The sequence below is a fragment of the Cervus canadensis genome, chromosome 18 (assembly GCF_019320065.1).
Source record: "Cervus canadensis isolate Bull #8, Minnesota chromosome 18, ASM1932006v1, whole genome shotgun sequence".
In the NCBI taxonomy this organism is placed as follows: Eukaryota; Metazoa; Chordata; class Mammalia; order Artiodactyla; family Cervidae; genus Cervus; species Cervus canadensis.
The window spans coordinates 18,634,707-18,754,299 of record NC_057403.1 but is presented as its reverse complement, the minus strand read 5'-3'; the positions used below and the strand labels follow the sequence as shown (position 1 = coordinate 18,754,299).

At 53.7% G+C, this 119,593-nt stretch overlaps 7 protein-coding genes and 1 long non-coding RNA gene across 20 annotated transcripts in view; 5 read left to right on the top strand and 3 right to left on the bottom strand.

Moving 5' to 3' along the window:
* Positions 1 to 4,475: 4,475 nt before the first annotated feature.
* On the bottom strand, positions 4,476 to 14,686 carry LOC122420339 (fukutin related protein). 2 transcript variants are annotated; one of them, XM_043435407.1, is made up of 3 exons: positions 14,635 to 14,686; positions 13,077 to 13,138; positions 4,476 to 8,421 (listed from the first exon to the last, which is right to left on the bottom strand). In XM_043435407.1, the coding sequence occupies exon 3, from the start codon at positions 8,380 to 8,382 to the stop codon at positions 6,895 to 6,897; it is 1,488 nt and encodes a 495-aa protein (XP_043291342.1). In that variant the 5' UTR covers positions 8,383 to 8,421; positions 13,077 to 13,138; positions 14,635 to 14,686; the 3' UTR covers positions 4,476 to 6,894. The 2 variants fall into 2 exon arrangements, with proteins under 2 accessions (XP_043291342.1, XP_043291343.1); XM_043435408.1 differs by lacking the exon at positions 14,635 to 14,686 and adding an exon at positions 13,453 to 14,120.
* On the top strand, positions 14,251 to 39,096 carry STRN4 (striatin 4). 2 transcript variants are annotated; one of them, XM_043435406.1, is made up of 18 exons: positions 14,251 to 14,578; positions 21,478 to 21,581; positions 22,057 to 22,130; positions 23,053 to 23,131; positions 25,175 to 25,372; positions 27,436 to 27,577; positions 30,838 to 30,997; positions 31,541 to 31,654; positions 32,017 to 32,111; positions 33,864 to 34,039; positions 34,126 to 34,173; positions 34,543 to 34,664; positions 35,717 to 35,887; positions 36,034 to 36,174; positions 36,622 to 36,720; positions 36,901 to 36,987; positions 37,692 to 37,930; positions 38,157 to 39,096. In XM_043435406.1, the coding sequence occupies exons 1-17, from the start codon at positions 14,288 to 14,290 to the stop codon at positions 37,859 to 37,861; spliced, it is 2,271 nt and encodes a 756-aa protein (XP_043291341.1). In that variant the 5' UTR covers positions 14,251 to 14,287; the 3' UTR covers positions 37,862 to 37,930; positions 38,157 to 39,096. The 2 variants fall into 2 exon arrangements, with proteins under 2 accessions (XP_043291341.1, XP_043291340.1); XM_043435405.1 differs by having other exon boundaries at positions 31,996 to 32,111.
* Positions 39,097 to 41,597: 2,501 nt separating this feature from the next.
* On the top strand, positions 41,598 to 74,520 carry PRKD2 (protein kinase D2). The gene is made up of 18 exons (XM_043436418.1): positions 41,598 to 42,577; positions 44,786 to 44,924; positions 48,995 to 49,126; positions 53,108 to 53,262; positions 53,367 to 53,589; positions 54,900 to 54,977; positions 55,055 to 55,208; positions 56,202 to 56,319; positions 56,613 to 56,690; positions 58,159 to 58,417; positions 60,127 to 60,179; positions 60,320 to 60,392; positions 60,881 to 60,987; positions 61,836 to 61,997; positions 66,527 to 66,625; positions 70,618 to 70,885; positions 73,648 to 73,733; positions 74,066 to 74,520. Exons 1-18 carry the CDS (start codon positions 42,338 to 42,340, stop codon positions 74,276 to 74,278), a joined length of 2,637 nt encoding a protein of 878 aa, XP_043292353.1. The 5' UTR covers positions 41,598 to 42,337; the 3' UTR covers positions 74,279 to 74,520.
* A 4,480-nt stretch (positions 74,521 to 79,000) lies between these two features.
* On the top strand, positions 79,001 to 88,946 carry DACT3 (dishevelled binding antagonist of beta catenin 3). Its single transcript, XM_043436973.1, has 4 exons — positions 79,001 to 79,372; positions 84,985 to 85,081; positions 85,242 to 85,394; positions 86,686 to 88,946. Exons 1-4 carry the CDS (start codon positions 79,124 to 79,126, stop codon positions 88,083 to 88,085), a joined length of 1,899 nt encoding a protein of 632 aa, XP_043292908.1. The 5' UTR covers positions 79,001 to 79,123; the 3' UTR covers positions 88,086 to 88,946.
* A 5,613-nt stretch (positions 88,947 to 94,559) lies between these two features.
* GNG8 (G protein subunit gamma 8) lies at positions 94,560 to 99,872 on the top strand. 11 transcript variants are annotated; one of them, XM_043437864.1, is made up of 4 exons: positions 94,560 to 94,599; positions 94,915 to 95,010; positions 99,176 to 99,261; positions 99,622 to 99,872. In XM_043437864.1, exons 3-4 carry the CDS (start codon positions 99,178 to 99,180, stop codon positions 99,748 to 99,750), a joined length of 213 nt encoding a protein of 70 aa, XP_043293799.1. In that variant the 5' UTR covers positions 94,560 to 94,599; positions 94,915 to 95,010; positions 99,176 to 99,177; the 3' UTR covers positions 99,751 to 99,872. The 11 variants fall into 11 exon arrangements, 10 of the variants coding, with proteins under 10 accessions (XP_043293799.1, XP_043293803.1, XP_043293805.1 ...); XM_043437868.1 differs by having other exon boundaries at positions 94,580 to 94,599; positions 94,928 to 95,010; XM_043437870.1 differs by lacking the exon at positions 94,560 to 94,599 and adding an exon at positions 95,522 to 95,635 and having other exon boundaries at positions 94,925 to 95,010.
* A 5,452-nt stretch (positions 99,873 to 105,324) lies between these two features.
* On the bottom strand, positions 105,325 to 107,946 carry LOC122421557. Its single transcript, XR_006263516.1, has 3 exons — positions 107,846 to 107,946; positions 106,531 to 106,684; positions 105,325 to 105,458 (listed from the first exon to the last, which is right to left on the bottom strand). It is a non-coding gene; the product is annotated as an uncharacterized LOC122421557 (long non-coding RNA).
* PTGIR (prostaglandin I2 receptor) lies at positions 105,435 to 110,871 on the top strand. The gene is made up of 3 exons (XM_043437678.1): positions 105,435 to 106,055; positions 106,086 to 107,272; positions 108,317 to 110,871. The coding sequence occupies exons 2-3, from the start codon at positions 106,505 to 106,507 to the stop codon at positions 108,701 to 108,703; spliced, it is 1,155 nt and encodes a 384-aa protein (XP_043293613.1). The 5' UTR covers positions 105,435 to 106,055; positions 106,086 to 106,504; the 3' UTR covers positions 108,704 to 110,871.
* A 4,604-nt stretch (positions 110,872 to 115,475) lies between these two features.
* CALM3 (calmodulin 3) overlaps positions 115,476 to 119,593 on the bottom strand; it is a 9,380-nt gene continuing 5,262 nt past the window's right edge. The window contains exons 3-6 of the mRNA XM_043436198.1: positions 117,965 to 118,108; positions 117,703 to 117,809; positions 117,187 to 117,322; positions 115,476 to 117,103 (exon numbers count right to left, since the gene is read on the bottom strand). Coding sequence (XP_043292133.1) covers positions 117,075 to 117,103; positions 117,187 to 117,322; positions 117,703 to 117,809; positions 117,965 to 118,108 — 416 coding nt within the window. The 3' untranslated portion in view covers positions 115,476 to 117,074. The remainder of the gene's footprint in view (positions 117,104 to 117,186; positions 117,323 to 117,702; positions 117,810 to 117,964; positions 118,109 to 119,593) is intronic.

Below are 119,593 nucleotides of genomic sequence, written 5' to 3'. Positions count from 1 at the left end.
ATATCTACTTAACCAGGGAGCTTGTGAGTCTCAGTCCTGGGAATGTACCCAAGAGAAAAGAAAGCTCCTATTCACTCAAAAACTGGTACACAGATGTTTAGAGTTGCTCTCCGTAATTGCCAAAACTTAGAAACATCAACTGGATTACTGGGTACAATCATCATTTGATGGAAGGCTGCTGGGCCAATATATATATAGAGATAGATACAATCAATGCGATGCATCTCACAGATAACATTTTAAGTGAAAGGAACCAGAAATAGTGCCTTATAATTCCATTTATATGAAGGTCTACATGCTAAGTTGCTTCAGTCATGTCCGACTCTGTGCGACGCTATGGACTATAGCCCACCAGGCATTTCTGTCCATAGGATTCTCCAGGCAAGAATACTGGAGTGGATTGCCACGCCCTCCTCCAGAGATTTTCTTGAGGGATCGAACCTGAGGTGGGTTCTTTTTTTTTTTTTTGAGGTGGGTTCTTTACCACTAATGCCACCTGGGAAGTCCCATATGAAAGTCTAGAGCAAGCTAAACTGGCCTATAATTAGAGAACTCAGAACAGTGGTGACTGATTCCTGGGTCAGGATGATCCGCTGGAGAAGGGATAGGCTACCCACTCCAGTATTCTTGGGCTTCCCTTGTGGCTCAACTGGTAAAGAATCTGCCTGCAATGCTGGAGACCTGGATTTGACCCCTGGGTTGGGAAGGTCCCCTGGAAAAGGCAAAGGCTACCCAGTCCAGTGTTCTGGCCTGGAGAATTGTATGGACTGCGACCCGCAAAGAGTAGGGCATGACCAAAGAGTAGGACACGACTGAGTGACTTGCACTTTTACATGAGGATCTGTCAGTTTGGAGAGGGCAGAAAGGAACTTTCTTCTTAAACAAGCTGTAGGGCATGTGCCATCTTAGTTCCCAACCAGGAGTTGAAATTGTGCCCCCTGCCTTGGAAGCTCAGAGTCTTAACCACTGGACTGCCAGGAAATTTGAGGGCAACTTTCTATGACACAGAAAATGTGTATCTTGATATGACTGATGGTTACACAGATGTAAACAGCTGGAAAAACATTAACTGGTACACAATACGTGGTATTATCTCCCCTCGGTATGTTATCTTCTAGTTAAAAGTTGTGTACTACCAGTGGTAAATTCCTTTCCCACTGTAACCACCTTCATAGTAATGCAGTTTCCTCTTGGTATCTTTTTTTTTTTTTTTAAGTCTTTGCTGAATTTGTCACAGTACTGCCTCTGTTTTGGTTTTTTGGCCCCCGAGGCATGTGGGATCTTATCTCCCCAACCAGGGATGGAACCCACATCCCCTGCATTGGAAGGCAAAGTCTTAACCACTGGACTGCCAGGGAAGTCCCTACCTCTTAATATCTTAAGTCTCATTACCCTAAAATAATGGCCTGCTCTTTTTTTTTTAAATCCCAATTTGCTGTTTGAATAAAAAAAACTTGCTGTGTAACTGTTGGCAGTCCTATTTGAGTCCCTGATGTGGAAGATAGCAATCAGGACTCACGTGTTCTAACAGGATCCTGACTTGTGCGCTGTTGAAGCATATTACTCATGACTGATATTCTCCTCCCCTTCCTGGATCGCTGTGTAGACTTCAGCTGGTGCCTGGAGGCACCACCAATGTGGATCCAATTATAAATGTTATCTTGCAACTTTGACCTTTCTGCGGAGTTATTTAGTTACATCTCCTGATCATTGGTGGGTGACCCAGAAAAGATTTGTATCTGATTCTGTGCAAAACTGTATTGTGAAAAAAAAAAAAAAACAAAACTGTATTGTGCACAAACATAGCCACTAATGAGTTCATTGAGTTGAAAAATTAATTGTTTTCAATGTTTTCTATTTTGCCAAAATCTTTAGTGGGTGGTTTTAGAAGTATTTGATAAGAGTGTTGAATGATATTTAAGGAAATCATTTGGGGTTTTGGGGTGGAGATAGAGGTGTCTTATTTTCCTCACTTGAAATAGTTATTTATTCTCCAATTTTCTATTTCATGCTTTTGGGGGAATGCATTAGATTTGGGTTATGAGGGATGGCTGTTTAAAGAGATAAACACCTACATACGTAATAAATTGCATATACAATCTATGTAGAAAATACATGTACATATAAAGAATATGTAATGGCCAAATTCTGCTTTCTGGGGCGGTCAACATTATTGAGTATAACTTACATACAATAAACTGCATCCATCAAAGCACACAATGGGAGGAAGTTTGTTTTTTGCCTCGAGAACTGTGGGATCTTAGTTCCCTGACCAAGGATCAAACATGTGCTCCATGCAGTGGAAGCTTGGAGTCCTAACCTCAGGACCACCAGGGGAGTTGAAGGATGAGTTTTGGCAGATACTTACACTCGTGAAAAACCACCACCACAAAACACAGTATTCCCGCTGCCTCCCCAGATTTCCTCATGCTCCTTTACAGTTATTTCCTTCCTTCACCCCAGGGTCCAGCCACCACTGATCTATTTTTGATCCTGAAGGATTCCTTTTGTCTCTTTTAGAATTTCACAGTAGCAGAATTGTACAGTATGGAGCTTTTTGCATCAGCTCCTTTGACTCAGCATAATGCTTTAGAGATTTAGTCATGTTTTCACACGTATCAGTAGTTCATTCCTCCCCCTGTCCAGCTTAATCACTGAGAACTATTCCATTGTACGGATGTATACATCTTATTTCATGTGTTCAAGGACATTGCAGTTTCCAGTTGGGAGTTGCTGTGCATAAAGGTGCATTTGTAAACATGTCTTTGTGTGCTATTTACTTTTCAGAGCAAATATTCTGTAATGTCCAGTGGTGATACACAAAAGAGACGCTCCTTAGTAAACGCATTGGCCCATCTGACAGGCACCAAGACACGGACCCCCTTTCCTCCCACCATGCCTAGTGTGAGTCCTGGGCTGCTGGGTCAGGGGGAGATCTAGGGAGGGGGTCCCCCAGGAGAGCCAGCATAATAGGGGACTCTTGGTGGTCCAGTGGTCGGGGCTCTGCACTTCCACTGCAGGAGGCATGGGTTCCATCTCTGGTCTGGGAAATAAGATCCCCCATGCCGCACAGGGACACAAAAGTTAAATTAAAAAAGAGGGACTCTTGGCAGGGACCATTTACCAATGAATTAATAACCCGTAAGTTAATGCTTTTGTGTTTAAACCACAGGCATGGCCACACCAGCGCTTGTGCTGACTTGCATGTCAGCTCTGGGAAAGTCCTCTTGGTTCTCCCGAAATGAGGTTCATAGGTAGTGTAACCCACTCACACCTGATATTAAAAATGATTCCAAAAAGCAGCAAGGTCCTGCTATGCAACACAGAGAACTAGATTCAGTATCCTACAATAATGGACATGAGTGTGTGTGTGTGTGTGTGTGTGTGTGTACAACTAAATCACTTTGCTGCAGAGCAGTCATTAACAAGACACTGTAAATCAACTATATTTGGATCAGAAATAAAAATTCAAAAAACAAATCCTTTCACACACACAAAACAATCCCATATTGCCCAAACTGTAAGAAAAAGAAATAAAAGAATCGGAATTTGGGACTTTCCTGGTGGTCAGGTGGTTAAGAATCCGCCTTCCAGTGCAGGGGACACGGGTTTGACCCCTGACTAGGGAACTGAGATCCCACATTGCGGCAGGCCACCCTCCCTCCCTGATGGCTCAGACGGGAGAGAGTCTGCTTGCAATGCAGGAGACACGGGTTCAATCCCTGGGTGAGGAAGATCCCCTGGAGAAGGGAATGGCTACCTTGGCTTCTTGCCTGGAGAATTCCATGGACAGAGAAGCCTGGCAGGCTACAGCCCATGGGGTTGTGAAGAGTCAGACACGACTAAGTGACTAACTCTAGGCCAGCCCACAATTACTGAGCCCGACCACTCTAGAGCCCGTGCTCCACAATAAGAGAAGCCTGTGTACCGCAAGGAAGACCCAGTGCAGCCAAAATAAGCAAATAAACAAAAACTTTTTAAAAAAGGGTAAAAATGTATAATGTGTATTTCAATATGCAGATATGTGGGGCCACCTCCCCAGAAGCTGAGAGAAACCAAACATTTACACCTGTAAAGTGGCAGCTGCCTAGTCGGCTGTAAACACACAGCGTAGGTGTTGAGTTACTGAGAACCCGGTGGAACATGATTTTTTGATATTGTTGACAATCCCTGGCCAAGTTTTGAACAAAACCTGATACAAGCTTCCCTCATCTTACATGGCAGTTGCACTTCCTGGAAAATTCAGAACCAGTGAAAACCGTCCAAAAAGGACTTTGTTTGCCCAAGGAGAGTCTAGTTCTGGGCTTGGATAATTCTTAACCAGGTTTTTCCAAGTAAGGCTAAAATTTCCTTCATTTGTGCTAGTGTGGAAGGGGTTGTTACAATATTGAGAAAGCTTCTGTTCTGGCTGGTGAACCATATAAGAGTAATTGAGAAAGCAGTACAATTCAAAAAGACATACTGTAACAAACTTATTAGTTCAAGTTAGTTGTTGTGATGGGTTTTCTGTCATCCCATTACTTAGTTGATAATAAAGATATTGAACAGACAAAGTGATTACACAATATTTTAAGGACTAGAAAAGTCTCAAATGTAATTGCTGTTAGTTCAGGAACTGCAAACAGTTCGAAAAAAAATACCAACACACTAGTTTGAGTCTAAGAGAAATTCTTTATCTACTGAGATTTCAAGTTTCGAATGATTCTCATTTAATGGAAAGTTGCTAGAAGCATCTGATGTGGTTCCCTTCTCGAACCACAGCTAAGAAAAGGTTGTTTTAAATATATATCTGTACATATATTTTATGTATATATATGCATATACAGCTGTGTTGATCAAGAAGTCACACTAACAATTTCTAAATGAAACAAAACATTACAATAACTTGAGTGATTTGAGCTTCAAGTTAGGTTCTTGGCAACAAGAAGTATGGATATATAGATAATTTTTATCATTTGTAGAATTAGAAAATATTGTAAAAATGTGATGCATATGTTGATTTATATATTTATATTACCATACCAGTTGCAAAATATTTTGAATATCACCAGGCCTCCATGAATGCCTGGTGGGACGTTTGGGACAGTATGTGACGAGGGCCCCTGCTTCGTTGTGTGCAGGTGCCCTGCATACAAGACGTTTCCCTGGACTGCGCAGAGAGCCAAGAACACTGTCCAGCCGCACCGATAACCTGAATCATCCCCTTAAGCTTCCAGGATGTTCCCTGGGAACCCAACAGATTGCCAGCAGTTGGCAGGTTCAGTGGTTAGAAACAGAGGCTGCATTATAAGAAGTCAGGCTTGGGATGTCTGAGCCTCTGGAGACTGGCCCTAAGTGGCATTTATCTTCTCTTGCTGGTGAAGCTTTCTCCTCCACGGGCTTCACACTTCTGCAAGATCACCAATCCCTCCACCCGATCAGAGAAGCAGTGACTTGCCTAAGGTCACAAAGAAAGACAAGAGACACACTTGGTCCTGACTCACAACCCCTTTACTCCTGTGGGTCAAGGATCACCGTTACCTATTTCTCAGGTGCATAGTGAGGTGCAGGGAAGCAGAGTCCCTTGTGGCCCAAGTTCATAGTGGGAGCAAGCAGCAGTCCTTGGATTTGAACCCAGGCCTCTCCCTTTTCAGAGCCTGTGCTCTCAAAGCCAAGAGCACATATTCAAGGGGTGTGCAGGACATGTCATTGAGATAAGGCTGGTCAACAAAGCCCTATTTATTTTTTAATTTTAAAATGTAATAATTTGAGCTGTATTACTAATATACAGAATGCCACTAGTGCCTGGATATAATTTAGCAATAAATACACATATTGGAGGTACATGCCCAAAAAGGATTTCCTCTGAGGTGCCTGATCACCAGAGGAAGGCTGCCACCGTAAGACCTGCTAAGTGGTTTGGCTTCCCCAAGCCCCCACCTTGGGGTACCACATCCGCAAAGACGATGTGGGCAACGGCAGTGAAGTCTCCAGACTGACAGCCTGGGTTCAAGTCCCCTACTCTGACAGTTCCCAAGCTGTCTGACCTTGGACAAGTGACTTTATCAGTTTCCTCCTCTGTAAAATCAAAATAATAGCAGCTCCCACCTTAGACGGTGGAGGTGAGGGATAAGTCAGTTACTCTGTGTGAAATGCTGAGAACAAAGCCTGATATACAGTAAGTGCTCAGTAAATGTGAGCTATGAGGACTGTTCACCCTGCCTTGCGAGTGGGCGAACAGGTGCAGGGAGCTAAAATAATGAGGTAACACAGTTCAGGGGCCTGGGGCTGGGATCCAGAACCATATCTGCACCTCTGAGCTCTGAGCCTGCTTCCTTCTCTGCAAGATGGGGTGAATAGCAGCATGCACCCCCCAGGGCTCGTCCAGGAGGGAAGGAGGTCATTTTCTGAGAAAAAAAAAAAAAAAGGGAGGGCGGGTAGTGGGGAGCGGATTTGTTATCCTGTGCAGTCAGGCGCAAGAGACCGGACAGAAGACCAAAGGCTCAAGAAATCTGAAAGCTGGTGGAACACAGGTTCTGAGCGTACACTCGCCTTGGCCCCAAGGTAGGACAAGGGCGCCCTCTAGTGGCGAGAGCAACCCAACAGCCAAGTGCCCTGGGCTCTGCGCTAGACCCCGTAGGGTTCACTCGGAGTACCGAAGGAAACCCGAGGCACAGAAAAACTGCAACAAGACCATCTGGCCCCAGAACCTACATTCACTATCCTTCTCTTTCCAAAACTCTGTCCCAGCCCCGGAGCCCCGGTTCTGGAACTCCTGGGTAGGGCGCATCCTTGACATCCGGGGCTGGGCGGTTTCGCATCCCTGGCCCGCCCACCGAACGCCAGCTGCATGAAGCAGAGGACAGCGCCCTGTGCCCGAATGTTCTCCGCACGCCAGGAGCAGGCGCGGCAGCTTCAACTGCTTCCCCCCAAACTCAGGAGCGCCGGGTTGGGGTATTCGGGGTTCTCGATGACCCCGGGGCCAAACTTGAGCTCCAGGAAACGGCGGTAGTTGTTGGGCGCCTGCGCCACGAAGCCGGCAAAGGGCAGGGGCACCAGAGGTTGCAGGAAGTGTTCGGGGAACTCGACATCCTGCCGGTGGTCCAGCCACGTGTCCTTGGTCATGACCCCGTTTCGGGGGTAGAAGGGCCACAGGTCCACGTGCAGGTGGTTGCTCTCGCTGTACTGCACGCGGAAGAAGTCGCCCTCCACCGCCTTCTCCCACACAAAGCCGCGCTCGTCCACCACCGAGCCTGCCTCGGCGCCCCGCAGCTGCTCGCAGTTGCCCACGTCCTCCAGGTAGATGCCCAGGTCCACGTCGTAGTCCCACGGGATGATGTCCCCGTGGCGGGCCGCCCCCAGCAGCGAGCCGCCCTCCAGCCAGTAGCGCACGCCGGCCGCCTCCAGCACGCCCACCACGTAGCGGGCCGTCTCGCGCAGTGCGCGCAGGCAGCACGGGGGCGTCCAGCGCTCCTCGTACAGGTAGGCCGGCGTGTCGCCCACCACCGTCCCGAAGCAGCGCGGGGTCTCCTTGTTGCATCCGAACCATTCGAGCCGCCCGCCCTCCCAGCTCACCAGGCGGATGCCCAGCGCCCGCAGCAGCGCCGCCCGTCGTGCGCGCCCCTCGCGCTCCGCCTTCCAGCGCGCATGGGCCGTGGCCAGCGGAGGCTGGCGCGCCGCGCCGAAGGGCAGGTCCAGCATTTGCACCGTCCAACCGCGGAGGGCGGTCTGCAGGAAGAGGCCGGTGCCCACGGGCCGCGCCAAGGGCGCCGAGAGATTGAAGAGGTCGCGGGAGCGCAGGAGCACCACGGCGTCCCCGTCCAGGGCGTCGCAGCGCGGTGCGGAGGGTGCTGGGCCGTAGCGGGCGGTCCACTCCCGCAGACTGACGTTCAGGGCCAGGCACCGGGCCGGGTTGGCCGAAGCGACGGGAGCGGCCACCAGGCGTGCGCCGCCCGCTTGGAGCACCTCGACCATGCGCTCCAGCTGGCCTGGTGCCTCAGCCCTCGCCCCGTCGGGCACCAGGGCCACGTACTCGGTGGCCACGTAGGTCTCCGGGCGGGAGGCTGCGGCGGGTCGGTCCAGGGCGGGCTGGAGCAGCGCCAGGCGAACGTTGGGGATGCGCGGCAGGGCCAGGGGCGGGTAGGGGAGCGCGTCGGCCACCACTACCACTGGCTGGGCAGGCACTTGCTGCAGGAAAGAGTCCACCAGCTCAGGTACTGCGTTGTCAAAGGCCTCAAACTCGCGCACCAAGATGGTGACGCGGGGGCCAGATGCGGATCCACGGCGGGAGCCCCTGGTCCGGGAGCCCCTGGGCTGGTGATGCAGCCATGAAACGTAGAACAGGACCAGAAGGTTGAGGGTGATGGCGGCTGCCAGGGCAGCCTGGCAGCGGGTGAGCCGCATGGGGCTGAAGTCAGGCCCTAGCTGGGCTTCCGGGGTATCCTGGGGTGGGGGGCAATAAAATGGGAGACGAGCTGTTGTCAGAAACTCCCCCACCCATCCTCAGCCTTGTCTTCCTCTCCCATCCCTTTCTTTATTTGACTTCAGTTCTGACTTTTCCTCCTCCAGGAAGCCTTCCTTGATCCCAGGCTGAGTCATGCAACCCCCTCTGGTCTCCTTCAGCCTCCCCCCAGCTTCTCCGACTCTAGCTTACCACTCTAATTCATTAAGAGTAGGGACCAGGCTGTGTGAGGGGGGTCCGGAGCCTGTCTTGGTCACTGTTGGGTCCACACGGCCACCCAGCCCAGAGCCAGGGACACACTAGATGCTCAGGAAGTTTTTATCAAATGAACCACCTTCCCGTCTTCATTGTTCAATCCCACCCTTTAATTCATTGTCAGTTTCTTCAGTTTCGGGTTCAGTTACAAATGCCCAGACCTCTTCATTCTCTGCTCTTACCCCAGATCATTCCTTCCTTTCCCTCCCACACTGTGGCCCTGGGGTCAGAGCTGTGGTCACCAAGCCCCTCTCCCCTACTGTCTCCTTCTCACTTCCTCAAATCCTGTGCCATCTGGCCATCTCTTTCCTGATGACCAGCCAGATGGTTGGTTTTGCAAGAAAAGCTTGAAGTTTTCTTAAGTCAGAAATTCCAATTTATAACCTTAGCCACTAATTAATTTTCTTTTTTAATGGAATGGGTCAAACTCACAGAAACAGGAAGTAGATGGTGGTTACCAGGGACCATGGGGAAAGGAGAAAGGGGGAATTGTTAGTTAATGGGAATGGAATTCCAGTTTTGCAAGATGAAAAAGTTCTGAGATTGCTTCCCCAATAGTATGAATATACATAACTACTAAACTATATGCTTGAAAACTGTTAAGATGACAAATCTTGCTATGTGTCTTTTGTCACAATTAAAAAATCATTTTTTAAAAAGTAGAGTACGTGCATGCTAAATCGCTTTAGTCGTGTCCAACTCTTTGTGACCCTATGGATTGTAGCCTGCCACGCTCCTCTGTCCATGGGATTCTCCAGGCAAGAATACTGGAGTGGTTTGCCATTTGCTTCTCCAGGGGAACTTCCAGACCCAGGGATTGAACCTGTGTCTCTTATGCCTCTTGCATTGGCAGGCAGGTTCTTTACCACTAGAGCCACCTGGGAAGCCGCCCTCCCCACCCCCAAAAAAGTAGAGTGGGCTGCACCAAAGGAAAGGCTGTGCTGCATAGAGCACCCCCCATTGTCTGTTCACTGGTCACATTTCTAGGCAACCCCCAGGTGGCGCTGTCTCCCTATCCCCATCACAACTTGAGGCTTGGGTGGTTTCCAGCATACAAGGAATAGCTAACTCGCCCCATTTTGAGCAGATACTCAAGAAACAGTTTCCCCACGAAGGATCATCTTAGGTTCAATCCTTCCCAGAAAGGGGGACATTAGAGACCCAGCTAGTCTTCCTCCCTCCTGAGTACTTCTGACCTCTCCTCCTCATTCCCCCAGCTCCTGCTTCAATCCAGGTTCACCCAGATCCCCACTCAGCCTCCTCCTGACCAAGTCCCTTCTTCATGGCAGCCACAGGGGTCTGCAGAAACCACACGCTGACCTCTCCTTCTCTTGCTCAGAATCTGCCATGGCTCTCTAGTGCTCTGGGGAGAAAGTCTAATTTTCTCACAATGTCTCACAAGGTGTGACCTGCCTGCCCAGCCCCATCTCCTGCCACACTTCCTCGAATTCTGAGCCTAAGCCATCTTGGGCTTTGCTGCAAACAGGTCTTATTCACCCCCCACACACATGGTTTTTTTTTTTTTTTTTTGCACACACACATGGTTTTTAAATTTTTTCTGGTCATCCTGCACTGCTTGTGGGAGCTTAGCTCCATGACCAGGGATTGAACCCAGGCCCACAGCCGTGAAAGCTCAGAGCCCTAACCACTGGACCGCCAGGGAATTCCCAAACAGGCTTATTTCTAAGCCTTTGCATATCCTGTTCCTCCTGCCTGGAAGAGTCTCCTCTTGAACACCTTCTCCCCATGCCTCTCTTCCTCTGGAGAACTCCTGTTTATGTTCAGGCTTCAGCTCAGATGCCCCCCTCCTCCAGGAAGCCCTCCCTGAACCACCGGCTGGGTGAGAAATTCCCTCTAGGCTCCCAGAGCTTTTGGGCTGCCTGTTCTGGTTTGCCCCTCTCTGGGAATGGGTCTGTCTGCCCCCACTAGACTGTGAGCCCCAAGAGGACAGAGCCAGGGCTGTCTCAATCACCGCTGTGTTCCTTGCATGCAGCTGGACACTGAAAATGTACTTGGGGAAATGATGATGACCGGGGGCATGGTTTCTGTGCAGCCCACTCAGGTCCCCAGGGCTGCACTGGGGCCATGTACCTGGGGCCCTGCCCTGGTCTCCCCGTCTCCTCTCTTTCACCCACCAGGAACACCCTCCCATCCCCTTCAGTCATCCAGGCCTGCTTGTCCTTCTCTGATCCAATTCAGATGGTGCTTAAGAATCTGCGTTGCACTTTCAGGTGACTTGTTATTCTTCAGGACCTTGGAATTGCCTTCTGGACCTTCCAGGGACCCCTCCTTCCTCCCACCCTTCAGCATCTATTTGTGGAACTCTACAACACAGAGGGTACTGTCCTAGGCACTGGGGACCCAGCCGTGGACACATAAGAGACAGACAAGACTCCTGAGCGTGGACAACGCACGTTACAGTAGGGGAGGAAACTTTGAAACCACAGAATGTTCGGGGTCTTAAAAACCTGAGAATTTCAGCACTCAGGTACACAGAAGCACAGCACAGACCCTTAGGTGGTTTCAGAATCTTCTAACAGTTCTAAAGAGACCATCCTGGCACTTCCCTGGTGCTCCAGTGGTTAAGACTCCACGCTTCCAATGCGGGTTCTATCTCTGGTCAGGGAACTGAGAATCCCACATGCCGCCGTGTGGCCAAAAAGTAAAAATTAAAAATTGAGGACCATTTAGCTTCGCTTACAAAAACATAAGAGAGACCATCCTGCTGCTTCACCCTTGTCCTCTATGGTCTGGGTCCCACTCGGAGCCCAGAGGGATCCTGTTCGACCTTGAATTAGATCCTGTCCTGCCTGCATTTGCTCTCAAACCTTCTGTGGCTGAAGACTCACTCAAAGAGAGGGCCAAAGTCTTTGCTGCGACCCACAAGGCCCCACATGATCCCTGCCCTCTCCCACTCAGCTGCAGTCACGTGGACCACCATTCTCCAGATACACCCGGGAGACCTCAGCTGCAGCACTCACTTGTTCCCTCTGCCTGGACACTCTCCCGGCCCGGCAGCAGCTGCATGCCCCCCACCCCCGCCCCACCAGCCATCAGATCTTGGCCCCTTCCTTTGGCAAACCTACTTAAAACACCTCACCCTATCACCCCCATACTTCCTATGTCTTTTTTCCTCTCCTAGTAGTTCTCATGTAGATGCGCCTTATCTTGTGTCTTGTTTTGTCTGTTTTGTTTCATGTTGTATACTCAGAACATGGCTCAGTACCCTGCCCACTGCAGGTACTCAATAAATTTGCGTGGAAAGAATGACTGATTCCTGTTATTCAAATGGGGAACCTGAGCCCCAGAGAGAGGAAGGCCAGAGGGAGCAGAATTCAGGTCTCCATCCCCGGGCCCTGACTCTCACCAGGCACTGTCTGGCTGATTCTGGGCCAGGAGGCACCCAACAGGACACAGGACAGAAGCTGGTTTCTCAGAGACCAGTGGGTGTGAGTCAAACGAGGAGGTGATGGGACCAGCGAAGAAAGAGGGAGGACTCATCTAGTACCGTGACAAGATCGGTCTTGGCTTCCCCAACTGTAAGGACTCAAAAACTGTAAGGACTCAAAAACACTGGGGCAAAGTGGATGAAACGAGGCTTCTGAAAGATCATAATAGGATCGTAATAATATCAACAATTCTAGCCACTCATGATGTGCCAGACCGTATTCTAAGCATTTTACCGATATTAACTCGTTTAATCTTCACATTATGATCACACTGAAAGATGAGGAAACTGAGGCACAGAAAGGTGAAGACACTTGCTCCGGGTCACACAGCGGGAAGTGGCAAACCCAAGACTGGATGGGGAAGCTGGCTTCAGAGTTGTGATTTTAGCCAATAAACTTGGCTGTCTCTTTTGGGTCCACAAAGACAGTCCGACTCTCAGCCCATCTTCAGTAAGACAACCCTCTTTCCCCAGTCCTCACCTAACAGGTGCTTTCAAAGCTGAATATGGCCTGTTAATTAATTAATTCAACTCGTTACTCAACAAACAAATATTTATTGAGTGTCCTCTGTGTTCTGGAGACCCGGGACCAACCAGACAGTGGTTGGGCAGGTCCTTCCAGAGGTTGGAAGACAGATAAAATCCCTGCCAACAACTGACAGACAGAGCAGGAAAACAAAAGGGGGCATGAAAGAGAAAAGGTGGTCAGGTGAGGAGAGGATTGTTAAGCTGAGACTGTCCTGCCCTTGCCTACGAAACAGTGTAATGGGATCTATACTCACTTCAGGCCAGGCTTCACCTGGTCTGAGTCTCAAAGGCTGCATCTGTAGAATGGTAATGTGATGGATAAAGAAAACATCTGATGTGTGGAGAAACCTCTGGGGACAAGGGCAGTTTCCACATGAGTGCTGGTGACACTGAGGGATTTCTTACCTCTTAGGTTGCAGGATGAGGGAGCTTCGGGGGGGCGGTTCCAGCCCAGCTCAGCTGCACCGCTGAGGGAAGGAGAAACCAGGAGACCTCAAATCAGTCAATTTCACACAATAGAATACAATTTCATCTCACCTATAAAAGTGAGATGGGAAGGATGTCATAGCAACGTATAAGCACCCCTTCTTTCATAAATGTGTCCAGAAAGGTAAGACTAGAAGTGATAGAAGGTGTTACCATGACAACCCCTTCCCTAGACCCACTCCATCCTGAGAGACAATCTTAAAATGTCCTTTACCTTGGTGGGTCTTAGGGTCACTGGAAGGGGGACTGCCCCCATTATCAGAGTAACCAGGACTTGGCTTTGCTTGTTTCTCACCTCTCTGGGGATGGTCCAGGCCTTGTAACCATAGCAACTACTTCTCAGCAGAGCATCTCCTCTAAATAAAAACACCTGGTTGGTTTGGTCCACAGACCTCCCACGATGGGAAAGGGGGAGATGGTTACCATGGTAATGCCAACTGGGTGGCTGGGGGGAGGGGCTGGGAAAGAGCTGCTTCCCTCAGCAGTGTCCTTGGGGCTGGGGTCCTTTCTACCTGAGTGCTAGGTGAGGTTGCCATAGTAACCGATGAGGGTAGGAGCATAAGGACCACCAGGGACTTGGGTTACCTTAGCAACCTCTTCCTGGTGCAGGGCCAGGAGAGAGTTGGAGCTCCATAACCACAAAGGTGGAAGGGAGGGGAGGCTAAGGGTGTTCCAAAATGGGAGGAGTTACCATGACAACCGACCTGGGCCAGAAATCGGGATGGGGCCATTGCTGAAACCACCCCTGGTGGTCGTTCTTTACCTCAAAGAGTGACAGTCATTGTGGAGGAGAGTGCTATTTGGGTCTGGAGAGGGCTAGAGTCTTTCTTTGGGGTGAAACGGGAGGAGGGGGGTAGAGAGCGGCCCCTCCCCAATACCGCGTTTCCCAGGGGCGACCCTCGCGCGGAGCCTGGGTCGCGTTTGCCCTCCTCTGGGCGCGCGCCCCCTTTCCGCCCCGCGCCCCCTCCCACGCGCGCGCCTTCGGGGTCGACCCGGGTGGGCGAGGCGCGCGCCCGACTTCTTTCCCGTCACCCGCCCCCCCGGCCCCCACCGAGCGCGCGCGCGAAGGCTGGCGCGGCCGCGCAGGCGCGCGAGGCACAGCGGGCGCGCGGGCCGGCCCCGGGGCCTCCATGATGGAGGAGCGAGCGGCCGCCGCCGTCGCCGCCGCCGCCTCCTCCTGCCGCCCGCTGGGCTCCGGCGCGGGCCCCGGCCCGACGGGGGCGGCCCTGGTCTCCGCCCCCGCCCCCGCCCCCGGGCCCGGCCCGGCTGCCAAGGGAGGCGGCGGCGGCGGAGGCAGCCCCGGTCCCGCGGCGGGACCGGAGCCCCTGAGCCTGCCCGGGATCCTACACTTTATCCAGCACGAGTGGGCGCGCTTCGAAGCAGAGAAGGCCCGCTGGGAGGCCGAGCGCGCCGAGCTGCAGGTGAGCACCGCCCCAGGACCCCCGACCGCCGCCCGCCCGGCCCGGCCCGGCCTCACCCGCCGCCGTCGCCGCCGCCATCTTGGAGCAATGGCCGCCGGGACGGCCGGGGGGGCGGGAGGGGACGGCGACCGGCCGGGAGCCGGAGTGAGGGGCCGGCCGAGGGGGCGGCCAGAGGGCACCCGGGCGGCCGGCGGCGGGAGGGGGCCCCGGCGCGGTCGCCGGGGGAAGGCGGCGCGGGGGACCCGAGCCTGCTGGAAGTGGAAGTGGGAGTGAACCGACCGGCGGAAAGGTTCCTGAGAGAGTGGCCTCAGGGCCCCCAGGGGACCCCAGGAGAACTCAGCTAAGGGTGCTGGGAGAGGATGGAGGGGTCTTGTATACGAGTGAGCAGAAAGCTCCCAGGGTTCCCCACGAGGGACTCCTCATTCCGTCCCCGACCAGGTGCGCGTTGGAGGTGGAGCCCAATGGACCCCGGGTGGGTGAGAGGGGGCGTCGGGGGTGCCTTGGGATCAGGCGGGGGTGAGAGCGGGGCGGGGGAGCCGTGTGAGTCGAGAGAGGAAGTCAGGGAGCCCGGGACGGGTGTGTGTTTCGGAGCGTTTGGACTGGAGGGACTGAATGACGGCGGTGTTGAGGACTCCCAAGGATGCGGAGCAAGGTCTCCGGGCGGGAGGTGGGGACCGTGAAGATGTGTGTCCTCTCCTCTAAGGAGGAAACTTTGGGGAGCCCTGGCAGGCCTGGAGGGGTCTCAGCGTTGGAAACACGGATGGAGCCAGGATATGAGCCAGGAGCCTGTGTTGGAAGAGAACGGAGAGCTGAAACACTGGGGATGTGGAGGCGTGGGGGCCCCCGCCGTGAGATGGGAGGTGTGTGGGATGTCAGATGGAGAGCCCCCGAACTGGAGTAGGGAAGGGTCAAACTTGGCCAGCCGTGGAGAGGGGTGGTGGGATGGAGACATTGAGGAGGAATCGGGGGACCTGGGGCATGGCAGGGGGAGCCGTTTTGTAGAGCAGGGAGACCGCCAGAGGAAACATCTCAGAAGGATCCTGGGGTGGGAGGTGTTTGTGGAAGTTTCTGGGAAAGGATCATATGGTTTGTGGAGTAGATTCAGGGAGGGAGGTGTCCTGAAATGTTTGGCTGAGGAGCTGGGATGGATTTTGTGACCTTGACAAGTGTGGGTCGATTGGCAGTGTCCTGAGGAGCCTGGGTATCCCAGTGGTGAGGATTTGGAGGATTGGGGCATTGTTAGCAGAAGTCAGTTCCTAGCAGCTGGTCTTTCCCCTTCTGAGTTGCTGTTTCGTATCTGGTTGAGGTGAGGACCCAAGTAAATAACCAGATTAGAATTTTCTCCCTAGGATGACTAAAGAGAGCATCCCACACTTCTCCCACCCCGATAGGGATCTTTGCTATGTGGTGGCTGAGGCTTGGGTTTAGGGTGGGAGAGAAAGCCTTACGTAAGTACCCCTTGCTTTGGTATCCCATCTCCACTTCCTGAGCGCTTACCCAGGGTACATCTTATTAGACCTTCTCAATACCCGCATTGTGGAGACAGGGCCAGGGACATTGCCCTTATTTAGCAATTATAATAGCAGCTGCTGTTTATCGAGTACATATTATGGGCCAGACACTGTATTAGACACGGCAAATACATGGTATCGTTTAATGCTTGCAACATTCTGGGAGGGTGAGGGATGTTATTCCCCTTCCCTTCTTTTTCAAAAATAATCGAAAGAGGAAGTGGAGACTTTGAGAAGGTCAGTAATGTATCGAGGGTCACAGCCTGTGGGTGGCAGGGGTGTTCTGTGGACTTTCAAGCCCATGGATTATACCCGTCTGATACCCAGGACAGATGACGAGCTTGTTTCAGGGAAGCTCGGTGACCTTCCCAGGATCATCCCGGCGGTCATAATCAGACCAGGGTGCCCCGCAGCACCCACCACCCCGCTGCCTCATCTTCGAGACCAACAAGAGGAAAGGTGTGTGCTCCCCGCACTTAGTGATCCTTCTTGGAGTCTGAGCAGAAGTTGTGGTTTGTGCCCAGTGGGCTGTCCTCTGTCCAGGCTCCAGTGTAACTAACTTTGTACTCTTTTGTTGTTGTTATTGTTCTGTTACGTTAGTAAATTTCAAGGATCTCAGAAGTGCCTGTGTGTATAGATGTACACATACACCCAAGTGAGTGCGAAGGGAAAGATCCACTCCCCCAAACTCTATTATTGCTATAAAAGTTATTCAGCTCTGTGTGTGTAATATATGAAATCCTGTTCAGTTCAGTCACTCAGTCGTGTCTGACTCTTTGTGACCCCATGGACTGCAGCACGCCAGGCTTCCCTGTCCATCACCAACTCCCGGAGCTTGCTCAAACTCGTGTCCATCGAGTCGGTGATGCCATCCAACCATGTCATTCTCTGTCGTCCCCTTTTCCTCCTGCCATTTACATCCTATTACGTGCATCATTTTGTGACTTATTTTCATGTACTTATATATCTTTGTGTTTCTTTCATATGACCACACAGAGCGCTTATTATTTTTGAAAACAACATTCTGCGGGTGTTTGCACCATCGCTCATTTAGTTTGTGTCCCCTTAATGGATTTTTAGGTAGTTTCCGGTTTTTGCCCATTGGAAGTGGCTGCAGGGACTGTCCTCGTATTCCCTCCCGTGTGAGTGTACAGCAGAATAAACAGGTGGGGTGGTAGAATAGACGTGTTTATAAACTGGTGATTGGTTCTGCCAAGTTGTCCCACATTTACACTCCCCGAAGCAGCACCTCTTTTTATACACTTTTACTTGAGCACTTATCACTTAGAGAGGTGTGACTTCTCCCGCGAGAGCCTTCAAGGCCTGGACTGCGTCAGATTTTCCCCATAAACCCTGAATACTTCTTCTCCAAATAGCTTCTTCGTGCAGCTGCTCCTGGCACCAGACAATCAGTGTGGGGGAATGGCAGAAAAGGCAACTTCTTGGGAGGTCCTGTCAGGAGGCGCCCGGAAGATGGGAGCAGGGAGCTGGCATCTTGGGATTCTGAGAAGGAGGTGGTGAGGTTTCTGCCCTTCAGAAACTTCAGGCTAACAGAGAAGGCTGGTTTGCGCAGGGGTTACAGGGGTTCACACGCAGTTGAGGTTTCAGTGGTGTGGCTGTGGCACTTCTGCAAAGGGCAGCGAGCTTTTCTGAGGACAAGAGGAACCTCGGGGGTGGGGGCGTCTGACTGGACATGGAGGGGCGAGCAGGGACAGTGAGTTCACTGCTGCAGGTGGAGAAGATGGGGGGCTGGTTCCCTCCACCCCCCGCCAGCCTCACAAGGGGCTCTGAGGGATCCACAGGGACTCAGCCCTGCCAGAGCCTGGGGAGGAGGGAGTGGAGTGCCGGAGACACAGGGCCAGATGGGACTGAAGGGACTGGGAGGGGCGGGACAGAAAGCTTGGGAGGGGGAGAGTCAGCAAGCACTCCCAGGAGGACTGAGATAGCCAGGTTCCTCCCGTGCCGCCTGGATGGCGAGGGAACAGCCGGAGGAGAGGCAGCCGCCCTGTCTCAGTGGCAGTGGGTGGAGGTGGTGGTTGGGTAGAGAACTTCCAGATCCTGGCCTTACCTGCCAGACCCGGCAGCCATGGCCATGACCACTGGTGTGTGCAGGGTGGGAGGGCCAGGCCCGCAGCGCTTCCCCTCTCTGCAGCATTCCACCAGCTCAGGACACTTCACCCACGTGTCTTCTGGTCCTCCTTCTCTTTTCTTTTCCGGAAGAACTGGGAAGGGGCCCACAGCGCAGAGTGATGTTCTCGCATCATCATTCGATGGGCGCTCAGGGCTTGCTGTGGAGCAGGGGGGCCCATTGTGGGGTGAGCAGGTGCGAGGTCTGGGTGTGACTCTGGACCCTGCTTCTCCCACTCCACTTTCTTCCCCCACAGGTGAGGGTCACCTCCTTAGTACCCTCAACCCACACCTCACCCCCTGCCTGTTCCTAGTTGGAGGCCCTGTCGTTTCTCCCTGGGATCTGCCTCGTTCTGTGACTGGTTTCTGGGCCTTTAGCTGGGCCCTCTTCCTGCCCCCCACCCTGCCCCCGAGCTATCATTTCTCCACGTCGCAGCTTGCGGAATTACCTCCGGATGATGTAGGTTTGATGATGTCTCTGGCCTGCTGAAAAAACCCTTCCATAGCTTCCCCTGTGCTCTTAGGGTGGATTTCAAACTTGTCTGCATGGTCTGTGATTCTTTGTCAGGCCAACAAGCTTCTCTAACTTCCCTCACTAACCCTTTTACACATTCTCGCATGGAGCCATACCAGCCTTTATAGAGTCTGCCTTTCTCCACCAGCTGCGCGCTCCACCCCTGGCTGCCTGCTAAGCAGGCTCAGGTCTCAGCTGAACTGTCACTTCTTCACATGGGTGTCCCTCCTCCCCAACCCCCTCTGCTCCCTTCCTGGGGTCCGAGTCGAGTCGTGTGTTAGCTGTGGCTGCTCGTGCCCGGCCCGTGTCCTGGACTGAGGGCTCTGTGGGGGCAGGAGGCGCTCATCTTCTCTGTTACTCCGCCAGCCCCGCACCCTGAACCTGTCCCATCACGGGTGGGCAGTGTCCAGGGGGGAAGGCCTGTGGCCTCAGCAGGCGGGGCAGGCACCTGGCAGCAGAAACTTGTGGATGGAAGCCCAGAGAGGTGAGGGCACAGGGAGATGGGGACCTCGGGCGTGTGTTTGGTGATCAACCTCGTCTTCTCCACCACTCTGCTCACCTTCTAAAACTCACTCAGGACAGCGTTGATTTGGGTGGCTGAGAAGATCCACGAAGGACATAAATTCAGACTCCCGAGATATTGATCACGTGTGTGTCTGCCTGTCTGGCCTTAGGTGTTTATGTACATACGTGTTGATTTAAAGTGCAGGGGAAAAAAAAAAATAAAGTGCAGGGAAAAGAAGTTTTGGGAGGAGTCCCTTTCTCTCAGTGGACAGGTGAGGTTTATTTTCCATAGCACACCTGCGACAGGTATTTATTTGTTCACTGCTGGTCCCACACCCTCCTCTAAAGTAGGAACTTCATCTTATTCAGTCCTGTGTCCACGATTGTATCTGATACATAGTAAATATTTGTGGGGTGAATGAAAGATACTTTTGTTGTGCATTAACACATGCAAAGGAAAGAAGTCTACCTTTGCAGTTATACTTATGGGGTAAACTCCTTAGAAGTGGAACTGCTAGGACAAAAGGAATGTGTATTTAACATGTTTGTGGATGTGGCCAGATGGCCCGCTGGAGGGGTTTGTGAGTTTGTGGCCCCGCCAGCGGTGTCTGAGTGTGCCTTTTCCCCAGGCCAGTGCTCAGCAGTACTCAGCCCACATCTGAATCTCTGCTGACCTGAGGGAGAGACCTGGTCCCTGGAGCAGGCGGCAGGCGATGGGAGGCGTTTGGGCACAGGGCTGTGTGGGGCACAAGTGCCAGGGGCAGGGAGGTCAGGGCGCTTCGAGCCCCAGGGCGAGGAGGAAGTGTGTTCACGGGCATCTGAGAGGCCACCAACGGCGGACAGTCCTGGAGCAAGGCTTTGGGAATGTTCACCGCCTGGCAGAGGTGTCTGGGGGCTCTTGAGGGAGCTGCGGAAGTTCTCCAGCAAGCACGTGCTGTGTGAGGGTCAGCTCCAGCACGATGCAGCTGCCTGGGGCGGGGGGAGAAGGAGGCCTGACAGCCACAGACCCCTCTGCTCCGTGGTCTCAGGCATCCTAGCTCCTGTGAAGAACTGGGCCCCGGGACTTCCCTGGTGGTCCAGTGGTTCAGAATCTGCCTTCTAAAGCAGAGGATGCCAGTTTGATCGCTGGTCGGGGAACTAGGATTCTATATGCAGCGAGGCAGCTAAGCCCACAAGAGAAGCCTGTGGACCACAAGGAAAGATCCTGCATGCCTGCATGCCAGAACTGAGACCCAACACAGCCAAATAATTAAGTATTTTGAGAGAATAAAAATAACAAGAGGTGGGAGCTGGCATTTGTTAGCCCTTCATCTGTGCCAGGCTTTGGACTGAGAACAACTTAACACGTGAGGGGCAGGCACTCTCAGGAGCCCCATTTTCTGGAAGGGGAAGTGGAGGCTCAGAGAGGGCTGACGACCCGTGTAAGATTGTGCCTCGCGGAAGTGGCCAAGCCAGGCCTGAAGCTCAGGCGGTCCCAGCCAGGGTCAGAGGAGCGCTGGAGGGGAAGCCGGGGAGGAGCGCGGTGCTCAGGGCTCTGGCACTGGGCTTCCAGAGCATGGTCGGGGGCCAGGAGCCTGCCTCGAAGGCCGTTGGTGTCTCCAAAAGGCCTGTTGACGGGCCAGAGCAGATGGGGGCAGCCCAGGCCAGCAGACGGTGTGAAGTGGTTGGCAGGGGCCCGGGGTCATGTCTGTGGCACGTCTCCCTTCCTCTGGGCCGACTCCAGCAGGACGGTCGATCCCCACCGTGGAGGTCGGGTGGCAAAGCTGTTGCATTGCAGCGGGAGCCAAGCCGAGCCGAGCTACCCACTCCTGTCCCTAAACTCCAGAAGCAGCTTCCCACACCCACCAGAGACAGAAGCTCTGGTTGAACAGGGCCATGCCACCTCCCCCAACAACCCTGGGGACAGCGCCTGCCCGGGGGTGGGGGAGGAGGCGCCCAGGGCTCTTAATACCTACCGCCCCCACCTTCTCCCCAAAGGTGGGGGCCATGGGAGCCCCAAGCTGTCCCCAGTCTGTCTCTCTTCAGTTGTTTCATTACGGGTGACAGGGAAGCAGATCCAGCCGCCCTCTCACTGCTCCGCTGAACCCTGGCTGGGGGTCTCCACGCTTGAAGAAGTGGCTGCTGTGTGTCCCTGGGGTGGGAGGGGATGGGGGGGCTGGAGCTGCTTGTCCCCGAGCGAGTGAGGGACACAGGTCAGTGAGCCTGAGCTCTGCCATCTATCATCCCCTTCTGTCCGCCCACAGGCTCAGGTAGCCTTCCTCCAGGGAGAGAGGAAGGGGCAGGAGAATCTCAAGACGGACCTGGTGCGGCGGATTAAGATGCTGGAATACGCACTGAAGCAGGAGAGGTGAGCCCCGCCATGCCCCGGCCTGCCTGCCTTCAGGGGTCGAGCCCCTGGGAGCATCCTCTCCTCCATCAGTCAGTACCGCACGGTCCAGGAGAGGGGGGCAGAACAGGACCTCGTGGGTGGGGTTCAGGGCAGACCGCGAGCAACGGCTTCATCATGGCAGCGACCCACCATGTGGGAGGAGCCACACAGTCCTCGTCTCATCCCTGCCTTCCAGGGGCCCGATGGGTTCAGGTGAGGCTTTTGGAGGGAGAGGACTTCTTCAAGGACTCAGAGCTGGGACGGCAGCCCTGTGTGCCCAGCTCCCAGCAGCGGGCTCGCCACAGTGCCATCTGTACCGCCGCCTCCGCCACGGCTGCTTCCCAGTCGGGCAGGGCGGAGGAGAGCGAGAACCCTGGCTCTGGGATTCTGGAGGCGAGGGCTGGCCCAGCCAACGCTTCGGTTCCTCTCATTCGTTCATCATTTGACCTTTTAGGGCCAAATACCATAAACTGAAATTCGGGACAGACCTGAACCAGGGGGAGAAGAAGCCAGAACTGTCGGAACCAGGTACGCACCGCCAGCCTGATCCTCCCCGCGTGCCCACCCCCTGCAAACCGAGCGTGACAGAGCAGAGATGGACCCCCAAGTCTCCCAGCTCCACGGAGAGCAGGCGTGGCCGGGACCGGGAGGGGTCACGTCTCACTGTTGGTGCCCTCCTGTGCGGGGCAGGGGGCGGGGGAGGCCTGGGAGTCCTGTCCGCTGTCCCTCTGTCTGTCTGAGGCAGACACACGAGGCCCCTGAGGGTCGGAGCTCCTAGAAAGAGGCATCAGTTCACCATCGGGGAAGTAGGGAGGGTGTTCCAGGTGGAGGGAGGGGGGTCCAGGAGCGCGGAGACGTGGAAGAGTGTGGTGTGTTCACAAGGTGAGGCTGACGGCAACCGTTCTTGTCGGATGCCGACCAGAGTGCCTTCCACAAGGACAGGGGTCTGTGTTGACTGATACAGTCCAGGCACCTAGCTGGCCACATAATGGATGCCCGATAAATACTCGATGAGGAAAGTAAACAGGCTGCCTCATTCAGTCCTTACAGCAGTCCCAGGAGGTGGGTGCTGTGGCTGTTAACTTTGTTTCTCAGATGAGGAAACTGAGGCTCAGAGAAGTAAACCGACCTGCTCAAGCCACATAGCCGGGAAGCGGCCGGGGCGGCCTGGGCCACGGTCGTCTGCCTATTTGCTCAGAGCCCAGCCCGTTTCCTGTGTGGGGAAATAGCAGGACAGAGTCTGAAGACAGTCCGGGGACGGTCTGGGGAGTGACCCAAAGAGACTAGAGAGGAGGAGGGCAGGGGGAGAGGGAGGCTCCAGGCCCTCTCAGCAGGTGGCTCCGCAGTGACTGATTTGGGTTTGAGGGTGAGGACAGGGCCGGTGGAGGAGGTGGTGGGCGCCTGGGTGGTGCCCTCGAGACAGCCCGCCTCCTTTCTCTCCACCCCGCAGTCTCCAATGGCCCCGTGGAGTCGGTCACCCTGGAGAACAGCCCGTTGGTGTGGAAGGAGGGGCGGCAGCTTCTCCGACAGTGAGTGCACGCCGGGCCAGGGCGGAGGCTGGGCCGGGGAGATAAGCCCGGGGACGCCACAGTCCTTCCTGCCCCACTGGGGACCGTGAGCTCTCAGGATCCCTGCTGGCCACAGCCGGGAGGGCCCGTCCCCCTGTGGGGTGGAGCACAGGAAGCCTGGGAGGAGGCAGCCCTGGGGGACCCCCACGCTTGGAAGGCAATCCCATGTGCCTTTTTTCCCCCCACCCAAGGGATAGTTAAATTTCTTTTGTTTTTAATTAAAGAGATATATGTGTTTTAGAAAACTTGGGAAACAGGAAAACACAGAAAAGAACAAAAATCACCCATCATTCCACCACCCAGGGAATTTCATGCCCCTGTAAACATTTTGACATACAGGCTTTCTCTTCTGTATATATGTATTTGTGTGTGTGTGTGTGTGTGTTTTATAAAAGCGGGGGTTCCCCCTTTGCATTCTTTCATAAGGCATTGCTTTTGTTACGTGTTGTGAACATTTCTCCGCATAAATTAGTTCTGTTGCATCATTTCAAGACCTAAGTAATCGTATGTTACGTGGATAGTCGTAACTTCCTGTGGCCAGTCTCTTCTTGTGTATTTTGTTGAAGGCAGTTTTTTAATAGACAGTGTGACAAACACCAGGAAGTTATTTGTCCGTATCCTTGATTTCCTTACGCTAAACGTCGGAGAGTGTAGTTGCAGTTGCTAGCTTAAAGGGCATGCAAACAGTGATGACAGAAGGATTGTCCCAGGCAACGCCTGCCAGGTACCTGTTATGTGCCTGGCACTGGGCTAAAACGCCTGGTGCTCCAGGATTCCTCATGTAAATCCCTAGGCAGTGTAACTGCTAGTGTTCCCCTCATTTTCACAGATGAAAAAACGAGGTTCAGAGAGGGCTGCAGAAGGTCCCAGCTAATAAGCGGAGGGTCTGACATGTGATCTTAGGAACCCATCCCCAGAGCCCAGCTCCCCCTCCGCACCTCTCCCTGGTGGTGGGGGCAGGGGAGCCTCAGACATACATGCGCATGCCCCAGATGCTGTGTCTGCTGTTGCCCAAGCGCCAGGGTCACGGTCAACAGAAAAGGTTCTGCGGGCGCCCCCTGAGGACCAGCCAGGGACTCCTGTCTCCAGTGTTTTGAAGCCACAGATACCTATAGTTGAATTTTGTTCCCTTTTTTTAGACATTTGGGCCAGTCTCAGCTGGCTTCAGGTTTTGTAATCATGGTGGTGGTAAGTGCTTGTGTGGAGAATAAATGACGGAAGTTCCTGCTGACCTCCCTGAACTCGTTCTGCAGAAGAGGTCACTGCTCTGAAGCTCAGTGTGTTTCTTTCTAGGCCTGGTGCGGGGCGTGATACAAATGTGTGTTTTTGTGTGGTCTATCCTTAGGGGCGCCTTGTTTTTTTTTCTTTTTAACAAACACTTGAATTGTAAGGAACACTTAACTTACAATTTCTGTTGTGCTATTTATTTAGCATGGCCCTCTCCTCTTTGGGCTTCCCAGGTGGCTCAGTGGTAAAGAATCCGCCTGCAATGCAGGAGCTGTTAAGAGACACGGGTTTGATCCGTGGGTCGGGAAGATCCCCCGGAGAAGGGATGGCACCCTGCTTCAGTATTCTTGGACAGAGGAGTCTGGCAGGCTACAGTCCACGGGCTCGCAAGGGGTCAGTCGCCACTGAGCACTTGGCACTCTGCCTTGTTTATCCTGTGGCTGGTGTCCCACCAGACATCTACTTCTGCAGTCCTCGTCAGCAGAAGTGTGGGTCGGCCCCTGCCTTTAGGTCCCCCAGATGTACACTGTCTCTGTAAGCGTCTGCGACAGCACGATACCCACATAGAAGGCTTCCACCGGGAGTAGTCTCGAAGGGGAAGCAGCAGGGTCAGGGGAACGCTTATGTGAGATTTGGGTGTGTTGTCTTCAGTTGCTTCTCCAAAAAGGCTGGCCCAATTCACATCTGCCCCTGCAGTATAGAAAGAAGCCATGTGGCGCCTGACCCACCCAGGTTCCGCCTCCCCTGCAGACCTGTCCTGGTTCCGCCTCCCCGCAGGTACCTGGAAGAGGTCGGCTACACCGACACCATCCTGGACATGCGGTCCAAGCGTGTGCGCTCCCTGCTGGGCCGCTCATTAGAGCTCAACGGGGCCGCCGAGCCCAGCGAAGGGGGCCCCAGGGCCCCGCCGGCCCCCGGGGGGCTCAGCGGTGGGGAGTCGCTGCTGGTGAAACAGATCGAGGAGCAGATCAAGAGGTGAGCCCTGGGGTCTGGAGGGTGTCCCCCCACCCCACCCCCCATGAGGCCAGTCCATGATCTGGAGTCGCGTCCTTCTGGAGTGAATCGTGGGTTCCTCTGCTCCGGAACCCTCTGTCCCTTGTGGAATGTGCAGGTTCTGTCCTGGGTCCCCCTGGGTGGCCCTCCCCTGGCGTCACCTCCATGCTGCTGCGCTCCGCAGCTCCCCTCCGGCCCGGCCCCGCCCGAGGCGCCAGCCTGCACGCTCCCCAGCAAACGCCAAGTCCCTGGGGGATCTGGGGGGCGTAGCACGACACGTGGTCACTGCCCCCCAGGAGCTCTCCCTTGCTCATTCTCTCATCGGTTGTTTGTCAGAAAATAAATCGCTGATGATGTGAGGAGGTCTATGAAAGGCAGTGAGAAGGCAGTGGGAAGGGACTTCGCTGCGGTCCAGTGGTTAAGACTTTCCCAGGTCGAGAGCTAAGATCCTGCATGCCTCGTGGCCAAAAGCCCGAACATAAAACAGACGCAATATTATAACAAAGTCAGTAAAGACTTTTAAAACAATCTACATCAAAAAAGAAAAAAAAAATCTTAATTTAAGAGAAAAAGGGCGATGGGAGAAGCAGGACTGCTTAGGACAGGATGACGTTTGGGCAGAGAACTGCGTGGCGTGGAGGCCGAGCCAGCCAAGTAGCCGGGAGGGGAGTGTCCTCGGTAAAGGGTCCAGGACAGGAGGGGCCGGCACGCCCAGGAGCAGGCAGAGTGGTGCGTGGTCTGTGGTGAGGCTGAAATCTCAGGAGTCCAATCACAGTGGGCCTCACGGGCCACGATAAGGAGCTTAGAGATGGGCTTGTGGTTTTGAGCCAGGGTGTGACATCATCTTGGTCTTCTTTGAGATGGAGAGGCGGACTGAGGGCCGGGCTGGGAGCAGGGAGGGCCGGTCGGAGACTCCTAGAGACGTCCAGGCCAGAGACGGTGGACGTCAGCAGTGGAGGGGTGAGGCCGGTCCGCTTCTCAGCAGGTTTTCAGCGGGAGCTGGTGATAATGAAAGGACTGGCTGTGGGGGGAGTGGCAAAGCAACTGGGGTGACTGGAGGGTGGGGTCTGAGCAGCTGGGAGCAGTGCTGACCCAGATGGAGGAGATGAGTGGGGGGCTTCAGGGGGGCCATTCAGAATGAGGGGAGTGTGCGAGGTCTCTGGGAGCCCCGTGGCTAGGGTAGGGGCAGCGCTTGACTCATGACTGTATCTCCAGTTCACCAGCACACAGGTGGGCTTGAAAACCACGGGGCTGGGCAGTCACTGAGGCAGAGGGCGCAGAGATGGCGCCAAGGAAGGAGCCCATGCCACGTGTGGAGGCCCCCAGAGGAGCAGGGGGCTGGGCGGAGGCAGCTCGCGTGGGGGACGAAAGCCTGAGCAGGGAGGCTGGGAAGTGAGGGCTGTGGGGTCTCTACCGAGTGGCACCTGTCCTCCCGGGCAGCTGACAAGGACGCTTGGAGCATCAGTCCGGTGGTAGCCTCCTTTTGGGAGGCCGTCCGCATTTATCTGAACTTCAAATTCTGCCCTCAAGTCACGTTTGGTGGCAAATGACCTCCTTGGCTCAAACTTGTCATCCCCAGGGAGCCACTCAACAGCAGGCCCGAAGGTGGACAGGCGGTGCCGTCTGGCGTGGGGAGGGCGCAGGCCGTGAGGGGCCCGAGCAGTCCCGGGCTGACCGGTCCGGTCCCACTTTGCTGTCGCCGGGTGTGTCCCTGCCACTCCCTGCCCTGTGTGCATGTGGTTCGGCCGTGGGGATGAGGGCTGCAGAGTCAGCGGCGATCTGGTGACCAGCTCTCTGTCTGACTCGGCACACGCAGGGGACGTGTGGTCAGGGTCGGGGGCTGGTCTGGAACTGGGGGAGGGTCAGAGCTCAGTGAGGGGTCCAACCGGGGTGCGCCTGGCCGAGGCTGGGCTCCAAGCCCTGTGCGGGGTCACAGTCAAGGCTCCTCTGGGGTCAGGCTCCTGCCCCCCAGCCTCCGCGCACTCCCAGCCGAGCTTTGTCGTCTGGCAGGACTGACAGCCCCTCTGCCCCCCTGTCCTGGGCAGGAATGCGGCCGGCAAGGACGGCAAAGAACGCTTGGGCGGCTCAGTGCTGGAGCAGATCCCCTTCCTGCAGAACTGCGAGGACGAGGACAGTGACGAGGACGACGAGCTGGACAGCGTGCAGCACAAGAAGCAGCGCGTGAAGGTGAGGGCACGAGTCCGGGGGGCCCCTATGCAGGAGGACCCCCCTGCATGCAGAGGGCCTCCGGGGGCGTTCTCGGGCTCCTCTGAGGACTGGTCCATCCCTTCCCCACGTCCCCGTCTCCTGTCCAGCCGTGCTGTGGCCTCTGGTCCCTTTCGAAGCGCCTTGGTCTTTTTTGTCAGGGCAACCCTTTCTCCAACTGTACCCTCATCGTTCTCTCCACATTCCCTCGTTGGGCTCTGATGTTTCCAAGTGGCCTTTCTGAATCACCAGGCCAGGCCAGCCCCAAGATGCCCTCTCATGGCGCGTTCTCCTTCCCGCCAGCCCAACCACAGTGGGACTTGGAAATGTTCTGACGCGCCCCCGGCTGTCTCCTGCAGTAGACTGTGAGCTCCCCAAGCCAGGGGCTGTGTGGGTCTTTTCTGTTCCCTCCCCAGCACCCTTAGGGGATGTGGCCGAGCTGCCAGCTTAGCCTGGAGTCAGGTTGGGGAGCTCTGGGGGGCACTTTGTAGGATGCGAGTGTCCAGTCTGCTGGTGGCCGGACCCAGGCCCAGGGACACTGCTTACAAGGTGGCGGGAGAGTCCAGGTCTTCTCACCTTGGCCTGGAGGTTGGGCTCCCACCACGTTTCACCCCTGCTCCTGAACTGCCAGAGCCCAGTGCTCTTGCCATCCTGATGGCACTGTCCTTAGGCGGGGCCTGGTCTCACCTGTCAGTGTAGACCTCTTGGGCCAGGCTCTGTGCTGGCAGCAAGGACATGGAGACACAGAGGTCTGGTCCCTGCAGGAAGGAGCTTGTGGCCAGCAGTGGGCTTATAGGTAGTCACAGGCAGGGACACGCACCCATGAAGGGGGGCCTGTGGGAGAGGAGACAGCCTCGGGGGCTTTCCTTGACCGTCTCTTCCCACCCGAACTCCAGCCCTCCCTCCTCAGACCCGCCTCAGACACCCCCTTCTCCAGGAAGCCTTCTCTGATTCGCCCTTGCTCCCCTTCTCCCTAGAAGGTCAGGAATCTCCTACCGGCTGCCCGATTCTGACCGGGACCACCCTGGGTCCTCCCTGTCTGGTGTCCGGCCTGCCCCGGCCTCCACTCTGTATCCAGGGCCCCCACCATGGCTCAGCGCAGGGTCCGGTGCTCAGAGAGTGCGCTGAGGGGACCGGAGCGCCCGGAGCCGGAGCGCTGGCCTTGGGGTTCCAGGAAGAGCAGGGTGTCTCCGAGTCCAGAACGCCTGGTCCCTCCTGCCCCCTGGTGGATTTCCACTCCTTTCTCAGGTCTCCCTCAGCCCCCTCTGGGAAACCTGCCCTCTGCCCTGCGCTCCTGTTAGAAATGCTTGCGTGCTCCCTGCGGCGGTCCCACACGCCCCGTCAGGCAGTTCACTGTGCAGGGTCTCACGCTTCCCCAGGCCTCTGTCTCCACCAGCTGACCTTCAGTAACCAGACCGCGATTCAGGAGACCCACCCATGAGTGCCTCCCAGAGTGGCCACTGGCCTGGCTCTATAACCAGGGACACGTGATTCTCTTTGTCATGGTGTCAGCCTCAGAGATTGGTAGTCTTGTTTCTGAGTTGTTGAGGAATTCATTAAAATGAGTCCTGGGAGTTCCCTGGTGGTCCAGTGGTTAGGACCCGGCGCTTTCACTGCTGCGGCCCAGGTTCAGTCCCAGGTCAGGGAACTGTGATCCCATAAGCCACCACATGGCAGAGCCAAAAATGAATGAATAAGTAAAATCTGTATGTTTGAAAAATAAAATAAATGAGTTCACACCAGGCAGGCGCGTGGCACCGACGGTCCCAGGAGGTGAAAGAGAAGCAAGGCCCGTCTCAGGGACTGAGCCCTACCATCGTCTCTCTGGGCAGGCCGTCTGAACCTTGACCCTAGGTCTTCTCCCAGAAAGGAAGGGGAAGGCAGTCACATCCCATCCCCCTCCTCCCACACAGGCCAGAGGCTGGCCCCTCAAAATGCCCTAGCGCAGCCACCTCCATGTCCGTACCCTTGAGACCCAGCTTGGGGTGCTGAGCCTCTGGGATGGAGTCACCCGAGCCCCGGAGGAATTCGCAGCCTGACTGAAGCAGGGCCCAAGCTGGGGACACTGAGGAGGGGGAAGACTTCCTGGAAGAGGTGGTGTTTGAGTCCACTGGTCCCAGAGTCCCAGTGCTGAGGGCGAGCTGTATCCTAAGCCAGCACTGAAAGCAGAACTCCTATCCAAACGGTCTTTGAAAACTCTGAAACTCTTTAAGCGACGTAAGTGCAGTCTCTGAAGTGCCTCCTGGACGGCACTTGATGTTAAACATAGTGGTGCTTAGGAACCGGGAGGCTAACGGACTACGTGTGAGATGTCACCTCATGAGGGGAGACGCAGGCGCGATGCTGCCCCTCCGTTCACAGGCCTGGGATGGGCTCCAAGCTTGTGGACTGAGGAAAATGAGAGCATTTGGTTCTCAGCCCTGGTTACGGCCAAGTGTGGGAAAACTCAGACTCTGTATTCACTCACCCAGCGTTCTGTTTCTCAGAAAGGAAGAACTGGGGTGTTTTCTCATTCTAAAAGTAGCTCCTGCTTGTTAAATAAGAAAACAAAAATGCAGCCAGTATAGGAGGTTACCAGGAAGACTTGGAGACCCCCAGGTAGCCTCACAGCCCAAAGCTTGTCTTTGATGTATGTGGAGTGGCTTGGACCTGGGGCAAGGGGCTTCATTCTGCTCAGCCTCAGTTTCCTTAATCTGTAATATGGGAGTAATAATTAGAAGAGTGATAACTGTTCGTGGGATTGTGAAATCATATATGCGAAGCTGAGTCAGTGCACTAAGTAACCCAGAGAGGCCGGCACCATGGTAAGTGTTCATCGTCATTACTGTTGTATCCACGGATCTGATCTCACTTTGTAGTGTCTCCTTCCACGCCCGTATACCCATACACCCAAATATAGCTTCCCTCGCCCCCGAAACAGGTTGTCATATTATCTGACGTTTGTTCCTGAGAAGTGTACTGGGCTGGGAGGCAGGGCACGGGGGAGCAGGAACAGCCTGAGCGAGAGGAGGAGGGCCCTGTGTGGGGGTCACGGCAGGCAGCAGCAAAAAGGGTCTCCAGAGCCAGGCTTGGGGGCTGGCACGGCCCAGGAGCCCTAGAGAGGTGCAGCCCTGAGGGCTTCCAGTAGGGGGAGCACGGCGTCAGGGTGTGGGACTGGGGCTGGCCAGGAACCCTGGTTTTTCTGCTCTTTGAGACCAAGTGGGCTGGGCCCTGACCTCTCTCTGGTGGTCTCCACGCCCCAGCTGCCATCCAAGGCCCTGGTTCCTGAGATGGAGGACGAAGACGAGGAGGACGACTCAGAGGATGCCATCAACGAGTTTGATTTCCTGGGCTCAGGAGAGGATGGGGAGGGCTCTCCGGACCCAAGGCGATGTGCTGGAGAGGGGACCCACCATGAACTGGGTGAGTTGGGGGTTTCCTAACCGGCCTTCCTCACCGTGGGCGCACACTGCCGCCTGCAGCCTGCAGCTGCTTCCTGCCCCAGGGTCCCCACCGGACGGATATACTTCCTAAGGGGAGAGTGGCTCCGGAGAGCCGGAGGCTGCATCGCTGTGGCCAGGCCCTCTCCCCTTCCCTGGAAAATCTCAGGGGGTCACAGGCAGGCCCAGCTCTTCCTGAGGCAGGGCCTCCAGCCCTTCACCCCTGGCCAGTTGGTGGACCTGGGGGGATGGGGAGGGGGAACAGGATGCAGACCCAGGGCGGGGGAGGCAGGGGGCAGCGCTTCCTGTCCTGTGACTCTGAGCTCTGAGGCCCCTGGGGTCACGTAGGATGACGGGGGACTGAGGCCATGCAGGGTCCCCTCTCCGTCTGTCTCCTCTGCCTGTCCCCCACCCCCACTTGGAGCCCAGGGCTCCCCGGCGCCCCCACAGTGGCAGGATAGCACCCTCCCCACGTGGCTGAGTGGCCAGTTAGTGACGCCTGCCCGCCTGCGCCCTGTGCCTGCAGAAAGCCGGCGGGTCAAACTCCAGGGGATCTTGGCTGACCTTCGGGATGTGGATGGGCTGCCCCCCAAAGTGACCGGCCCACCTCCTGGCACCCCCCAGCCCCGGCCCCACGAAGGTAAGCGGCCCCTGCACCCTGGCCCAGTCCTGAGGAGCCCACGGCAGAGGGAGGCTGCAGAGCTAAGCCCCGGGCTTCTGTGTCCTCAGGGTCGAGGCCCAGCCTCTGGTCTGCAGCCTCCTTGTCCCAAAAGTTCGCCTGTCTATCTCTATCTCCCTCTTTTTGTCTGTCCTGCCCTGTCTGTCTGTCTGGCTCTCCCTGTCTCTTTCTTTCCAGCTGTGATTCTTGATCTTGTTCTCTCCCTGCCTCTCTGTCTCCCTTCTCACCTCTCTCCGCCTCTCTCTGTCTCTCTCTCTCTCTCCCGGCCCCTCTCTGCCCCCTCCCTCCCCTCCCCCTACCAGGTTCCTTTGGCTTCTCCTCAGACGTTTTCATCATGGACACTATCGGGGGCGGGGAGGTGAGCCTGGGGGACTTGGCAGATCTCACCGTCACCAACGACAACGACCTCAGCTGTGATGTAAGTCCTTGGGGTGCCCCACCCCTCTCGGGCCCCCCCAGGCATCCGGCGCAGTGCTGGGACTGGCTGAGCTCTGGCCGGGTGCCTGCCTGCACCCAGCCCCTCACGCAGCAGGACGATGTGCGATCGTTCGCCAGCTCACGCTGTGTCACAGGGATGCTGATGCAGGCAGGCGCTGGGACTGGACGGGGTCACCGAAGCCTGGGTTTCATTCACTGCCAGGCTCCTCCTCTCCGCAGTGCTCCCTCCCACCCCAGGCTTCCTGCAGCTTAAATCCAGGACCCACTATGGGCGCGAAGCAGGGGCAAAGGGATGCTGAGTCCGAATACAGCATCAGAGGCAGCAGGTGCCTTTGGGGTGGGGCAGAACGGGTAGGAGTCTGTGCAGGAGGCGGGGATTGTGGACGGGAAGGTGACCTCCAGTCACACACAAAAAAAATCAGGCTGATCTGGTATGAGTGGAGGCTGGCGGGGCAGAGGAGCTGGAATGCAGAAAGACAGGGCCAGTGTCCTGAACCTGAGATCTGTGGCCAGGCCACTGGCTCTCTGGGCATCTCTGAAGTGGGTGCGTGTGAGCTTGTTCCTGTGGTAGGACACTCAGCGCAGCTTCCAGCGAGACTCCAGGTGGTTGGTGATCTCAGCCAGGTTAGGCACTCTGGGAGGGTGGCGGGGGCGGGTTGGGAGAGTCTGAGCAGGAAGATGCAGGGTTCTTCTGCTCCCCCAAAATGAAATGAAGACATGCCCCCCCCGGGGGGCTGCATGTGCTTGAGGGGGTAGACCTTCTAGTCCTGAACAACTGGCAGAAGCGATGACCTCAAGGGACAGAGCCCAGATGTAGGGGTCTGTCGGGGTGCACCTCACCTTAGGGCAGGGCACTGAGGCTTGCCTGACAGTCTGCCCGTCTCCTTTCCCCAGGGGCCCTCCCCGAGCCCCCCACCTCGAGAGGGACACCATGGTCCATCAGGCCCTCTGTGGTGTCTTGGGGACTCTTCCCCCAGAGGCCTGTGGACGCTGCTCCCTGGTCTCTCCCTGCTGCATGTGCTGGTCCCCTGCTCCACTCCCCGGGAGACTTCCCCTGGGACCTCCTCCCGCCTCTCTCTGCAGCCACTCTCCTCTTCCTCAGTCCAGCACCCCCGCTGTGGAGTAGTCACGGCTCTAAACCCTCCCGAGGGGCCCCCGTCCCTGAGAAGGAGCAGCAGGTTCCTGAGTGTGGGCCAGCCCTCTAGGCCTCCTTCCCTGCTGCTCTCCCTCACTTGCTGCGCCCCTGGCCTCCTCTCAGCTCAAGATCCGCCTTCGCTCCCTCTGCCTTGGGGACTTGGCACATTCCGTTTCCGCACTCTCTCCCCTTCATTTACCTATAACGTGCTGGTCACGTGTCAGCTCCCCAGGAAAGCCTTACTGACCCGCACAGAGGAGGACGGGCTGCCCGGCACCTTCTCTCCGTGCATCTGAAATTCATGGCACTGCTTGTTGATCGTCTCTGCAGTGGAGATGATCTCTGACATCTCCCCCAGGCTCTTTTGAACGGGGACACCCCCGGGCTTGGGCTCACCATTGCCTCCTCAGAAGCTAGCATGGGCCCTGCGTACTGCAGGAACTCGCTGAGCGAGTGAGGGGGCACTGCGTGCGGCGAGAAGGAAGCGGTCCGGCCTGGGCCAGAGGCTCCTGTGTGCCACACGCGGCTCCATGTGGGGCTGGGTATGGGGACCACCGGCCGGGATGGGCAGACCCTGAGGCAGCTCCCCCACCCCAGCTGTCTGACAGCAAAGATGCCTTCAAGAAGACCTGGAACCCCAAGTTCACTCTCCGCTCCCACTACGACGGCATCCGCTCCCTGGCTTTCCATCACAGCCAGTCGGCTTTGCTCACCGCTTCCGAGGACGGCACGCTGAAGCTCTGGAACCTCCAGAAGGCAGTCACGGCCAAGAAGTGAGGGCCGCAGCCCCGGGGTGGAGGGTGGGGGCATCCAGGCATGGGGGCGCAGGGTCACTCCCGTCTCCTCTGCCTATCTACAGGAACGCCGCACTAGATGTGGAGCCTATCCACGCCTTCCGGGCTCACAGGTAGGGAAATGCCCCTGCCCCCGTGGCAGCCTGCCCCTGGTCCGCTCACTGCCATCCTGGGAGCCAGGGCAGACGGCAGGGTGGCCAAAAGGCTCCAGGTCCCCGTGGCCCTCTGCACATACCCTGCCCTGCTCCGGAGGGCGTGCAGGCTTCCAGTGCTCCACAGCTGGTTCTCGGCACAGCCTTTAGAGAAGGGGGGAGGCTGGGGACGAGCAGCTAGCCTGGGTGGCCCAACCAGTGGTCCAGCTGCTGGGTTCCTTTTCAGCAGCCTTGAAATACGCTAGTGGTACACCCTCAGGTCCCGTTGAGAGGAGGAGGCGAGCCCAGAGTGTCTGGTCCCCCCCTTCACCCCACCTCCGTATCCTCCAGGGGCCCCGTGTTGGCCGTGGCCATGGGCAGCCACAGTGAATACTGTTACAGTGGTGGGGCAGACGCCCGCATCCATAGCTGGAAGATTCCAGACCTCAACATGGACCCCTACGACGGTTACGGTGAGGACAGCTCCCTCCCGTTTTCCTTTCCCCCACCCACCTGCCCCCGGGGGCCTCTTGGTTCCTCAGCACCCAGGCTTCATACTTGAAGAATTCGGGAGGGAACGCCAAGGGCTCCCACTCTGGTGAAGCCTGGGCCCGGGAGATTCAGCACGTGACCGAGGGTCAGATGAGACGAGGCGGCAAGGGCGCGATGGGTGAGCGGTGCAGAGCAGCTCACTCGGGTGGAGCTCTGGGACAAACCAGGGGAAGGCGTGGTGGGCCCTGGCAGCACTCTGGTCTCTGCCTGCATCTGCGTGGTCGAGCGGAGGAGGCAGGGCAAGGGAGGTGGAGACGCTAGCTGGGCCGGGCTGCAGGGTCTAATATCAGGTGGAGAGGTGAGCAGACCGTCCCCTTTGTTCAGTGTCCGTGTGCCTGTCCTCTGACACCTCTTTTGATAATGCTTTTGATCACACACCTGGCTCCATGCTGCAGCGTGTTGGGGCAGAGTTTGGGGATCTGTGTCTCCTCTCAGGATTGTCTCACCCTGTCAAAGGTCAGGGGTCAGCCCCAGGCAGTGTCTGCTGTTCGCCTGGCAGGCTGTCACACGTTGGGTGTCAGCAGGGCCCAGCCAGAGCACCCCACATGGACCCGAGTGATCAGGGAGGCCGTGGTGGGAACAACCAGAGGGCTTTGGAGGAGAGAGTGGGCAAGAAAAGACCGCGGGGACGGAGGGTAGGGCTGACTCCAGGGGCCAGGCTGCAGAAGTCTCGGTCCTTGTTCCCTTAACTGAGTCTTAAAAGGTACGTCCCAAACAGGGCTTTGTGCCAGGCACTGTCATGGGCCTGGGGGAAGGGCAGGGAGCCAGATAATCCCTCCCTCTGGAGCTTCCACTCTGGGGGTGTTGAAAGCCTGAAACCTTCAGAGAACAGCTGGCCCGCGGTCAGAGCCTGAGCAGCTCTGAGGGCACGAGGACTGGGGGGTGACTCGGCAGAGCCGGCGCTCCCGGGCTGTCCGAGCTGGAGCGGGGCCGTGGCCCTGATGCAGCCCTCTCCTCCCTCCGGCTGGCCCAGACCCGAGCATGTTGAGCCACGTCCTGGAGGGCCACGGGGACGCGGTGTGGGGCCTGGCCTTCAGTCCAGCCTCCCAGCGCCTGGCCTCCTGCTCTGCCGATGGCACCGTCCGCATCTGGGACCCCAGCAGCAGCAGCCCCACCTGCCTCTGCACCTTCTCCACAGCCAGCGGTGAGGGGCGGGGCGTGGGGCCATGGGGGGCCGTGACACCTGGGGTGGAGGCCCCCGGAGGAGGGTGACTCCTGACAGGGGCCTAGGCTTCCCGCCACAGGGCAGGAGCGGGGCTGTTGGCAGCCTTCTGTCCCCTCCGCCTTCAGATCACGGGACCCCCACCTCAGTGGCCTTCACCAGCACCGAGCCTGCCCACATCGTGGCCTCCTTCCATTCTGGCGACACCGTCCTGTATGACCTGGAGGCTGGCAGTGCCCTCCTCACGCTGGACTCCCGGGGGAACAGCGGTAAGGGGGAGCCCAGGGCCAGGGGCTGAGGTCTGAATGCTTCCAGGGCCCCAGTTTCTCCTGGGACTTCTTTCTCCTATTGCCCAGTCAGTGGATGGTGGCTGCTCTGCCCTCTCCAGGGCTCCGAGCAGGACGGAGATCGAGTCCCAGTCACTGTGCCTTTATGGACAGCTCCGGAGGGCTGGGGGAGAGACATCCCCGGGGACTCTCCTGTGGGCCGCCTGGTGGAGCAGAAGCACCGCCTTCACGGTCGTCACCCCTCCTGCTCGCCCCAGGGCCACAGCACAGATGGAGAAGCCCTGGGCCCGGGAGGGAGCGGCCAGGGGCCCAGCCCTGTTTGACGTCTCGGCAGAGGACGGGGGTGGGATGGCGGCTCTCCTCTCACCTTTGTCCCTCCTGGTCTTCCTGATTCTTTCCCCCTTGATTTCTGCTCTTTCTCCTTTTCAGGCCCAACCCAGATCAACCAGGTGGTGAGTCACCCCAGCCAGCCCCTCACAATCACCGCCCATGACGACAGAGGCATCCGTTTCCTGGACAACCGCACAGGTGAGGCCCAGCCTCCCCAGGCCCCGCTCACCTGTGCTGGTGAGGGGCAGGGGTCAGCCCGGCTCAGATGGAGACCTCCCAGGGTCCACCTTGGAGGCTGTGTCCCCGCTAACCCCTGCACCTTTCCAGGCTGGGTGCAGAGTGGAAAAGGAACCTGTCGCCCACCCTCTCTCCCTGCAGGGAAATTGGTGCACTCCATGGTCGCCCACCTGGACGCGGTCACCTGCCTCGCCGTGGACCCCAATGGCGTCTTCCTGATGTCAGGAAGTAAGCTGGGAGCCTCCTGGCCCCTCAGGAGTGAGGGCGCGTGCCCTTCCCTGCAGGAGTGGGAGAAGAGTGCTTGGGGGCTCTCTGAGGCTGGGGTGCTGGTGGGAGTGCTGTCCGAGCAGGGGTCAGGAGCCCCTCTGTGGCTGGTTAGAGTGGTCACGGGGGTGGGGACAACACGGGAGCCACAGTAGGTGTGCTCCCACATGGCCCCGTTGCATTTGAATGATGTTGGTACTGCAGCCCCCATTGCACACACGTGGAAACTGGGCCTAGAGAAGTCACTTCACTTGGTCACAGCCCAGCGGGTTGCAGGAATTGACTTTCAGGCCTGTCTGACTCTCAGTCCCCACAAGACGTGTTAGCAGTTAGGGCACCTGCCGTTTGTGGATAAAGACACCAAGCCCAGTGACCGCAGGGCTGCTCCTCTATGGCATGGCTGGGACTCGGGCAGATGGAGAAGGGGCTGAAACTCCCCAGGGGGGTGAATGGGGTGTGCTGGCCTGACCAGAGCCCACCCTGCGCCGGGATGTCAGCAAACGAGTGCACGCACAAAGGCATGAGCCATGGTGGGTGGCAGAGGGCGGGGTGGCCAGGACCGTTCAGCTGTCTCCAAGACGGCCGGATTCGGGAGGCGGTTCTGGGCAGGGAGCTGGAGGACCCAGAGCTGCTGGGCGACAGCCTCTCCTGCTCCTGCACCCGCACAGGCCATGACTGCTCGCTGCGTCTGTGGAGCCTGGACAACAAGACGTGCGTTCAGGAGATCACGGCCCACCGCAAGAAGCATGAGGAGGCCATCCACGCGGTTGCCTGCCACCCCAGCAAGGCCCTCATCGCCAGCGCGGGCGCCGACGCCCTGGCCAAGGTCTTCGTATGATGCCCACCTGGCCCCCCAGCCCAGGCCACCACGCTGGCTGGGGGGGCGGGGCCGGGCAGTGGCACTGAGGTGAGGGGATGGAGGGATGGAGGCTTGGGTTGGGAGGGCAGAAGCCCCCGGCACCCTCACTCCCGCCTGGCATTTCCAGAGGGTGCCAAATCCCAATTCCCTAGCTGGGATGCCCTGCGAGAATTACCAGGGTCGCCCCAGGCGTTCAGAGGAGGGGCTGGAGCTGCCTGACCTCTGGCACCCTGGAGATTGTGGTCCAGCCTCCCCTCCCCTCTGTCTCCCACAGGTGACTCCCGGCCTTGGTCTGGAGGCCCCGAGGCCTGGCTGCCTCCTGCCTGCCTTGGGGCCTGGTGGTGCTATTGGCCCTCTCCCCAGGAGGCCCTTCCCACGGCCTCCCGCCGGGCGCGGCCTCCTTCAGGAATCGCCCTCCAGCATGGTCTCTGGGAGTTTTCCCTTCACCCTGACACCCACGCCAGGTCTCTGAGCCTCCTTCTCGGGAGCCGCACATCCATGGCTGGGTGTCTGTGGGGCTCAACTTTTCCAAGACGCCAGAAGGTGCCGGGTTCTCTTTTGGAACCCCTGACCGCTCCTCTCCACCTCCCTGGCCCCAGGTGGGAGCCGAGCGGGAGGCCCCCCTATGCCCCTGCTCTGGGTCTGCTGGGGCCCTGGAGCCAGCTGCAGGCCAGATCGTCCTCCCTGCGGGGGCCTCTTCCCCCCGCCACCAGCGTGCCCAGTAATCCCCCTCCCCTCCAGTTCCCTCAGCACAGCTTTCCAGACACTACCCAGAGCCGCCAGGGCCAGTAACTGCCTGGGGAGCAGGTGATGCCCTCGGGGGAGCACCCGACCCTACCTCCCCCAACACTCCTCCAAGGGCAGCCCCCCAAACCCCCATGGGGTCACCCATGGGGGGAGAGATAGCCTTCTCTTGCCCCTCCGCAGGGCATGGAGGGTGGAGTGGGGTCCCCTGGGCCCCCCGTAACTCCCTGTATATCTGTATAAATAAATGGGATTTTAATGGAGCCCCCTTCCCCCATGTTGTTATCACTGTGTGATAGTCTGTCCGTTTCCACTCCTGACCCTTCACTCTCTTCCTCTATTTATTTCACTCTGTTTTGGGTTCCACCCTGTGCCCCCAGGCCCCCCTCCCAGGTTCCTGTTTATAAGTCCCATCCCCTCTGCCCTGACTTGTACGTGAAACTTGTCTCAATAAACCCTTTGGAGTAAGATGGGTGGCAGTGCTGAGTGTCGAGGGGACTGGGGACTTTCGGGGAGGAGTCACTGGCTCTGCCACAGGTGGGTGGAGCTTGGAGAGAGGAGATAGGATGGGTTGGGGTTTTGTGGTAGGGTTGGAGGGGCAGAGCTTGGGCGGGGTGTGGGTGGAGGGACGGAAGTGGGGGCACAGGACCGAATCTCCCCGTGCCCCTCCTTTCGGTCCCTAAGCGCTGTCTCCCCAGGGGCTGCAGTAGCAGCCTGGGGGCAGAGCCCTGACTGGCCGATGACAGACGGGACAGTTTAGCTCAAGACTCTTCATCCCCCGCCTGCCCCCAGCATGCCTGACCCAGAGTACTGAACACCCCCCTTCCCTCCCTGCCTGCATGGAGTGTAGGGCCTGCCCGCTCAGAACACCTCCACGCTGCTGGGATTCCTGTCCCTTCTCGAGGTGGCCGAATCACTGGCTGGCTGTTCGCTCAGTGGGAGCCAGACCCTGTGCTTAGCTCTTCAGGTGCCATTGTGCTGGGTTCTCACAACCTCAAAGAGTGAGGACAGACTGACACATGTTACAGAGGATAAGAGATGGAGGCTGGGGCTCGAGGCAGCCCAGCAGGTTGTTCAGGGCCCAGCAGGTCATCAGAATTTGTATCCAGTCCCTGGGGACCCCCTCTGCTTGCTTGGAGGCCTCCACCCCTACCAGCCAGAAGTCCCTGGGCCAATCCCGGTACCTCTCTGGACCTCAGCATCCCCAAAAAAGAGAGCCAGACAGTAATGCCCACCTCCTGGCTTATCAAGGGCTGCACCCCAATGCCCAGAACAGGGCCTACCTCCTGTCAGGGCCCCGTGAACACTTAAGGAAGGATGAAGGCCTGAGAAGTACACACTCCTGTTAGGACTTCACGGTGGCAGTCGCCCGCCTGTCAGGACAGAGGGCGCCGGTGGACAGAGGCCATCAGGTGAGGCTGACAGGAGCCCAGCTTCGGGCGCCATGTGGCTTCATCCCCCGCACCCCCCCCCCCAATCCCTCTAGGCTCTGTGCTGCTTCCCCAGGTGGTGGTTTAGGTTTTCGCCCCAGCCTCAGACTTCCTTCCCCAGCCCCAGCCAGCCCCCGGATGTGGTGGCAGATTCGCTACTGTACCGACCTCAGCTGCCCCCCAACAGCCCTCTTAGGAGCAGGGGGCTCGTTTTGAGGTCCTCATCCCCCACCCAGTCCTGCTGGTTGGCAGCCCAGATACAGTGGCCCATCTCAACCTGGATGCCTCTGGGGCTCAGCCAGGCCTTGGCCTCTCGATGAAGCCCATGGGCGGTAGTTACCCGCTGGATGATCTTGGCCAAGTCACTCTGCCTCTCTGAGGGTTCAGCTTCCTGTATGTAAACTAAATGGTAGCCACCCTTATTATTAGCTGGGGAGGAGAAATCAAGCCCAAATGGCTCCTTGAAGGGGTGTTTTATGACAGGCACATTCTAGGGCCTCAATTCATACTTACTGAATGACTGAGCAAACCCACCCACAGCACCCGAGTGTAACCACATTAGAGTCACAGCCAGCAGGACTGAGCTTCTGCTGTGTTTTAGGCAACACTTACACCGTCTCATTAATCCCCACAAAGACCCTCTGGGGTCAGGCCAATTGTTGTCCCATCTGAGAGATAAGAGAAACAGCCTCAGAGTGGAGAAGTCACCAACCTAAAGTTACCCAGAGAGAGACACGTGCACACCTCCCCCTGAGAACAATGTGCTTTCCGCCTGTGAGGTGGTGAGGATGTGTGGTCCTCCCTGGTTGCTATGGTTCTTCCAGGCGCCCCTAGGCTTTTATTTGGCTCTTCACCCTTCTAAAGACTGGGGCAGAGTGGGAAGCTGACTACAGGAGGAAGGAAACTACACCCCTTCTCCACCGGCCCTGTGCCTGACTCTACCGGCACAGGGTGCACCAGCCCTGACACTCCCGTCTGTTCGTGGCACTTTGGCCAAAGTCGTTGGAGCAAGACCCGAGGCAAGGATCTCTGCCCATCTGGAGGCCTCGGTCTTCCCACCTGTGGAATGGGCTGGGGCGTGTCGCGGGGGAGGACGGGGTGACGCTCTGGGAAGAGGCAGGCTCACTCCGGAGAGCGGGCCGGACCTGACACGGTCTCCCACCCTTTCCCCTGCGGTGGGCGCCGGATGCAGGCCCGGCGAGATGGCTCCCTTACTTAAAGGGCCAGACGCCTCCTCAGCCCCGGCCTCGCGACCTGTGGTGGGGGTGAGGGTGGCTTGCTCCTCCCTTACCAGCTGAGGGAAAAGTCAACTTTCCAGACATGGGTTTGTTGGTGGGAGGAATCGGTCTCTCCTCTCAGTCCTGCATCTCCCACCCCAGGTTCCCAGGCCTGGGCGGGGGAGGTGTTACCCCCAACTTGGAGGCGCGCTGAGCCCGCCCTCCTCTTCCGCCCCCAGGCTCTCATCAGGTTCCACCCTCTCTGACGTCACCAAGGTCGGTGCCGATTGGCCGACTGAACTGTCACTCTGAACACTTCCTCCTGGGCCGCCGCAGCGGAGTTAAACTTTGGAGGGGGAAAAAGAGCCACGGGCTCCCTGCGCTGGGTGACTTTCCCTTCCCTCCCACCCCCCGCCACCCCACTGCCGATGGTAACACCGCCTTCCCCGCGGGCCTCGACCGAATTTTTCTCCAACTTCCGAGACCCGTGAGATTCTTAGCACCCCGGCCCTCGGGATCCCTCTGCCCATCCCCGGGCCCGCCATCGGATCCCTGGGATCCATTCGATCCCCGACTCAGAGGCTCCTGCTCTCCACCCTCAAGGTCTGGAGAATCCGTCTGGCCCCCTTCTTAAATGGATTCTCTTCCTAGAGCCACTGACTTCTCGACTCCACCTGCTCCCTTTCCAATCCCTTCTCTCTCCACGGATCCTTTGGATCCTGGGCTCTTCTGATCGCTGTGACCCGGACCTACTAGATTTTCTTCTTTGATTTCTTGGTATCTCCCAATTGCTGGCCCCCCTCCCCAAAACCACTAGATTTCTCCTTTCTGATCATCCTTTAATTCCCCGGGTGGGCGTCTGATCCACTAGATTCCTTTTCTCTAACTTCCCAGGATCCCACCATCCTCGAGTTCCCTCAACCTGTCAGGCAGTGGTCTCTTCTTGGATCCCCGGGATCCCCGCCTGTAAGATCCCAGGCTTACAGTGACCCAAGCCTCCCTGCTCAGGCTTCTCCAGCCGGATCCCGGGGTGGGCGCCGGGCGGCCGACCCCGGGCCTCCCCTATGGCCGCCGCCCCCTCCCATCCCGCCGGCCTCCCGGGCTCTCCCGGGCCGGGGTCACCTTCGCCCTCCGGCGGCTTGGAACTGCAGTCGCCGCCACCGCTGCTGCCCCAGGTCCCGGCCCCGGGCTCGGGGGTCTCCTTCCACATCCAGATCGGGCTGACCCGCGAGTTCGTGCTGTTGCCCGCCGCCTCTGAGCTGGCCCACGTGAAGCAGCTGGCTTGCTCCATCGTCGACCAGAAGGTGAGCACACAGGTTTCCCACGCCCCCACCCCCCGCCCCAGCTTTAGGAGAGGTCTGGGGGGTGGGGGGTGGGTGCTGGCAGAAGTGGTTTCGAGCCCACTATAAGGAAGAGGGAGAGAAGTGGACTAAGCCTTGGGCTGCTGAGGGGTGGGGGTGCAGCATTGGCCCCCCAGTTGCCTCCTCACCCCACTACCCCTTTGAGAGAGGCCTGGTCCAGGGTGGGGTGCCCCAGAGGCCTCCCCGAATTGCATGTCCCTGCATGTTTTTGTTTGCTGCAGACAGCAGGGAGGAAGGGAGGGGCCGGCCAGGTGTAGGAGCCGAGAAGGAGCAGGCGGGAGCCCCAGATGTGGGAGACCTCCCTGCCTGGGCCCACCCCAGCCTCCGACTTGGTGGAAACAGTAGAAATTGAAGCCGGGTCGGCCTGGGCGATCGGGTGACATGTGTGGGTGTGGGTGCGCACCCTGGACTAACTGCCAGGGGCAAGTGAGGTCTCAGAGACCAATCTCTGCCCTCCCCCAGGCTGGACATGTGTGTGGAGGGGCAGGCGCACCTCTTTGAAATCCCCAGAGGTTCTGAGGTCTCTGTCCCCACTCCTGATCGGTGTCCCCACCCTTCAGCTCTGAGGCTGGCCTGTCAACATGAGCCTTCCCCACTCCATCCCACTCTTTGCTTTGGACATCATGGTCACTGGGGTTGGGGCCTGGGGAATCTTGTCAAGGGGAAAATCAGGTGGGACACAATGCTTGAATTCGAGAACGCTAAAAGTTAGAATAGTGGGCTACTCTACTGTTGGAATTTTGAACTTTAAAAATGTTAGAATTCTACATTGTTGGAATATGCAACTGCTAGGTAACTGACTCCTCTGGTATTGAAGTGTTCAAACATTAGACCCCGAGGTGGTTGAAATACTAAAACATTAAAATGTTGGAATATTCGATTCCCCTGTTGTTAGAATCCTAGAGCATTAAAATGTAGAATTTTGGTATGCTGGGTTGTTGAAATCCTTTTAGGCTAAGATATTCAAATATTAGAATTCTAGTTTGGCAGATCCCTACAACATTAAAATATTAGTCTACTGCTAATCTAGGTAGTTAAAAGTCTAAACCTTATAATAATTCATTGGAATCTAGAAATGAATCCTATCATAGGAGCATGCTGGAATCCCCAAATATTCAAATTCTAGAATCTTCTTAGACTCCTGGGAATGGATTCTCTGGGCTTCAGAGAAAACACGAGGAACCTGGCTAACTCTCCCATTTTACAGACAAGGAAACTTAGAGAAAGCCCCCGGGGGCAGTCAGGACTTGCAGTCCTGGCATCTGGGGACTCTCTCCCAGCAGCAAGAACAGATGAGTTTCCTTTGCCACCAACCCCCCTTCCCCTCAACCAGCTCCCACACCCAACTCAGCCTGCTCCTTGGGGAGTCAGGCTGAGGGGAGAGCAGTTGTTCCCTAGGTGAGATTCTTTATCTGCTCAAGTCCTCAGCCTACCCCCTCAGTCCTCATGCCAGTTTTCTTTTCTGCCCTCCCTGTCCAGGTGTATGTAGTAGGGCCCCTTTCCTTCCTTCCAGCAGCTCCACCTGGGTGGTTTCACTTTCTGTTCTACAGGTTTCATTTCCTGCCCCCCCCTCCCTAAGCTGGGAACCGGGGCACCTGGGTTCTTGGGGCTTTGGGTGGGGGCACCCTGCCTATCTCCAACTCCTTGGAGCCCTAGACTTTCTGCACCACCACCCCCCACACGCCACCCCACCACCCCCAACCAGTAGTCTTAAATCTCCTCCTTCCAGATTGCCCAGCCCCAGTGCTGGGCGTGGAGCCAGGTAACAGGGACAATAGATTCAGGAAGGAAACTGGTGGTTGGGGGACAAGGAGGGGGGAAGTGGGGGGCTGCGGGAGCAGGAGGTGGTGTGGAGATAAGGGAAGGGGTGCTCACTCAGCCCTGCCCCTCTCACTTCCAGAAGATTTAGGTCCCCAAGATCCCAGAGCCAGTCTCCCTCCCCACCTCTGGCAGGCGGCTCTCGCTCAGCACACCTGGGTCTCTGGCACCCTGCCCAGCTCAACTCGAGCTGGGTTTGGGAGGGTACAGGCAGGAAGCAGGGGGCTGCGGGGTCTCTTGAGTTTCCGGGGGAAACAGCCGGCCCTGCCCTGGGAAGGTTCCAGACCGCTGCTCTGAGCTTTTCCATCACCACGTCCCTCTCCCGCCCCTCAGTTCCCCGAGTGTGGCTTCTACGGCCTTTACGACAAGATCCTGCTCTTCAAACATGACCCCACGTCGGCCAACCTCCTGCAGTTGGTTCGCTCCGCCGGAGACATCCAGGAGGGCGACCTGGTGGAGGTGGTACTGTCGGGTGAGAGGCCGAGGCCCGCCGAGGGGCGGAGCCTCGAGCGGGGGGCGGGACATAGGTAGGAGGCGGGGCGGGGTAGGCCCAGACACTTAGTTCTTCAAGTTAGGGACCCGCGGTTCTAAGCGCTGGCTGCAAATTAGGAGCCCCGCAGGAACTCAAAAACTCCCGCTTCCCCGGAATGGGTAGATGTGATCCCTGCACACCGTGGAATTCGCCCCGCACTGAACGTAAATGAGCCAGAGCAATCCGGATGGATCTCACACACCTTGCTTAAGGGACAGAAGCTAAGCTAGGCATTGAATCATGGCATTTACGAAGCACAAAGACATTTACGCTATTTTGGCAGAAGCCAGGAGAGTGGGTGCCTCTGAGGAAACTGCAGTGGGCGGGGTGGGGGGGCTGTCTCAGTGGTTGAAACTTCCATTTATCCATCAGGATGCTGGTGACATGGCATAAACAGTTTGACGTTTCATCGAGCTATGCGTTTCTGATTTGTCCCTTTCTAGACCTATGCATCACCTTGATATAAAGTTCAAAATGTTTTGCTGTCTGTGTCTCCTCTCGATGACATGCTTAATTCAATCAGATTCTGCAGCGGGAGATGAAACCCGGGCACCTGGATTTTCAGCCAGAATCTAGCCCAACCACTGGCCATTCCCATTTGATATATGTGCAAGCTCTCAGCACTTAGAGGAATCTTTAGCCCTTGGTTCTTTCAGAAAGGCTGAGGTGGGTGGGAGGTACCTTCCTTACTCAGGTTGTGTGTCCTCCCTTGCCCCAAACCCCACCCTGAGTGCTCCAATGCTCAGTAAAATTTGCTGGATGAATGGATGACAATTAGAAGTTTGGATTTACCTCCCTCCTAGAGTCTCACAACCCTTGGATGTTTATCTTCATCCTGATCTCCCCCTAAACCCTAGTCTTGTTCATGTAGCTGTCTTCCTGATGCTTTTACCTGGTGCCTCCAGGCACCTCAGATATAGCCTGTCAAGACAGAAATCTTGATTTTGCCTTCTTTTTTTTTTTTGTCACACTGCTGGGCATATGGGATCTTAGTTCCCCCACAAAGGATTGGACCCATGCCCTCTGCAGTGGAAGTGCAGTGTCTTAACCACTGGACCACCAGGGAAGTCCCCCGCCCTTCTAACCCTTCTCTTCCCACAATCTTCTCCAGCTTGGTGAAGGATATCACCATTCACCCAGGTGCTCAAGCCCCAAACCTTGGGTCATCCCTGACTCTTCTTTTTCTCATACCCCTTTACTTGGTCCATCATTGGACCTACTGATCTCAGCCTTAGTTTACATCCTGAAGCTATTTCTTATTATCTCCATGGATCCAAGCCGCCATCACCTCATGCCTAGATTACTGCAGTAACACCTAAGTCAGCTCATGACATTCCACCATTCAGAATCCTCCCATGGCTCCCCAGTACCCTTGGAATTAAAAAATGCAAACTCCTCAATGTGGTCTCAAGGTTGTGCATGACCTGGCCCCTGCCAATTCCCTGAATTCATCTCTTAACACTGTCCTTCTTACTTTCTTTGGTCCAACCATCTTGTCTGCCTTCTGTCCCTTGAAGAAACCAAGCTCCCTCCCACCTCAGGGCCTTTGCACTTGCTTTTTTGTTTCTGGTTTTGGCTTTTGATGTTTTTGTTTTTTAACATATCTTTACCTATTTGGCTGTGCCAGGTCTTAGTTTTGGCTTGTGGGATCTAGTTCCCTGACCAGGGATCAAACCTGGGCCTCCTGCATTGGGAGTGCAGAATCTTAGCCACTGAATCACCAGGAAGTCCCTATTCTTTTCTTTTTTAGTGTTTCTTGTCTCTTTCCTCAAAAGAATGTCAGCTGAGAGTGGGGTGAAAAATCTCTCTTGTTCAGAGCTTTATCCTGAGTGTGTAAACAGTGCTTGGCACATAGAACACAGTCCCTTTTCCACTGCATAATATAAGAAAAGTAACTTAATGATAGAAAAAATTTGGGTGGGGGTAGGGAGCCCAACAAGATTTAGTCCAAAAACAAAACTTTTAAAATAATAGCTAACATATTATTGAGCATTTTCTCTGAGTCAGGTACTATTTTAAGAGTTTTCCAGGACTTCCCTGGCAGTCCAGTTGTTAGGACCCCAAGCTCACTGCCAAGGGCCAAGGTTTAATCCCTGGTCTGGGAATTAAAATCCCATCAGCAATGTGGTAAGGTGCAAACAAAACAAAACAAATAGAGCTTTCCATATATTCATTTAACCCATTAAAAAGAACTGTAAGCAGATACTATTAAGATACTGGGCACGGAGACGTCCCTGGTGGTCCAGTGGCCAAGACTCTGTGCTCCCAATGCAGGGGGCCCGGGTTCGATCTCTGGTTGGGGAACTAGATCCCATATCCCACAGCTAAGATCCAGTGCAGCCAAATAAATAAAATACTTAAAAAAAAAAAAGAAAGAAAGAAAGAAAAAAGATACTGGGCCTGTTCTTTGCTAGATTTCTGCATGGCCCAGACCCTTACCTTTTTCAGGCCTATATCTTCATGTCATCTCCTCAAGAAAGCCTTCCCAGACTACCTATTTTATTTTGGCCTTATAGCACAGCTTTTGAGGATCTTAGTTCCCCAACCAAGGATTGATCTCCAGCCCCAGGCAATGAAAGAACCAAGTCCTAACCACTGGACTGCCAGGGACTTCCCCTGACCACCTATTTAAAATGGTACCTCTTGCATCTTCCCTATCTAACCTCTTTGCTTAATTTTTCTCCCAAGCATTTACTGACTTCTCAGTTAGTGTATATTTTATTGCTTAAAATTTTCAGAAGCAGAATGTATACTGGGTCAGGAAGATCCCCTGGAGAAGGGAATGGCAACCCACTCTAGTATTCTTGCCTGGAGAATCCCATGGACAGAGGAGCCTGGCGGCCTATGGTCCATGGGCTCGCAAAGAGACGGACACGACTAGCAACTAACACTCTCATGTACAGGGTTAAAAGCATGAACTCTAGAGCCACCCTGGCCTGGATTTGAATTTGAGTTCTGTACCTTGCTAGCTGTGTGACCTTGGGCAGATTGCTTCACCTATCTGTGCTGTAGTCTTTTCATCTAGAAAATAGGGATAATCATGTACCTCAGTGGGCTCTTGAGAAGGCTAAATTTGTTAATATTATAAAGTACTCAGCACAGTGTGGCTCAGTGGCTGAGTGGTAAAGAACCCACCTGCCAATGCAGGAGACACAGGTGTGATCCCTGGATCAAGAAGATTCCCTGGAGAAGGAAATGGCAGCCCACTCTAGTATTCTTGCCTGGGAAATCCCATGGTGGGCTACAGACTCCACAAAAGACTTGGACACAACTTAGCAACTAAACAGCAACAACAACTCAGCATAGCGCCTGGCACAGAGTAACTGCTAGATTGGGAGACTGTTAAATGAGAGTATTTCTCTTATTTATTTTGTTTGTCAGTCTCCCTTACTAGAGGCCAGGCAGAGATTTTGTCTGTGTTGTTCTTTGTAGTGTCCCCAGCCCCTGGAACAATATCCAGAAACTATTTGTTGAATTTCCATTTTACGGATGAGAAAAGTAAGAGACATAGGTATTTTCTTTTGTTTTGTCTTTCTCTCTCTCTTTTTTTTTACACTTCCCAGATCAAGTAGATCAGAAACTCTGAGGGTGGGACCCAAGCATTTGTATTTTTTTTTGAGTTAAACATTTTAAAATTGTGATGAAATACACATAACATAAAACTACCATTTTAACCATTTAAAAAGTCCAGTGTTTAGCAGTGTTTATCACATTCACATTGTTATGCAATCAACCTCCAAAACTGCTTTCATATTGCAAAACTGGAACTCTGCACCCATTAAACAACTCCCCATTCCCCCACCCCTCAGCTCCTGGCATAGGTACATAGGTGTTCTGGCCAGTGGTGGAGCTGGGATTTGAACCCAGGTCGAATGTAGGATGCGAGTAAATGATTGAAGGAGAGATCAAACCTTGCAGCTGGGAGGACTGGCAGAAACCCGGGAACGCGGGGGCTGAAATGGCCACCGCTGGTCGCGGCTCAACCATGCGCCCCTCCCTGCTGCCTGCAGCTTCGGCCACCTTCGAGGACTTCCAGATACGCCCGCATGCCCTCACCGTTCATTCGTACCGAGCGCCTGCCTTCTGCGACCACTGCGGGGAAATGCTCTTCGGCCTAGTTCGCCAGGGCCTCAAGTGTGATGGTGAGAGACCGAGGGGGCTGGAGGCGGGGCCAAGAGGAAAGGGCGTGGGCGTGAGGGCGGGGCCGGGGTGGAGCTCAGGCCTGGAGGTGGGGCCTAAGAGGAGGGGCTCGGAAGGCGAGGTGAGCGCCCGGAGGCAGGGCTTGGGGGAGGAACTGGAGGTGGGGGCAGGAGGCGGGGCCTAGGTGGGGGCGGGGTCTGGGTGGGACTAGGTTTGGGGGTGGGGGGTGGGGGCTGGGAGGTGGAGCTCCGAGGGAGCCATAAGGGACAGATGCTTTGGGGCAGAAGAGGGGTGATGGAGAAGAGAGCGGAACCGTACCAGTCAGGCACCAATGTGATAAACAGAGCCTGTAGGGAGCATATATTAAGGTATTTTTTTGGAGGGAATTGGCTTCCAGGATTGTGTGCGCTGGCAACACTGAAATCCATGTGGTGGGTCGTCAGGAAGGGCAGGCTGGAACTCTCAGGCAAGAGCTGAAACGTCTCTCCACCTGGGAAATCTCAGGTTGCTCTTTAAACCTTTCAACTGACTGAAACCGGCCCACCCAGATTAACTAGGATGATTTCCCTCACTTAAAGTCAGCTGATTGTGGACTTGAATCACATCGCCAAATACCTTCGCAGTAACACGCAGATTAATAACCGGGGATGTGACACATAGAGCTGACCATCAACGTCCACCCCGTGGCAACTTGGCACTTCCTTCTCCCAGGGCTGTCCTAACAAAAGATCAAGGGCTGGGTGGTGTAAACAATGGAAATTTATTTTCTCTTGGTTCTGGAGGCTGGAAGGTCCAAGATCTGGGTTCTGACAAGATGTGGTTCCTGCTAAGGGCTGTCTTCCTAGCTTGCCGATGGCCACCATCTCATTCTGTGCTCACATAGCACGTGGGGAGAGGGTGATTTTTCATGTCTCTTCTCTTTATAAGCATCCCGGTCCCCCTGATCAGGGCCCCATCCTTAGGGCCTCGCTTAAACTTAATTCCTTCCTTAAAGGCCCTATCTCCAAATACAGTCACATTGACGATTAGGGCTTCAATAGATGAATCTGAGGAGAACACAAGCATTCAGTCCATAACAAGCACCCTTACGCATCTCCTTAAGTCATTCTTAAAAAAAAATAAAGGAACACAGTGTGTTCCTTTGAGACAAGTTGTCTTAAGGTTAAGCCCAAGAGTTGGGGTCCACAGGTTCACTGTTTCTGTCTTTGATGCTTCTGATCAGGACCGTTGAGATCACGCCTACCCTGAAGATAAGGGCGGCACTGCACGCCTTAGCTGGGCTCTATACACAGCAAATGAGGACCATCCCTTCTAAGATGATGATCGCACTGCCGTTGTTTATTCAGTGTGACCCACTGTTAGAGGGTATTCTCAGATCTCCCATTGTCTAAGGATCTCCGGCTTTGTGGCTGTCAGGCTCATATAGAGATTTGGAGTCCCTGATACCCTATGTTTCAGATGGCCCACGGTACTGGTGAGGACTCCTATCATGCATTCCTAAATATGGGACTTCCTTAGTGGTTCAGCGGTGAAGAATCTGCCTGCAATGCAGGCAGGAAGTGCAGGTTGAATCCCCAGGGTCAGAAAGATGCCCTGGAGGAGGAGGGCATGGCAACCCACATCTGTATTCTTACCTGGAGAATCCCATGGACAGAGGAGCCTGGAGAGCCACAGTCTGCGTGTGTGCATGAATGCTAAGTCGCTTCAGTCATGTCCAACTCTCTGCGACCCCATGGACCTTAGCCCGCCAGGCTCCTCTATCCATGGGATTCTCCAGGCAAGAAGACTGGAGTGGGTTGCCATGCCCTCCTCCAGGGGATCTTCCCGACTCAGGAATCAAACCCATGTCTCCTGCGGCTCCTGCATTGCAGGCAGATTCTTTACCGCTGAGCCACCAGGGAAGCCCGGGCTACAGTCTGTGGGGTCGCAAAGAGTCGCACATGACTGAAACTACTGAGCAACAACAGCACCCCTAAATGTGCTCATGGAGGACTTCCCTGGTGGGCCAGTGGTTAAGACTCCACTCTTCCACTGCAGGGGACACAGCTTCGACCCCTGGTCAGGGAACTAAGATCCTGCATGCTGCATGGCCAAAAATAACAACAAAAAACAAAGCATAATTAAATACACTCGTGGCATTATTTAAGGGCTCTAGAGATAACAGCTGTATTAGGCCTGCAAAAACCAATTTAGTGCATTGCTATCAATATTGCTATCGTCCACACATTGTATCCAACTCTTGGTGTCTTGGTTTGCATAACCTTCATCATGGTGCATCCCTGGTGTCATTAAGTTCTAATGGCCACTGTCCAAGTGGACTTCATTGGCCCGGCGTCACAGATGATAGTCCAAGTACACGTGGTCCCAGAAGAGGCCCAAATGCCTGTCCTTAATGCCAGTGACAACCTTTCTACAGGAGATTGTCTCCACTTCGGTATTCGTGCTAGGAGTCAAAGATGAGTTTCTGAAATTCTGTGAAGCATGTGAGTGATTAAAGACTGAAACTGAGACATGGTTCCTGTGTGCGGTTTGCCATCCTGGAACTCCTAGCAGTGCCAACAGCGGCCCTGAAGCTTGCATCTACAGTTGTGACATCATGCATTCAAGACTGCCTAGGAGGAGGAATTATGGAGCAGGAAAGTCTGTAACAGGCAGGCTGCCAGAAGACAGGTTTCATGAGGTGTTCCAAAAGAAGTTTCCAAAGGATGGAGGAACATTTCTTTTTTTTTTTTTTTTTTTAGTGTTTATTTAATTTGTTTGACTGTGCTGGGTTTTAGTTGCAGCATTCCAACTGTTAGTTGGAGCATGTGGGATCTATTTCCCTGACCAGGAATCGAACCCAGGCCCCTTGCATTGGAAAGCATGGAGTCTTAGCTAAGGGAGTCCCTGAAGGAAGATTCTTTGCTCCAGAGGGCAGTCCTGGAGTCATCTGGAATTATCAGAGATGTATGGAGAAGCGTTCAGGAAGTCCAGTAGGAAATGACAAGCTCAGCCTGACTCTATCATGGTCAAGGATTAAAAATAGAAAAGAAAGAACAAAGGCACACTTCCACCTCATACGATACAACCATCTGGAGTGGGACTGAAAATGTGCTCTTTCCCCAGAAGGCAATGTCCTCGTGTGATAGTCCCTATTCTCCTTTGATATCCTGTAACTTAGATATCCGGACTCACCAGGTGGCTCAGTGGCAAAGAATCTGCCTGCCAATGAAGGAGACGCGGGTTTGATCCCTGGTTCAGGTAGATCCACTGGAGAAGGAAATGACAAACCCACTCCAGTATTCTTGCCTGGAGAATCCCATGGACAGAGGAGCCTGGAGGTGCTACAGTCCATGGGGTGGTAAAAGAGTCAGACATGACTTAGCAACTGAACAACAACAACTTACATACCGTGATATAAAGGTAGTTATTATTAATATCTTATGTTAGAGGATAACGGGGTAGAGGAGGGAAGAAGAAAATATTTGGTATCCTGCACGTATTCATAACAGAGTAAGGAAGAAATAGTCCTAACTGTGACAATCCTCGGGGCTGCAACTAGCCACGTGGCTGTGGCTTCTTTGTCTTCCTTCTCCACTGCCTGGTCCATATTTCCCTCGCCCTCAGCCAACACCTCACCTGCCCAGGGTGGTGGCCCAAACCTTTCTTTCTTTCTTTCTTTTCTGGCTGCCCCACGCATCTTGGAGCTTATTTTCCCAACCAGGGATTGCACCGGCATCCTCAAGAGCGAAAGCGCAGAGTCCTAACCACAGGACTGCCAGGGAATTCCCCAGACCTTTATTCCTACAGTCTCTCAGCCCTTAGCAGTTCTGCCTGAACTGGGTTTTGTAGTTTTCCGTTGAAGTTAATTACACTAGGAAGAGGTATCTCGAGGGATCTGCTCTATTCCAGAGCTTCAGAAAAGGAGGAGGAAGGGGTGAGCGGAGCTTTAGAGCCGGGACCCGGTAGAGGCTCTGAATCTGACCGTCTGGCGCCCCCAACAGGCTGCGGACTGAATTACCACAAGCGCTGCGCCTTCAGCATCCCCAACAACTGCAGCGGGGCGCGCAAGCGACGCCTGTCGTCCACGTCTCTGGCCAGCGGCCACTCGGTGCGCCTGGGCACCTCTGAGTCCCTGCTCAGCATGACTGATGAGCTGGTGAGCGGCTGGGGGAATGGAGAGGGTGAGTGGCTGGAGGCTGAGGGGGATACGGTGTGGGGGCAACTCACTGGAGTGTCCCTTCCACTCTTGACGTCTCATAGAGCCGTAGCACCACCGAGCTCATCCCTCGCCGCCCTCCCTCGTCCTCCTCTTCATCTTCTGCCTCGTCCTACACCGGTCGCCCCATCGAGCTGGATAAGATGCTGCTGTCCAAGGTCAAGGTGCCACACACCTTCCTCATCCACAGCTACACACGGCCCACCGTCTGCCAGGCTTGCAAGAAACTCCTCAAGGGCCTCTTTCGCCAGGGCCTGCAGTGCAAAGGTCAGCGAGGGTACCGGGGTGGGGGTAGGGGGGCTGTGGGGGGCGGGACAGAGTCAGAATCCGTGCCCCCCAGCCCCAACACACACACACACACACTCTTAACGGGCTTAGGATCTCAGCTGGGCTTGTGGCTGCAAACAAGAACCTCTGGCCTGTTCTTTAGAAGCACAGGGTCTCAGAGGGGAGTGCCCTGAATCCTGGTGTTCTAGAACGTTTGGAATTCTGGAATCCTAGAACCTCAGTCCTTAGAAACTTGTAATCCTAGAGCCTGAGAAATCTATATTCATATGACTCTTAGCATGGAATTCTAAAACCATAGAGCTTGAGAATTCTCAAATCAGAGAATTGTAGAAACATAAGTTTCAAGACTTCTGGATCATAGGATTCAACAGAATGAATCACAGAACCTTAGACTTAGAAATATTAAAACTCTCAAATTATAGATTCTCAGGTGTTCATTGTTTGTTTCATACCTTATTCAAGACTCCACATTGTACTTAATTGCATTGAGCAACTACAGCTGCATGCAACAAATTTGGGTAAATTATCTTTTCATACCTATTCTATGACAAATATTTTCTATGTCCTTGTTATAGTTTCTTAGATACACCATCATTTAAAAGTGGGCATTTAATTTCCAAATACATGGGATTTTTAAAGTAAAAAAAAAAAAAAAAAGATTCTCAGAATATTAGAACTTTAAAACTATAGGAAGTGAGAATGAGAGAAACCTAGAAACAACACATTTGAGTCTGAAAAGTCTAGAACCATATAGCCTTGGAGGCGTCACATTCCAGAGTCCTAGAAATCTAGGATCCCAGAACTTTGAATGATCAAATTCTGGAATACCAGAAGTCTAGATCCATAAAAAGTTAGAGCCATCCAATTCTAGGATTCAGAACAAGCAAATTCTAGAATCTTAGATATTTGGAGCTAAAGAACTATAGAAACATTAAGTTCTACATTCCTGGATGTACAGAATCCTAAAAATTTTGACACTATCAGATTCTAGAGGCTTAGAGTCTAGAATCATAGAACTGTAGAGTCACCAAATTTAGACTCTGTGAGTCCTACGACTGTCAAGCCATGGACACTTCATCTGGCCCTCTTCCATTTAATCGAGCCACTCCATAGTTGAGGATTTTGACTCAAAGGCAGGATGACCAGAGTAGGATCAGTTAGCTTTCCTGCCCCCCAAAGCAAGAACAGACTCTTTTGAGACTGGGGGCTAGGGATCAAGGGTCAACCCTTAGAGGTGACCTCTCTTCTCCCCCTTCCCCTCTCCACATTCCTTGTCCTCCTACCACCAGACTGCAAGTTCAACTGTCACAAACGTTGCGCCACCCGCGTCCCTAACGACTGTCTGGGGGAGGCACTCATCAATGGAGGTAAGAAGCTAGGGGTGCTGAGTGGGAAAAGGCAACAGGACTAGGTGGAGGCCCCTCTGATTCCCCTGTCCCCCCAGATGTGCCCATGGAGGAGGCCACTGATTTCAGCGAAGCTGACAAGAGCTCCCTCACGGATGAGCCAGATGACTCTGGTTTCATCCCTGGCTCCCACTCGGAAAATGCTCTCCATGCCAGCGAGGAGGAGGAAGGAGAGGGGGGCAAATCTGAGAGGTACCCAGGGCCCCATCCAGCAAAGGCCCTTCCCCATCCCTACCATGGGTTGATTTCACCCTGTACTTTTACATTTCCCAGTTTCCTGAGACCTGTTGCAGAAGTAGCAAGCAACCTGGAGTGGCTGAAACAGGGAGAATGAGGGGGAAAGGATGGGAAGTGAGGCTGGGGTGGGGGGGCGGTATTCAGATCACATTGGTCACCCTGAGTTTCCTCCTAGTACCACCGGCCGTGGCCGCCTGGAACATCAGAATCTGTTTCTCCCAGGTCTTTCCAGGTCTTCCCTAGCATTAACAGAGTGATAAGCTATCAGAGTTGGACCTTGAAGCACTTGAGAAGAGAGGGCTATTGGGAGAGGCAGCCTATTTCACAGATGAGGAAATTGAGTCTCAGAGAGGCAAAGAGAAGTGGCCACAGGCAGTCCAGTCCAGGTTCTCGCACAGGGATCAAGAGATTATTGGCAAAAAAAAAAAAAAAAAAAAAAAGAGAGAGAGAGAGAGATTGTTGGCTCTGGATTTGCACAAGTCACTTAATTTTTCTCTGCCTTCATTTCCTCACTGTAATAATAGTGTGTGCACAGCGGCACAGAGAGGTTGAGTCACTTGCTCGGTGTCACACAACTGGCTCCACAATCAGTGGGTTCAGTACTAATGACCACTTATTGGGGGCCCACCATGTGCCAAACACTCTGCTAAGCTCCTAAGAAGGGCTTCACTTCTCACAACAGCCCCTTTGGGTGGAGAAACTGAGGCACGAAGCGATTAGTTCTTGCCAGGCAGCCTGACTTTGGAAACCAGCCTCTTTAATGTGGGTCTCTCAAGAGTCGCCTTCCTCATTATGGTAAATCTGGAAACACAGGCAAAAAAGTGTGGCCGAAATCGCCCTAGCCACCCAGAGATTGACTCCCACTTCCCCACCCCTCCCCGCTGCTGTAGCCCCAGGCACTGTGGTTATTTTCTGCTTGTAACCTCTACCTCTCTCCCCGACTCTCAGCTCCCTGGGGTACATCCCACTAATGAGGGTGGTGCAGTCAGTGCGACACACAACGCGGAAATCCAGCACTACGCTTCGAGAGGGCTGGGTGGTTCATTACAGCAACAAGGATACACTGGTGAGTGGGCGGGTGGGGGGCAGGTAGGTGGGGCTAGAGTTGGAGGAGGTGGGGCTTGAGGGGGCGGGGCTGGCTGGGGCTTGGAATGGGCGGAGTCATGCTGGAGGCAGAGCTAGAAATGGGTGGCTCTAGGGCTTGGGGGCGGGGCGGGATTTGGGGGCGGGACTAAGGCAGGAGGTCAGGAGGGGTGAGGCGGGGCTAGAATTAGGGGCGGGATTTGGCTGGGATTAGAGTCAGAGCAGCCGTAGTATGCAGGCGGGCGACCTCACCCTCTCAAGCACCTCTCCCAACAGAGGAAGCGGCACTATTGGCGCCTGGACTGCAAGTGCATCACGCTCTTCCAGAACAACACGACCAACAGATACTACAAGGTGGGCCTTCTGGCTCCCAGGTCCCCCAGCCCTCTCCTCTTTGTCCGCTATATTCTCCCTTCCTCTCTCAGTTGCTTCAGCCAAACGCCTGCGAATCACACCCTCTGTCCAACCCCTGCTTGTACGCTCCCGTCCCATCAGCAAGTGTCGCCCACGTGGACGCCGTGCCCTGAGTTTGATTTCGGCTCCATCACTTTTCAGCTGGGGGACCCAGGCAAGTTACCTCACCTCTCTGCACCCTGCGCCTCTCACCTGTAAAGGGCGACCAAGAATAGTCCTTGCCGCAAGGCTGTGCCAGAATTCAAAGAGATAATCTATGTGGAGCAATTAGTTTAGGACCAGGCGTATTTAAGCTCCATTAGACTCTCAGTAATTTAAGTGTGTTATCATTATTACATTATAGTTAATTTATTGAATTCTTTCTTTGTATTCATTCGTCAGTGCCTCCCATGCCAGTCCTGGGTTCCAGCGAGTCTCCTCCCGGGTCCTCGCTTCTGCCCTTGCCCTCACTGTCTTTTTCTACTTAGCTGTCACAGGAGTCCATTAAAACCATTACAATCTCCCAGTGGCTCCCACTGCCCTTGTAATAAAACCCAGACACCTCACTGTTTACCCGCTCTGGAGGATCCTCCTAACCCATCCCATGGCTGCTTTCTTCTCATCCTTCCCATTTTCCTCAAGCCATGTTATCTAAAATACCATCCCTGCTGCAACGTCTCCATCTTCTGGTTTGTTTGGTTTGGCCGTGTGGCATGTGGGATCATCCCTGACCAGGGATCAAACCTGTGCCCCCTGCATTGGGAGCTCAGAGTCCTAACCACTGGACCCCCAGTAAAGTCCTGGCTCCTGGCTTTATGGGTTTCATAAGTCTCTCTTTCTCATTCTTTCCTTCTTTTCTTCCTCCCTTCCTTTGTCTTTCAACACTTCCCAAAGCATATTCTTCTTCCTCTCCATAGACCCTCCACCTTCTCTCCTCCCAGGGCCCCTCTGCCTCCCGCCTTGTCTCCTCTGTCGGTTCCACCTCTCTCATTCACCTTCCACACAAAGTCAGAAAGAAATGCTCCCTGCCTTGCGCTAAACCCTTCCATGGTTCCCCAGGGCCCTGGAGACAAAGCCCAGGCTCCTGCCTGTGGCCCATGAGGCCCTGCAGAGCTGGCCCTAGCCTGATCTCCCTTTTTTATTCATCAAACCTGGCATACCTACTTTGTGCCAGGCACCATCCATGTAATGGGGATATGGCATGTCCCTTGAACCCAAGCCTTTTCTACCTCAGGACCTTTGCACATGCTTTCCCCTCAACATTCCTCCACCAGCTGGCCTCTTCTTACCTTTCTGATCTCTGCTTCAATGTAAATTCTGCCAGGAGGCCTTTCCTGACCACTCCATGCAAAATGTGTGCTCATCTGAGTAAGTAGAGAGTGCCGGGGTCTGCCCAGAGCCCTCACACATACTATCTCTGTCCTATCAGGAAATTCCACTGTCTGAAATCCTCACCGTGGAGCCGGCCCAGAACTTCAGCCTCGTGCCACCAGGCACCAACCCACACTGCTTCGAGATTGTCACTGCCAATGCCACCTACTTTGTGGGAGAAACCCCTGGTGGGGCCCCAGGAGGGCCTAGCGGGCAGGGGGCTGAGACTGCCCGGGGCTGGGAAACAGCCATCCGCCAGGCCTTGATGCCTGTCATCCTCCAGGACGCACCCAACGCCCCTGGCCACGCACCCCACAGTAAGGGCCCCACTCCAGGTCCCTGGGAAGAGGGGTCTCAGAGGGCTTGGGGGGGGCCCTTGGAGAAGGGAAGAGCCAGGGAATGGCAGAGCGGAGAATGTGGCTTCTGGACTCAGCAGAAATCAGTCTAAATCATTAAGTCCCAGAGCTCATGTGTAGCCTTGGGCATGTCACTTCCCCTTTCTGAGTCTTGTCCCGGGGCAAGTAATGACTCCTTCAAATTGTGAGTTCAGACTTTTTAATTCATGCTCCTTTGTGCCTGTCCTGTGTCAGACAGTGCTGTGGGCCCAGCTGTGACCAAAACAGCCCAGGACCCGCTCTTCTGGGACTCACAGTCCCAGAAGGAAGACACACCTGTCCCCACATAGGCCCACAGTTGGCAGGGCTGGGACAGGGGAGCCAGAGGGCTGTGGGAGCTCAGAGGAGGTGACTAACCCAGCCTGAGTGTCCAGGAGGGCTTCCTGGAGGACGCAACATCCAGGCTAAGACCTGGAAGTCAAGCAGGGGTGAAATGAAGAGAAAGGAAATGGGAAATCATTTCAGGCAGAGGCAAAGGATGATCAGAGTCCTGGGTTACTATGTTATGGAGCTCATAGTCCAGGGTGACTGACAGACGTTCATCAGATCTTCCTGGGTGAATGACAAGTGGGATGTAGAACATGTGCTAGAGGAATCTGATGTGGTCCCAGGGTAACATGTGAGCTGAGACTGGGCGACGAGGAGGATTTAACTAAGTCCAGAGTGAGGGAAAGCACATTCCTGGCAGAGGGAAGAGCAAGTGCCAAGGACCGGAGATAGGAGAGACTTTGCCCTATGGGAGGCCTGGCGAGGAAGCCTGAATGTCAGGAACGCACAACAGCAAGGGAGAGGATGAAGTCAAAGAGGCAGAGGGGCCAGGCACTTCCTGTTATGCTATTTAAGGGACTTGGCCTTTCCCCTCAGGACACTGGGGAGCCATAGCAGAATTTTTTTTAATTAAAAAAATATTTATTTATTTGGCTGTGCCAGGTCTTAGCTGCAGCACACGAGAGCTTTAGTTGGGGCATGGGAACTCTCAGTTGCAGCCTGTGGGATCTAGTTCCCTGACCAGGGATTGAACCCAGCCCCCTGCATTGGGAGTGTGGAGTCTTAGCTACTGGACCACCAGGGAAGTCCCCATGGCAGGGTTTTGAGCAGGGGAAGGACAGAGTTAGGCTTATGCTTTGGCAAGATCCCTCTGGCTTCCCTTTGGAGGAAGAACAGGAGAGATGGAGACAGGACAGGGAGACCAGGGAGGAGGCTAAGGGGCAAGGACCAAATATTCCTCAGGGAGGGGACAGATGTTCAAATGGCAGAAGGATCAGGACTTTGGAAATGTCTGGCCCTGGTTCGGTTGGTAGTGGGGCAAATTCAGGGGAAGAAGCCTGAGTCAGTTTCCTACTGAGCCCCAGTTTTCTCCTCAGTAAAATGGGATCATCACGCCTCCCTTGGTGCTGAGATGACAGATGCAATGCTCGGTGAACTGCTTCATGACAACATATTTTGAGCTCCTCTCATTTCCTCCTCTCACTGGCCCTAGGAGGGAGGTCCTTTTATCTTTCCTGTTCTTCGGGATGAGAAAACTGAGGTTCTTAGTGAACGAGTCTAGTCTAACTACTGGCTCCAGAGGGTGGAGTTATGGGTGATCTTGAGCCTGGGGTCTTCTCACGTCCGCCTTCCCCTCTCCCCAGGACAAGCTTCTCTGAGCATCTCTGTGTCTAACAGCCAGATTCAAGAGAATGTGGTAAGACCCCACCCACACCCGGCAGCCCCAAGGATGTGCCCCCCACCCCAAACAACCCCCAGCTCTCCAACCCTCCCAGCCTCCTTGACCACCCCCCATCTTCATGTGCCCCTCTGACTCTCCCTCTCCCCATCCTGCAGGACATCGCCACTGTCTACCAGATCTTCCCAGACGAGGTGCTGGGCTCCGGCCAGTTTGGAGTGGTGTATGGCGGTAAGGATGTTTCAAGAGCCGACCTAGAAAGGCGTCTTGGGGGTTTCTGGGCTCCAGACCTACCCTTCTGCTTGGCCACATGCTCACCTCCTTTTCTAGTTGATTAAGAAAGCTGGATCCTGGGGGCAGATGGTTGCAGGCTCACGTTTTCTCACTCGGAAAGGCCGGTGACTCTCTCCGTTATTAATAGGGAAGGTAAACTCTGCGCTGATTGGCCACAGAGCTAGATGCTGTATTCTGATTGGTTACAAATCTAGCTTCTTATGTTATAGCACCTCAGAGATCTGACTTTACCTTCCTTCATCCTACCTTTATTCCTAGGGCCACCCACCCTTGACATCGCTCCCAGGGGCCCCTCAGAGTCCCCTTGGTGGCCTTTCATCCACCTCTGCCCAACTCTAGCTGCGTGTCTCTAGTGGGGTCTTCCTCTTGCCAGGACTGGAAGGTCCTACTTCTCTCATCCCGCACCTCCCCTACCCTCTGCCCAGGGAAGCACCGGAAGACAGGCCGGGACGTGGCAGTAAAGGTCATCGACAAACTGCGTTTCCCCACCAAGCAGGAGAGCCAACTCCGGAACGAAGTGGCCATTCTGCAGGTGACCCCTGGAGTCTATGGTCCTGCTCTGCCCCCATCCCCACTCTGCAAGGGCTTTCCCTTCCCACTTCCTCCAATCTGGGGGTGGTCAGGGAGGGCTTTCTAGAGGAGGCGGTATGCATGTTGAGACTGAAGGGGTGGCGCACGTATTCTGAGCAGAGGGACCAGCCTGTGCGAAGGTCCAGAGTTGAGAGGGAACACAAAGTCTTCTAGGAATTTGAAGGGGTTCAAGGTTACTAGATGGTTTATGTGAAGCAAGGTGGTAGGCGGTGAGGCTAGGAAGCAGGGTGGGGTCCCACCCTATGGGCTTTCTCCTAAGGGTACTAGAGAGCCGTGGAAAGATTCTGAGCAAAGAGGGGGACAGAGTCAGATGTGTGAACTTTAGGAAGATCCCACTGGCTGCTATTGGAGGGGAGGTGGAAGGGTTGTGGGGCTGGAGCCTGGAGCCTGGAACCCTGGGAGGAGGCTGGGTGGGGACCTGTGTGAAGAGATGGGGTTCAGCTAGGCAAGGGTTGGGCAAGAGCCAGGAGGGCGGGGATTTAAAAGATACAGATGTACAAAGCTCCTTCCCATTTCTTCAGGTTCCCTTCTCTCCTGCTCCCTCAACCCGGGGCCTTCACCATAACTTCATGGTGTAAAGATCCTTCTGGACACCCAGTGGTGCAGGAGGGGTGGTCCTCTCTGGGGCTGTGGACACCCTTTTCCCTCTGCCACTGCCACCCCCAGGGGGGAACGGCCCTCCAGGGACATCCTCTTCTTGTTCGTTGTCCGCCCGCTCCTGTGGCTTGTCCTCTGGGGTCGCAAGCTCATGGGCGACGTGGGTCCTGACCGCCCTCCTCCCCACCCCAGAGTCTGCGGCACCCAGGGATTGTCAACCTGGAATGTATGTTCGAGACCCCGGAGAAGGTGTTCGTGGTGATGGAGAAGCTGCACGGGGACATGCTGGAGATGATCCTCTCCAGCGAGAAGGGCCGGCTGCCTGAGCGCCTCACCAAGTTCCTCATCACCCAGGTGCGCACGCCCCGCCCCCGCGCCCCCCTCCCCCCCCCCCGCGCCTCCCCGCCTCCCCCCCTCCCAGCCAGGCTCCCCACCTGTCCTGCAAGTCTCTCATCACCTAGGTGCGCACGCCCCGCCCACCGCCCGCCCACCGCCCCGCCCACCGCCCGCCTCCCCAGCCAGGCTCCCCACCTGTCCTGCAAGTCACACCTGCGCTGTGTGCCCTGAAGGGCAGGCAGACCTTGGGTGAGAATCATAATAGCGGATAAGAGAAAATGTCGTAATAGAGTAATAATAACAATCATAGAAAAAGTATTAGAATGATACTTTAAAAATTATAATAGAATATGATAGAACAGTTAGTAGAATAACAGTAACAGAGTAATAACAATAGATACATAATAAGATAAGTTGAAAATAATAGAGCAGTAATAATAATATTACAGAAAATAATAACTATTATTTTTTATCTTTTATTACTTTATATAATGAGTCAGGCTCACTGGGCCTGCCTGACTTCATGAAGAAAAAGGGAAAGAGAGGCCTTTCTCTGGGGAGCTCATTCATTCATTTATTAAATGGTTCAGCAAACACTGTCTGGCCCCATGTCGGGCAGTGTGAGGACACAGCGGTGACCTCGATAGCCCCGGGTCTGTACAGTGATCACCCAGAGTGGGCAGGGCTGAGATGGGGGTGCTGATAATGAGAATGATAAACGATGTGGTCACTAACCTTTATTGAGCCCTTACTATATGCCAGTCACTGTTTCAGTTCATGTAATCTTCCTAGCAACCTATGTGGTAGTGGTTATTACTACTCCCATTTTACTGAGGCTCAGAGACTTTAAGTAGCTCACCCAGGGCACACAGCTGGTGGGATTTAAACCTGGAAGCAGGCTTTTACCAAGTAAAGTCAAACAGTGTCTTAGTCACTCAGTCATGTCTGACTCTTTGTAACCCCATGGACTGTAGCCTGCCAGGCTCCTCTGTCCCTGGAATTCTCCAGGCAAGAATACTGGAGTGGGTTGCCATTCCCTTCTCCAAAAGTCAAACTAATTTGTGTTATTTGTCTGTGTGTGTGTGTGTCTGTGTGCATGCGTACGTACATTTAAATTGATTTCACATCACATATAACACTGTTGTTCTGCTTCTTACTTTCTTCATTTTAATAGTGCTTCTGAAAGACCGTTCTATTTCAGTATGTAGTTAACAGAACTGTCTCTTTTTCTTAATTGTATCCCGTGACAATATCACCAAATTCTCCAGTTGCTGAGTATGTAGTTGGTTTCACTATCCCACTACTGCAAACAACAGCCTGTGAACATTTGTCTACAAACATTGACAGGCTCTGGTGGGAGGATTTCAATAGAACATGTTTCAAATAGTAGACTCCCGAGCCTAAGGAAATGTGCTTAAAATTTTTTTGAAAGGTGTTGCCCAGTTATTCTCTAAAACCTCTTTCAATCTTTGTTCTCACCAACAGAGTTTGAGGGTGTCTATTTTCTCAGTCCTTACTCTGGATAATATATTCACCAGTCCTTTTTTTTTTTTTTCCCCAAGCCACATGGCTTGAGGGATTTTAGTTCCTGATCGGGGGTTGAACCTGGGCCATGGCAGTGAAAGTGCTGAGTCCTAGCCACTAGACTGCCAGGGAATTCCCAATATAATCACTAGTCTTAAAGGTGGAAAAATAATACTTCATATGGCTTCATTTGGTGGTTTAAAAATTATGAGTGAGGTTGAGCATATTTTCATACGTTTATTGACCTGTACTTTATGCACTCTGGACTTCCCTGGTGACCCAGATGGTAAAGCGTCTGCCTACAATGCAGGAGACCTGGGTTCAATCCCTGGGTCGGGAAGATCTCCTGGAGAAGGAAATGGTAACCCACTCCAGTGTTCTTGCCTGGAAAATCCCATGGATGGAGAAGCCTGGTAGGCTACAGTCCATGGGGTCGGAAAGAGTCGGACACGACTGAGTGACTTCACTTTCACTTATGCACTCTGGCCATTTTTTTCAGTTGTATTATTCTTATTGAATTGTAAAGTGCTCTTTGTATATGAAGGACCCTGAATCTTTGTTGCTTGTGTTGTTCCCATCTTTTATCCTGGTATTTCTTTTCCTCTTCATTTTGTTTGTGGTGTTTACTTTCATTTTGGGGGTTTCACAGCCTTCTTGGAAATATCTTCCCACCTGGCTGGCCCTACACTTGATTCTAGAACATGTTCTCTGTTGGTTGAAAAGTTTCCTGTGCTGGCTTCCTTTCTCCAGGCCCAGCACTCTTGCTCTCCCAAGCTGTCTGCCTTTGTCAGTCTGGCTTGCGGGGTGGGGATAGAAACTCACCAAGACAGGCCCATCTGGACTTCAAGTGGGGAGAGAAAACTGCCTGCCTTCAGCAACTGAGGCAGTTTCTCTTTCATTCTGGTCTTTCATCTCTTTCTCTCTTTTTGTCTGTGCTCTTCTCTCTCTTTCTCTTTCTCTCTGCAGATTTCTGCTTTTTGCCTCTTGCCTGCCCCACCCCAAGTCCTGGGCTAAGCCCTATACCTCATGAACTTACAAACTTCACAACCATCTTCGAGGTAGGTATTACTATAATCTCCATTTTACAGATGAGGAAACTGAGGTTGAGGGGTTTCCCAGGTCTTGCCCAAGGTCATACACGTACAAGGGCACACTGCCAGGTAGCTGTCTGGCCAAGGTTTGAACCTGGGTCTGTCCAGCTTCCCATCTACCCTCTTTGTTCACCATATTTACTAGTGGTTGGGAAAATCAGTAAACCGAAGCTATGTAGGAGAGGATGTCCATATATGGCTTTGGACCCCCAGCCTCTCTGTAGAGTGAGGAACTTGGACCTCAGCAGTAGCTTTCAAATAGCATTTCCATACTCAAAAATCATCCAGTGAAAACAATGAAAAAGTCCAAATATTTCAGTTCTAAGATATAAAATACAGCTTCATGCTTATGTCACACTTTTGACAATTTGACATTTTGTTTGAGTTATGTAGAATCAAGGAAAATCATGGCTTCCATAGATAAGTAGTTACAAATGGTAACAGCCTTTTTTTTTTTTTTTTTTAAATTTTATTGATGTATTTATTTTTGGCTGTGCTGGATCTTCATTGCAGCCTGGGCTTATCTCTAGTTCTGGTGAGCAGTGGCTACTCTAGTTGTAGTGTGTGGGCTTCTCATTGCAGTGGCTTCTCTTTTTGTGGAGTGCAGGCTCTTGGCTTCAAGGTCTTCAGTAGTTGAGGCTCCCGGGCTCTAGAGCCCAGGTTCAATAGTTGGGGCTGATGAGCTTAGTTGCTCTGCAACATGTGGGATCTTCCCAGATCAGGGAGTTAATCCATGTCTCCTGCATTAGCATATAGATTCTTTACCACTATGCCACTAGGGAAGCCCAACAGTTTTTTTTGTTTGTTTAAGTCAGCTCACCTTGCCATCATAGAATATTTTTAAATTAACAGCTACAGCAGGAAAAGTTTGATTTGAAACACTCACAGGAACGTGTCCACTAACAGGCCATCACAAGAATAATAACCAAAACAACAATAATAATAGCTCACATGGAGTGCTTGCTGTGTGCCAGACATTGCCCTAAGCACTTTTTTTTTTTCTGGTGAAAACTAGTTTTATTTTTTAAACAGTATATGTACTAAGTTGCTTCTCACCTTATTCTTTAGACCAGAAGTCATTAATTATTGGTATGCAGAAATCTATGTTAAAAATACTTGAAATTCAGAAGGTCCATTTAGAGTAAACATCATATACCTCCCTTGAGATTAACAAGACATTGTATTTTTTTTTAAGGTAATTTTTTTAAGTTTTTTTTTTCATTTATTTTTATTAGTTGGAGGCTAATTACAATATTGTAGTGGATTTTGTCATACATTGACATGTATCAGCCATGGATTTACATGTATTCCCCATCCTGATCCTCCCTCCCTCCCTAAGCACTTTATATATTTCACTCAACTCACTTAAAACTCACAGCAACCCATGAGGATGGTTTCTGTTATCACCCTCATTTTACAGGTAAGAACATTGAGACCGAGAGAGAGAAAGTGACTTGCTGTAGGCAAGTGTGGAGTCAGGTTTGCTACCTTGATAAGGCTGGCTCTCAAATCCCCCCAACTCTTAAGGGTGTTATGTTTGATTTATAATATGTCATATTGGCATTGTTTGTAATTGTTTAGTATTTCAGGTTTTTAATGCGTGAAAAATATTTTTTTAAAAAATGTAATCACACAATAGCACCTCCTTGAAACCGCTGCATTATTCATAGCTCTTTTTCAGCAGGATCTTCCCAAACCCCCTGCTCAAGTTCAGTCTCCCTAGAATTATATGTCCAACTTCTATCTTTGACTGAAATGGTTCTGGGGTTCTGAGCTTCTTCTTTGGTGCTCCAATGCCTTCCCTGGTTCCGGGCGGGGGCTGAGGTGGGGGGCGGTGATGGCATGGATGGGGTTTGGAGGGCTGGCTGCTGAAGGCAGAATCTCACAGCAGGGACGTTTCTAACTTTTACTGGTGCCATCTCCTCCCCTCAGATCCTGGTGGCTTTGAGACACCTTCACTTCAAGAATATCGTCCACTGTGACTTGAAACCAGAAAACGTGTTGCTGTCATCAGCCGACCCATTTCCTCAGGTCAGAAATGTCCCCTCCTTATTTGGGGAAGTCCATCTAACGCTAACGGTGGGTGGGGACTGTGTTAATCAAGATAATTAATCAGCCACAGAGACCCAAGATAATGGCTTAAGTGAGACAGAGGCTTGCTTCTCACTCACGGACGGACTAGCATAATCATTTTGAGGGGGAAAAAGCAGTGCAACGGTGTTGGGACCACAGCTCCTGCTGTCTTGTTGTGGCCTCTCTATGGCGTTGCCTGGTCTTCATGGTCCATGTTGTGCCGCTGCTGCCCCACCTCCCAAATGTAAAAGGATAATGTGGGGGAGGAAAGAAACGGGGTAGAAGTAGATGCACCCCTTTCCTTCCCTAAGGTAATACTATGAACGTGCACGGGGCACGCCTCACATTCCATTGGCCAGAACTTGATCACGTGGGACTTCAAAGGCTGCTGGGAAATGTAGTTTTCATTCTGAGAGGCCGTGTGGCGCATTAAAAATCGAGAATTTTTATTAAGGGGAGAAGCAGAGAACAGATATTGCAGGGGAGCAACTGGTAATTTCTTCTGTGGGTCTCTTAGGAAAACAGTTTTTTTGGTGTTCTTCTTTGTTTTTAATATTTTTTCAAATTTATTTATTTGGCTGCTCCTGGTCTTAGTTGCCACATGCGGGATCTTCAATCTTGCCTTCCATATGTGAGATCTTTTTTAGTTGCAGCATGTGGGATCTAGTTCCCTGACCAGGGATCAAACCCAGGCCCCCTGCATTAGGAATGTAGCCTCTTAGCCACTGGCCCACCAGGGAGGTCCCAGGAAAACAATCTTGATGAGCCTCTGATTGGTTGGATGAGAATCCCCTTGAGGCAAAGCCAGATTGAGCAAGGGTGATGATTATAACAGCTACAGTTGATTGGGTGCCCACTGCGTTTAAGGGCCTTTAGCTACAGGTTCTCATTTAGCCCTTCCACATCCCTGTGAAGTTTTTGCTTCCTTATCTCTCTTTTGTGATTATTTCATTTCATTTTAAAAGTTCATTTTGGTCATCAACTAAAAATTATTGTGTGCCTACTATGTGCCAGGCTGCATGCTGGAGCATTAGGAACTGTAGTAAGTAGAGACATCCCCATCTCCATGCCCACTGGTTTACAGCTGGGACTAGTTTTGCACCCCAGGGGATATTTGACAACATTGGAGACGTTTTTGGTTGTCACAAGCTGTTTGAGGGGAAGCATTACTACTGGCATGGAGCGATTGCTAAGAATCCAACAGTGCACAGGATAGCCCCATAATACAAGATTATCTTTCCCTAATGTCAGTAGTGCAGGGTATGAGAAACTCTAACTTACAGCAGTAATATCCACTAGACATATAATGTGCTGGGACTTACTTCCCTGGTGGTTCAGTGGCTAAGACTCTGTGCTCCCAATGCAGGGGGCCTGGATTCAATCCCTGGTCAGGAAACTAGATCCCACATAATGCAACTAATAGTTCATAGGTCACAACCAGAGATTCCATATAAGTTAAATCTTATAATTTACAATAAATATATAAATTTATAAATAAATATAAATTAATAAAAAAGAAATATAATGTGAACCCTATTTACAATTTTACATTTTCTAGTAAGCCACATTTTAAAAACTGAAGAGAAACTGGTGAAATTAATTTTGCTAATATACTTTATTCTAGTATATCTAAATATTACCATTTCAACATGGAATCAGCATAAACATTATTAATGAAATATTCTTTCTTTTCCTACTAAGTCTTCCAAATCTGGTGTGTATTTTACACTTAAAGTAAATCTCAATTTGGGTAATAAATTTCTATGAGAAATACTTGATTTTGCACATAGATTTCAGAAAGTTAACAGTTGGGAAATTAGATTGACACACCCAAGTTGTTCCAAGCTTATTTAAAAATTTTCCAATAAAAAAAAATCTAGGACCCCTTTTAAAATGTAAATTAATTAAAATTAAACAAAAAATAGTTTCTCAGCTGCACTTGCCACATTCAAGTGATCTGCAGCCACATGTAGACAACATGCTGGACAGCAAAGCTCATAGAGGGTAGATGAGATATTGGTCAAATTGTCACAAGAATGTAATTATATCTGTGATGAGTTCTGTGACACAGTTCTATGAGCTCAAACTGTATAGCCCAGTGGAAGGTCAGAGACAATTTATCTGAAGAAAGAGTAGGTTTTTTGGGGGGAAGGGACAGTGGGAGCAGCCTGTGCAAAGGCCCTGTGGTGTACTTAAAAAAAAACAACAACAGTTTTATTGAGATATAATGTGCATACTATACAATTTACCACTTTAAAGTATACAATTTAGTGGCTTTTAGGGTATTCAGAGTTGTGCAACCATCACCATGATCAATTTTGGAACATTTTCATAACCACAAAAGAAACCTCATGCTTCTTAGCCAACATCCTCCAATCGCACCATCTCCCCACCCACAACAACTAATCTACTTTCTGTGGATTTGTCTGTTCTGAGCATTTCATGTAAATGGAATAAACAAACACTTCTGTGTGTGTGTGTGTGTGTGTGTGTGTGCGCTCAGTAACTTCAGCCATGTCCGACTCTTTGCGACCCCATGGGCTATAGCCCACCAGGCTCCTCTGTCCCTGGGATTTTCCAGGCAAGAATACTGGAGTGAGTTGCCATGCCCTCCTCCAGGGGATCTTCCTGACCCAGGGATTGAACCTGGGTTTCCTGTACTGCAGGCAGATTCTTTACCATCTGAACCACCAGGGAAGCCCATCATATGTGGCCATAAAAAGAAATGAACTACTGACACATGTATAACATAAATGAACCTTGAAAACATTAATTGAGAAAAAGAAGCCAGTCACAAAGGATGACATATTATATTATTGTATATTCCATATATGTACACATGTAATACACAATATATGGAATATACAATAATATAATATGTCATCCTTTGTGACTGGCTTCTTTCCCTTAATGTTTTCAAGGTTCATTTATGTTAGAGCATGTGAGGGTGCTTCACTTCTTTTTATGGCCATTTAATATTCCATCATAAGATAGGTAGAAAAGGGTGGATCTTAGAAAAGTAAAAGATTATAAGGTCTGTTAAAAGGGCAAAGGATCCTAGGAAAGGGTGGTATGGCTGTCACATTGAGATTTGGGTCAGGGGTTGGGGTGTGGCTGTTTTTGAAGGCAATAGAGGCTTGGGGCAATAGTGAGCCAGAGAAGGGTTTTGAGTAGGGGAGGGACAGTATATGAATAGAGGTGGCAGCTGCCTATGGACTGGTAGGCAGCAGACAGGACCTTGAACCCAGAATTTGCTGGCTCTGAAGCCTATTCATGACCCTCAACTGCCTCCAACTAGGGCAAGGTAGGTTCACACCTATGACCATGGATGCCATGGTCAGTTATTTACATGCTGGGTGCCCTTTAATCCCCAGGGAAGCCTGATCGGCAGCTGCTGTTAACATCCTCAACCCGGATGACAAAAACGGGGCTGCGAGAACTTCTGTCCCTCTGCTGAGATCCCTGAGGCCCGCTCTATGCCCAATGCTGCTTCTATCATTTTTCCATGTATTTACTCTTTCAATTCATACTAATACCCTTTAAGGTAGGGATTGTTAGCATCGCCATGTGCAAAAGAGGAGACAGAGGCAGAAGAAGGTTGAGACCTGTTCGACATGACAGAGGGATAGTAGCAGGGAGCCTTTACAGAGCCCTCACTGCAGGTCGGGCATTTATTGTCCTGTGAGCTTTAGATGGATGAAGTCCATATAATCCTCACGACAGCCCGTTGAGATAGGCGCTGGTACTATCTTCCCCCTCCTCGTACAGATGAATAAACGGAGGCCCAGACAGAGGAAGCCCCCTGCCCAGGGTCACCCAGCTAGCAGAGGAGCCTGGATTCGAACCAGCGTTCGATTTTGTCTGGGATTCTGTAGTGGCGGCACGCTTGCACAGAGGCGGGAGGCACGACCTCCACACGCCCTGAGACCCTCTATCCCTCGCCTCCGCAGGTGAAGCTGTGCGACTTCGGCTTCGCGCGCATCATCGGCGAGAAGTCGTTCCGGCGCTCGGTGGTGGGCACGCCGGCCTACCTGGCGCCCGAGGTGCTGCTCAACCAGGGTTACAACCGCTCGCTGGACATGTGGTCGGTGGGCGTGATCATGTACGTCAGCCTCAGCGGCACATTCCCCTTCAACGAGGACGAGGACATCAAAGACCAGATCCAGAATGCTGCCTTCATGTACCCGGCCTGCCCTTGGAGCTGCATCTCGGCCGGAGGTGCGGGGCTCGCCTGACTCCCGGGCGCAGGCGAGGGGCGGGGCCCCGCGGTGGGGGCGTGGTGGGGATAATGGGCGGGGCCGCCCTGAGGAGGCCTGTGGCCGTGAGGGTGGAGCCTAGTGATGCTGTTTAAGGGAGGCACGGAGACCTGGAACTTTGGGGGAGGGACTCAGCACGTGTGTGGAACTAGGGTCCGAAGACTCAGGCCTAGACTAGGTTATGTGAGTTGGAAAGGAAGTGCCTTAGGAACATTAAGACACTTGCCACCTTGGAGGCTATTAATCAATACTTGGCTTGTCTAGGGCGAGACGGGGAGAAGGACTAGACCCGAGAAAGTCAAAGGGCTGGGGTGGCTAGGAGAAAGAACAGGTCCTCCCAAGGTGTTGGCTGGAGCCTGAAGTCTTTGGGGTTATGACCCCAAAAGGATTAACCCCGCAGAAGCAGTGGCGCCAGGCAGCAGGCTTGAGGAACAAGGGCATGGCTAATTTGCCGGGTCCTGGGGCCATGACTGGGATGAAGATGGGCCTGGGCCCTAGGATTAGACCCAGTGATGGAGGGAGCTGATTTAGGGGCTTAGCTAGAGAAGGGGCAGGGCTTCCCTGGTGGCTTACGTGGTAAAGAATTTGCCTCCAATGTGGAAGACTTGGGTTCGATCCCTGGGTTGGGAAGATCCCCTGGAGAAGGGAATAGCAACCCACTCCAGTATTCTCTCCTGGGAAATTCCATGGACAGAGGATCCTGGAAGATGGGCTACAGTCCATGGGGTTACAAAGAGTCAGACATGACTGAGTGACTGACACTTTCACTAAAGGAGTGGCAGGGCCACAGAGGGTTTCTGAAGTTTTCTAAGGGAAGGACTGACCCTGAAACCAAAGTCAGGCCTGGAATCTGGGAGCAGGTGGAGGTCGGGAGAAGCATGGGACTATGGGGGTGGGGGCTGGGGGCAGGACAGAGGTGGACCTTGGGGTCTCTGCATATAGGGGCTTTGGCATCATGGCCTGGTAATGCTGATGGTCTTTGTGATGCTCCTGCCGACTTGGAGACGGGTCTGGGAAATTTAACTCCTGAGGGCCCCAGCTTTGGGGCAAAGCCAGGTGTAAGGGTGAGCCAAGGGCGAGGCTAAGATACTGGGGTGTGTGAAGATGCCTTAAATGAGTTAGAACAAAGGGCAGGTTCTGAAATCAGAAGCTCAGGAAGACAGAAGTGTGGGAGGGAGGTTAGTTAAAAAGACAAACATTTGGGAGTTCCCTGGTGGTCTAGTCATTAAGATTCAGTGCTTTCACTGCCATGGCCAGGGTTCAATCCCTAGTCAGGAACTGAGATTCCAAAAGACACAAGGTGCAGAGAGAAAAAAAACAAAACAAAAAACCAAGCTCATCCTTAAGAGTTTCTTCAACAAGTATGTGTTGAGTGTCTACTTCATGCCTAGTACTGACTGTCCTAGGTTCTGGGAATACTGGAATCAGTTGGAGAGAAGCGATCATGAAAGAAGGTGGTCCAGTGGTCCGTGAAGAGGAGGGGGAGGCATAGAGGGTGTGACCTCATGGAGCATGCAGAGGGGGTTACTCAGTGCAGGAAAAGGTGTTGGTGGCCCAAGAAAGATGAGCACCGAGCAGTGAGGAGGTGGGTTGACTTGAGCCCTGGAGCAGTGTAGTGGGTTATCTTTTGGGACCTGATCCGGAGTCCCTCGGTCAAAGTGTGTCCTCCGGTGTATGCGAGTGAATTTGAGTGTGGATGGGTGTGTGCAAGGGAGCTTGTGAGAACAAGGCCTATACTCAGAGGAGTTTATACAGTGGGGCCTTGTCTTTCAAGGCTCATGATCAAGCAGGGAGCCTTGGACGAGTGCTAGCTTGTCTTGAATGCCTGACACTCACTAATCCTTTTCATAGAGAGCGGGCCTCTGACTCTGGGCCTTCTGCAGGAAACTGGTGACTGATTAGCATCTCATAACATTGTTTTCTTTTTATTTTTGTGGACATGGCAAGTGATCTTAGGATTTCTATTGACCAGGGTGATAGAAAGTCTCCATTTTATATAATTCTGTATCCTATATTTTATATAAAGTACATATTTATATGATTATATATATAAATATATATGTATATATATTTGTGTATTTTCACCTTAAAAAGTGAGTTGAAAAAGTGAATTGATTTAAAACCAAATTCTACCTATTTTTCCAAGGGTTATGTACATGGTTCAGATTTTTTCTATGTACAAAAGGGTCTAAAATGAAAATTCTTATTCTTTTTTTTCCTCTTATTCTTTTATTTGACATCCTTCCCAAAGGCAGTGTGTATTACAAGTCTATATACTTATGCAAGCAGATATGGGTACATACATTCTCTTATTTCTCCTTTTACACAGATGGCAGCATGCTATACACAATATATATATATATTTAACCAACTTGCTTTGTCCATATCCCAGCAATCTTGGGTAAATGAGTTGACTTAAAGAAAAATACTAAGTGAAATATAGTATAGATGTACCTGTACATGCTTGTGTATGACAAAACCAATGAAGGTGACATAGGAATGGGGAAACTGAGGTAGAGACTTGGTGGGAGATGTAGGATCCAAGGTGAGGGATGGGGATAAATGTGTAGTTTAATGAGGAAATAGGTGGGAGAGTGATTCGTGCAGGTGGGGCCTCTGCACTGAAGGAAGGCCCCCATGGCAGGTGAGTAGGGTGGGGTGCCTGTTGAAGGAGGGGCGCCCTCACCCCGCAGGATTTAAACTGTCTCTCTCCTTCCGGTGCAGCCATCGACCTCATCAACAACCTGCTGCAGGTGAAGATGCGCAAGCGCTACAGCGTGGACAAGTCTCTCAGCCACCCCTGGTTACAGGTGATTCAGGGGCGGGGCTGAGAGCCAAGTGGGAATGGCTGAGTCATTCGTTGGGATAGAGGAAGGCGTGGAACCACATCTCTTATTGGATACTAAGGTAGTTTAGGTTATAGGTACTTTCCCCCTGAACTAGGAATGTGGCTGAGCCTCCCATTGGCTGGGCTGTAGAAGGAAGTGGAGCTAATTGGCTAGGTAGGTTGTGAAGGGTGTGGCTTCACCGTCCTTGGTATCCGGTTTCTCACTGGTAGGCAGATCCCATGGGGGCGAAGCTCCGGCAACTATTGGCTGCCCTTGAGCAACACCGAAACTAATCCTTGTTCTCCCCGGCCCAGGAGTACCAGACGTGGCTGGACCTCCGGGAACTGGAAGGGAAGATGGGCGAGCGGTACATCACGCACGAGAGTGACGATGCGCGCTGGGAGCAGTTTGTGGCAGAGCACCCACTACCAGGGCCGGGGCTGCCAGCCGACGGGGTGCTTCGTGGGACCCTCCCACCCCCGGACCACGAGATGCAGGGGCTGGCCGAGCGCATCAGTGTCCTCTGAGGTCTCGGGCTCCCACTCTGGCTGCCTCGTGATGCTGTCCTTGCGTTCTCGGAGAGCGGCGCTTCACACCTTACCAGTGATGAACTGTTCTAAGGAAAGCAATTTCCTGCCCAACTTGGACACGCCCCCGGGGGAGGGGCATGGCGGGGGCGGGGGCAGGGGCCGGGGTTATTTCCAAAGTTAATTCCCCAGCAATTAAAATGGACTCATCTCTGGCCCTATGGCCTTGGTCTTTGGCCACACCGCACTCTCGTATTATTGAGTCTGTTGCTCACCAAGATGGAGTTCATCTGGGAAAAAGATGGGATGGAGGAGCACTGAAGGGAGAGGAGTTTTGGAAGGAGAACTAACGGATAAAAAAATATACAGAGGGAGCACTGCCAGGAGGGAAGACTAGAAAGGGAAACAATGTGAAAGAGCATAAGGAGGAGAGGGAAGATTAATGGAGGAGAGATAGAAGGAATATGATCGGACAGGTGAAGGATTTAGAAAAACTCAAGTAATCTCATGGCTTAATGGTTTAATTTTTTAATTTGGTGTTATTGCTACTGCACACCTGATCTATGGTAGAAAGTCGATACACAGTAGTTGGTATTTTCTTATAAGTTGATATAATGACTTCTCTCATTCTCTGGCTCATCCATTTGTCACACTGTGCGGGGTGATGCTGGGGACATGGTGGTGACCAAGCCAGCCCAGGTCCTGCCTTCAGGGGCTTCACCATCCAGTGGGGGAGACAGGCTTGTTCCTGGCTAGTGAGGACCCAGAGTGGGGAGGGCTGGAATGGGAGAGCCCAAGAGGGTGGGGCAGCCTAGCATGAGCCTGGGTGTCTTTGGGGGCAGTTCTTCTAAGCTGACTTCTTGTGGTTCACCTTCACCCAGAAGGTTGTATGCAGAGAGAAACTCTGTCCTTTGACCCCTGTCCTCCACTGCCCTAGCTCCCCGTTATAACCCAGACTTTTGGCCTAGAGCTGAAGGCAAGCGATCAGAGCATGCGCTTAGCCAAGTTCTCTATACACCTTGGTCACGCTCGAAGTTACACACCATAGTTAAAGATTTTCCTGAGCCCCATATAACCAGAATAGTATTCAGCAGTCAATTTAAAACTGCCTGCAATGCCAGAAATGTGGGTTTGATCCCTGGGTCGGGGAGACCCCCTGGAGGAGGAAATTGCAACCCACTCCAGTATTCTTGCCTGGAAAATCCCATGGACAGAAGATCCGGGTGGGCTACAGTCCATGGGGTCACAAGAGACACGACTTAGCAACAAAACAAATTATGCTTGTACCTAGAGCTTAGACTTTATGTCTTCCCAGTTTATATCAATTAGCCCATCTGCTGGTCCTTTGGGGAGTTGCAGCTCTTCAATTTGAAAAGGTTGAATGAACCCTAGTCAATGAGGATCTCCAAACAAACCAGAACACCTCCGAGGCACATTTCAAGCCCACACGTATGGGGCATGTCTCTTAGACCCCATCCTGACTGTTTCTCCTAAAACTGACTGGTCTAAAATCCAGAAGGGTAGACAACAGAGGGCCAAATCCATCTGCAGTGATAGAGCAGGCTAGGAGATGGATGAAAAGACTACTCAGGCCTGATCCTTGATAATCACACTGCTTCTATCCTGGCCACGACTTTTGTCAACATCCTGAGGTCAGAAATTAGATGATAAAAAAATCATGTTAGCTTGATTACAGAACTCCAAGAGAGTCCAACATGAGGATGAAAAAAAAATTCCACACAATCCAAATTAAGGTCCTGCTACTTAAGCAACTGGAGATAAATAGGTAAAAATCCATCCTATTGGGCCATCAGAAACCACTAAGCCTAATCTTGAGAGAGACACCTACAGGTACTATAAAGAAAAGGGACGTTGGACTTGAGCCTGTCCAGCTTTAAAATACAAAAAAGGAATTTGAAGGACTTCCCTGGTGGTCCAGTGGCTAAGACTCTGTGCTCCCAATGCAGGGGGCCTGAGTACCATCCCTGATCAGGGAACTAGATCCCATATGCTACAACTAAGACCTGATGCAGCCAAATAAATATTTAAATAAATAAATAAAAGGAATTTGAACCTGGGATTCATTCTCCCTGGTGACTCCCAGCAGACCTTCTCCTCTGTATCCATAAACACCCCTCAACTCACAGAGGCAAATGACCATCCCCATTAATGGGCATGCTACCCCCAGCTTTGGAGATACAGGGGCCACCCCACCCCTTAAGTATCTCATAGTCCATCCACCTCTCAACCGCCCTCAGGGCCCAGCAATGATTTTGATGAGATGCCACAATTAGCTACATTGTTTAATTTTTTTTGCTTTATCACGTGGCATGTGAGATCTTAGTTCTCCATGGGTGTCTGTGTGCGTGCGTGCCCAGTTGCTCAGTGGTGTCTGATTCTTTGCAACCCCAGGGACTACAGCCTACCAGGCTCCTCTGTCCGTGGGATTATCCTGGCAAGATTACTAGACTCGGTTGCCCTGCCCTCCTTCCATACTCCCTTTCAAGACCCTTCCCAGCTCAGTGCTCCATCTGCACAGGAAGCTCCCCCTACCCTATCATCTATAGATCAGGAGTCATGTGCGGTGTGTTCATCCCCAGAAACTCTGCAGACGTCATCATCACCACCATCCAAAGGCCAACAAGGAAATCCACAAAATTTCTACCACTCTTCTGACTCCACCTACTAAGGATCTCTCTTCATCTCCTACTTGGAACCCTCTCAGCTGGCTGCACTCTTGTCTCAAATCTTTGGTTTTACTCCCTAATTGGATCATGAGCAATTCTCTTTTTATTTATCTTCCTAGGAATACTTATCTTCAAATGGCTGGTGACCAGAACCCTAAGTCAGCTCCAGATCCAACATTTTACACAGAAAATGGTTCCACTGGTCTTGCACAAACAGCAGGGATGAAAACCAATCCTGACATCACCCCACACACTTACTGCCAAGAAAATCTTGTCTGAGAGCGAGCTTTCCATATCCCCTTTCATCAACCTGATCATCTCCCCACTGTTGGTAAATTAATGTAACTTAAGGAAATGGCAACCCACTCCAGCATTCTTGCCTGGGAAATTCCATGGACAGAGGAGCCTGGTGGGCTACAATCCATGGGGTTGCAAAGAGTCAAACATGACTTAGTGACTGAACAACAACAACAATAAATGACAGTCTACATCTGTCTTAAACAAGAGGAGGATTAAATGAAGTTTATCTCTACTAAAATCCAGACTCATTTTTTTCTCTGTAGGACTCACAAGATTATTTTTAACTTATTTATCAGACCCTCTGTGGCTCTTTATAATGGAAGTGTGCCAAGCACTTGACAAACATCTCCCTTAATCCTCATAACAACTCTATGAAGTAGACAGTATTACAGCCCCGATAAGACAGCTAAGGAAAGTGGGGCACAGAGAGGGCAAGCATGTTTTCCAAGGTCACACAGCTAGAAAGTGTCAGAGCTAGGGCTCACCCCAGGCAGTCTGGTTCTGGAGTCTTTACTCGCAATCTCTAACATTGTCTCTCCAGTCCAGGACCAGAAGGTAATCCGGGATCATTAAAGGGGGGAGAATCTTGCACGATCTTCTGGGTCCTGGTTTTTAGGGAGTCAAAGTCTGTCTGAGAAATGGGTATAAATTTTGGAGCTAGATCTTGAAGTTAGTAGGGACGCACTCTCAGCGTAGTGACACAGGCTGGCCGCCTGAGGGGGCACCAGCCCTGTTCAAGGAGCCAGGGGAGGGAGGAGGGAACCTTGCAAACGAATGTCAGGCTCAGACTCTTACGAACTGTAGAGCGTTGAGAACAGAGCATCTTAGAAGGGGGAGAACAAAGCCTCTTAGAACGTAGTACAAAGGCCCCTGGAATCGTTGAATGGTGAGCGCAAAGCCTCACAGCATCTGGGAGATAAAAGACACTTAGATTCTGTTCGGCCCAGGGTCTTATAATTCCCGAATTTGGAACACGACCGATCTTAGACTCTTAGACGTTAAGACTGGCTACCGAATTTGAAAGGCCTAGTGCAAAATGAAAATGCAAGGCCCTTTTTCAAAAAATAAGAATTTCAAGACAGTAACAGCAGAGTATTAAACCAAACTCGGGGCCCTCCTAAGCGGGCCATATGCCCGTGAAGCTGGCCTCGCTTAGAAGCACAATTTTATAGGTGGATGTCGTCTCAGTTGGCCTGGCCCTCTCGTATTACAGCTGAATATCTGGGAAGGCTTCCTGGAAGAGGAGGCAAAATCAGCACTAGACTCTCAAATCCTTTCCGCCCCGCGCGCCGCTTCAGAAGCTGAAGGTTAGGAGAGGTGGGGAGAGAGGAGCAGCTGCCAAAATGTCACTTGGACCCATTCTCTATTTATAGATCACCCCTGCCCTTCTCCAGGGACAGTCCAATGGCAGCCAGAGCTCTCCCGCAAGGGGGCGGAACCATCTGCGGGATGGGAGAGACCAGGACCAATGACATCCGGGCAAGGGAGGACTTGTTTCATTGTGACGCGTGGGAGGCGTGGCCAGGGCCCAAAGGGCGGAGAGAAGGGGGGCGTGGCGAGGAGGGCCGTAAGCCGATCGAGTAGGCAGCTGCGAGCATGCGTCGCTTTGGAGGGTGCACGGCAGAGCTTCTTCGTAAGGAAGGGTACCAGCCAATAAGCCGGGGTTGGTCTGTCGCCGGGGGCGTGGCCATGCAGATAAGGCGCGGGTGGGCGGCCCAATGGGCGGGCGCCTATGCAGATGAGACGGTGACAGCCGGGCCAGCGGGCGGGCTGGCAGGCGGGCTGTTGGGGCGGGGAGGTGGGACCGGGAGAGGGGTGGCCGCGGGGCCCGGCCGGTCTGGGGCGGGGGGCCGCAGCCATGATCCGGGCCTTCTCGTTCCCGGTGAGCCCCGAGCGGGGTCGGCTGCGGGGCTGGCTAGAGGGCAGCCTGGCCGGGCTCTGCGAGTTACACTGGCTCCGGGAGAGGCAGGAGTACCGCGTGCAGCAGGCGCTGCGGCTGGCCCAGCCCGGAATGGGGGGCGCCGAGGCCGAGGACGAGGAGGACGCCGACGAGGACGAAGATGCGGCGGCGGCGCGCCGGGCCGCAGCGGCCCTGGAAGAGCAGCTGGTGAGGGGCCACCTGTCCTTCCGTCCCTGTGCCCTCGTCTGTGTCTGTCTGTCTGTCTCGGTTGGATGCTCAGACACCCGTCCGGGTGGGGGAGGGAGGAGGGGAAAAGAAGAGGGGGGTGGGGCTGGATAGTCTGGGCGGCGGGCGGGATCAGGCCTCCCCGCCCCCAAACTGAGAAAGGGGGCTGCATCGCCTCTGCCGGACCCTCGTGTGATGCACAGGCCCGCATTTCCTACACCCCTTCCCCAAAGAAAATCCATCTGGGCGCCAAGTACGTGTCAAGCCCGCGCTGAGTATTTGGCAGGCGTTGTCTTCTTGCAGCTTGGGGGATAAGGGGATGATAGTACCCATTTCATAGAGGAAAAAACCTGAGACTCAGAGAGGGCAAACGACTCACCCAAGGTCACACAGCCGGATCCAAACATGACCCTCTCCTGGCCTCCCTATCAGCCCCCCCTCCCCCCGTCTCCTAAGTCCTGGTGCGCTTGGAGATCTACGGAGGGGGTGGGGAGGGGGGAGGGGATCCTCGAGTCTCCTGAAGGAGGGATTGCTGCCGAGAGGAAGTTCACAGTCCCTTAGGATCCCACGGTGATCTCGACTCTCTGGTGACACTTTCCCTCCTTTGCTACCTGGTCACAGCCTGCTTAACCCAAGTGGTGGCAAATTGAAGCAGCAATGGGAGTCTGACTTCTAGACATCCTGGGTGCTTGATGGTGGAAGATGAGGCAAGGTGTCCAGAATGACTTAGGGAGCATCACCCCTCTCTGCCTCTCTTTGTTATTCCTTAGTTCTCCCGGGTTTCTTGCACTCTTTTCCCTCCTGACACATCTCTGTGACTTTCTGTTCCTGTCTCTCTGCCTTCTCAGTCCTCTGTCTCTCTGTCTCCCTAGGTCTTCCTTTCTTGCATTTCTTCCTGCCCCACATCCCTGTCTCTCTCTCCCCCTCCCCCCAGCCTGCCAGGCCCCAGACCCCAGCTCCACTTGCTGATCCCATCCCCAAGCCTGTGTGTGGTCAGAGCTTCCCGTTTGGGGAAACCTGAGCTGAGGTAGCAGGGGGAGGGGGCTCTCCCTGCTACTGACCTCGACTGCCCCCTCCTCGGATGGGGAATGGCGGGAAGGTGGGGGTAAAGTGAAGCCAGACTCTGGGGCAGGACGGCCAGCCCCTCCCCCCACCCCCATCAGGAGAGGGACCCTGCACATTCTTCTGTGGAAACAGAAACAGCTGTGGGAGGCCCCACCCCCTCCCAAAGTTAGAGCCGCGCATTGTGGGGGCCCTCACCAGCTCACCCCACCCTAAGCTGGCTGGGCTTGGGAAGGCACCTCCCATCCCTCCAAAGAGAGGCAGAAGGCATGGGGATGGGCCAGCTGTGTCCTGCCTCCCTGCCCCTCATCCTTTCCCTCTCTCTGCCTCAGTCTCCCCCTTTTCTGCCCCTCTGTCTACTCCCACCCATCAGTACTCCCCCCCACCCCCACCCCCAACAATCTCCAAGCAGAGCTCCGTCCCTGCATCAGGGAGGAGGCGGTGGCAGGCAACGGAGGGAGACAGCGCCACTGAGGGAGGAGCAGAGAAGCGCTAAATATAAACTCCTCTGGTGTTGGGGGTTCCTGGGTCCTTCCAAAGAGGGGGTGGGGGCCTCCTCTGATCCCTGAACCTCTGTTGTGTGATGCTCACCCCTTCGACTCCTCCACCCCACCACCCAGGGATACACTCCCTTTGAAACAAGAATTGATTGAGGCCAGAATTGATTCATTTCTAGTAGGAAAGATAGGGATGCAGGGAAAGATTAGGGGGAACCTCAGAGAAAAGAGGCAAGAATCCTGAATGGGGCAGGAGTGCTGTTCTCTCCCGCCAAGGAAAATGGTCCCCTTCCAGCAAGAAGGACTCAAGTTAGACTTGCAGAAGGACTTCCTAACAGAGATCAAGGGAATTGGACACAGACCAGGGGCATGTGAGTGGGGGCAATAAAGGTCTGGGAAAGTTTGGGCAAAGGGGTCTCCAGAGGTCCAAACCACATTCATCTTAAACCTGCCTGAAGTGGGCAGCCTCAGGCCCACTTGCAAATGGGATTGCAAAAAAAAAAAACCCATAAGGGGCACTGTGAATAGGCAGAGAGCCAGATTCAGGCCAAGGACCTTCTGGTTTTTTAAAGATTCATCTCCTTGCAGCTGGGAGGATGAAGAAATGAGGTCAGACTTGCAAATAGGGGGGTGTTGTAGGGTCCAGGCACTGGGGAGGAAGAGGCCTCTGCTATTTATCTTCCTTACTCCTGCTCTTCCCTGCAGTGGAAGAACTGAAATTGGACCTGCAGAACTTACTGGGGGAAAAAATCTTTTTTCATTTATTTCTAATTATACCAGTAAAGCATGATTTTATATTTTCCCTGTTAGAAATTCATGGCTTTCATGTAATAATAAAAGTCAGTATTTATTTAGTGCTTAAAAGGAACTGCTATTTAAATTTGTTTAATCCTTACAAAAACCCCATTGGAATCAAAAGATGCCCATGTTACAGATGAGGAAACTGAGGCCCAGAAACCAGCTCAAGGTCATACAGCTGGCAAGTGGCTGTGAGTTGAACTTGAACCCTGGCAATTCGGCTCCCAGCTGCGCCTCCATAAACACTTCATCCTACCATCCAGTCCCCTCATCCCTCCCTTGACTCCCTAAAATCCACCCTCTTGCCTTTGATCATCATTGTCACCCTGGTGTGAATTCTGCATCTATGCACAAAAACAATCTACATTCCAAAATACGCAGAGTTTGCTTTGTTTTTTTCAAATTCCAGTTTCTTGGGTGAGGTATCAGAGACTATGGCAGTGGTTCTTAAAGTGTGGCCTGATGGACTAGTAGCATCACCCAGGAACTTGTTAGAAATTCAATTTCTTAGGCTCCTGCCTGGAATCAGAAGCTATGGGGGGGTCAGACCTAGTAACTTAGCTTTTAACACAACCCCCAGGTAGTAGTTCTGACTCATCCTTATACTATACATTCTGCTTTTTTTTTTTTCCTTTGGCTGTGCTAGTTCTGCGTTATGGCACTTGGGCTGTCTGTTCCAATGCACAGGCTTCTCTAGCTGTGCAGTGTGGGCTTAGTTGTCTCAGGGCATTTGGGATCTTAGTTCCCCAACTAGGGATCAAACCCACGTCTCCTGCCTGGTGGATCTTAACCACTGGACCACCAGGGAAGTCCCTCTGCATTTTCCTTTTTTCATTCCACAGTAGGTCTTGATGATGGTTCTATTATATAGAAATTGCCTCACTCCATTTTAACAGCTGTATAGTATTCTGCTGTATTCATTCATTCCTTTTCCAAACATTTCCTGGGCACCTACTTTGAGCCAGGAACTGTCATAGGCACTGGGACTGGGTTGTGGGGCTGGTGACAGGGACGGCGCAGCAGTATACAGAACTGACCTGAATCTCTGCTCTTCTGGGGCTGGGACTGACGATCTGGTGAGAAAGACAATGAACAAATGACAGCCTGATACATCATTTTAAGTCAGGAGGTCATTGCTGCTCTGTCGGGGGAGGGAGTGGGGGGGATAAGGCAGGGCAACCCAGGTGCAGAACGACGGGGAGCTATTTTGGAAAGAGTGATCAGAGAAGGGAGCACGTTAGGCATCTGAATGAAGCAAGGGAGGGAGCCAGGAGAGTGTGCTGGGGAAACACATCCTACTGAGTTAGGAGCATGCCTGGTATGTTCAGGGAACAGTCAGGAGGCCAGTGTGGCTACAGCGGAGTGAGCAAGGACGTGATTAGTGTGGCACAGGATGTGGGATTATAGCGGTGGTCCTTGATGTGTTTTAGCCATCCCTGACACTGCATCATGCATCTGCATCCCTGGGATCTGCTCAAGGATGACACCACTCTGAGCATCTCTGTCCACTGAGCTCAAAGTGAAATGATCTGTTGACTTTCCTCCCAGATACAAGCCCAGATGGGGGCTTCTTTTCTGGGGGGGGAGGGGTAAGGACGGGGCCCAGGAGAGCAGCCACAGGAATAGGAAGTTGGAGGGGGGGTTGTCTGCGGGGGAGCCGGCCAGTCTTTCTGCCCTAAATAGGCAAGCCTGGGCGGCTGCCCTCTCAGCCCCTCCTCCCCCCTTCCCTCCCTCCCGCTGCCTGCCTGCCGTCCAGACAAGCCGCTTTTGTCTGAGGGTCAACCGTCAGCCCGAAGCTGCCCCCACCTCTGGCCTCACCCAGATCCCTGCGAGACTCTTCCTGGCTCCAGTCCTGTTTTTCAAAAGGGGGTTAAGTCCTAGTGTCTTGGAGACCCCATGTGTGTTGTTTCAGCCCCTGCCCCCACCGTGTCCCAGTCACTCCCCTTAAAGGGTTTCACCTTCATTTATTCACATCTGATAGGAGGCGGTCTTTTCCTGCAGCACAAAGGATCCCGGGTAGACTCCATCAACATTTCCCATGGGGATGAGGTGCTGTGACAGACACTAGGGCCTCTAGGTGAGGATGGAGCTAGGGCAGGAGGAGGAGAGGTCCCTGCTGGAGGCAATGGAACCCCCCTGGGTTTGCTATGGTAGTTCCACTAAGGCTAGATTCACAGAAGGGCTTTCCAGTAAGCATTTGTTGTTGTTGATCAGTCGCTAAATCATGTCCGACTCTTTGCGACCCCGTGGACTGTAGCCCACCAGGCTCCTCTGTCCATGGGATTTCCCAGGCAGGAATACTGGAGTGGGTTGCCATGCCCTCTTTCAGGGGATCTTCCCAACCCAGGGATCGAACCTGCGTCTCCTGAATTTCCTGCATTGGCAAGGGGATTCTTTACCACTGAGTCACCAGGGAAGCCCTCCAGTAGACATGAGGGGATTCTTTCTGAGAGGTGCAAAGATTTATATGAATCGTGGTCATCCTGTTTTACCCAAATGAGGGACCGCGTCAGCCTGCAGCAAGAAAAACTTAAGGAAGACTTGCAGAAGGACTTTTCATTGGTGATAAGGGGCATTGGGGGGACTTCCCTGGCGGTCCAGTGGCTAGGACTCTGAACACTCCCCATGCGGGGGGCGGGGGGCGGGTTAGATCCCTGATCAGTGAGTTAGATCCCACATGCTGCAACTACAACCTGGAGCAGCCAAGTAAATAAATAAATATTAAAAAGGGGGGCCATGAGGGGAGGTGGGAGCATCTGAGAAGAGAGAGTCAAAGTCTGGGAGAAGGCAAATGAATGAATGACTGAGAGATCTGCTGGGTCCTGAACACTAACTTCTAGCAGTGACCTGCCTTTACAGCAGGAAGACCTGAAGTTATGCTCAAAGAGCATTCTAATAGGGGTTAAGGAGCCATGAGCTCCAGATGGAGGGAACAGCTGGTAGAGAAGGGACAAGAGATGGGGCCTTAGGAAGCCTTATCACTCACACTTAAGAGGGAATGAGGTGACTGCAGCATGAGGGACTGGAGTTAGATGACCAGGAGGACTTTCTAATGGGTTGAAGAGACATTTGAAAGGAATCCTGGAAGTTGGGTACTGCTTTTACCTTTTTGAAATCAAGCCTCACTGTCAAAGCGAAACTCTGCCCATGAGCTGCTAGAATAGAAGACCAGAGGACTTGACAGAGGACTGGGGGGGGGGGGGTCTTCTGATCATCTTGCTCTCCCTACCTCCTTAGGAGGCCTTGCCTGGGCTCATCTGGGACCTGGGCCAGCAGCTGGGAGACCTGAGCCTGGAGTCTGGGGGCTTGGAACAGGAGAGTGGACGCAGCTCGGGTAAGCATGGGTAGAGGCAGTATGGTCTGCCTGGGCCACCCCACCCCACTGTCTCCTGTTTCTCAGGCTCCTCACTCTGCCTCTTGATCTCCTCCCCTCCACCCTGTGCCCCCCTTTCAGCCCCCCCTGATTGTTTTCTCCCCTTCTCTTTGAAATCTAGGCTTCTATGAAGACCCCAGCTCCACGGGAGGCCCGGACTCACCACCCTCGACTTTCTGTGGGGACAGTGGCTTCTCTGGGTCTGGCTCCTATGGACGCCTGGGTCCCTCTGAACCCCGGGGCATCTATGCCAGCGAGAGGCCCAAGTCCCTAGGTAAGGTGGGTGGGGTTGGGCCCCCAAGAGCCAGGCTTTTGATCACAAGCATCTGAGTCAGATCAACCTGGATTTGAAGTCTGGCTGTAACTGTCCCTTTCTGTGTGATTTTGAGCACATTCCTTCTTTCTGGGTGTTATTTCTCCATCCATTAAAATGGGATTCATAACAGCATCTACTTCACAGGGAAGTTTTGACTATTCAGTGAGCCTCTGCCCAAAGACATTGGAACATGGCACGTGGTAGCCATTTGGTAAACAGAAATCGCTGCTATTCATTTGTTCAACTACCTTTCTGAGTCCCTACTATGTGCCTTCCTGGCACATATCATAGGGGTGAGGAATAGATCAGTAAAGAAATCACTGTCTTCATGAAACTGACATTCGAGTGAAAGAAATAGATAATATAAGATAAATAAGTAAAACATCTAAGATATTAGATTTTTATTTATTTATTTAATAAGCTCCGTGGTGGCTCAGACAGTAAAGAATCCACCTGCAATGCAGGAGGCACGGGTTTGATTCCTGGGTCGGGAAGATCCCCTGGAGAAGGAAATGGCAATCCACTCCAGTATTCTTGCCAGGGAAATCCCATGGATGGAGGAGCCTGGCTGGCTCCATAGGGTCACAAAGAAGCTCACCTGACTGAATGACTTTTACTTTTTGTTTATTTAATGGTCAAGTCCCATGTTAAGATCTTAGTTCCCCGACCAGGGACTGAACCCATGCCCCCTGCATTGGAAGCACGGAGTCTTAACCCCTGGACCACCAGGGAAGTCCCTAGGATATTAGATATTGACATGTACCATGAAAATAAAATTATGGAAGGGGATGAGAGCATGTCTCTTGGAGCCGGGAAGGGAAATGCAACTGTAGAAAATATGGCCAGAGACGGCGTCACTGAGGCTGTGACGTTGGAGTGGCGCCCTAAAGTAAGAGCGGGAGTGGGTCAAGCAGACATCCTGAGGGAAGGGTAGTTTAGGTAGCAGGAGCAGCCAACACAGAGACTGGCCCCGTGCATCCAGGAGGCGGAGATCTCTAAGTGCAGAGGAGTTGGGGGTCAGACACGCAGAGGCAGGACGGACCATGCAAGGCCTTGGAGGCCGCTGTGAAGACTTCGTTATGAACCTGATGTGTGGAAAGGGGTGAGAGCAGGTGCTTCGTTGTTACTGTCGTTTCTAATGGGAGTGGGAGAGTAGGGCAGGCGGCAGGCAAACTGCTCCTCCTCGGCCTGTAGGGAAAGGGCTTTGAGAGCTTCTCCTCTCTCTTCCTTTTTTGCCTCCCTCCCCTAGGAGACGCCAGTCCCAGCGCACCCGAGGCAGTGGGCGCTAGGGCAGCCGTGCCGCGGTCCTTCTCGGCGCCCTACCCGACGGCTGCGGGGTCTGCGGGCCCGGAGGCCTGCTCCTCCGCGGAGAGACGAGCCCGCGCGGGGCCCTTCCTGACGCCCAGCCCCCTGCACGCCGTAGCGCTGCGCAGCCCACGGCCCTGCGGCCGCCCTCCCCCGGACTCGCCCGACGCCGCGGGCGCGGGGCGGCCCCTGGACGGCTACATCTCGGCGCTCTTGCGCAGGCGCCGCCGCCGGGGGGCGGGCCAGCCCAGGACCAGTCCCGGGGGCGCGGACGGGGGCCCGCGGCGCCAGAACAGCGTGCGCCAGCGGCCTCCCGACGCGTCCCCGCCCCCCGGAGGCGCGCGATCCGCGCCCGAGCCCCCGGTGGAGCGCGCGGGGGTCCGTCCCGCCAGCCCGGCCCCGTTGGGCCGCGCCTGGGCCTCGCCGTGGGAGGCGGAGGCGACCCCCGAGCCCGTGGCCCCGCCCGCTGCCCCCTCGCCCCCCGACAGCCCGGCGGAGGGCCGCCTGGTGAAGGCACAGTACATCCCGGGCGCGCAGGCCGCCACCCGCGGCCTCCCTGGCCGCGCGGCGCGCCGTAAAGCGCCCCCTCTGACACGGGGCCGCAGCGTGGAGCAGTCCCCACCCCGGGAGCGTCCCCGGGCCGCGGGCCGCCGCGGACGCATGACCGAGGCCTCGGGCCGCAGGGGCTCGCCCAGGGCTCGCAAAGCCGCGCGCTCCCAGTCCGAGACCAGCCTTTTGGGCCGCGCCGCCGCAGTTCCTACAGGTCCCCCCAAGTACCCCACAGCCGAAAGGGAAGAGCCTCGGCCGCCACGGCCTCGCCGTGGCCCAGCGCCCACTCTCGCGGCTCAGGCCGCCGGGTCCTGCCGCCGCTGGCGCTCCACGGCCGAGATCGACGCTGCCGATGGGCGCCGAGGCCGGCCCCGCGGCCCCGCCGCCCGAGGCCCGGGTCCTGGCCCATCCCCGTCAGCTCCTCAGCGCCGTCTGCTCTACGGCTGCGCGGGCAGCGACTCGGAGTGTTCGGCCGGGCGCCTGGGGCCCCTGGGGCGCCGGGGCCCGGCAAGCGGCGTTGGCGGAGGCGGCTACGGGGAGAGTGAATCGAGCGCCAGCGAGGGCGAGTCGCCTGCCTTCAGCTCTGCATCCAGCGACTCCGATGGCAGCGGTGGCCTCGTGTGGCCGCAGCAGCTGGTTGCAGCCACCGCGGCCTCCGGGCCGGGGGCTGGTGTGGGTGGAGGGGCGCCTGCGGGCCCCGCCAAAGTCTTTGTGAAGATCAAGGCTTCCCACGCGCTCAAGAAGAAGATACTGCGTTTCCGTTCGGGTTCTCTCAAGGTCATGACTACAGTGTGAGTTTAGAGGTTTGCTTGGGATCCCCCTTCATGGCCTCTGCACTACCACACCCCCCAATCACTGACCCTTCTACACCTCCTTTCCAAAGACCACCATTCTCTCTGCTTCCAAAGACCCTTCTTCACTGCCCCATTCATTGCAGTCTTGGTTGAAAAGGCTCCTCCTCCACCACAGGGAGGAATTGGGGAGGAGCCCTGTTTGACCCAGTTGAGCTGCGGACTCTGCAGCCCTTGGGCTAGAAAGTTTCCTTTCTGTGGGCCTCACTTTCTTCATCTGTACTATGGGTGTACTATGGTATACAGAGGGGTAATTCAGTTTGAATTTCCCCATTTTAGTTTAGACAGTTAGTCCGTTTTTTCCTCTTCGTTTCTTTCACTGAGCCCTCTTATTCCTAGTTTCCATGCCCAGTTATGGCCCCCGTTCACATTCACAAAGTGCCCCCCTCCACGTCCTTGAACCCTTAGAATATCCCCTTAGCACCCTGGTCAGAGACTTTGTGGCTGACCCAGAGGGTGCTTGCAGAGTGCCCTGGAAAGGGAAGGAGCACTGACTTTGGGGTTTTGAGGGTCAAGTAGGAGTTGGTGACACCAGGAAAGAAAGACTCTTTCACCTCCCTCCCTGGACAGATATGAAGGATTGGGAGGTAGAAGAGGGGAAGGAAGATGGCTTCTATCTCGTGGCACCCCCTGTGAGAGGGAGTGGGGGAAGCCCAGGATGACCCTCAGTTGTTCCAATCCAGTATTTTTTTCTTTTTTTAAATTACTGTATTTATTATGACGATGGTGACTCCCCAGTGCACAGGGGGGCCAGAATCTGTGTGTTTCTTTAACATCTTTGTAAATAAATGCACAGTGTTACATATGTGGTGGTGGACTTTCCTTCTGTGGTTAAATGGATTTTTCCTTTGGACTACTATTTATTGAGCAACTACTGTTTGCTTTGGGTATGGTCATGTCAGAACCAGATGTTAAATCCTAGCCTAGGTCTCAAGAGCATTTTTTTTTTTACCACTGAATATTTTATATCAATAACCTTAGGCTGAGTTTTGTTTGGTCATAAATATGGTTTCATAAAATGGAAATAATAAATAAAAAACAAAATGTTTAGAAATGGAAATAGTATAGGTAGAGTGACAGCCCCAAATGCCTTCTCTCAGAAGTCATCATAATCATTTTGATGTGCATCCTTCTATGTTTTCCTTTATATGTTTGCACACATGTATGAATCCTAGTAGCTATATAAATATATGAGACTATACATATGCATGAAGTGAAGTGAAAGTCGCTCAGTCAAGTCTGACCCTTTGTGACCCCATGGACGTATAGTCCATGCAATTCTCCAGGCCAGAATACTGGAGTGGGTAGATCCCCTTCTCCAGGGGACCTTCCCAACCCAGGGGTCGAACCCACGTCTCCCTCATTGCAGGCAGCTTCTTTACCAGCTGAGCCACTGGTATGTCCATATATATTAATATACATATAGTTATACTCTATCCAGCTAAAACTATTTACATAAGTTGAGCCATATGTATACATTGTTTAACAATTGTTTAATCTGTGCCTGGAGATCTCTATATGGGAAGGGTTTTAATTAGTTGAATTTCTTTGAGGGGTTAGTACTATTTATTAGCTTTTCTGTTTATTTGTTTATGCTTTTCTATTTCTTCATATGTCAGTTTTACTAAGTTGTATTCTAGGTATTTTTTCATCTCATCTAAATTTAGGTGACGTATTTTCCTATCATTGTAGTAGCTGCATATGATTCCAATGGGGTTGGGGTTACCCATGATCTAACCTTATTGTCACCTCCTGAATTCTTTCTATTTTAGACTTTAAGAGCCTTCTTAGCGCAGTAGGCAGCACGTCAGCCTCATATTTTAGACTTTAGTGCAATTGTTTCTTTGTATATGCCTCTTTGTGCATATACATATTTCTGTAGGATCCTAGAAATAGACTCACTTGGTCATTACAGTACAATCATTTGAAATTGTAATTGACATAGTCACAATTCCTTCCACTGAGACTGCCCTCAGTTGACATTTCCAACAGTAATTTCCGAGAGGCCCATTTTTTCTTCACCCCTTCACCAAACAAGAGATACTATTAATCATTTTCATTTTGCCAATCTAGGGGAAAAAATGTTTTTATTTTAATTAGCATGTCTCCCTACTTTCATACAACACATTTTGTATGCTTGTTGACCCACTTGTAATTCTCTGAATTGCCTGTTCACACCTTTTGCCCATTTTTCTTTTGGATAAGCCCAATAATTATACTAACTGCATGGATGGGTAAATAGAGACTCAGAGAGGGGCTATTACCCTGGTCACAAAGCAAGAGGGAGCCAGGACTAGGATACAATCTCCACCTGACTCCACAGTCTGAAGAATGGGTATTTGTTGCTGCTTTGATCTTTGTGACTACATGGGCTACACGGGTGCGTCCACCTCTCTGTCCCTTTGACTTCTGAGAGAGTAAGGTCTGCTGTACTCTCTTGTATGTCCAGGGCCCACTAAGGCAATCTGGATATAGTAAGGAACAAAACAGAAAAAAGTCCTTGCCCGGTGGAGCTCCCCTTCTGGTAGGTGTGAGTTGTAGTGGTGGTGTGTGTATGGATTAAAAGATACTTCCTTTTACAGCAATAAAGTTTTTTTCTTTACTTTTGTTTTGCTTTTTTTGCTTTTGGCTGTGCCACGAGATTTGTAGGATCTTATTTCTCTGACCAGAGAACTGGGGCATTGCACTGAAAGCGCCATCTAAAATCACTAGACCACCAGGGAACTCACAAAGTTATTTTTTAAAGTTTCCGGGAAAAGTCATTGCTTCTCAGGCCCTTGGGAATATTTCTCCCATCTCTGTTTCATAAAAGGAGCAACTAAAGCTGAAAGGGGGAAGGGACTTGTCTAAGGATACGCAAATCACTCAGTGGTCAAGATGGTTGAAGTGCAGATGGCTGACCTTTCTTCCTTTTTAAGACTTTAGTGCTTAATCATAAAAAAATAACCAACACTCTATGAGCACTTACTATATGCCAGACTATTCTCAGTGACTCATTTAATTCTCACTTTCTCATGGAGGTGGATATGATTCTTACGCCCATTAAAAATTTTATTTATTTATTTGGCTGTGCTGGGTCTTAGTTGTGACATTTGGTATCTTTAGTTGCAGCATGTGGAATTTAGTTCCCTGACCAGGGATCAAACCCAGGGCCCCCCTGCATTGGAAGCCTGGAGTCTTAGCCACTGGACCACTAGGGAAGTCCCTCTTATGTCCATTTTGATGGAGAAACCAAGGCACAGCTCTCTGGAGTCACTTACCAGAAACCAAGAAGTAGCAAAGCCAGACCTTTAAGTTCAGACTGCCTACAAGTCCATGCTGTTAGCCATTTCTGTATGGATTATCTCTAGACAGATACACCAGGGACTGCTCACAGGGATGGAGGCTGGGCGGGTGGCAGGCAGGAGGGGATGCTGATACAATAAATATATAAATTCTATAATTTTTAAAAGGTGATAAGGACTGTGAGGGGGAAACTGAGCAGAGATATGAAGGAATCGGGAGGGATGGGGAGGCAGAGGAGTTTTTAAGTAGACTGTTCGGGGTGTTCTAATTGAGAGGGTGACTTTTGAACAGAGACCTGAAGGAGGTGGGGAGTTGAAGCTTGTGGATCTCTTGGGAAAGAACCTCCCAGGCAGAGGGATCAGCCAGTGCCGAAGCCCAAACAGTGCCTGGTATGTTGGCAAAATAGTTGGGAGTCCAGCATGTCTGGAGCCGTGAGTGACAGCGGGAGAACGGGGCCTGGGGAGGGTGCGGGGGAGGTGAGGGCAGAGAATGGTCTGGGACCACTGCATCACGTGGGGTCTCATGGGCCATGGTGAGGAATTTGGTTTTTATTCCTCCAGAGAGATGAGAGCCATGGGAGAATTCAGAGCAGAAGAGCAACTTAGATGTTTGGGGTGTGGGAGGAGGGGGTTAACAGCTCTATTGAAACATAATTCACTACCATAAAATTCGCCCATATAAAATATAGGACTCAGTGGTTTTTGTTTAAAGTTTTTTCCCCCTTGTGATGGGAGCTTTTAAGATGGACTTTCTTAGCACCTTTCAGACATGCAATACAGGATTATTAATTATACTCACCATGTTGTACTTTATATCCCATGACTTACTTGTTTTACAACTAGAAATTTGCTTTTAACTCTCTTCACCCATTTTGCCCATCCCCCAACTCCTCAGGCAACCATCAATCTCTCTCTGTCTAGGAGCTTGTTTTTGTTTTTAGATTCCATATATAAATGAGACCCCCATGGCATTTGTCTTTTTCTGTCTGACTTATTTCATCTGTTGTCCATCCATGTTGTCACAAATGGCAAGATTTCCCTCTTTTTTATGCCTGAATAATATTCCATTATATTCACATTTTCTTTATTCATTCCCATCAGTGGACACTTAAGTTGCTTCCACAGTCTTGGCTATTGTAAGAAATGCTGCAATGAACATAGGGGTGAATGCATCCTTTTCAATTGCTGTTTTCATTTTCTTTAGATAAACACCCAGAAATGGAATTGCTGGATCATATGGTAGTTCTGTTTGTTTGAGGAAACTCCATACTGTTTGTCCATTGTGGCTGCACCCAGCTTACATTCCTAGGAATAGTGCACGAGGGTTCCTTTTTCTCGATATCCTTGAATGACACCTGTCATTGCTTGTCTTTTTGATGATGACCTTTCTGATAGATGTGAGGTGATATCTCATTGTGGCTTTGATTTGCCTTTCCTGGTGTTTAGTGATGTTGAGCGCCTTTTCATGTACCTGTTGGCCATCTGTATGTCTTATTTGGAAAAATGTATATTCAGATCCTCTGCCCATTTTTTAAAATCAGATTTTCTTTTTGCCTTTGAGTTGTATGAGTTCTTTATATATTTTGGATATTAGTTCTTTATGTATTCTGGATATTAATCCCTTATCTTGTACATGGTTAGCAATGCACCCCATTCAGTAAGTTGCCCTTTCATTTTGTTGATGATTTCCTGTGCAGAAACTCTTAATTTGATATAGTCCCACATTTATTTTTGCTTTTAGTGTCAAATCCAAAAAATAAAATAGTATCTCCATATCTGATGTCAAGTAGCTTACTGCTTATGTTTTCTCCTAGGGCTTTTGTGGTTTCAGTTCTTAGGTTCAGGTACTTAATTCATTTGAGTTAATTTTTGCATAAGGTGTAAGATAGGGGTCCAGTTTCATTCTTCTGCATGTGGCTGTTGAGTTTTCAGGACACCATTTATTGAAGAGACTATCTTTTCTCTATTGTATATCCTTGGCTCCTTTACTATAAATTAATTGCCCATGTATGCATCAGTTTATTTCTGGGCTTCCTATTCTGGTCTGTTGATCTATGTGTCTGTTTTTGTGCCAGTACCATGCTGTTTTAATTACCATAGCATTGTAATATAGTAAGAAATTAGGGCACATGATGCCTCCAGCTTTGTATTTCTTTCTCAAAATTGTTGTGGCTATTTAGGGTCTTTTCTGATCTCACACACATTGTAGAATTGTTTGTTCTATTTCTGAGAAAAATGCCATTGGAATTTTGGTAGGGATTGCACTGAATCTGTCAATTGCTTTGGATAGTATGGATAGCTTAACAGTATTAATCCTTCCAGTCCATGAACACAGGATGTCTTTCCATTTATTTCTGTCTTCTTAAGTGTCTTTTATCAAGGTTTTATCAATGGCTTTTATTACAGTCACAGAGTTGTCCTGTGATTATATTATCACCACAGTAAATTTCAGAACATTTCCATCACTCCAGGTAGAAACTCTGCATCCCTTGTCTGTCATCCTACAGTTTCCCCAGCAGGTGGGGATCCACTTTTGTAGATCTATTTTTGTCCTTATAGAGTGGCCTGTTCTGGAAATATACGTGGAATCACACAATATATAGTCTTTTGTAACTGTGTATTTCACTTAGCATAATGTTTCAAAGTTTATCCATGTTGTAGCACATGTCAGTACTGCATTTCTTTTTATTGCCAAATGATAGTCCATTGTTTGAATAGACCACATATAGTTTATCCATTTATCAGTTGATGAACATTTGGTCGTTTCCACTTTGGGGCTTTTGTGAATAATGCTGCTACGAACATTCAAATACAAGTGTTTGTGTTACTACATGCTTTCATTTCTCCTAGGTAGATACATAAGAGTGGAACTGATGGGTTATTTGGTAACCCTGTAATCTTTTGAGGAACTGCCAGAGTATTTTCTAAAATGGCAGCATCATTTTACATCCCCACCAGCAGTGTATGAGAGTGTCAGTTTCTCCATATTCTCACTAGCACTTGCTACAGTTATCTTGGGACTTTGTTTTAAACAGGGTCCCTCTGGCTGCTCTGTGCCTAACAGGCTGAGGGAGACAGAGGTATTAATAGAAGCTGGAGATCCAGTGAGTAGGGACTATAATTGTCCAAGTTGCAGGGCATGGTGCCTGGACCAGAGTGGGGGCAGCAGAGGAGGTGAGAAATGACTGGATTGTGGACAGACTTTGAAGATGGAGTTAATGGGATTTGTTGCTAGAGCAGTTGTGGGGTGTGAGAAAGGGAGGGGGGATCAAGATTGACCCATCAACTGAGATGAATAAGACGGTGGTAGGAAAGGGTTTGGCAGGTGGAATCAGCTCAGTTTTGGGCAACTGTGTTTGAGATACTGCAGACGTTCATATGGAATGTGCGGTAGGGCTTGGGTATTCCATGCTAGATTTATCGTTGGCAGTCACCGCATGTTTCTTTAATAATTCAAGTCAGAATTGAATCTGCAATCCAGGGTATCAGTTTCTCCCTCCAGAAAATGGGATCAGGAGTACCGCTGTCATGAGGTTGGGGAATTCCTCTGCAGCACAGGGAAGGATTGCACATCTGGAAACCAAGGTAATGGGTAGAGTGGAAAGGTCCGCAACCGGGAAGAGAAATGGAGGTTACGCTTGGTTCAGACAGCGTCCGCCTGTCCGTCTCCCCGCCCCCAGCCTCTGGCTGCCATTAGACAGGGAGGGAAGATTGGGTCGTCACCCTGTCTTTCCCCGCTCTGAGCCGTGTTTCCTCCTCCGGGGCTGCCCGGGCCAAAACTGCTGATGGAAACCAGCTGCGGGAGGCGCCGAGGTTAGGCGTAAACCCAGGCCCCTCCCCGGCGCCGGCCGACCCTGCTAAGGGAGGGGGACGGGGGCGCCCTAACTCCCCTCCGCTCTTCCGCAGCCGGGCCCGGGGCCCTGGCACGTCCGGCGCGCCTGATGCTTTCCAGATGTGAGCCTAGTTCCCCTCCCCCCAACCAGGCCCTGCTGCTCCCGCGCGATAGGGTGTTGGGGAGCCAGGGTCCGATATCCCCCTATCAAATTGGGGACCCAGGCCCGTATCCCCTGCCGGCCGGTCTCGCTTCCCTGTTCAGGCGGTAAAAACCGAATTGGGATGGAATGACTGCAGTAAAGACGCTTCTCTCCCCGACCTCCACGTCTTCCCGGGTTCGGCCTCCTCCCGTCCCGCAGCCAGCTAGGGAGGCGAGGTCGGGAGCTGGCCCCAAGACCCGCCCCTCGCGGCAAACCACACCCTGGACACGCCCCCAAATACCCGCCCCGAACACGCCCCCTCTAAGCCCCGCCCCGAACCACCACGCCCCTTCGGCGGCCCTGAGGTCTTGCCTCCGCGACGCGCCTCTGCCGTCTGGTCCCCCGCGGAGGGCGCGGTCGGTCGTGTCTGTCTCTCTACCGCGTTCTGTCTGTGTCTCGGTGTCCGTATTTCTCAGTCAGTTTCTGACTCTACTTTTCTGTCTCTGTGTCTCTCCTGTACCCTGCACGTCTCAATCTCTGCAACCCTCTGCCTGTCTCTGTCTCTCTCCTCTCCAAATTTCCGTCTCTGTGTCCCTATCTCTGCCTCTGTCTCTTCCGGCATCTCTCTCTCCCTCTCTCTGAATTTCTGTGTTCCAGTCCATCTTCAGTGAGCTTTCTCTAGCTCCCTCCACCTTCCTGTGTCTCTCCCACCTCTAATTCCCAGCCGGCCGGCGGGGGCGCTTTGCCCTCCGGGTTTCTACCTCCTACGGCTTTGGCGCCGGCGGGGTGGGCGGTTCGGCGGGCCGCGGGCGCCCCCGTGTGGCCGGCAGGGAGCTGTCAGGACACGACTGCGGGCTGAGTGTGCCGCGCCCGTAGGGGTGTGTTCAGGGCAGGGCGCTGTGGGCGTCCGTGGGTGACACTCGCTGTGTGAGTGTGTACTACTTTGAGATCGCGCGTGACGTCCAGAGGTTGTGCGTAGCTGTGTGACCTTGTGAGATTTTCTGTGACAGCCGTAAGCTGGGCGCGTGACTGTGTGAAATCGTGTTCAGTTCAGTTCAGTTCAGTCGCTCAGTCGTGTCCGACTCTTTGCGCCCCCCATGGACTGCAGCACGCCAGGCCTTCCTGTCCATCGCCAACTCCCGGAGTTTATTCAAACTCATGTCCACTGAGTCGGTGATGCCATCCAACCACCTCATCCTCTGTCGTCCCCTTCTCCTCCTGCCTTCAATCTTTCCCAGCATCACAGTCTTCAAATGAGTCAGTTCTTCAGATCATGTTACACCGAGACATTGTGTGTGACCGTGTATGTGACATATCGGTGACTGCATGTGACATCATGAGTTTGGGTGTCCATGAGACACTATTTGGGGGACTGTGACATCGAGAGACCATGTGTGAGCAAGAGGTCATGTGTGACAGTGTGCAATATGGCAAGGATGGGAGAGTTGTGTGTGTGTGTCCACGGGGAGATGGTGTGTGAGAGAGGGCAAGAATGAATGAGAATGACCCACCAAGTAATGGTGTGAGAAGCAGTATGAGAGACCTGTGGGGAGGGAAGCTGAGTGTGAGTGACCTTGTGAGTGTGCAACAAAGATGTGTCAGCCACAATGGTGACATGTGAGATGCTGGGTGTGACTGTGTGTAACACAGATCATGTGGGACCCTGAGAGACTGGCAGAGTGTCATGTCAGTGCATTAGAGAGTGTGCAACTGTCCAGGGTGCTCAGATGAGCGTGCAAGAGAAACCTCATGGGTGTGAGTTGTGACACTGGGAGGCTGCGGTGTGAAGGCAGCACCTGTGTGTGATACAGACTGTGTGAGGCTCAGCAAGACATCTTGAGAGGTTGTGTGTGATCCTGTGTGGAACTGTGTGTGTGTATACACTGGATGCTCAGAGGTCGTCCCTTTGACTGTGGTTGTGTAAGATGTCACTGGTGGTGATGGGCCTCTCAGATTGTGAGGGACTGTGTGACATTTCGAGAAGTCGAGTGACTGTGGCCCTGTGGAAGGTTAGGGTGGTTCAGGAGACTGTACACAATGAGGAGCTGTGCATCTCTGCGAGGGACTGTGAGTATGATTCTGTGTGCTGAGAGGGGATCATCTGGGATGGGGTGACACGGAGGTTGTGGGTGGGACAGGGTGGCAGAGCGTATGTAATGGAGTGTGAGGCTGTGTGGGACCCACAGGAGAGATTTGGATGACTGTGGGATAAATGCGGCAGAGCGGCGGGACTCATCCTAAGAGACTCTTGACCTGTGAGAGTGTGTGTGTGTGTGTGTGTGTGAGTGTGTGAGTGTGACAGAGATAGAGACAGAGATTGAGAAGGGAGACAGACAGAGAGGAAGGGAGAGAGACACAGACACACAAAGACAAAGAGAGAGATGGACAGACGTAATGAGAGGACCCAGAGAGAAAAGACGCAAGGGTGATGGGGATGCTGGTGGCAGGAGGAGGCGGGTCCTCAGGGGCTGTGCCCCAGGAGAGGGGGCGGGGCAGAACTGAAGTGGGGGGGACACCCAGACGCTGTGTCTCGGCCACCCGCCTGCCTTCCCAGCCCTGAGCAGCAACAGGTAGGATGCTGTGGTCCTGAACCCCAACAGCTGGTCCCTCTGCCTGGGAATGAATGAATGCGTGAGTGAATGAATGACTTTATCCTTGCTCATCTCCATCAGCCTGTCTTCCCCTCTGTCTCTCCGTGTGTCCCCTCCTGCACCTCCACTTCCTTCTGTCTGCCCTGCCCTTTCTCGCCTCTCTCCCCTCTATCACTGTCCCTCCCCCTAGCACTCTATGTGCCCCTCTTTTTGTTCTCTCCCACCTCCGTCACTCCATCTCTCCCCAAGCCTTCCATCGCCCCTTCTCTTTCCTCCCTCTGTCCTTTCGTCCGCTCTGTGCTTCTCTCTCCCTGTATCACTCTCTTTCCTCACACCCCTGTCTCCCTTCCTCCCTCTGTCTCTTCTCTCTCCATCGCTCCATCCCTCCCGCCCGCCTCTCCACCTTTCTCTCCTTCAGTCTCTTTATTCCCCCCTCCCTCTCCCCGTCTCTCTCTGTTTGTCCCCTCTGTTTGTCCCTGTCGCCATCCTCCCTGTCCCTCTCCCAGTTCTGGCTGGGTTGCCCCCCTCTCCAGCCCTTTCTCTGGCTGCTAATGAGCAGAGGAGCCTTTGAGGTGGCCAGGGCTGGGATGGGGGGCTCCCCGAGGGGGGCGGAGGGGGCAGCTGCTGCCAAGGCCCTAATGAGGCCCCCTCTGCGCCCCTCCCGCCGTGATCTTAATTCCTTCTTCTCCCTGGAGCCAGGGCTAATTGGCCTGGGGAGGGCCCCCTTCTGGCTCATGTGCTCTCTCCAGGAGGTGAGGACACCTGGATCTCTGGATCCAACACCTGTGTTCCTGTCCTTCTGTCCCTCCCTCCACCAGCTTCTCGGCCTCCCATCTGTGCTTTCCCCGCTGCCTTCCCTCTCTTCTCTGTTCCCTCCGTCACCTGCCTCTAGGTACCCCATCTGTGCACCCCTCCAAGCCTTCTCTTGGCCCTCTTGGCCCTGTTCATTGGTCCCTCTTTCGGCCGGCTTCTTGGTCCCCCATCTACGCAGATCTCCATCTCTCCCCTTTTCTTCTGTTTTTCTGTCTCTTCCTCCACTCTGGACACCGCATCGGTGAGCCCTTCACGCACGCCCCTGTTAACTGGGTTCCACCACCACCACCAACCCTATCTGGGGACCCAGTTTTGCCCTAGCCTACTCCTTCGCCTCCACTCCCACGGGCTTTTAACCTTTTCCCGCCGCAGCCATGTCCAACAACATGGCCAAGATCGCGGAGGCCCGGAAGACCGTGGAGCAGCTGAAGCTGGAGGTGAACATCGACCGCATGAAGGTGCTGGGTCGGGATGGGGAGGAAGGCCGCGGGCTCCGGGGCTGGAGTCTGGACTGGTCAGAGTTGAGAGTGGAGCCGGGAGTCCGGGTGGAAAGATCCCCTTAGGAACCGTACTGGACTCCAAGGAGGGGGGTTGGGAGGGTGGGGGGGAGGGGCTGGACCGAGAAGGGGCGGGGGCCAGACATGGGGCGGGGCCTAAGGTCGGGGCCTGGCCGTGGGAGGGGCCCGGGCAGGGGGCGGGGCCTGACCAGGGGCGGGCCTGACTAGAGGAGGGGTCCAGGCGGGGGCGGGGCCCAGGCGGGGGCGGGGCCCAGGCAGGGGCGGGGCGGGGCGTGTACATCTCCCCCTGGGTGCCCGCAGGTGTCGCAGGCAGCGGCCGAGCTCCTGGCCTTCTGCGAGACTCACGCGAAAGATGACCCGCTGGTGACGCCGGTACCCGCCGCAGAGAACCCCTTCCGAGACAAGCGCCTCTTCTGCGTCCTGCTCTGAGCCCTCCCGACAGTTTGACCCCCACCCCCCGTCAAAATATGAATCCAATAAACACGGTGACTGCGGGGCTGCCTGTGCTCTCGGGGAAACTGAGGCACGTGCAGAACTTGGGGCCACCATGGAGGAGCCCGTGTCCCTTCTCATTCCTTCTCCGTGTGTGTGGAGTGGGGGTGTGGGGCGAGGTTATGTGGATGCGGGGCGGGGGGATGTCAGAGGATACCCTGCGTCCTGGCTCTGGCCTCTACGGAGTGTTTCCGCAATCCTGAATTGAATTAATCGTCCCAACAGCCCCAGAAAGCAGTTGGCTACTTGTATGAGGAAACTGGGGCAAAGGAGGTCCCTTACTCAGAGTCACAAGAGAAGAGATAATGGGGTGAAGACTGGACGCTCCCGCTCTCTGAACCTCTCTGCTGGCGGCTCTTCTCGCCTCTCTCCTGGGTTGGAGGTCCTTAGAATACCCAGTACCCACCTTTCTCTTCCCCCGAATGATTCCAGCCCCTTTTTTCACATGGGCCTACTCTCTACCACAGCCCCACACCCACAAGCACTGAACTTGTCTCTGTTCCTTCTTTCATTCTTCCAAACACTCTTGGTCCTGTAATGGTTGAAACAGGGGTCATGGACACGACCAAGACAGCCCTGGCCCTGGGTTCCTGGGGTTCAGAATCCAGTGGGAGTGACAGACCTGTCCTCAGATAGTGATGATTCAGAGTGGGCAGGGCTGGGATGGGGGAATTCAGAGGGAAGGCCTGACTCAGCTTGAAGGTCAGGGAGGGCTTCCTGAAGGAGGGGACATCTGAGCTGGTACATGGTGGGAATTAAACGTGGGGACCCAGAGAAGAGAGAAGCAGGACTACAGGAGACAAATCAGTATGTACATTCTTTTCTATTTCCTTTTTTTGGGGGACATGGATTATGGTGACAGCCCTGATTCCTCTTCTGTGTTTCTCACCTCATACACTGGTGATCTCCAGGACCTGTGTTTGTTGTTTAGCTGCTAAGTTGTGTCTGACTTTTGGGGACCCCATGGACTGTAGCCCACCAGGCTCCTCTGTCCATGTGATATTCCAGGCAAGACTACTGGAGTGGGTAGCCATTTCCTTCTCCAGGGGATCTTCCTTACCTAGGGACTGAACCCATGTCTCCTGCATTGCAGGTAAATTCTTTACCACTGAGCCACTAGGGAAGCCCTTTAGGACCTTTATAGCCTGCAGGTGAATGAGAGTGCTTCACATAAAAGCCCATCTTGATGGCTTCTTCCATTTGGAAGGTCTGGGTGACCTCAGAACTGCATAACCTCCAGGGTGACCAGAGGCTATGAGACGGGGCCCTGGCTTTCCAGTTTGCCAAAGTCCCCACCACACCTTATTGTCTCCCAGTGAGGGACACTGGGGGTCAGATACTATTTATCACAGAGCCTGTGCCAGGAGCTTCTTACAGAGAAACAAAGAGAAAGGTAAAACGCCTTGAACCCATGATTCTGTTGAAAATAAAGAAATGTAGACTGGGTGAGCTATGGGCTTAGTTAATTATTTAACCTGGTTGGTCTGAGGTCCACTGAGTTTGCGACCCCTCCCCTCTCCACATGCCCCCTTGTCTTGAGTCTGCACCCCTGGATCTGGTCAAGATGACTCCCTGGGCCTCCCCTTCCCAGAGGGGCTGTGCCTGCGTCTGGCAAGTGCTCCATTATTCACATTGAATTAGGGTCCCCTGGGCCCCAAATCTGAGCTTCCTGTTGAATTGAGGCAAGAGACGCTGTAATTACATCTCCCTCCTGCCTCCCACCTCTCAGCCTGGCTCCGGCCCTGGTTGCATCATGTCTGTGGGAGCCCCGGGGGAGATGGGGGGACAGAGAGAGCCAAGGATGAGCTGAAGGGAGGAGGAGTGATGCTGAGGGGAAGTTGCCAGAAGGATTCTGGAATTTCACAGACTCAGCATCCTTGCATCTTAGAACCTGAAATGCAAAGGAATCTCAGAAATTCAGAGGGCTGGAATTCTGGAGTGTTTGAACCCTGTGGGGCCAGGATGGTGGGGTCCTGTCCCCTAATTGGGCTAGGAATCGGGAGCTTCACACTTCAGAAGTGTATGGACTTCTTGAGCCTGGCCTGTTAGACCCTTTGAACCCTGGGATCTTGGAGTTGGTCTCGGGGAATGGGAAGCTGGGGAGAAGCAAGTGGGGTTAGCTGACCTAGTGGTGGGGCAGGGAGCTGGAGGAATGTGTGCCTGCCTGGAGGAGTAGGGCTGGGTGAGCCTGTACCCCGACTGAGGCTGGGAGAGACGAGAAGCCAGAAGGGAGCAGTCCTGGGTGACCAGCCTCCAAATCGGATAATCTCATTAGTGGGTATGATTCTGGGGCAGCAACCACTTCTGTTTCCCCTTTCCTGCCACCCCCAGCTGTGAGGTCAGCTCTGGGGTCAGGCTCAGGCCTAGTCAGAGCCAGGCCAAAAGGCAGAGGTGAATACCTGGGGAAGAGCTGGCATTCAGCAGTTCCCTCCCACTTCACCCCAAATCCCAGGGCTTCGGGCTGCCCCACCCAGCTGTCCTGCCTCCACACCCCACCCCACATGCTTGGCACTGAGGGGCCAGAGAGTAGGAGTGGAGATAGCGGAGCCAGAAGGAGCCACAATCATGGCCATCACTTATCAGGAGTCCGGTTTCACAAGCCCCATCTCACTCCATTCTAATGGCAGCTCCCACAAGGACTCTGCTTACCCCCATTTTACAGACATGGAGACCCGCACGGAGAGAGAACCTGGTCAGCTGGGGCTTGAGGTTGGAGTGGGAGGAGCCAATGGATGACCTCGGGAGGGGCTGGAGGGGTTCAGAGGGGGCCTTGAGGGACAGAAGTGAGGGGATCCCAGGGGAGGCACCCAGCCCAGACAAATGCAGGGCAGGGGCAGCAGAGTAGGGACACCAGGGGCCGGTGAAGGAAGCGGCAGCTGGTAGGTGGGCAAGGGCCCATTGTAGGGTGGAAAACAGGGTGGTGGGCAGAGAATATTGGCCTCTAGCTGTAAGGGCTGGGGCCTGCTAAGGAGGGATGGGTCAGGATGGACACACGGCAGCTCCTCACAGCAGTGAGTGGGCACAGATGACAAGCGGGCCTGGCAGGCATGAGCAGCTGGTGGCACGTGGTGGGGGGGGGCGGGTACGAGGTGGGGCCAGCTTCCTCCCAGGGCACGGCCTGGAGGACGGAAGCCCGGGAGCCGGGAGAGGGTCAGGCCCAGGGCAAGCTGGCATCTTCGGTCAACAGCGCGACCAGATGCAGGCCTGGGCGGGCAGCTGTAGGCACTGGCCGGCAGGAGTGGGAGAGCTTGTCCTGGTCCCATTTCCTGGCCTGCTTGGTGCTTGTCCCCATGAGGACACTCGCCCAGATGGAATGACTCAGCCGAGGGCCTGCCCAGGCTCCAGCTATGACCTTCCACTCCCACGCCACTTGCACGCCACTTGGGACTACGCCCACATCGGATGGTACCACCTCTGAGTCCCTCAGCCCTATACACATGCTGGTTTGTTGAGTGAATAACAACCCCACCAGTAACTGTATGAGAGCTCCCTAAAAGCAGGGAGAGTGAATTCCATCTGTAAACTAGGTCCATCTAGTCAAACCTATGATTATGCCGGTAGTTCAAAGAGTCAGACACAACTGAGCCACTGAACTGAATCTTTGTTCAGCGACTGAACAAAGTACAACATGTACTTTGTTGTACTTTGTACAACATCCCAACAAAGGCAAGGCAGCCACTTGATGAAGACCATCAAGATACATACAGACACACGTGGGCTGACACAGCCATGAAGAAACACGTGGTCATCAATGAACAGACACAACACATCAATAAACACAGATACACAAAGAGACCTCACAGGAAAGAATACCTACCCACCGCTCACACACACACCATGCTGATACAATGCTCACTTAGGTGACCCAAACCCACACACGAAGTTCACAGGTCCACAGTCTCTAGCACGCTCTCTTCCGGGTACCCATTCCTCCCCTACGCGGTGCTGCATGGCCATTCCCAGTCCTCCCGGGGTTGTCCTCTCTCTTCTGCAGTGCTGCCCCAGGGTCCCTCTGGGGAGGCTTGAGTCCCTTCTCAGCAGCGCGTGGCAGGGGGAGGGTGCTGACTCACCCATCCAGAGCAGTTCCCTCCCACAGCTCTTCCCACCCCCAGAAGCCACCACCCCACCCTCCAACCCAGACCAGCTGGGGTGACCTCTCACAGCTGAGCAGGAGGCTGGGGGCTCCCCAGAAGATGAGCGTGTCTGACCCGGCATGAATCCCAGGGATTCTTCGGAAGGAGTGATAGTCATCACCTCTCCTGCCTGCTCTGGAGCACAGAATTCATATCAAGGTCGCCAGGGCTTCTGACCCTCAGCGGCAAAGGTGGGGAAACCGAGACCAGGAGAGGGGTACCGTCTGAGACCCTGCGGGTCAGAGGAGCAGCATGGACTTCCCGAAAGCTCGACAGTGCCTGGCGGGGGCGGGGGGGGCAGGAAGCCAGTGACAGGGAGGCTCCAGGCACCAAAGCACCCCCTCCCACCCCTGCAACTCCCCTGATGCTGAGACAGGACGCTAGCCTGCCAGGCGTCATCCTGAGTTCCCTTTGGTCTGGCTGGGGATCGCGCAGAGTATGAGGGGGGAACCACGTGGCCAAGTAGGCCTGAGACAAACACCAGTGCCCTCAGAGCAGCGCTGAATGGTCACTCTCCAGAGCCCCCGGTGTGGCCGGAGCTGGGGCAGGCACCCATCCTGGCGGAAGCTGGGAGTGCCAGCTGGGCGTGGGTGATAGGGAGACGGAAGATGGGGGAGAGGGGAGGGGATCGTAGTCATGGAGCCAGGGGTGACCTGAGGACAGAGAGAGGAAGTCAGTAGCTGCCCAGGGTCCAGTCCTCGGGGTCAGGACCATTCTTCCCGGCCTTGGATGTGCTATGAGATCTACACAGGTTCTCTCCTTGTTCCACAGAGGGGTCTGGGATGGGCCACTGGCCATGGTCAGCCCACCAGGCTCACGGAGTCAGTGTTGCCCCATTGTACAGACAAGGAAACTGAGGTCCCCTGGCTTCCCTTCCTGGCCTTGGGACCATCCCACAGCAAGGAGGTGGTTGAATGGGGACAGAAACTCCAGTCAAATGGCGTAGGATCTTGAATTGGTCATTTCTGCATTTAAATGGCCTTCCTGAAAAATAAGGGGCATCTGAGGTCTCTGAGGTCTTATCTGACCCTTGGGTGAGGAGGCCACATGGGAAATGGGCTCAGTGGGAAGAGGGACTGGTGACCACTGTGCTGGCCGCGGGCACACACAGGCGGACCACACAGGCGGGAGGGTGGTGCCGCTGGCAACGTGTCTGTGGAGGGCTGGGAGACGTTCTGGAAGAGCAATGTTGGAGCCCTGGACTGACTGCTGTCTGTGGCTAAAATATTATTCCTTGAAGTCAAGGTCACCAGCGCTTGGCCTGGGGCCCGGGAGGGCTGCTGGGGTGAGAGACAAGAGGGCGGGAGGGCGCTCCCCTTTGATACTGACCAGTGGAAATCCTGGCGGGGGGAGCTGTCCCCTACCCGTGGATGTCAGGTCCCTCCTCCCCCCACCGACGGGGCTCCAGGGACTGGCATTTCTTTCTTCTGGCAGGGCCACCTCTTCCCCCAACCTTGTGGAAGGAGTGAAGTTCGTCCAGGGAACAGAAATCTCAGTTGCGCCTGGAAAACACTACATAAGGGAAGAATTTCCTGGTCGTTTCTCAATCCTTAGGCAATGCCCTAACCCCGAGGGGCCTGAGCCTAGAATAGATGCCAGAGGCCACCCCCAGACCGCCTCACAGATTGGCTGTCTGTGCCGCTCAGGTCCTGTCCGGGTCCCCACGGGTGAGCTCCCGATTCTAGGGAGATGATGACTCGGGTGATCCCCACCCGGGGTGCTGCTGGGCAGCGCTGGGAAGGCGGAAGGGTGCAGAGTCATAAAGAGCCAGCCGGAGGAGGTGGCAGGTGGTTCAGGATGGGGTCCGTGAGAGGACGCGAGGAGGGAGAGGGAGACGCGGGAGATGGATGGGTGTCTTGGGCAGGGGGGTGGAGGGGAACGCGCCAGGGAAGGCGGGAGGGAGCCAAGGGGCCTCCTGGAGAAGGCAGGGGGAGGGAAGGCGGGGCAGAGAGAGGAAATGAAAAGCCAGGGCGAGTGATCGGGGTTAGATGAGTTAGGGAGGGAGGAGGGAGGGACGTCAGGAGAAGCTGCCACTCGGAGCCAGACCCAGAGAGCAAGACCTGGGAGAAGGAGCGCAGGGGGACAGAGGGGCTGAGAGAGTCGGCAGAGGTGCGGTGAGGAGGGGCTGGGCAAGCAGAGGTGCAGAGGAGGGGATAGGTCGGGAGAGGCTGGGAGGGAGGGAGGGAGAGGTGAAGGGAGTGGACCAGGGAGGAGACTGAGCCAGAGCCGGAGCCAGAGACAGAGAAGGAGAGAACGAGGGGCTTGGCAAGGGCAGGATTAGACGGAGAGGCAAAGGTAGCGGAGGAAAGAAACGGGAGGGAGAGTCAGGGAGGGAGCCTGGCGAGACAGGGGCAGAGAGAAACAGACGCCCCAGAAGTGCGGAGGGTAGCCTGGGCCTCCCCTCCACCTCCAGCTGCACCGAGGACCGGGGGAGCAGGGAGCGAGGTGCTGGGTATCACAGGGGTGGACCCGTCTCCCCTTCCCTTGCCACCTCCCACCCCCCACCTCCCCGGGGACCCCTCCTGCCCCGCTCCCCGGGAGGCAGCCGGAGGCCGGGGATGGCGGATTCATGCCGGAACCTCACCTACGTGCGGGACTCGGTGGGCCCGGCCACCAGCACCCTGATGTTCGTGGCGGGCGTGGTGGGCAATGGCCTGGCGCTGGGCATCTTGGGGGCGCGGCGGCGGTCGCGCCCCTCGGCCTTCGCTGTGCTGGTCACCGGGCTGGCGGTCACCGACCTGCTGGGCACGTGCTTCCTGAGCCCGGCCGTGTTCGTGGCCTATGCCCGCAACAGCTCGCTGCTGGGCCTGGCCCGGGGCCGCCCGGCGCTGTGCGACGCCTTCGCCTTCGCCATGACCTTCTTCGGCCTGGCCTCCACGCTCATCCTCTTCGCCATGGCCGTGGAGCGCTGCCTGGCGCTCAGCCACCCCTACCTCTACGCCCAGCTGGACGGGCCCCGCCGCGCCCGCCTGGCGTTGCCAGCCATCTACGCCTTCTGCACGGTCTTCTGCTCGCTGCCCCTCCTGGGCCTGGGCCAACACCAGCAGTACTGCCCCGGCAGCTGGTGCTTCATCCGCATGCGCTCGGCCGAGCCGGGCGGCTGCGCCTTCTCGCTGGCCTATGCCAGCCTCGTGGCCCTGCTGGTGGCCGCCATCGTCCTCTGCAATGGCTCCGTCACCCTCAGCCTCTGCCGCATGTACCGCCAGCAGAGGCGCCACCAGGGCTCGCTGGTCCTCGGCCCCCGGGCGGGCGAGGACGAGGTTGACTACCTGATTCTGCTGGCCCTTATGACGGGCATCATGGCCGTGTGCTCCCTGCCTCTCACGGTGAGTCCCCTGGGCAGCTCCGGTGGGCGGTGGGGAGGAGAGCAGCGCCCAGTTCTAGCTGCCACTGTTTGCGCCCATTTCACGGATGGGGAAACTGAGGTTCAAAGAGGTCAGAGACTTTGTCCACAGTCAAACTCCAAACTTTACAGAGACGTTTCTCCCTGCTTGCTTCTGCTCCATTTGACTCCTCCTGACCCTTGTCTCCCCTCTTCCACATCCCTAGCCACCCCCTGCCAGTGCCATCCCCTCCACCAACCTTCCCCTACCCCTGCAAGACTAATAAGATCCATCATTCAATATTGCACTCTGTCTACCCTGTGCTCAGTGGTTTAGAAATCCCTTCTCTGATCATCTCAAGAATGATCTTACGCATCTATTCCACAAGCATTTAGCAAGAAATGTGATGAAGTTTCTGTCAGCATTTCTACAAAGGAGTGGTGATGATGTCTTTTGCCCATGAGGCAGGGCTGCACCCTGGGCTCCTCTGATGCCAGGGTCTGATCTCCTTGCCACCCCGCTCCCCATTTCTCCAGCCCCACCCATGTAGCTGCCCTTGGGCTCTCCTGGACTCACCCCTTCCCTGCAGGAACTCCTGCCGTCCCTCCCAGAGGGCAGCATGGCTGATCGTGGTCCTGGGCCCCCAGTCCTCCTGATACTGTCTGGACCTCAGCTTCTCTTTCTGCAAAATGCAAGGTCTAGGGTTAGAGTTGAGAGTCACCAAACCTTTGAGGGGGTGACGGAGGACTCAGAGATGGCATACACACACACACACACACACACACACAGCCGTGGGACCCAGCCTCGCGGCCCCACCTCTCCCCCTCTAGGGCTTTGCTGACTGTCTCCTGGGGCTTTCTCTCCCTCTGCCCCTGGATGCATTTCTTTTTTAGCTCTCATCTTATTTCTTCCCCTTCAGACAGGCCGCGCCTCCCTCATTTCCGCCAGTGAGCAAGGGAGAGGAGGGGGTCCAGAGTGGGGTGTGTGTTGAGGGGTGGGGCAGAGGAGTCCTGGGGTGCTTCTTGATCGCTCTCCACTTGCCCTCAGATCCGCGGCTTCACCCAGGCCATCACCCCGGACAGCAGTGAGATGGGAGACCTCCTGGCCTTCCGTTTCAATGCCTTCAACCCCATTCTGGATCCCTGGGTCTTTATCCTCTTCCGCAAGTCCGTCTTCCGGCGGCTGAAGCTCTGGTTCTGTTGCCTGTACTCGAGGCCTGCCCAAGGCGACTCTCGGACGTCCCTCTCTCGGTCTGCCTCGGGGAGGAAGGACTCAAGCGCCCCCCCTGCTCTCAAGGGGAAAAAGGGGAACTGGGTGCCTTTGTCAGCCTGGGGCGAGGGGCAGGGGGCGCCCTTGCCAGCCGCACAGCCACCCACCAGCACCGTGGGAACACCCTCCAAACCGGGGTCCGAGGCAGCCTGCTCCCTCTGCTGACATCTGCCCGGTGATCACCCGCCCTGTCTTCCGGCCGCAGCTGCCAGATATTCAGGGACATGACCGATGGCTGCGGGCGGATCAGCCTAGAGATGGTTCCTGGAGCCCTGCCGGCCGGAACACGGACCCTCTGGATTCAGGGGATGATCAGCTGCTATTTCTCCTTCCTCCGGGTGGCCACGAGGGGCTGCAGGAGGAGGGAGATGTGGAAAGGAAGTATCCTGGAACATAAAAAGAACAGTTCTCTCAAAATATCCAGCGGCTTGGCTGGCCTGGTCTGGCCCTCACTTGCCCATCCATCTCACTGTCTAAATATTTAGAAGGCAGAAATGTTCCCAGCGGCTTCTGTGCGCTCAGGTCTGCTCTGGTTAGGGTTCTGCCTCTGATCTTCCTTCATTCAGGGTGCCCTGATGCCCACCCCAAGGCCCCAGCGGACACCCCTGAGCCTGGCTCTGCGTTGCGGGGGGGAGTTCCCCAAGAGCCACCCTCTCTCTGCCTCATGAAAGCCTGGGGTTCCCTGACAAGTTCCCTGTCTCCCTTTCCTTCCGATTCCCCATTGGACTTGGGAGGCCTGGTCCACCCCCCTCCCCACCAAGGCAGAAGGGGTGACTGTTGCCTTGGGAGTGACACCACTGGACAGTTGCCTGAGAAAAACTGCATGGCTTGGTGAGTTGCAAGATGTGGATGGCAGGTGGCAGGAGAAGCTGGAGAATGATGGGGTGGGAGCTACAGAACCCATCCTTGGATAAATAGCTGCCCACCCCCCCAACTGCCCCTGCAGAGCCTGACCTTATGCCCTGTGTCCTCGGAACCCTCGCAAAAATGTCATCCATCCATTCATTCATTCAACAAATAGTGAGCCCTGAATCTACCAGGTGCTGGGGACACAAACCGATCTCAGCCCCACCTGGGACTCCTCTAGGGTAATTTCCAGCCTTCAGTTCCCCTTCTGATAGCCAGGGCTTTTCCAGCCATCCACCCCTCTCTCCTCACAGCCATCCTCTGCCGAACTCAAGGGTTTTCCAGGAGTGAGCATGAAAGGAAGTGGTGCTTCGGGTGGTGGGAGGAGGTGAATGGGAAAGCCCCCAGACTCTCCCTGGCCCTGATTCCACTTTCTCACTTGCTTCAGGGTTAAAGCAATCATTCCGCCTCTGGGAGGGGTGAGGGTGGGGGTGGGTGGAGGAATAGATGAGGCAAGAACTTCCTATAAAGACGGGCGGCTAAAGTGAGTCCTCCACCTCGTGAGTTGCACCCTCCTGGCTCCAGCCTACTATTATTAGAGCCACTCTACATAGGCTGGAATCAAGGTCCAGAGAGGGCAATCACCAGCCCCAGGTCACACAGCGAGGAGAAAGAGCAGCCTGCAGGTGGAGCTGTTTTTTTTTTTTTTCCCTCTGGCTGTGTTGTGCAGCTTGTGGGATCTTAGTTCCCCATTCAAAACCAGGGCTCTTTGCAGTGCAAGAGTGGAGTCCTAACCACTGGACCGCCAGGGAATTCCCTGGTTTACCTTTTTATCTCCTTAATCCAGATTGGGTTAGTGAGATTGCCTTGGTTTCCTTTAGAATGGTGATCATAATCTAGTACTTAATTTACAGGGCTAGCTGAGGATTAAATGATTCAATTTAATCATTAAAAAGCAATTTAGCATAAGACCTGGAGCAAAGCCCACAATATGTGTTACTGTTACTGCTGCTATTGCCTGGCTATTGGTATTTGTTGTCTTTGGCATCTGAGCACATGTGGCTTGAAAACAAAACTTTTATCCATTGTTCTGACATTGTTTCACACCCGCTCCCCAACCCCAAGTCACTTTGTTTCATTTGAAGGAGTGGCTGTGAGAGTTAAAAATAGATCAAGATGACTGCTTAATGGGTAGGGGGTTTCCTTTTGGGGGAATGAAAATATCCTGGAACTAGAGAGTGATGGTGGTTGTACAATGTCCTCAATGTACTAAATGTCACTGAATTGTACATTTTGAGATGGTTAAAATGGTACATTTTGTGTTATGGGTATTTTACCACAATTAAAAAAAAAAAAACAACACGTGTAATACTGGAAAAAATTGAGGAAGTTTTTTTTTTTTTTTTAAATTGAGGAAGTTTAGAAACTTTTATAGCAGTCTTGCCAGAGTCATATTGTATCGCTTGAATTCAATAATAAACATGTTGACTTGTACCAAAACAAACCAGAAAACAGGTCAAGCAACCTCAGACGAGGGTCTGGCCTTGGTTACCAAATCTGCCTCAACAGGAACCAACGCAAGGGACCTGGTGTGGAGGGGTTGTGTTTCAGGCAGGAGTCAAGGGTGCACCCCCCCAGCCCCACCCGCTACCTGTCCAGCAAGATTCCCTGGGAAGTGGGGGTGGTGCGCATCTCCTCTCTGGGCCGCCCCTGAAGGTGGGTCCATTCTGGCCCCTCAGAACTCGCTGAATGGCAGCGCAGGGCTGGGCTTTTCAACCCCCAGCACCCCAAGGTGGGTGCCACTATCAGTCCTCTTTTTCGGGTGTTGATTAAGAGAAGGAGAGGATTCAGTGTTGAAGCTGGTTTTCTGCTGACTTTTACCCACCAGGCCTAGCATCTCAGGATTCCGTCCCCTCCTCTGCATCCCACTGTGGATGTCTAAGCTGTCCGCCAAGGGCCCCAACTCCCGCCCCATCTGCCCAGATCTGGAAGCTCCTCTCCCCGCTGGTTCCTGGGGTAGCGTCTCACTGTCGGCCACAGTCCTGTCTGGAGCTCCTGTCTGAGTGGCCCCTCCCCTGCCTGCCAAGCTCCAAGGGCTCCCACTGCCTGGAGGCCAAGGGCCAAACTCCCACGCTCTCTGCTTGGCCACAGCAGAAAATCGTGATTTCCCCAAAGAGCACAAGACCTTTCAGGCCTCCACTTCTTTACTCATTGGGCTCACCCTTCCTGTAAGATGTTTCCCTTCTCCATTCATCAAAAGCACCCTTGCCTTTCAAGGTCCCGCCGAGGCTCCTCCTCATCCTTGAAGGCGCTATCACTCCTCTCAGGTGCTCTAGGCACTTCCGGGGCTCCATGGTGGCCCTCACTGCAGCCTGTAGCACAGACAGCTGTTCATTCATTCAGCAGGCTTTGATTGAGGGCTTCCTGTATGTCAGGTTTTATCCCTGTGATGTTGGGGACACAGTGATGACAGATAGCCTTAGCTCTGCTCTCCTGGAGCTCACTCTTCAGAGTGGGCAGGGCTGGGGGATTGGGCCAGGGAAGGTGGAGTTTAGGGAGAAGATCGGGGAGGGCTGCATGGAGGAGGAGATGGCTGAGCCAGGATGGATCTGAGGACTCTAAGAAAGTGAACCAAATAAAGAGGAGGGCTTCTGTTGTGCTCAGGGTTCTGACTCTGGTTTCTAATGCCTCCTTTCTTTCATCTCTCATTCATTCATGCATTCCCTTGAGCCTGCTCTGGGCTCAAGGCAGCTCTGTGCCATTAGGGAGATAGCAGGTGTCTGATGTTGCCTTGGGCTTACCTTGCTCACAATCCAGTGGGAGTGACAATTTCTTCCCCCCTGCAGCATGTGGGATCTTAGTTCCCTGACCAGGGATCGAACCTGTACCCTGCGCCAGTGGAAGTGCGGAGTTCTAACCACTGGACCGCCGGGGAGCTCTCAGGGGGTGACAGTTTAATAATCTCAGAAATATATATTACAATAAGCAGTAAAAACACAAACCTATAAGCTGTGAAATGTATCGAGAACAGAGTACAAGGGAGGTGCCAGCTCTGGTCTGGGGTTGGAGTCAAGAAGTGAGAGACTAGGAACAAGTATGTCTCCTTCACGGAGACTTTATGCACTTTTAACTTCATTTCTTTATTTATTTCTGATTTTGGAGCACAGATGGGACTTAAGCATGCACGCCCATATACGCCCTCGCGGGTTCTTGGGAGTTGCTGCTCTCTGGTCCCTCTGTAGTCACTGCCCCACCTGCTGGCCACAGTGGGAATGACACTGAGACGAGGTCCCACAGCCACTCCCTCCCGCAAGTGCGGGGAGCCTGGGTTTCTCTCCTGTGGGCCCCGGGTGGGCATGTGTCCCACCATGTGGCCCCCTGCCTAGTCACTTTCTCAGTGACAGGCTTTGAGCTGGCCCAGCGGATCCATGAGCCTGAGTTGGAAATGACTTCCACGGCCAGCATCAGCTGATGCGTGCTCCTCCGCGTTTCCCCTGTCCATTAGCACTGGAGAGTGCCATCTCCGTGCCTGTGGTTAATAAAGAATGGGAAGGGGAAGTCATGCCTTTTTAATAATGCAGTTTGTATGGGAGTAAAAGTCTTTCAAAAACTAGGGCCCAAGGGGGGAAATAATCGACAGGCAGTAGAGAAGTGCAGGCAACGCGCTGGGGTGGTTAAAAGTGTGGGTGTTTGGGATGTGAATAACCTGGGGTTCAAGTCCCAGTGCAGCCACTTCCAAGAAGAGTGCTGTGAGAGGCTTTACTTCCCAGGCCTCCGTTCCTTTCCTGTAAGCTCTTAAAATAAATAAATAAATAAATAAATAAATAAATATACGCCACGTGACATGCCAGTTTCCTGGCCCAGGATCCAACCTGTTTGCGCCCCTCCCCACCTCCCCCCCACCCCCGCAGTGGAGGCTCAGAGTCTCAACCACTGGACTGCCAGGGACATCCCTCCTGTCAGCTCTTGATAACTTATGCTCATATGCCCACTGGGGAGGATACATGTCATAAATGGGAAAAAAAAATGGGAAAAAAATTTTATTGGGACTCAACCTGGCCTGGGTGAGATATAAATGAGATGATGTCTAGAAAGTGGCACACCCCTCTGAGGTGGATGTTTTATGTTCCTCCTTTGAGAGATGATTGTTTCCCATTTTGCAGATGGGTAAACTGAGGCTCAGAGAAGTGAAGTCACTGTTCCAAGGTTATGAAGAAGGCAGTGTCAGAGCTAAGACCTGAGGCTTAGTGAGTATAGACACTGAAGTGAGTGGTCACACTGTGTTGGAGCCCAATTCTGTGAGTCACCAAGACCTGTCTTCTTCTGAACTGTAAGACCAGAGTTTTCCACAGGTATTCTGGCTGCTAAGAAGGCAGCTCTCATCCCAGATTCCACTGTTTTGACCCCAGCCTCAGCCTAGCCTTCCCCTTATCTCTGGCCTGTCAGTCACTCAGTCGTGTCTGACTCTTTGCCACCCCATGGCCTGTAGCCCACCCAACTCCTCTGTCCATGGAATTCTCCAGGCAAGAATACTGGAGTGGGTTGCCATTTCCTTCTCCAGGGGATCTTCCTGACCCAGGGATCGAACCTGAGTCTCCTGCATTGAAAACAGAGTCTTTACCATTTGAGCCACCAGGGGAAGCCCTCTGGCCTACCTGAAGTCAGTTTTTAAGAGATTTAGTATGTTTGGCTGTGCTGGGTCTTTGTTGCCACGTGTGGGCTTCCTCTCATTGCTGAGATTGGAGGCTACTTTCTGGGTGCGGTGCTTGGGGTTCTCAATGCAGTGGCTTTTTTTTGTGGAGCACAGGCTCTAGAGTGTCAATAGTTGTGGTGCATGAGCTTAGTGACCCTGGGTGCATGTGGGATCTTCCCTGATCAGGATCCAACATTGGCAGACAAACTCTTAACCACTGGACTACCAGGGAAGCCACCACCACCGCCCCCCACCCTTTTTTTTTTTTAAATGACCATTTACTCTGAAGCCACAGGAAAGCCCCTGAGTTTGGGCCTCATGAGGCTTCGCCATCCTCCCAAGGCCAGGTGAAGGTGAATAGGTGGCTTTTTACTCCACTGAGCTGTTTCTGCTCACCTCCTGCCTGCTCCCGGTGGTCAAAGAGACAGCTGCTCAGATGTTAGACTGTTGTCTATTGACCGTTCACTCCCACCCCTGAGAGGGAATCGGATGGGTTTTGTACCTGGGGACTGGGCCTCCCCACTTAATTTTTTTTGATATGGATGATTTTAAAAGTCTTTGACTTTGTTACAATATTACTTTTTATTTATCGAAGGATAATTGCTTTACAGAATTTTGTTTTCTCAGACCTCAACATGAGCTTGTTTTTGTTGTTTTGGTTTTTTGGCACTATGTGGGATCTTCACTCTCCTTAATTGGAAGGCAAGGTTTAACCACTGGACTGCCAGGAAGTCCCATGCTTTCTTTTCCATAGCTGCGCTTACCTTGGGGAAGTTGAGGGGCTTTCTAGGGTTTACAGTAGTTGTTCTGAGCTTTAGTCCTTTGTCTTTCGGGACTGACTGAAGCTGTGAGCTCAGGAACACCTCTTTTCTCCCCACTGTGTTCAGTTCAGTTCAAACTCAGCACTTAGCCTGCCAATGGGGACTGGTCGCCTCTTGGCCAGAGGGCCCTGTCAAGAATCCCCCACCTGGCCTGGGCCCCCCAGTTGGACCTAGCCTTCCTCTCTCCTTGGATGATGCCCTTCCTCCTCCTGGACAGCAGGTGACCATCCATCCACCTTTCAGCTTGTCACTGGTTTGCCCCCAAACCGGGCCGTTGCTGTGACGCGATGGACCCGCCTCCGGCCTTCTCGGGCCTCACGGTGTGGTCCTGTGTGTGGCTGACAGGTGGCCCTACTAAGGCGGGGTTGGTCCTACACACATGTGCAGGCGCCGAGCACTCAAAGCTGACAGGCTGGGACCCCCCTTGTGGCTAAGCCTCCACACTCCCAGTGTGAGGGGCCCAGGTTTGGTCCTTGGCCAGGGAACCAGATCCCACAGCAGACAGACTCTTTTGGGGCAGGGTTTCAGGCCTGTGCAGGGAGCAGGCCCAGAAACCAAGACAAGAAGGGAGGAGCAGTCAGGTAGTCACTGTATTTTATTGGAAAACATTGATATATATTTTTCTTCACAGCTTGAACACAAATATTGCCCGGTTTGAAAAAAAAAAAAGAAAAACCAAAACACTCTGAAAACGTCCACAGCTTCACGCCTACCTGCCCTTACCCTCAGCTCTTGGCTGGGTCTCCCGCTATGCCCCCCCCCCTTCCCTGGAGGCTGGGTGCCACAGGGTGGACGAGAAGATTCTCAAAGCTGGGCAGGTCCCAGGAAAAGCCACTTGATCGACCTGAGGGGTGGGGTGGGATGGGGGTGGGGGCAGATGAAATGAACGGAAAAAGGAAAAAAAGAAAAAAAAAAATCCAGACGACCGAACTGCCCATGTTGACTTACTTGTCCCAGAGGCTAAAGTCAGAAGCCAGGTTGCGGATCATGCTCTCCGCTGGGGAGTGTGGGGGCAGGCAGGTGGGCGCACAGACAGCACAGATGGGGCTGGGGAGCCGGCCGAGCCACCACAGGGAAGCGGGAGGGGCCGGCGGGCCAACAGGACTGTTTTATTGCAGGTATGTTCTCTTGAGCGCGTGGTGGGGCACATCCTCCCAATCCCCGCCCCTCAGCTAGCCCGGCATGGTTTCAGACAAAATTAAGAGTTTTTCAGACAAAATTAAGAGTTTTAAGGGGTATAAAGAAAAAACGGAAGGATGAGTCGCATGTGACAAAGCGGCCAACCCCACGTGCGTTCCCACGAGGGGACCGGGATGCGGGAGGGCGGGGGCGTCATGAGGGAGCGGCGTGGGATGTTAGCACCAGGACAGCTTGAGATCGCTTCGGGAACACGGGATGGGGGGCAATGTGCAGGGGCACCAGGGGAGCGGTCCCCACCCACCCCACCTCAGGGAGCCAGTCGAATGGCTTCAGAAGAGCAGCCAATGGGATCTGAGCGCTGCCCAGCCTGGCCAGCCTCCTCACGTGCTAAGAGCATGCCAGCTGCCAAGCAAGCCTCCCTCGCCCCCTGGCCGCCTCCTGGGCCACATCCAGGCAACACCGCAGCTCCGGGCCCTCCCCACCACCCTCAGTCCTTCTGGAACGCCCCGCTGGGCACTCCTGCCCCGACAGGCTCTGGGATGGGCACAGGGTATCACAGGCTGGTCGCATGCAACAGCAAAAGGTGTGCCTCTCACGCCCGGCCCTCCTGAGGGCCTCGGCCCCTCCCCAAGCAGGTCCCGGGACAGCGCCGGCGGCCACCCTGGCACCCCAAAATAAGATGACGAATGAACAGAAACAAACCAAAATGGATGCGAGCCACCCGGGCTGGAGGAGGAGGGCAGAGGCCCCCTGAAGGGGACTGGGGGCTCATCTTATGAATGCATCAGGCCTTGGAAGATGTGAATGGAAGGCGGGAGGGCTGAAGGAAGAGATGGCGGGGGCCTGGAAGGAGACTCGGGAGGAAGAGAAAGAGCAATCATGCAGCTTGGGACAAATCTTTTGTTGCTTTATCAGATTCTCAGTCCATCAACTGGTGTTTGCTAAAACCGGGATAGGCAGGGAGTGTTGAAGAGAGTGCGCGCGCGGGGAGAGAGAGAGATCGAGAGAATGGGCATCACCAGCTGCCCGGGGGCCTTCACTTTGCAGTCATCATCTGTACAAACTCTGTGGAAGGAAAGACAGGGGGGTCAGCAGAGAGTGGGGTTCCCCTAGCTCCCGTGGGCATGGAGACGGGGCTGGCGGCTCACCTTCATAATTGACCTGGCCGTCCCCGTCGATGTCGGCCTCCCTGATCATCTCGTCCACCTCCTCGTCGGTCAGCTTCTCACCCAGGTTCGTCATGACGTGGCGCAGCTCTGCAGCGCTGATATACCCATTGCCGTCCTGCATGTTGGGGGACAGACAAAGGCGCTGAGCGTGAGGCATTCGTCTGCCCGGCGTTTTCTTGGGGGGGAGTGGGAGAAACCCCAGCACATGCCGTCCTGGGTGTCAGGGGACAGACAAAGGCTCCAAGCTCGAGGCGTCCGTTCGCCCGGCTCTCTCCTGGGGGGCAGCGGGAGAAAGACCCCAGCGCAGGGCCTGTCAGTCACCTCCCTTGGCATAGGCAGGGGCTTCCTGTGGTGGCAGAGCAAGCTGGCAGTGGGGCTGGCACTGGAACCCTGGCCTCTGGAAGTGGTGACTCCGGTTAGGCTGGGTGTCCCGCAACCCCACCTGTCCTACTCTCTGCCGGAATGCCAGCGCCCCTCAGGGAAAGGCCTGCTCACCTTGTCAAACACACGGAAGGCCTCTCGGATCTCCTCCTCGCTGTCCGTGTCCTTCATCTTTCTGGCCATCATGGTCAGGAACTCGGGGAAGTCAATGGTCCCATTCCCTGCGAGGTGGGGGAGGGAGGGAGATGCTCTGGGCCTGAGCCCGGGGAGATGTCCCCAGAGCCCTGGCGGAGGAGACGCTGGTCGTCCACCCCGGAGGGCGGCTCCCCGGGGGCACTGGGAGAGGGCTGCCCTCCTGCCCTGGGTGCGGGCTCACCATCTGCATCCACCTCGTTGATCATGTCCTGCAGCTCGGCCTCAGTGGGGTTCTGCCCCAGGGACCTCATCACCGTCCCCAGCTCCTTGGTGGTGATGGTGCCGTCCCCGTCCTTGTCGAAGAGGGAGAAGGCCTCCTTGAACTCTGCAGCGAGGAGCACAACGAACCAGAGGTGAGGGCACGGCAAGGCCTGAGAGTCAGGCCCGCCTCAAGAAACCAGAAGGGGATCCGATGCCAGCCCAAGCCTCTTGCCTCTGTACTGGGCACAGGCCGCTTCCTTCTTCCCTTCACCCCTCACGGAGAGCCTGCTCGGTGACGGGGAAAGTTGCCCGCTCCGCCCGGCTCACTGAGAACACTGGGGAAAACGGGCTGACGGTGGCCTTAGATCCTCTACATTTCTTTTTGGTCCCTGGCTTCAGTCTCTCCCTCGAGTGATGAAACGGACCAGTGTCCCGGAAGGGAGGAGAGCCAAGGAAGTCTCCGTCTGAAGTGTGCCAGGCAAGGTCAGCAGGCCAGGAGAGGAAGGGCAGGAGGGACTGCAGGACAGCGCCGGGCGCCACGGCATCCCGTCCGACGGGGACTACCAGCCCGGCTCTCAGTTTCCAGACCCAGCGTGTGGGTCGGAGTGTGGGGGCGGCCGGCAGCAGGGCGCGGCTGATGGACTGTGTGGGGTAGGCGGGGTGGCGGGTGTGGAAGGAGAGGGGACGGCTGCCAAGCCAGGAGGCCGAGGAGCTGGGGGTGCTGAGTGGGAAGGCCACAGCTGGGGCCGCATCAGGAGCGGGAGGAGAAGCACGTGGCTCCTGCCCTCCCACTGGGCCCATTTTGGCACCTGGTGCTCCCTGCCCCCAAACCCTAGGGGAACAGATGCCTGGCAGCCTATTCCCAGAGGGTGTGGGCTGGGGTGAGGCGGCGGACAGTTTGCTAATGGGGACGAGGGGAGGGTGGAGGCGATGTGGAGTGTGTGTTGGTGTCAAGCGAGGGCAGAGCTGGGGCTGTGGGTGGCCGGTACGGGAGCCACACGTACAGCCGAGAGGCTCTGCCCCGGCCTGAGCCTCTGGGCCCTGGAGACTCCGAGACTCCGAGTCTCCTGGGGGATGCTGGCGCCTCCCTGTGCCGAGGCCTTGTTGTTCTCAGGGGTCACGCGGGCACCCTGCGCTCAGGATCACTGCACAACAAGGCAGCTCTCTGCTTTTCCTTGGTGGGTCTCCAAAGTTCAGAAGCTGAAGATGTGGGGGAAGGAGGAGGAGAGGGGAGTAAAGAAGAGAAGGCAAGCCCACGCCCACCTCCCCCACTTCGGAAGCTGGGCTCTCTGTGCGTGTCACATGCAGCCTGTGGACCCTGACAGCAAAGCCGGGCTCCAGGGGCTACTTCGTGCTGGCCCATGGCTGTGGGACGTAACTGGGAGCTGGTCTCTGTCCTTTAGTAGTAGCTCACAGTCTGGGGGGGCAGGGGTGGGGGGACAGGACACGGAAACCTTCTCAGCACACAGTACTTCCTGTAGCTGTGGCCACAGGGCTTTAGGGGAGCCTACAAAAATGAATTACATAGGACTCAAGGACTTCTTTAAGCTTACTGGAAGATATGTGATCGTTCCCTTGTTCATTTAGTTATTTAGCTAACAAAAATCTA

What these genes read in the sequence shown, in the direction of transcription:
- LOC122420339 (XM_043435407.1), bottom strand. Translation starts at nt 8,382, where the DNA reads ATGCGGCTCACCCGCTGCCAGGCTGCCCTGGCAGCCGCCATCACCCTC.
- PTGIR (XM_043437678.1), top strand. Translation starts at nt 106,505, where the DNA reads ATGGCGGATTCATGCCGGAACCTCACCTACGTGCGGGACTCGGTGGGC. An exon ending in TGTGCTCCCTGCCTCTCACG is followed by an intron (nt 107,273 to 108,316) that starts GTGAGTCCCCTG and finishes ACTTGCCCTCAG; the next exon opens with ATCCGCGGCTTCACCCAGGC.
- GNG8 (XM_043437862.1), top strand. Translation starts at nt 95,211, where the DNA reads ATGGAAACCAGCTGCGGGAGGCGCCGAG. An exon ending in CAGCTGCGGGAGGCGCCGAG is followed by an intron (nt 95,239 to 99,175) that starts GTTAGGCGTAAA and finishes TTCCCGCCGCAG; the next exon opens with CCATGTCCAACAACATGGCC. An exon ending in TGAACATCGACCGCATGAAG is followed by an intron (nt 99,262 to 99,621) that starts GTGCTGGGTCGG and finishes GGGTGCCCGCAG; the next exon opens with GTGTCGCAGGCAGCGGCCGA.
- DACT3 (XM_043436973.1), top strand. Translation starts at nt 79,124, where the DNA reads ATGATCCGGGCCTTCTCGTTCCCGGTGAGCCCCGAGCGGGGTCGGCTG. An exon ending in GGAGAGTGGACGCAGCTCGG is followed by an intron (nt 85,082 to 85,241) that starts GTAAGCATGGGT and finishes TTTGAAATCTAG; the next exon opens with GCTTCTATGAAGACCCCAGC. An exon ending in CGAGAGGCCCAAGTCCCTAG is followed by an intron (nt 85,395 to 86,685) that starts GTAAGGTGGGTG and finishes TCCCTCCCCTAG; the next exon opens with GAGACGCCAGTCCCAGCGCA.
- STRN4 (XM_043435405.1), top strand. Translation starts at nt 14,288, where the DNA reads ATGATGGAGGAGCGAGCGGCCGCCGCCGTCGCCGCCGCCGCCTCCTCC. An exon ending in CCAGCCCCGGCCCCACGAAG is followed by an intron (nt 31,655 to 31,995) that starts GTAAGCGGCCCC and finishes TCCCCCTACCAG; the next exon opens with GTTCCTTTGGCTTCTCCTCA. An exon ending in GGACCCCTACGACGGTTACG is followed by an intron (nt 34,665 to 35,716) that starts GTGAGGACAGCT and finishes CGGCTGGCCCAG; the next exon opens with ACCCGAGCATGTTGAGCCAC.
- PRKD2 (XM_043436418.1), top strand. Translation starts at nt 42,338, where the DNA reads ATGGCCGCCGCCCCCTCCCATCCCGCCGGCCTCCCGGGCTCTCCCGGG. An exon ending in CCCTGGCCACGCACCCCACA is followed by an intron (nt 58,418 to 60,126) that starts GTAAGGGCCCCA and finishes CCCTCTCCCCAG; the next exon opens with GACAAGCTTCTCTGAGCATC. An exon ending in GAGCTGCATCTCGGCCGGAG is followed by an intron (nt 70,886 to 73,647) that starts GTGCGGGGCTCG and finishes CTTCCGGTGCAG; the next exon opens with CCATCGACCTCATCAACAAC.